Source organism: Cupressus sempervirens, chromosome 5 (assembly GCF_028749045.1).
Source record: "Cupressus sempervirens isolate cs-2001-9-10 chromosome 5, ASM2874904v1, whole genome shotgun sequence".
Lineage (NCBI taxonomy): Eukaryota > Viridiplantae > Streptophyta > Pinopsida > Cupressales > Cupressaceae > Cupressus > Cupressus sempervirens.
In genome coordinates, this window is record NC_143122.1 from 271,203,241 (window position 1) to 271,347,419 (window position 144,179).

At 35.1% G+C, this 144,179-nt stretch overlaps 2 protein-coding genes across 2 annotated transcripts in view; both read right to left on the reverse strand.

Moving 5' to 3' along the window:
* Window positions 1–1,962, reverse strand: part of LOC149555611 (uncharacterized) — a 2,092-nt gene extending 130 nt beyond the window's left edge. Inside the window, exon 1 of the mRNA XM_089829727.1 lies at window positions 1–1,962. This exon is cut by the window's left edge and continues 130 nt beyond it. Coding sequence (XP_089685853.1) covers window positions 290–1,375 — 1,086 coding nt within the window. The 5' untranslated portion in view covers window positions 1,376–1,962 and the 3' untranslated portion in view covers window positions 1–289.
* A 47,798-nt stretch (window positions 1,963–49,760) lies between these two features.
* On the reverse strand, window positions 49,761–112,812 carry LOC149555612 (uncharacterized). The gene is made up of 9 exons (XM_089829730.1): window positions 112,517–112,812; window positions 112,367–112,432; window positions 112,216–112,296; window positions 111,523–111,576; window positions 111,358–111,426; window positions 50,564–50,626; window positions 50,356–50,438; window positions 50,195–50,260; window positions 49,761–50,104 (listed from the first exon to the last, which is right to left on the reverse strand). Exons 1-9 carry the CDS (start codon window positions 112,736–112,738, stop codon window positions 50,062–50,064), a joined length of 747 nt encoding a protein of 248 aa, XP_089685856.1. The 5' UTR covers window positions 112,739–112,812; the 3' UTR covers window positions 49,761–50,061.
* Window positions 112,813–144,179: the final 31,367 nt, after the last annotated feature.

The following is a 144,179-nucleotide window of genomic DNA, read 5'->3' on the forward strand; positions in this document are numbered from 1 at the left end:
GATTGGGAAATGTCCGATCACTCAGTTTTCCCTCAATTGGAGAAATGCTAGAGCGAATTCGTTCATTCCTTACATTTTCTCTTTACATCTCCTGTGCTTTGAGATTTTTGTGCTGATAGGAGCTGTCAAATTCAGGTACCCAAACTACAGCAACCACTCGTTACATTTCACTCACATATACTGATCCAGAAAACTTACTATGTACAATTGATCCATCATAAAAAGGCCAATATTGAATGAACCAAATCATAACGGGCCAATATTGAATGACCCGTTTCTTATCAACAAATCAAGGAATGTAATGCGATTTGTAGTTAGTTTTCGAATTACGGCTAAACTGTATTTCCGTGTACAAATTCCATACTCGTTTGTAGAAACAGAGGAGAAGTATGAAAGCCAGAGGAGCCATGGCGGATTTATATGGCAGGCCATGTTGAAGAGGAGGGGAATTGTGAATGTGAACCATCTTAAAAACATCCCACGCAGTGAAACCCCAAGCCAAAAACTCAAGACCCCACCTGCCCAAGTTGATAAAACGTGCAGCATTGCGATCATTCCACCATAGCCCACATGCAAGCCGAGAGACCAGACCAGAGAAAACCACAAAGCTCCCATATGACCATGCCCTGTAGAAGAAGGCCCCCCCTGCAACAAGAGCCTCTTTTCTACATATACAAGACCTACATATCCCTGATGACATGGACATTGAAGCATCAACTCCTGTATAATAAGGCAGAGTGAGTGCATCCACATATAGACTCCCATGTAACATACCAACAGCCATGGAAACCTCAAAAACAACAGCATTCAGATTCTTAGAAACTCCATTGATTTCATAGCCGGTGAATCCTAGAGCTGAAATATGAAGAAATTTAAGCCATGCAGGGGCCATGTAGGCCATGGGGAATACCCAATTGATTCTATGCCCCTTTGCTAGTACAAGAAGAGACAGGGGAAGCACTATGGGACCAGATGGAACCCAATATCTGGCCTTTCCCCTGCTGAAATCATGCCCAAATAGTCTCCCTCTCAATTCCCATATGACCACCCCGCTCAAACACAACCATGAAGCTCCTGCCAAAAACACTGCAATCCAATCTACAAAAGCCATGTAACTTCCTGGATATGTAGTATTGCAGTAGTAATGATATGGGCAGTTTATGGTATCTAGGGTTTCTTCAACCTGCCAGACCTTACATTTCAAAAAAGTCTTGGACAAGTACCCCCATTGTTCATCATCAGCAATAATAACTCCAAGGTTCTCATTCTCCCCATTGAATCCCCACAATGTCTCAGGCCTCCCTGATACAACTCCTCCAAACAATACCAGTGCCCACAGAGCTTTGGCCATTGATTTTGCAATTGAATTTGTCATTTTGATTACTGGGTTTGTTTTTGAAAAAAGAAGCAGCAAGAGGGTGCTGGTCCAAGGTACAAAACTCAACAAATACAAGACCACCGATAGTAGAAAGGCTGCGCAAAGTCAGCACGAGAGGTGCTGACAAAAAATAAAAGAAGAACAAGGCAAAGAGGCCATTATCCAAACAAACGCCAAAACTCACACTGCAAGGGAAGGCTGGAGAGAAACAACCAAAGTCTATAGACAGAAGACAGAAGAGCCAAACTCACACCACAGAAGATGGGGGCGTGAGTTCCTTCTTCAACTTTGGACAACTGTCCAAGCGATACAATCCTTAAGTTCCCCAACAAAGAAGACCCCGATAGGACAATGACCAGATTACTGGGTTTGTTGAGCACCTTGTAATGGCTACTAAGAAAGTGATTACAGCACCATCTCCCTATGAATTGTACAGGACAATTGGAAATCCTCCACAAAATACCAATAGTAACCGAGATTTTGCCATTGAATTTGCCATTCTTCTTACTGGGTTTGGTCAGTGCCTTGTAATGGCGATCGTGATGGTGATTACAATGTCATGTCCCATGAATTGTACATCGCAACAGAAAATGGAGTTGGGAGGGGCATTTCGTGTATTGAACAAGGAAGACGGTTGTTTGAATGTAAGGCCTGCTGTAATGTACAAGGGAAGGAATTGTTAAACAATACTTGTCTTCACCAAACATGATCTCTATCATGACTGAGACAAATAAGTTTATTCTATTCATTTTGGAATTCGTTGACGGCAATACATGTAGATTCCGGAGCTCAATCACTGTGGGATGAAATAAAAAGTACCGAATAAAAGACAGGGTATTAAAAGACAAACAGTGTTGACAATGAAATCAATATGCCTGTGAATTGTGTTGTAGATTTTAGCAATCTGCAGCTGTTTGAATATGGAGATTGCAGGAACCAGTCGCAGGAATTTGTCTTAAATTTTGCTATATATTTTAAGTTTATATATATATAAATATATATAGTTTTTTAAAATTATGAATTGAATGGAATTAGTCTCAAGTTTTAATATGGTTATATATATATATGGATGGAATAGAATGAGTCTCAGGGAAACTCAACACTTTTAAATATAAAATGATAATATAAGAAAATCAGAAATGAGAAATTATATTTTGGCTCATAGATAATTATGATTTGAACTTTCTTGGAAATGTCTTAAGTTTTGATGGTATAGAGTTCTATGGTACTCTATACATATAAAAAAATATGCAATGTAAATTAAAGGTGGCATAATTTTTATAAAAACAATTATGATATTTTTTAATAGATAATAGATTGTGGTTTTAAGAAATTTATTTTATTAATATTAAATTTTGTGTAAGTAATGGAGGGAAAGAGTATCGAAATAAAAGCTCTAATATAGTCTTCGACATATACAATTGGGAAACAATCTAAACATGTCAATTTGAGTGCCCTGTACCAGTCACAATGTGAAAGACATTTTGGACTAGCGACAATATGAAAGACATTTTAGCTTCCATTTACTTATCTAGATTACAAAATGAAGCCTTGTTGCTTACAAATTCTCTGCCTTATTGGGTAGTATGACTTATCAAAATTAAAAATAAATAAATTATATTACATATTACATGATTCATTTTGAATTTGCACCTTAGTGGCTAAGTCATATTGATCTTGTACGACCCCTCCTATGCAATTAATAATACCTCAATTTCACAAAGGTGTCCTTGTGTAATGTCCTCATCTTTTTAGCAACTAAATGGAGTTCTTAGCGTTCACGTTCTCCAAAGGCTAAGTGGAGCATAAGAGGGAATTAAATTGATTTCCTATAAAGTCATTAAATAAATTAAAAATTACAAGGTGACTTCATATTTAATTTATTTAATTAATTATTGTATTACAAGGGAGAAGCTTCTAGAGTGTGTATTAATTATTGGAAAGGGGGAAGCCTATATTAATTTAATTTTCTAAAAGCACAATTAATTATTGTATTGCAAGGGAGGAGTTTCTAGAGAGTGCATTAATTCTTGGAAGCGGGGAAGCTTCTAGTACTTGCACTTAATTAATATTTGATTTCCTTCTTGAAGGGTGTAGGGAAAGTATAAATAGAGGTGGGAGCTTCATTGTTTAGCATCGGATAATTGTGAATTGCATTTGATAAGAGCTTGGAGGTGTGAGTTATAGATTTGTTCTTGGCATTGGAGGACGTATATCCTCTCTTGTAACATTCTAGACATCATTCCCTTGAGGTTTGGCCTTTGGAATTCATTGCTATGTATTTGAAAACTAATATTATTTTAGCAGTGGTTCAATCTTCATATTAAATTCCTTCTTGTTCATGTTATATGGTTTCAAAATCTATGCAAAGACATTAAAATCTCTTTCAGTGGTTGGTTCAGTTCATAGGCATTTCTAGGGTGCCCATTATAGTGGTATCAAAGCTTGCTTGCAAAGTGTTTCATGAAGTTATAACCACTAGGTGCCCATTACAATGGTATTAGAGCTACCCATTACAGTGGTATCAGAGTTGCCCATTACAGTGGTATCAGAGCTATAAGTCTTGCCATCCTGTGGAGGTCTTATAGGGAATTTGGAATTGCCAAATAGTGAGAAAAGTGTTTGAGAAAATGTATATCAATCCAGATTAGGAAAATGTAATGTTCAGGTTACTAGGTACATTAGAGGAGGGGCAACATATGCAACAAGAGCATAATAGGCGAATGGATATGATGCAACAGGAGCAGAAAAGGTGGATGGATATGATGTTGCAGCTTATGGCTAGACAAATGGGCATCAATATTTATGATTTCTATGTTCCTCTAGTGCAGGAGGTAGTTGATTCCTCAGGTGGGATCAAGACACATATTGAGCCACCCGGCTATGATGTTGGTGATGTGGGCATTTCTAGGGTGCCCATTTTAGTGAAGTCAATAGATGTAGGTTTACGCTCTAGTATTATTGATTCACAATCCAGTGTTGAGTCATGTGTGAAGAGTTAGGAGTCCACATATGAGGCTTTGTCAGGGGATGGTGATGCAGCAATAGTGGGATTAGGAGAATGCGAGGGAACTGTCATATCAGTAGCCACTTTTATGTCAATTGAACCATCCAACAAGAAGTTTAGTAGTATGCATGCAGTCATTGATGTGTGTTCTAATGATGGCACACATGTTGATGATTATGAGTTTTCATCAACTATAGATTCAGTTCAGTTTTTTGTTGCAGCAGTTAGTGTTGTTCCTATGTCCATATATTTCGATGCGGCTACACCTATTGTTGATACGGTTAGCATGAGTGCATATGGCTCACTTGTTGCTACATCTTTTTCAATGCATGTTGGTGATAATTAGGATTCTAGTCAAATATATACTGTGGGTGGATACAAGGAAGAAAAGGTTTCATAGATCTTCTACGAAGTTCCTTTTGGTGACATTTTGACTTCTACATCATCAGCACAAGTTTTGGGTGCTAGGCTACAAGACATGTGGTTGGTATTGATGATGCTGGTCTGTAGTTGGTTTAGTGTCCACAGGGATGTCACATACTACTTCAATTGGGATCTGAGTGGAGGTTGGAGTTCATTGTGTTGCTGGATTGCTTGAGGACAAGCAATTTCAAGGAGGGCAGACTGTAATGTCCCCATCTTTTTAGCAACTAAGTTGAGTTCTTAGCCTTCACGTTCTCCAAAGGCTAAGTGAAGCATAAGAGGAAATTAAATTAATTTTTTATAAATTAATTAAATAAATTAAAAATTAAAAGGTGACTTTATATTTAATTAATTAAATTAATTATTGTATTACAAGGGAGAAGCTTCTAGAGTGTGTATTAATTATTGGAAAGGGGGAAGCCTCTAGTAATTTAATTTTCTAGAAGCACAATTAATTATTGCATTGCAAGGGAGGAGTTTCTAGAGAGTGCATTAATTATTGGAAGGGGGGAAACTTCTAGTACTTGAAATTAATTAATATTTGATTTCCTTCTAGAAGGCTATAGGGAAAGTATAAATAGAGGTGGGAGCTTCATTGTTTAGCATCAGATGATTGTGAATTGTATTTGATAAGAGCTTGGAGGTGCGAGTTATTGATTTGTTCTTGGCATTAGAGGATGTCTATCCTCTCTTGTAACATTCTAGATGTCATTCCCTTAGGGTTTGGCCTTTGGAATTCATTGCTATGTATTTGAGAACTAATATTATTTCAGTGGTGGTTCACTCTTTATGTTAAATTCCTTCTTGTTCATGTTATATGGTTTCAAAATATATGCAAAGACATTAAAAACTCTTTCAACAATTGGTTCAGTTCTTGGGCATTTCTAGGGTGCCCATTACAGCTTTTTGTGGGACCTTTGGTTGGGAGGTGAGCCTCCATGGTTAGTTTTTTGTTTTATTTTGTAGGTTTATACATGTGTAGGGTTGGGAGAAGGTTGAATTATTTCTTATGTTTAGTTGGTCTCATGCAACCCATGTGGATGTATCAATTATGTAGAGGAGATTCGTTCTTTTCCTCTCAAAGAGGGTTGTAATACTGTATCTTACTAAATTGTGAAAATTTTCCTAGGACCAAAGTAAAAGAGTTTTTATAGAATGTATCATTAAATTTAACAAGAGTTTAAAAGTAAATTACTATTGTATGTGTGTTCAAAATGGAGTTTAGTTATTATAATTATTGTTGTAAAGACAAAAGAAAAGAATGTAACTTGCTGTTGGAACACATGTATAGAAAAGTTCATTTTTGCTTTGTACTTAAATAGGCTTTGTAAGGATAAAAATATGTGATTCTTAGAAAGAGAAAGAAATCATATCAATTTTATTATTAATACCTCCTCTTTAACAATCAATCATTGTCATTTCCAAGGAAGAAACAGATTTCAAATATTGTTTCATATATTGCGCAAAGTGCAATGTAGTTAATAGTAGATACAAAGGTTCAAATGAAAGTATAAACTAATTTTAATGACTTTTATGATTGTCAAGGAATGCGAGTGTTGCTTGATTATTCATCTAACCCACATATCTGATCATTTAAAGGTAATACATACCCTACATGTAAGTCACTAAGATAAATGGAAAAAATAGTCATGCACTTTAAAGGTTGATTGTGTAATAGATATAAAATTGTATGAAAAATTAATATGCTTAGAACTTAATATGTACTACTATAGAAGTATACAAAGTTCTTTGATGTAAAACAAAAATATATAAGTCTAGAAAATGATGGGCATGATAGATCTAATCTTCCTGCTTCTCCTTTTGATTGTCTCTTCCTTGATTCAATATAGGGGATCCAGATATATGTGAATAGGTCTGTCCAAAAAATACTTTCTACAACTAGCTAAGTTCAATTGTTAGCGTAAATTGGGAAAATAGGATGACATATATTCATGTAAATCCAAATTAAAATTTGAAATTAGTCTTAAGAGATTTCAAGTATCTTGCTAACTTCAATATTGATTTCTAATACTAATGACCTAGGATTATGGTATGTCTTGTGAGTCACTTCTAATCAATGCTAAAATGTTTCCATCCTTCATTCTATTTTAATACCATCATATGCAAGGAGAAACAAAAATAATAAAGATGGGATTCTAGATTTCTAGATACTATTACTTCCTCTAACTAATAAAAACTAATAAAGTAGGACGTAGCAAAAGGTAAAAGAGAAAATAGAAGACAAATAAGGCTCAAATAACATATAAAATAAGTTCATATATATTAACTCCTTATGATCAACTTATTGAGAACAACCACCCCCTTAAGTTATTGTAACCTCTCTTATCTTGGAGTCAACATAGATTATCTGCGATTTGTGTGCATGTTGATTTCAAGATAAAGGATTACCAAGACTACAAATTAACCAAAAAGGAAAATGAAATCAATCATCTCTTTAAAAACTATTAATCAAACCATAAATTATAATCCATACTTAGTTTGTAACATGAGAATATTATAATCAAATAATCATCCATTATATGTTGCCTATACTTCAATTTACTTATCAAATTTATGACTACCTTATATAATCACCATATATTGTTCCAATTAGGCCAGATTGAATGATACAATGGCCATCAATGATATTGTAAAGCTAAGGTAAGCTTTAAAAACATAATATCCTTGGGATACATAGGCATAAGTTATTCCCTTCTCGTCTTAGTAAATTTCATAGAACATCAGGAGCATCCAATGTTTCTTTTAAAGATATCATCCCTCAAAGAGTTATTATATTAATACATAGTTTATTCCTAGATCCAATTCTTGAGGATTATATGATTCCCATGTGTAATTTTTAATAATTATATGATTCCCTAATATAAGCAATGAGGTCCAAATGTTTCCTATTTTGACAAATTTCCATGCAAATCAATAAGGTAAGTCAATCAATCTAAAAACTATAAAAGACTCGGGAGCTACATCCTCTCACAATAAAACACATTATCCAAATTAGAGGAACCAATGCTTGTATCTATAGTTGTTAACCTTTCCTTAGTTTATATCATGTTCTCATGGTATTTTGAGATTAGTTTTGATTAAGGAAAATACGTTTTAATGGGGCCCTAAAACCCTTACACTTCAAAAGATAAACATTAATAGAACACTTAAAGTACCAGTCAAACTAAAAGAAACATACTGAAATAGGCCCCCCAAAGATAAAAGGAAAAACCCAAAAAATCCAAGGGAGTAGGAAAAAAAACCAGGGGAGGCCAAAAAGCCAGGAAGACTACTCAAGTGATTTCTTTGAGTATTTTCATAGCATGAATTCCTAGCTCAGATATTCTACCAACCACCTCCTTCGTGTCAGACAGATCTTTATCAGGTTCTTGGATATCCTTCTTTTTTGTGCTGGATCTATTTCTCTTCCTCGAACCATCCTCAAGAGACCTATCCTTGGTGCTAATAGGAGAAATATCATCCTCTTTGTTGGCCTTGTGTTCTTCAATTTTATTAATGAGCACCTTTATGCTCTCATTAGCCTCTTTGAGAATGTTGTAGCTTTGCTTAGCAATATTATGCATAAAGCTCTCCATGGTTTGGACCCTGCTCTTCACTTTCTCCACTATGTTATCCATATCCTTTTCCTCTTTAGATTTCCTATTCTGCAAGCTGTAATTCTCCCTCTCCAAGCTGCTCACTCTGTATTTGAGCTCCTAAATTTTGTGGAAGATCCATTTGGCAGTGCGATAGCTATCCATCACATTATTTTTAGCATTTTTGAGCACATCAATTTGAGGATTTTCCTTGGTGGTGTTAGTTAAAATTACAAGGGTCGGGTCAATCAGCTCTTCCATTTGGATTTTTCCCTCTTTATTCTCCTTGACCATAGTTCTAATCAATTCTCTATTAATCCCTATCCTAGTAGAAATGGTATCAAAATTCCTCCAGACCACATTCCTATCTTTGCCTAAAATCATGCATTTGTAATGGTTGGATCTGAATTCCTCATAATCCTACTCATGCTCTTCCTTGTCCCCCTGATTTTTATCCCCATCAACACTATCCTTCCCCTCCCCCTATTTTTCCTCCTTGGATTCGTGAGCTTTCCCTCTTTTTCCACCCCAGAAGGTCTTGAGCTCACATTCCTCCTCTCTATTGGTTGACATGATGGTAATATTTCTTTTACCACCTATCCTCTCAATGTCCTCCCCTTCTCTGAGATAGATCTCCTCTTCCCCTTTGGCACTGTCACCCTCTGTGTCCATGCCCTCTACCCTTTCATTGTAGTCCCCATCAAAAGAGTTGTTGAAACCTTATTTAGGTTTGGTAATAACTTTTTTCTCCTTTCTCTCCATTTTAATACTTTTTTTTGTAGTATTGTACTAAGGGGAGGCTTCCTCCTTCGTGTCTGAGTGCATCTCTTGGCTATCCTCAGTATCTGAAGGTGTATAGTCCTCCCTCAACTCATCCAAATCATATTTTCCCTTCTTCCCCACCTTCCTATTCTTAATGTGTTTCCCCATAGACCTAGCCTTAAAAAAATTGTAGATTAACAAAAAGAGCCCCTAATGGAAGGCTAGGTTACTACAATGCTTCTCCTTATAGTCATTACTATTTTTATTAATAGATGAGTAAAGGTTGAAAGTAATAGATATCTTCACCCCATACCTAAAATGGTTGAGAAGAAAAAAATGGTGTGTAGAGGTAATCAAATCTCGTGTCAAGAGAAATGTACTTGATTATAACCCTCAACACAAACCTCCACAATGGCTTAATGGTGCTCGATAGGTACTAAGTACCTTTCTTCATTAAATCCTTCTTTTCCTCCAAATCCTCGGTGAATTCAACCATAGCTTGGCCTAAAATATTTCTATCTCTATAGAATTTCTTCCCCATGATGGAAACACTAGTCACCATAGAGATAACATCCTTCATAACCATGAAATTCACTCCATCAATCTTAACAATCCCCTCATTCCATCTCTTTTCCATGCTTTGCGTAACAAAGGGTTTCCACCCATGGATTCGTTCAATGAAATTTGTAACTTCACCTTTTTTCAAAATGCTCCACACCTTGGAGCATCTGTGCCACTTCTAAGCATCATCCTCAAGTTCCCTCCTATGTCTTTCCCCCACCATTATTTCTTCCTTTTTGCAGGCTTTTTTCCTAGTATTGAAAATCTTCAAAGTCGGATTATCGTTGGCACTAGTTGTTTTCTTGAAACTTCTTTTCACATTGTAAACTTTATGCCCAAAATTGATCCTCAAAGTGAGATGATGGATATTATTGATGTGAAAAGTATAATTGCTTTTGTACTTACACATCATAATTCTACACATTTCCCATAACTCATAAAAAAATATAGTTTAGCTTTTATGATTCCCAATCTACACGAGATCCTTTCCTTTTCAATTAGTTCATTAATATTTGACAAAAAATTATGCCCATCTATCCACTTTACCACTTCATTGTTCTTAACTGCCCAATTGGCCAACCTACCAGCCACTTGATTGGCTTCCCTATACTCATGAGCCACATAATTTTTATCAAAATTCTTAAGGTGTTGAATGCATTCTTCAATTATATTCATTATCGTCCACGAAGGATCACTCTTATCATTAAGGCAATCTATAATATTCTTTGAGTCATCTTCTAGCCAGAGATTTTTGAATCCCATGTCCTGGGCTTGTTTAATTGTTTGATGAGCCACAATCACCTCCACATAATGGTCAGTTTGTATTTCCAGAGGAGCAGAGACAATGAGAATCCCTTTTCCATATGCATTCCTGATGATGCCTCCCACCCTTTCCTTTCCTAGGTTTCCTTTGGTCGTCCCATCAAAATTTGCTTTATGTTAGCCCTTAGGTGGAAGAGTCCATCTACAATTTTTCCTCTTATTAATATCCATGCCTTTTGTTCTGAGAAAGGGGTTAGTACCTTTAATAGTAGAGAAGTTTTCCAATAGAGCATTAAGGCTATTGTGGAAGACAACTTTAGCATTTGTTTCTTTCTCCCTAAAATTTTGTTGTTGTGCTCTTTCCACACTCCCCAACAAACATAGGGTAAGGTCCATTTCCAAAAGTCCTTGTTTCCATCCCCATACAATCAATGGTTCCATTGTTCAAATAAATCTGTAGTGTTGTACGAAAAGCACCAGTTCATATTGAAAAAAGATAGGAAGTGAGACTAGCTATCTCTAGTAAAGTGGTAATGGATAAAGAGATGATCCACACTCTCACTGTGATTTTTTCACAAAATGCATCTGTTGGACATCATATTCCCCCTCTTGGTGAGGTTTTTCACCATTAAAATATGGTTTTGGAGCATAATCTAGAAAAAAATGTTAATTTTGGGGATAAGACCCAGATACCAAGCTTTGGCCCAAACTGGGGCAATTCCATTGTTTTGCATGGTCTCATAGCTAGAGGCTACAATATAGTTTCCATTCTCAGTCTCCCCCCATATAGTAGCATCCTTTTTGTGGGACAGAGGTATATGCCTAACCATGTCCATCTGTGGCTTGAGATCCAAGGATATCACGGTCAAATCAATGCACTCATTATGGGCCCTGTATTCACTCACTTTGCTCCCATATCTTTGCATACAAGAGTTAGCCCATCTATTAAATGACTCTTTGTTCCATAGAGGTCTTTTTCTAAGCTAGTCATCACACCATAAATTCATGTTTTCTACATTTCCTAGTTTCCATTTAGCTTTCTCAAAATTCATACTTCGTCCTCATAATGTCATTCCAGATGTTAGATCCCCTAGTGTCAAGATCCCTATAATGAAATGTCTAAAATTAATATTAGCATAATACTTGTCCTTCATAATATCTCTCCATTCCCTAGTGGTGTTGAAAATCCTCCATATCTATTTCACTTGGAGGGCTCTATTGAATTGTTTCAAATTCCTGATCCCCAGCCCCCCCCTGCTTCTTGGTTCTACAGATGATCTCCCAAGCCACCTTTGGGTACTTCTTGTTGCCATCAGTACTAGCCCACATAAAATTCCCCTGTATGGATTCTTGAGTATCAACCACCTTTGAAGGAATAGAGAAGAAGCTTAAAGCATAAGTAGGTAAGTTTTGCAAAGTTGATTTAATTAGAAGCACTTTGCCTGCCTGACTCAAAGTGATGCCTTTCTAACCAATAAGATTTTTGTTGAATTTTTAAATGAGATTATTCCAAAAGAGGTCAGGAGATTTTTTTCCCAAAGGAAGCCCCAAATAGGTGGAAGGTAGAACACCAATTTTACATCCCAAAATGCTAGCAATTTTAATTTGTCTGTCCATTGGGGTGTTTAAAAAGAAGACTGAACTCTTGCTCTAGTTGATGAGTTGCCCGGTGGCATTGGAATAAATATTGAGGATGCTCTTCACATTTCTAGCTTCTCTCATCGAAGCCTCTCCACCTAAAATGGTATCATCCATGAATTGTTGATGGGAGAAGATCAAGGGACCAGAGGAAGGTTTCAAGCCCACAAATTCCCCTCTACTCCTTTTGTCATGAATAAGCCTACCCAAGCCTTCAGCTAGAATGATAAAGAGGATAGGTGAGAGAGGATCTCTGTATCTAAGCCCTCTAGAAGATTTGAAGAAGTCTGAGGGTGTTCCATTAACCAAGATTGCAAAGGAGGGGATGGAAATCAGTTGAGAAATAATCTTTCTAAATTTGGCATTGAAACCAAAAGCTTCCAAAATTTTATCTAGGAACCCCTAGTCCACCTTGTCATAGGCCTTTGAAAGATCAAGTTTGAGTAGAAAACCCTTTTTTTTACCTTCCTCTAAAGAATGGATCACTTCATGAACAAAAAAAATGGAATGCAGGATTTGTCTGTCGAGGACAAATCCTGATTGCTAAGGTGCAATAATCTCTGGCAGTAATTTGACAATTCTGTTAGTTAAAATCTTCTCAAAATTCTTGTAAAAAGAGTTTCAAAGAGTAATAGGTTTGTAATTATCAAAATAATCTGCATCTATAACTTTAGGAATAAAAACCGAAAAGGTGGCATTGATTTCTTTAAGTAGGTTTCTGGCTCCAAAAATTCCTGCACTGCTTTGACAAGGTCATCTTTAATAACATCCCAATAAATTTGGAAGAAAAAAGTAGGGAAGCCATCAAGGCCAGGGGCTTTCTCAGTAGGTAGAGCGAGAACAACTTCCTTGATTTCTTCCACATTTGGGGTGGCCACTAAGGCCTCATTTTGAGCAACACTAATCACCCTAGGAATGGTATTGAGAATTTCATTCTGGTTCTCCTCATCCAAGTTTAGATCTTTTGATTGGATGGTAGCTTCCTCTACTATCTCATTATCTTCCCTTATAGTATCATTCCTATTTTTAATCCCATTAATTCTATTAGAAGCCCCATGTTTCATAGTGGAGAGATAAAAGAATCGTGAGTTTTTGTCCCCTTCCTTGAGCCAAACCGACCTAGACCTCTACCTCTAAAAAAAATTCTTTTTTCCCACAATGTTGTGAAGCTCAGAAACAATATCATTTTTAGAGTTCAACCTTATTTCATCGTATCCCCTATTCTATATCTCTTCCTACACCTCTACAAGGTCCTCCAAAATCCTATCTCTAGCTTGAAAAATATTACAAAAGTCTATTTTGTTCCACTTTCTTATCTCCATTTTGATGAATCTAAGTTTCTTGGCCACCTTATACATGGTAGTTCCTTCCACCTTAATTTTGACAAAAAGATCAGGGTGAGTAGACTTCATCTTCTCAAATCTGAACGGGAAAGCCTTTTTCCTTATGGTGGTTTCTAAGGTAAGAGAGATCAAAGAGTGATCTGATCTAAGTCTCGCCATAGAGGAAAGCTTGTAATGAAACCGGTCCATCCAATCCACACTGATTAGGACCCTATCCATCTTAACCTGAATACAGTCCATACCAACTCTCCTATTAGACCAAGTAAATTTGCAACCCCCAAGCTCAACATCTAGAAGGCCAAGGTCTTTGATCATATTTGTCGAGTGTTGCCTGCTATCTAAGTCAGGCAAGAGCCCATCTAACTTCTATGTGGCCAAAAGAGGGATATTGAAATCTCCCATAATAATTCCCTTTTATTTCACCCACCAAGGCCATTAAATCACAAATTCTATTCCAAAAAATTCTTATGTTATTCTTAGTATTAGGGGCATAGATATTCATGATATTCCAGCTGACCCAGTCCTTGGGATTATTGAAATGCATGACCAAAATATTACCTTCATTAAAAATGATGTTTTCTTCAAAAGTATCCTTCAATTTCACTAAATGACCTCCAGACGCCCCTTCAGAGTCTGTAGCCATGTTCTTCATTCCTTTATTGAAAATGATCTTTTCAACTTTCTCCTTCTTCATTTTAGTTTCTTGAATAAAAAAAAAATTTGGCCTATGATCCCTAATCATATTCCTAATAGTTTTTGTTTGTGGATTCCATTGAGTTCATGAATGTTCCAGGATATGACCTTCATGGTTTATTTTGTGTACATGTTTCCTGGATGGTTCTCTAGGTCCCATCCATAATATTTTTCCTTGTTTCTTCCTTTTTGATTTGATGCTTGTTCTTCCTAACTGGAGTGTTTAATTTTCTCCCTATGTCAGCTTTTACTCTACTCCTCGTTGTTGCAGGTGAGACTAGCGATACATCCCTGCTATTTTTCTTTTAACTATCAAAGGGGAAACCCTATTGCTTCTACTAAAGTTTGATTCCTATGTTAGAGACTATCCCTATATGTCCATAGATTCCCCATCCAAGGTGTCAGAATGCAGGATGCCTCATTGGTTTTCTCCATTATGGTCTCCTTATTGATTTCCTTCACTATGGTCTCATCTTCTTTTATATTCTTCCTACAAACTACATCATCCACTCCCCCCACTGGAGTAATGATTTTAGGGTTAGTTTCAAGATCTTTCGAAACCCTGTTGTTTGTTGTCATACGGGCTTTTTGCTGCTCTAGCTCCTTATTTTCTATTCTTCCTTCCAAACTATGGTGATCCAGTGGAGTCATTGTCTTGTCTCTCTCTCAAAGAACTTTCCCCCTAGGTATCTTTCCATTGGCTACTTTCTCCTTCCACACCTTCCTAGAAGCCTCAACTTGATTTAGGAATTTATGTTGGTAATCCTTTCTTTTTCCTTGTTTATTTTGAGTCTTGCAGGCTTTTTATTCTCTATAAAAATAGGACATGCCTTTTCTTTGTGTCCTGCCTTTTGCAATGGAAGTAGGCGAAAGGAACATTTTCATAATCTATATGTTGCACTCACCTTCCCAACTGCGATTGAAACTCAATTACTTGAGGCATATCCTGACCCTCAACCACTTCAATGCAAATTTTGGCATACGTGAGTCTTTTCTTGGCTACAATAATAGGGTCAATATATAGAAACTCACTAAAAGAGTTGGCAATACCATCAAACACATCTTTGTAAGGAAACTCAGGTGCGGAAACAACTTCCTACACTAATCTCATAAGGAAAGTATGAAGCAAATCCTATTAAAATCTTCTACACTTGCAAATTCAATATCATGTAAACAACAATATTGTAGCCAACCATGCATACAAAAAATAGACAGAGAAAGGAACACATAACACAAAGATTTGTCGGTGGGGAAAAACCTTTCGGTAAAACAACCCCACCCCTTCAGAACCTGCACAATGTATTATCTTCAACACAAGGTTACAATACACTTGCAATGCAAGTTCAACATCAACAACAGAAGACTCCTGTAGCTACTTGCAATACCAACAATACACCTTTTTCACATCGCTTCTCTTCGCAACCCTAAAAATGCTTATAACATGCGCTTCACTTTAGGGCTACTCCCAAAGGTAAACCGTTTTAGGGTTTTTACCATTCTCTGAGAAAATAGGAACCCCAAAAAAATTTTAACCCTACTATTGGGGTAGAGTGTACAGTACTCAAATATCTTAGTTGCCACATGTCTTCACCTGTCATTAAATCTTCCTAACATAGCTCTTACGTGTCATAACCGTTTTAGTCATGATCTCCTTATACACAATTCAAGATGTCGACACATCAACATTATTTGCAAGAAATGCATTTTACAAAACAAATAATAAGAATAGGAATTATACAAGGTTGAGACACCTTATTCCTAACAATCTTCATGCCAGTATTCCAGGAGAAGTTTCGACAATCTAATCTAGACCAAACCCTAGTTAAGGAAATCATTGTTGAGGTCAAGGTTGGATGTCCACTTTTGTAGTATAAGAGTAGACTTCCCCATCAACCAATTTCCTGCACAAAGGATCCTTGAGTAATCTTCTAGGCAGGAAAATTGAAAAGACATAAAGCCTTAGCCATAATCGTTACTTCAACTTGACCTTTCAACTCCCACTTATTTCTAGCAAAGGTTCACACTAGGTCAATGTTTGGTCTGGGGCCAATGCACGTACCCACCAGAGTAGAAGACATGCCTAGAATATTATGATCTATAATCTTTGTAGGTACTTCTAGGGCATAAGTCCCCTTCTCTTTATTTGATTTATCAATGATCTTAGGGAAGGAGGATTTACCTGATGGTTTGACTCCAAATGGATTGGTCCATTGCTCCTAGGCCCTTGGGGCCCCTCTAGATGCCCTTGGTTTTGGAGCAAAGTTATCTTGTTCTCCTCGATATGGTTGTTGATCTCATGGGTCCCCATCTTTTGTTGCATCCCCCTTTCCTTCATCGTTATCCTGCTCCAGGTTTGTAGTTGGTCATCTTGTCCATGCTTTGCAGGTTTCCCACTCAAAATTCCTTTCAAAATTTTGCTTCCCCACTCCACTCCACTCATTTTCTCATTTTCCCCCAATTTGGTATGTTGAGATTAGTTACCGTCAAGGAGTTTCATCCATTTATGTGTCAAATACCTATCATCAACAAGTTAGTATTTGAATAGAAATATTTCAATTCAAATCTTCACCAATAAAGATAGTTTTCAGTATCTTCATTTGCATTCAAAATCATGGGTTGACCAAATTGATGGATCTTTGAATGTGTAACCAAAACATCAAAGACCTTAATGTTTGAAGTTTATTTATTTAAAAAATAATTTCTTTCCAAAAAATCCAATTTCCTAATTGGATGAAATTGGATATTGGCAAATTTCTAGGGGGTTAGAGATTTTATTAAATGAAATTAAAAAGGACAAGAAAAAGAAAAAGGAAAAAAAAAGAGGACAGTTGTACCATTTTCTAAAACTCTCCTCAAACTAGACTAACCTAAGAGCTTGAGAAAAATGGGGCAATCTTCCTCTCTTCAACGAAGGCATCATGGGGCTTCCTTCCTTCTCAGACATCTTCTATGACCTTCACAAGATGTGCTTTTATTTTTCAAGTAAATAACAACTGTCATTGATCACCACATAGTTTGCAATTTCGCAAGAGCGATATTTGGTTGTATTTTTATATTGCACATGATTAAAAAAATGTTGTATATTTTATTTTGTATGATAGAGCTTGCACACTAGCTGTATATTACATGGGTTTATTTAACTTTATAAAAAATTAAAGGACACTATTTTTTTTCATGTTTAAATTAAAACTGGTACTATTAAGTTGTTGGCACCGTGTGATGAAGGTTCAAGTATTTGGAAAATTAGTTAGGCCATTTTCAATATAATTAAAAGGTAGGGAACTATTGTTCTTTGTTTTACCCCCCATCTATTAATTTTTAGGGAACAATTATTCTATTCCTAAAGTTACATGCTTGTATATTTTTTAATTTATTTATGAAAACAAAAATCCTTTTTTGTAATTGGCTAATGACTATTTTCCTAGGGAGAAAATTCAATTTTCTCCAAAAGAAATACAAACTAACAACTTTATCATGCATTAATGAATGCATTAATTTTATCTTTTTCATATTTGTGACAAGTTCATTATTAATTACAACTTTATCTTTTCCACATTTGTCACAAGTTCATTAGATTTTCAAAAAAATAACGTTTTATCTTCCACAATAAAAATAATGTCTAATCAATATTAATTATCACAATTTTTAGTTTTGAAAATAGTTTTTAAAAATGTTAATATATTTTAAAATTTAGTTTTATATAAATCAATAATCATTGTAAATTATTAAATTTGATTTTTTATTAAAATATACTATTGCTAGTAAGAGTTGTATTGCTTTATATATATAGACTTTAGTATATATTAATTATTATTTTTTAAAACAATTAATTTCTAAATTTAACTTATGTAATAAAATTCTAAAAATCTTAAATTTCTTCGTTAAAAATCTATTAATTCAAATTTCGTGATTTTACAATGCATTACATTAAGTTCTATATTTTTAGATAATGGCTAGTTGCCACATTATTCTATAAAACTAAAATTAAAAATATTAATTAAAAATCTAAATTAAATTTGTTAAAATTTATAACTTCTCTTTTCAAAAACATTGTATGTCTTTGACTATTACATCCATATGGTCTAAAGATTAAATGATTTTTTATTCTATTATTAAAATATGAATTATTAACTACAAAGGTAGGGACTCAAGCTCTTCTAAAGCTCGTGTCTTGAATTTGAGATCATTTGTAACATATACAATTAAATATGAATGACAATTAAATGGTAGTCTATATGTATGAAGAAAAATAATTACTTACACACTTAGTGTTTAAACTAATGTCAAATATATTATTAGTCTATTTTGAAAAAGCTTAAACTAATGTAAATATTAGTATGATTTAATTAATTAAATAAATATGGTCAAAGTTATAAAATTAAAGTACTATTTCTATTGGATTTTTTAATTTTTCATATAAATTGTTTTAGATTCTATAAAAAAATATATCTACACTTCATTTTAGAATAAATTTAAATTCAAATTCTATCTATTAAAATTAAAATCTAGATATAATGCAATCTTCATTTTTTCATGTTTTCTATACAAATCATTACAAATTATATATATATATATATATATATATATATATATATATATATATATATATATATATATATATATATATATATATATATATATATATATATATATATATATATATATATATATATATATATATATATATATATATATATATATATATATAAATTAATTTTATTCATTTTATAAAATTCTCAATTACATTTAAACTTTTACAAACAAACTATTAAACTTACAATATTTTCTTACTAGAGTCAAACTATATTTTTATTTACAATCTACTTACAAATTGTGAGTTTCAATCTTCTTAAATGTATTTCTCTAATTAGAATATGAATAATCCTTCTAATAATTCATTTTTATATCATCTAAAATAATACTTATCAATGTTAAACTAATTGTTGGAACCTAGTGCATTGATATATTTGGAAATGACTTTAATGCTTCTCTCATAAATTGTCTTGTTGCATTTGTCTCTCTTTCACATTCAATCACTATGTTTTAACCAAAGAAATAAAAGTCAATCTTTTCTCCTTCTTCTTCTTCTTTTTTTCAATGGGCCCTTGGTCTACTGGTGAAGTTTAATGGCTCACAAAGAGCCCACAAGGGTTCAAGTCTTGCTAAGTGCAAGGTTCGAAGACATCATAAGGGATGAGGCTAGGCTCATGCTAATGTAGAGATAAACTCAATAGAAGCAAAAACAAAAGGAACCAACACCAAAAAGAGATAGATAACAATATTCTTCTAATTTATTCATCAAATGAACAATATATGCACTTGCTCTCCTAAAGATTTCTTCTCCCCGTGACTTCATATCCAAAAACTTGACCTAAACCTAAACCTAAATACTCTATTTATACTTGCTAGGATGGTCTATGGAACATTCTAGATTATTACAAAATAGGAAAACTGACCCAAACAGAATTCCCACCAAAATGGCTTACAAAAAATTCTAGATCAGTATAGAATAGGGAAGAATGAGCCCACAATGGTCTGAACAAATCCCAAGAAAAGATCTTATCCTAATGATGAAATCAGGATAAATTCCTCAAGTTGCTAGTGTAGAAATCATGGCCAAAATACTTTATGTGGGTGCTCCTACACCATACTCATGGGGACAATAGAATCCAAGTCCCTTAGATTGGCCTTCTTCTTTCTTGTCTTCCAATTCTTTAGTATTTACTATTTGTACTCTTGACTAGTATCCAAATCAACTGTCATATATGTGTAAACTTTTTCCATATTCAGATAGAATTCCTACAAACCTACAATAAATGGATTAGATGGAACCTCATTAAATATGACTTCACCAATTTGGGTTACTGTAGGAACCGTTGCATCCTTTGTTGTGATGTCTTTATGCTACAATATATCCATGCTTGGAGACAAATTCATCACTATTGGAGCCTCCTCTATCCTCTTAGCTTCATCACAAGTCTTCTTCCTTGCTGCTAATATCCTTTTGATAGGTCAGACCACCTTCTTTCTTAACTTGAAATGCCATTTCTTGGTTGCATTAAGGACCATCACATCCAACACTTTATGAACCATTTTATCACAATGCTCATCAACCATTTCAACCTCTTTTCTATCTTCAAGAACTTTTGTATCATAAGTTTCATCAAAAACATGTTGTTGCTCATCTTGTATATCTGCATCACTGTGTTCATCTAGTATGTCAGCATCGATCTGTTCATTTAGTATATTAGAATCAATGTAATCAGGTTGTTCTTTCAACGGACAACTCTTCTCTTCCAATGTCTTAGTACAGGCTTCTGTAATCTGAATTGGTTGATGCTCTAGATCTATATTTTTTTTCCATATTTTTCTATAATTCCTCTTTTAGTCATGCTAAATTTTCTTAGTTCTTTCTCAGTTCCTACATTAGGAATTCCATTTATTCTTTTATCTCTTGATCTATTCTGGCTTCCTCTTCTCTTTTATTCCTTTTCTCTTTTGCTCTTTTCCTTGCTTCTTCCTTCTTCTTGTTCTGAAAATCCCAATATGAAACCCATACATCAAAAAATATCTTCTAATCATGAGATAAATCTCTTCTTGTGACCATTGTCTCCTATCTAGGTTCTCTCCACTCAACCTAGTCTTTTGGCCACACTTACAAGTTCTTTCCTCAACCTATCACAAAATCCAATTCTCCTTAGAAGCTGAAAGCTTTCCCCAAGCACCTTAGGAGCTTTCCCCAAGCTCTGATACCAATAATGATGCAGAGATAAACTCAACGGAAGAAAAAACAAAAGGAACTAGCACTAGAAAGAGATAGATAACAATATTCTTCTAATTGATTCATCAAATGAACAATATATACACTTCCTCTCCTAAATATTTCTGCTCCTTGTGGCTTCGTATCTACAAACTTGACCTAAACCTAAACCTAAAAATTCTATTTATACTTGCTAGGATGGTCTACGAAACATTCTAGATTATTACAAAATAGGAAAACTAACCCAAACAGAATTCCTGCCAAAACAACTTATAGAAAATTTTAGATGAATATAGAATAGGGAAGAATGACCCCACAATAGTTTGAACAAATCCTAAGAAAAGATCTTATCCTAATGACAAAATTGAGATAAATTCCTCAAGTCACTTGTGTAGAAATCACGTCCAAAATACTTTATGTGGGTGCTCCTACACCACATGCCCTAGGCAAATTTGGTAGCGTGGATGTTCCTTAGTCCTTGGCTCTTAGCCAAAGAGGTTTCAGGCATGCGTGGGCCTGTATCGGGTATCTAAAACTTGTTTATGGATGACCTCCATAAAAAAAAATCATTTCTTTCTTGCAAAACACAGGGACTCTATCTCTTTCAAAGCTCTTGTATTTTAAGTTATTATTGGAGCTTTGGAATATCATATGAGGTATTTATGACTCGAAAAAAGTTCAAGGGATGTGTAAATATATTTTTAATTTTTCTAACTAACTTTCAAAGTAGAGGAGGGGCGAATAGTTCCTTAATAAATAAGAAAATCTTTAAAATTGTGTTTATTGATGTGTTTGGATTAAAGTGTAATTTTTTATTTATTTTAAATGTGATATTTTTTGATCATTTTATAAAATTTAGTTGTTCACACAGGTATATTAATTAAAAAATCAATTGTTCTCATTTCATTAAACACATAATCTATAATTACCATAATCATTGGTTCTATTTATTTAAACACATATAGTTTATAATTATGCTATTCATTGGGGACATGTGACAATGGGATGGGGGACACATTTCTGGGAAAGGAGACAAAGGGCCTCAATTTGGGAATGATAAGGAGGTGATAGAAGATGTCAACACTATATATACTATAAACACAATACTTAAAATGCTAGCTATGAAAGTATGTATATGCCTATTAAGAAGTAAAATACTAAACAAAAAATTTATAAATCTCAAATATTGAACAATTGAACATTGACCTTTTGTAATGTCCCCATCTTTTTAGCATCTTAGTGGAGTTTTTAGCCTTGACATCCTCCAAAGGCTAAGTGGAGAAATAAGGAGAAATTGATTAAATTAACTTCTTATAAAGTCATTAAATAAATTAAAATTAAAAAGGTGACTTTATATTTAATTAATTTAATTTATTAGAGAGTGCATTAATTATTGGAAGGGGGAAGCTTCTAGTAATTTAATTTTCTAGAAGCACAATTAATTATTGTAATGGAAGGGAGAAACTTCTAGTGAGTGCATTACTTATTGGAAGGGGGAAGCTTCTAGTAATTTAATTTTCTAAAAACACATTTATTATTGGAAACAAGGAAGCTTCTAGAGAATGCAATTAATAAATACTTTATTTCCTTCTAGAAGGATGAAGAAAAAGAATAAATAGAGGTGAGAGATTCGTTGTTTATCATGCAATTATTGTGAATTGCATTTGATATTAAGCTGGGAGAAGAAACTAAGGTTTATGATTTCAGTCAGCCATTGGAGAACATCAACTCTTCAGTGTTGCAACCATTTGAGGTAGTGAAATATCTATTGAATTTGGTATTTAGGAGAGCTTTAATTCGGGAGTTCTATTTGTGCTTAAATTGGATGATAAATTCTTACTACTACAATACGCATGCATGATGTTGCGGTACAGTATTTATGTTTGATTCATTTCAATTTTTGGGCATCACTACTATTAGGTTCATCTTGCAACTATGAGTAGTTATCATTGTACTGTATAAGAATTGATTTTTTTGTGATAATTTAGAATTAGATTTTGACATTATTGTAGTCATTATTGTATATCAATTGTTTGTCAAAATGTTAGTTAACTGTAGGTATGCATTTCATATCTAATTTTCATGTATATGCATTGAAAGTACCAAAAGAATTGCATTTGCATATTAGTTCATTGTAAGAGGATATTACATTAGTATCAAAGCTTTCTTGTAAAGTGTTTGACAAAATGTCAAACAACTGAAGTATAAAAGATTTTGGTGTTTGAAGAAGTTATAACTGGTTGGGGTTATTACATTGGTATTAGAGCTAAATCCTACCATCCTGAGGGTTTAGCAAGCACATGCAACCACCTAGGGTTGGCTCTCATAGATTTTTCACTATCAAGCAAGCTTTATTTGACAAGGAATAAGATTTTTCAGGAAGCCAGACACCATGGGTGATAGGCAAGAGAGTAGCCCAGCAAGAGACAATAGGAATGAGGATCAGGAAACAGGGGAATTTTACAGAGCAATGGTTAGAGGACAAGAGCGAATGGCCCAAGCTTTGCAGACACTCACCACCATGGTTGAGCACATGAACCCACAGGATAGAAAAAATCAGGAACAAGAGGATAACAGGAGTGTAGTGGGATCACCTAGAGCTAATAAAACTCTTTCGAAAATAGCAGATAGGCCCACACATCCTACCTTTGTTAGAGAAGAACTAGTACACGAACCAACAAAGGAAGTTGAGGATGAGACATTTGCAAGTATCCTTATGGTTGCAAATGATGAATGGGAATTATTGGCACCAAAATTTTGGGATAGGATGACCTTTGAATTCTTTTTTAATCAGAGAAGAGAACATTATAGGTCACTCAGACATGAAAAGAGGCGTAGGAGTCAAAATAGTGAGTTGAAGAGGGCTACAGGAAAGCTTACTATGCCTACATTTGATGGGAGTGGTAAGATGACAGCTCAAGCTTGGATTCATAAGCTTGACACATTCTTGGCACTAAGGCCAATGACAGAGATTGAAGCTATAAAAATGCCACTTTGCATTTGGAGGGAGTAGCACATGATTGGTGGTATCATGGTATGGTAACACTTTAGCATAATCAAGTGATAGAGTACTACGACTTTGTGGATAGGTTGGTTGAAAGATTTGACAAGAAAGATCCAAAGGTTTATTTTTGGGAATTAGCACAACTAAAACAAACATGCAACTTAGAGTATTTCATTGGTGAATTGCAGTGGTTGGTAGTCGTGGTACCAAACATTTTAGAGTGTAGACTGATAGTTATTTTCATTGAAGGCCTATCTAAACCACTAAGAGGTTGGATAAAAGTATTTGATCCCATTTCTTTACAGGAAGCTATGAAAAAGGCAAGAAGTATGGAACATGCAGTCCCAACAAACAAATTTCAGTCCAAGGAGCATCTTCTAGTAAGGATAACAAACCATTTTATAAAAAACCAGAGAAGATTGATTTTTAAAATGATTCTAAAGATAAAACTCCACTACCTTTAGCAGGGAAACATTAAATGATTTGAGAAAAAAAAAATTATGTTTCTACTATAAGGGACCCTATGATGCAAACCATGATTTTCCTCTTAGACCAAAGGGCAAAGCTAACAGAGTTATGTGGGCATACTATGAGGAATCAGAATCAGATGATTCAGACCAGCAATCTGATATAGAGGAAATAGATGGTGAAAAAAAGGAAGACAAGGCCAAAAACTTGTCTAAAATGGAGTTCAAGGATGGAGAAGGAGATGGGCAACGTAGGGAAGCTCATCTCATTAGTATTAAGCAAGAAGGATCATTTCAAATGAGAGGAGTACTTGCTAGACAACGAGTTATAACTTTGGTTGATACCAGTGCCACTCATAATTTTATTGATGCTAGGTTGGTGGAGAGGCGTGGCATACAAACAATAGAGTTTAGGGAATTAGAGTGAGGGAAGCTGATGGCTATGTCCTCAATTATGATCGTAAGATCACTAGACTCCCATTGGAAGTTAATAATTATGCCTTTAAGGAAAATTTCTATGTTGTGCCTATGGAAGATACAGATATAGTGTGTGGAATGAGTTGGCTGCACAATATTGGTGAGTTCACTCTTAATCTCAAGGAGATGGAGATGAGGTTTAAAGTAAATGGGAAGACACAGATTCTTAAGACAATTAGGAACTGTGATTTTAGAATGGTCTCTTTCTAGAGGATGGCTAGATTGATTCGACATGATCAGATAGAGTGGGCAATAGAGTGCATGTTAATGCCATCACAAGAGGGACAACAAAAGACTAAATATCCTCTTGATATTCAAAAGCTTAGAGTTAAACACTCTAAAGTGTTCGGTGACATTCCACCAAGTAGACCACTAGATAGGGGTATTGAGCGCATCATTGAGTTAAAGGAGGGGGCTAAGCCCATCACGATTACATCTTACAGGCATCCAAAGAGGTTGAAGCATGAAATTGAAAAAACCATAAAGGAGTTAATTGCTATGGGCCACATTAGACCAAGTAAGTCTCCTTTCACTTCTTCAGTGGTTTTGGTGAAGAAGGATGGGACATTAAGGATGTGCATTGATTACAGGATGCTTAATAGGAAGACAATTAAAAATAGGTACCCCATTCCTAGGATCGATGAGTTGATAGATGAGATTCATGGAGCTTTCTTCTTCTCAAAAATAGATTTGAGATTAGGTTATCACCAAATCAGAGTTAGAGATCAAGACATCAAAAAGACAACCTTCATATGTTATTGTGGCCATTTTGAGTTCGTAGTTATGCCATTCGGGCTAACTACGCACCTGCTACTTTTCAGGCAACAATGAATAGGGTTTTTCATCCTCAGTTGAGGAAATTTGCACTTGTCTTCTTCAATGATATCTTGGTGTATAGTAGATCTTGGGAGGAGCACTTGGTTCACCTTGACATGATGTTTGATATATTGGGCAGAGAGTCCTTGTATGCAAATGAGTCAAAATATAATTTGGGTATGACAAAGTTATTGTATTTGGGTCACATCATTAGTGTAGAAGGTGTATGCATGGATCCTGAAAAGATTCGTGCCATTGTGGAGTGTCCTTCACTGCTAAACCTTACATAGTTGAGGGGATTTCTTGGATTATGTGGTTTCTACAGGAGGTTTGTGAATGGATGTTCTAGGCATGCAGCACCCTTGACAAATTTGATGAGAAAGGGAACTTTTTTGTGGACTCCCAAGGCATAGGAGTGTTTTGAGAAATTTAAGGAGTTGATGACTTCCTATCTAGTGTTAGTAGATTTTATAAAACCTTTTGAGCTACATGGTGATGCTTCTAGAGAGGGCATTGGAGTAGTGCTTATGTAGGAGAAGCACCCTATTGCTTATGAGAGTAGTAAATTAAGAGGGCTCTACAGGGCTTCAATATATATGATAAGGAGATGTTAGCCATTATGCATGCTTTGGCCTAATTCAAGAAATATTTGGTAGATAGAAAATTTTGTATCAAAATCGACCATAATAGCGTAAAACACTTTTTGGGGCAGCAAGATCTCAATGATAGGCAACAGAAGTGGGTGAGCAAGTTGCAGTCCTGTGACTTTGATATTACATATTTTAAGCGGACAGAAGAATGTAGTTGATGATGCTTTATCATGTAGGCCCCATTTGAGCTTATTGAAAAATATATCGGATGATTGAAGACACTTGATCCTTGTAGAGTATGGAAAGGATGTGTGGACAGCCGGATTCATAGATGGAACTATTCAGGACAACAGATACACCCTTGTGAATGAGCTCATCATTTACAAAGGGTGAATATTTTTGGTTCTAGGCTCAACAATGAGGAGGATGGTTCTGAAATCTTTTCATGATTCACCAATGGTAGGGCATCCTAGTTTCTACAAGAAAAATTGGAAAAATAAAGAGTGTTTCACATGGAAAGGGCTCAAAGAAGAAGTACTTCAGTAGATTAGGGAGTGTCCCACCTACCAGCAAAATAAGCAGGAACACTCCTATCCAAGCAATTTTTTTTAGCCACTTCTGATTCCTCATAGGAAGTGGGTGTGTTTATCTATGGACTTCATCACAAGACTGCCTAGAGCCCAAGGCAAGGATTGCATATATGTGGTCGTGGATTGTCTTACGAAGCTTACACACTTCTTTCCAATCACTTCTACATACACTGCTACACAAATGGCAGAGTTGTTCTTCAAGGAGATATTAAGATTGCATGGCTTACCTCAAAGCATTGTGAGTGACAGAGACAACAAGTTTATGAGTCACTTTTGGCAGGAGTTATTCAAGATGTGTGTGATAGAACTCACTCTAAGTACTAGCTACCACCCTTAGATAGATGGTTGGATAGAAATAGTGAATAAATGGGTGGAGGGATATCTCAAAAATTATATAGCAAGGAAAAAAAAGGCGTAGGTAAAGTGGATTTATCTTTGTGAGTATTGCTACAATACCACTTATCACATGCCTATTTAGATGTCACCCTTTATGGCCTTGTATGGGTATGAGGCACCCAATTTTATGGATTTTTTTTGAGTGACAGTAGAGTGTCCAGTGCAAGTGATTTGTTACAGAAGAGTCAAGACATTGTTAAGACTGTCAAGGATAATATAACCAAGGCATAGAATTGGTAGAAGCAGTATGCAGACCAAAAGAGGATAGAGCAGACTTTTGAGAGATCGGAGATATGGTGTATGTTATGTTGCAGTCTTACCATCAATCCACTCTCAAGAAGAGTGGTGTCAAGAAACTTAAGCCACAATACTATGGTCCATTTAGGATTATTAGGAAAGTGGGAGAGGTGGCTTATGAGTTAGATTTTCCAACAGAGAGCAAGGTGCACAATTTTTTCATGTGTCACACCTCAAGAAGGCGCTTGGACATCATATTATTCCTTCAATGGTGCTCCCACCCTTGGATGATGAGGGAAAATTGATATTGGTGCCAGAGGCTATCATTGATTTTAGCGAAAAGAATTTGAGGTAGCGCACTATAAGGGAGTATTTGGTGAAATGGAAGGACCTACCAGTAGAGGATGCGACATGGGAGAATGAGGAAATTTTGTAGCATCCGAACTTGAATTTTCTTGAGGTCAAAAAATTTTAAGGAGGACAGATTGTAATGTCCCCATCTTTTTAGCATCTTAGTGGAGTTCTTAGCCTTGACATCCTTTGAAGGCTAAGTGGAGAAATAAAGAGAAATTGATTATATTGATTTCTTACAAAAGTCATTAAATAAATTAAAATAAAAAGGTGACTTTATGTTTAATTAATTTAATTTATTTGAGAGTGCATTAATTATTGGAAGGGGGACGCTTCTAGTAATTTAATTTTCTAGAAGCGCAATTAATTATTGTAATGCAAGGGAGAAGTTTCTAGCAAGTGCATTAATTATTGGAAGGAGGAAGTTTCTAGTAATTTAATTTTCTAGAAGCAAATTAATTATTGGAAAGGGGGAAATTTATAGAGAATGAAATTAATAAATATTTTATTTCCTTCTAGAAGGGTGAAGGAAAAGAATAAATAGAGGTGAGAGCTTCATTGTTTATCATCTGATTTTTGTGAATTGCATTTGATATTAAGTTGGGAAAAGAAATTAAGATCTCTAATTTCAATCAGCCATTGGAGAATGTCAACTCTTCAGTGTTGCAACCATTTGAGGTAGTGAAATATCTATTGAATTTGGTATTCAGGAGAGCTTCAATTCAAGAGTTCTATTTGTGCTTAAATTGAAGAATAGATTTTTGCTGCTACAGTACGCATGCATGATGCCATGCTACAGTATTTATGTTTGATTCATTTTCATTTTTGGGCATCGCTATTATCAGGTTCCTCTTGCAACTATGAGTAGTTTTCATTGTACTTTATAAGTATATGATTTTGTTGTGATAATTCAGAATCGAATTTTGGCATTACTATTGTCATTATTGTATATCAATTGTTTGTCAAAATGTCAGTTAGCTATAGGTATGCATTTCATATCTAGTTTTCATGTATATGCATTGAAAGTACCAAAAGAATTGCACTTGCATATTAGTTCATTGTAAGAGGATATTACATTGGTATTAGAGCTTTGTTGTAAAGTGTTTGACGAAATGTCAAACAACTAAAGTATAAAATATTTTGGTGTTTGAAGAAGTTATAACTAGTTGGGGTTATTACAACATTGAAATACTAATTACAAATTAGAATGCTAAATAAAATTGTCAAATTAGCTTATTGAAGACTCATATTACATAAAAATTATCATAAAGATGATTACAATGAGTAGCATGATATCAAAACAAATACAAAATGTCAAAAAATAGTGAAGGGAATCCTCTAATAATCTCAAGGCAAAGTCCTCATCACTGGATCTTAGTAAAGTAGGTATAAAGACATCAACTTTAATTGACATGATTTCTTCATCATTTCCTCCTTTTTCTTTTAAATTGAAAAATGGGGGCCTAGGGCTAGCAACCACCAGGAAGGTCCCAAGACAGTGTCGAGAAGCATATATTCCCTTTTGTGTGGCCTTTGAATTCTTCTTTTTTGAACTCCCTTGAAAGTACAACATTTTTTATACTTTTGTGTGTAACTACAAATAAAATGGAAACCAAAATTATAATTAAATATATATATATAAATATATAGATACACACACACACACACATACACACACACACACACACACACAATTTTTTTTAACTCTTTTTTAAAAATTGTTGGCCATCAAGGAATGCCTAGACATCCTTGATATAGTCAAGGGACACTTGCTTGTTCCCCTTACCATTTTGGGAATGTCATGTTGTCCCTACATTGTGACAATGAAGGGGTGACAATGGGGAAACTTGGGACTATCATCTCCATGTCCCTTGATGTTCTCGTTTGGGAATGACTAAATTTGGGGAGAAGAAGGGATGGGGTGAACATGTCCCTGGGTTACACTAATATAATCTTTGTTTAAGCCATTTATCATAAGTCTCCTTTCACTTCTTTAGTGGTGTTGGTGAAGAAGAAGGATAGGACATTAAGGATGTGCATTGATTACAGGATGCTTAATAAGAAGACAATTAAAGATAGGTACCCCATTCCTAGGATCGATGAGTTGATAGATGAGATTCATGGAGCTTGCTTCTTCTCAAAAATAGATTTGAGATCAAGTTATCACCAAATCGGAGTTTGAAATCAGGACATCGAGAAGATAGCCTTTAGATGTTATTATGGCCATTTTGAGTTCGTAGTTATGCCATTCAGGCTAACTAAAGCACCTGCTACTTTTTAGGCAACAATGAATAGGGTTTTCCATCCTCAGTTGAGGAAATTTGCAATTGTCTTCTTCAATGATATCTTGGTTTATAGTAGATCTTGGGAGGAGCACTTGGTTCACCTTGACATGATGTTTGATATATTGGATAGAGAGTCCTTGTATGCAAATGAGTTAAAATGTAATTTGGGTATGACAAAGTTGTTGTATTTGGGTCACATCATCAGTGTAGAAGGTGTATGCATGGATTCTGAAAAGATTTGTTCCATTGTGGAGTGGTCTTCACCGCTAAACCTTACATAGTTGAGGGGATTTCTTAGATTATGTGGTTTCTATAAGAGGTTTGTGAATGGATATTCTAGGCATGCAGCACTCTTGACAAATTTGATGAGAATGGGAGCTTTCTTGTGGACTCCCGAGGCACAGGAGTGTTTTGAGAAATTTAAGGAGTTGATGACTTCTTGTCCAGTGTTAGCAGATTTCATTAAACCTTTTGAGCTACATTGTGATGCTTCTAGAGAGGGCATTGGAGTAGTGCTTATGTAGGAGAAGCACCCTATTGCTTATGAGAGTAGTAAATTAAGAGGGCTAGAGCAAAGCTTCAACATATATGATAAGGAAATGTTAGCCATTATGCATACTTTGGCTGAATTCAGGAAATATTTGGTAGGTAGAAAATTTTGTATCAAAATCGACCATAATAGCATAAAACACTTTTTGGGGCAGCGAGATCTCAATGATAGGCAATAGAAGTGGGTGAGCAAGTTGCAGTCCTATGACTTTGATATTACATATTTTAAGGGGACACAGAATGTAGTTGATGATGTTTTATCATGTAGGCCCCATTTAAGCTTATTGATAGATATATCCGATGATTGAAGACACTTGATCCTTGTAGAGTATGCAAAGGATGTGTGGACAGCCAGATTCATAGATGGAACTATTCAGGACAGTAGATACACCCTTGTGAATGAGCTCATCATTTACAAAGGGTGAATATTTTTGGTTCCAGGCTCAACAGTGAGGAGGATGGTTCTGAAATCTTTTCATGATTCACCAATGGTAGGGCATCCTAGTTTCTACAAGACATACTAGCAAAATAAAGTGTTTCACATGGAAAGGGCTCAAAGCAGAAGTACTTTAGTATATTAGGGAGTGTCCCACCTACTAGAAAAATAAGTAGGAACACTCCTATCTAAGCGGTTTACTTTAGCCACTTCCGATTCCTGATAGGAAGTGGGAGTGTTTATCTATGGACTTCATCACAACACTGCCTAGAGCCCAAGGCAGGGACTACATATATGTGGTTGTGGATTGTCTTATGAAGTTTGCACACTTCTTTCCAATCACTTCTACATACACTGCTACACAAATGGCAGAGTTGTTCTTCAAGGAGATACTCAAATTGCATGGCTTGCCTCAGAGAATTGTGAGTGATAGAGACAAAAAGTTTATGAGTCACTTTTGGCAAAAGTTATTCAAGTTGTGTGCGACAGAGCTCACTTTGAGTACTAGCTACCATCCTCAGATAGATGGTCAGATAGAGATAGTGAATAAATGGGTGGAGGGATATCTTAAAAATTATATAGCAGGGCAACAAAAGGCATGGGTAAAGTGGATTTATCTTTTTGAGTATTGCTACAATACAACTTATCACATGCCTATTCAGATGTCACCCTGTATGGCCTTGTATGGGTATGAGGCACCCAATTTTATGGATCTATTTTTGAGTGACAGTAGAGTGCCTAGTGCAAGTGATTTGTTACAGAAGATTCAAGACATTGTTAAGACTCTCAAGGATAATATAACCAAGGCATAGAATTAGTAGAAGCAGTATGCAAACCAGAAGAGGATAGAGTGGACTTTTGAGGTTGGAGATATGGTGTATCTTATGTTGTAGTCTTACCGTCAATCCACTCTCAAGAAGAGTGGTGTCAAGAAACTTAAGCCACGATACTATGGTCCATTTAGGATTATAAGGAAAGTGGGAGAGTTGGCTTATGAGTTAGATTTGCCAGTAGAGAGCAAGGTGCACAACGTTTTCATGTGTCACACCTCAAGAAGTTGCTAGGACATCATATTATTCCTTCAGCAGTACTCCCACCCTTGGATTATGAGGGAAAATTGATATTGGTACCAGAGGCTATCATTGATTTTAGGGAAAGGAATTTGAGGCAGGGCACTACAAGGGAGTATTTGGCGAAATGGAAGGACCTGCCAGTAGAGGATGCGACATGAGATCAAAATGAGGAGATTTTGTAGCATCCAGACTTGAAGTTGCTTGAGGACAAGCAATTTTAGGGAGGACGGACTGTAATGTCCCCATCTTTTTAGTATCTCAGTGGAGTTCTTAGCCTTGACATCCTCTGAAGGCTAAGTGGAGAAATAAGGAGAAATTGATTATATTTATTTCTTATAAAGTCATTAAATAAATTATAATAAAAAAGGTGACTTTATGTTTAATTAATTTAATTTCTTAGAGAGTGCATTAATTATTGGAAGGAGGAAGCTTCTAGTAATTTAATTTTCTAGAAGCACATTAATTATTGAAAAGGGGGAAGCTTCTAGAGAATGCAATTAATAAATATTTTATTTCCTTCTAGAAGGATGAAGGAAAATAATAAATAGAGGTGAGAGCTTCATTGTTTATCATCTGATTTTTGTGAATTACATTTGAGATTAAGTTGGGAGAAGAAACTAAGGTCTTTGATTTCAGTCAGCCATTGGAGAACGTCAACTCTTCACTGTTACAATCATTTGAGATAGTGAAATATCTACTAAATTTGGTATTCAGGAGAGCTTCAATTCAGGAGTTCTACTTGTGCTTAAATTGGAGAATAGATTTTTGTTGCTATAGTACGCATGCACGATGTCACACTACAGTATTTATGTTTAATTCATTTCCATTTTTGGGCATCACTATTATCAAGTTCCTCTTGCAACTATGAGTAGTTATCACTGTACTTTATAAGCATATGATTTTGTTGTGATAATTTAGAATTGAATTTTGGCATTACTACTATCATTATTGTATATCAATTGTTTGTCAAAATGTCAGTTAGCTAAAGGTATGCATTTCATATCTAGTTTTTATGTATAAGCATTGAAAGTACCAAAAGAATTGCACTTGCATATTAGTTCATTGTAAGAGGATATAATTACATTGGTATCAGAGCTTGCTTGCAAAGTGTTTGATGAAATGTCAAACAACTGAAGTATAAAATATTTTGGTGTTTGAAGAAGTTATAACCGATTGAGGTTATTACAACATTGAAATACTAATTACAAATTAGAATGCTAAATAAAATTGTCAAATTAGCTTATCGAAGACTCATACGAAGACTCATATTACATAAAAATTATCATAAAGATGATTACAATGAGTAGCATGATATCAAAACAAATACAAAATGTCAAAAAATAGTGAAGGGAATCCTCTAATAATCTCAAGGCAAAGTCCTCATCACTGGATCTTAGTAAAGTAGGTATAAAGACATCAACTTGAATTGATATGATTTATCCATCATTCTCTCCTTTTGCTTTTAAATTGAAAAATGGGGGCCTAGGGCTAGCAACCACCAGTAAGGTCCCAAGGCAGTGTCAAGAAGCATATATTCCCTTTTGTGTGGCCTTTGAATTCTTCATTTTTGAACTCCCTTGGAAGTACAACATTTTTTATACTTTTGTATGTAACTGCAAATCAAATGGAAACCAAAATTAAAATTTTATACACACACACACACACACACAATTTTTTTTAACTCTTTTTGAAAAAATGTTGACCATCAAGGAATGCCTAGACATCCTTGATATAGTCAAGGGGCACTTGCTTGTCCCCCTTACCATTTTGGGAATGTCATGTTGTCCCTACATTGTGACGATGAAGGGGTGACAAAGGAGAAACTTGGGACTATCATCCCCATGTCCCTTGATGTTCTCATTTGGGAATGACTGAATTTGGGTAGAAGAAGGGATGGGGCAAACATGTCCCTAGGTTACACTAATATAATCTTTGTTTGAGCCATTTATCATTAGTTATTTATATACTTATGGATTTTTCTTTATTACAAAACATAAGATTTTATTTGTTGATTAAACCATTTGGGCTCTCTCAAATCAAACAATGTGTGCACATGAAAAGAGGCTACTTAAAAGTGTTGGTAGAATAATAAGTGCAATTTTTTAAATAAAATTGGTAAACATCTTTTATTGGAAGGAATGTCAATAGGTGCAACAACATTATATTTTAATTATTTTTATTAAAATCAATTATAAGAGGGCCACATCATAATCATATTTATAGAGGAAATAAAAGTTATGGTAGATTTACAATTTTATTAAAGTTTATACATAATTATCCAAAAATCAAAACAAAACATATGCATCAAACTTGGATATTTGTGTTAGATGGATGTTGCAGCTATGATTTGTCTTGTGGTTGGCTCTGTTCATAGAGCTTCTAGTGAAACTTTAGCTATTGTTAATGATCAAAAAAATGTTGGTGTTCATTCAATCCAGCATGGTGGTGTTGAGTCTTTTGTGACTAGAAGTGACCAGTGTAAAAGCAATGAGGCTTCTGTGGAAAGGACTAATGATGTTGGTCCTATCCAAAATGGTTTTGAGATGGGTGGATCTTGTGTTGTTGGTTGTAACCATGTTGGCCCTATCACTAATGATGTTGGTTTTGTTGGTTTTGATAGATCCACTAATACATTGGCCTAGCACTCTGTGGAAATCAATATTGAAGAGGGTTGGATTACAGTTAAAATAAAATGATCAAATAAATTTTCCCCTCTTTCATTGGACATTTTCCTTAACTCCCACAAAATGGGAGTTAAGGGAAAATCTTAACTATGTTGTCTTGTTCTTTTTGTAGGGTGGTTTGATTTTTAGTGTTTATCCATTCCTTTACCACCAAGTTGTGTTGGTGGGGGTTGTGAGATGTTTGACACCCTCTTATTTGTCTTTGTTTTGTTGTTTCTTTGTCACATTTCTCTTTGTGGAACATATTGTATATCTTTCGATTTAGATTGCAGGTTATTTTGTTTTGCACCTGCTCTATACTCGGGTTTTAGGGTCCCAAATCGAAAGATATACAATCTAATACGAAAAACTTGGATATTTGTGTATAAATGACATAAGAAAATTTATTTCATATTTTTATTGTTTGTGTCATTCATTATCAAATAGTACCTCATTAAAATTATCACATTCTTTAGTTGTCTTATAATTTAGCATCCTTCAATCTCTAAAAAAATTCTTTAATAAATCTTTGATAGCATTTATTACACTATTTCTTTGAAAAGTAGAATAAATATTGAATTTGTATTTAAATACTTAAATTTTATTGTACAACTTGTAGAATTTGATTTTAGTTCATGAAGCATACCTCAACAAACATAAATAGTCATTTTGGTTTAGCATTATATAAAAAGACTAGAATTTCTTTTTATAAATTTGAAGTGCTTGACCACAAAAGAGGTTGAAGCCAAGATAAATTATTATTATCTGTTGTGATTAATTTCTATTATTATTCATTAACTGTGAGTAGACTCCAACAGAAGACCTCTCATATAAGAAACTAGCAATTTACCATTGTGTTGTAGGCTCTTGCCTAAAGTTAAAGATATTATTATATATTAACTATTTTACTATATATTCTACTAATAGCAATTAATACTACATTTTATTTAAAAATTATAAAATAAAATAAAAATTAATGTTTAATTTTTTATCTTTCAAAAATTAACTTCACTTAATTTCAACACCTAATTTAAAATCTGTATATATTTGAATTTTTTCAAATTTGGCAAACTAAGTTGTAGATAAATATGATTGATATTTTAATCTTTGTTTATTAGTCACATTAGTTCTAAGACCTACTACGAAAAATGATTCATAATTTTAAATTGTCATATATTTATATTATAGTTATACTGGTTAATCGACTAAAACCATGCCAACCAATCAAATTTCAAGAATTAATATAAAATTATGTTCTATAATAACCAGAAACTTTTAATCACTTGGAGCTCTGCGTCTTAATCGCTTTGTTGCACTGTGGTTATCATTGAGTGTTGATAAACATTATTATGTATATCCGCCATCATATCTGTGTATATATATATGAATATATAATTTCCCTATCAGAAACGAAAGGATATTTGTTAAGTTTATATGGCTTATTGGTTCTTATAAAGTGAGAAAATGAAAATAAATCTTTAGCCAACTAAGTTTATATGGAAAGATGTCAGGTGGCAACACTAAGAAAGGTTAAATGAGTAAACACATTAGAAAGCTACAAAAATATTTGTTTGTAATACGAGAATGTTATTTCTCCAATCCCGTCACATATCTTACAATTCATTTTTAATGTAAGAGAATCAAATGAGAGTTAAGCTGTCCTTATTTTCCAGCAACAATAAATCTTAATGATAATATGTTTTAACTCCTTGCTTTTACCATATAAACTTTTCGTCAAGAAATCGATATAGTTGTTGTTGTTTGAGAAGAATTATAATGTAAAAGTTATTCAGATGGTAGGTATAATTAAAAATTAATATATGTGGTTTTTTAAAGAATACAAAGTGAAGAAAGAATAGTAAATATAGAACAGATGTAAAAATTAAGATTTATTAGTCCCTGCCTAGAACTAATGTTTTCACTGACCCCTTTTCATTATTTGGCATGGCAAATAAATTTTACACTTTTAAGATTTCAAGGGTATTATTTTTAAAATCATTTTTTGAGATATGAATTGTTAGAATGCAAAAAGAGGGGTAAAAATTTATTAAGACGGAAAGGAATACAACAAGAAGAGCTCAACAAGGAGCTCGATCCTGAGCAACAAGATCATCAAATTCTTGCACCATCTCAAAGGACAATTGCCTCCTATTCTGATTGGCTAGAAACATTTTTAGTGGGATCAATTTTATTTTTAAATACAAAATTTTTGAAGAAAAATGTGCAATGATAAGAATGAATTGATTACTGTCAGCAACTTGACAGTTGCATTTATTACTCCCAAGAACGTGGCCCTGCAGTTCACCAAGTCAGGTAATGTTCTTAATAAAAAAAAAGGTTAACGCGTTGAGGTGGACAAAAGAACCCTCAACAGTAGTCATATAACAATTGAAAAGACTAGTCCATGAAAAGTTTGTAGTTTGGCCAGTATAATCAATGGAAATGTATATTTTGATCGAAACAAATCCACTGGCCACCGCTTGTCTATAACGTTAATGGCAGAGTCTATGACATAGCAGCAAATAAAAGTTACAAACTATGGTTCTCAACAACGATGGAATACATTTGTTTTAAAATATATTTAATATACATGAATTGGTAAAAACATTATATGGCTACTTACTCTCATGCATGTTTTAACATTAAATGGCGATGTAAAAACATTTCTTAGCTTGGTTGTATTTTTATTAATTACTTTTCAATTTTATTTTATTCATTTCAATTTCTATATTTTGTGTAAGATGTATATAATGTTAGCTAATTTTAAATATAATTATTAGAATGATTAATTTGTGAATAAAAATATGATAAAAAAGACTATTAAATTATAGATTATTGAACTATTTTTAATTTTTAGCTGTTAATAAAAATTGAAAAGTTAAAATTTTAAAAAGGTTATAGTTTAATTTAATGCAAGAAAGACAATAGTAAACCAGAAAATGTTTCAATATAAATGCATTTAATTTCAATATAGATAAAAAAAAAATATTAGAATTTATAAGGTTAACTCTTGAGTACTCTCTCTAAGTAGACATAAAATTTGATTAAAAATAGATCTTGTATTAAATATAGCTTAACCATGCTAAATTTTAAAATATTTTATTCTAATAACTTTGTCTTAGATAAGATAAGATAAGATAAAATTATTAATGTCCACAAAAAATCAAAACGGTTTATGGGACTGAGCATACAAATAGAAGAGCCAGCCAAGCAAAGGCACCAAACGGTGACTGAAAAGGAACAAAGCAACAAGAAGAAAGAAAGACAAGGTAAGGACTAAGGGTCCTTCATTGTCGCAAAGAAATCCGTAATAGAGAGGTACATCCATGGACAATCCATAGTCTTCGGATGCTGTGAAGAACCCCTATAGGACTGATGCTGCCTGTAAAGACTGGTACAATGTCTAATAAATTGTAACGCCCCGCCAAGGGATCCAAAAGAATTAACCTATAGTTTCACTAAGTTTGCTAAACATTTTTTTTTTTTTTTAAAGTAAGAAAGTATGACATACACATCAAACAAATAGTAGCGGAAGCAATAACATGTAATCATCGACAAACATACATTGCAAATTACATTTCTTAAAGATCCCATGACGTTGAGTCACGTTTAAATTTAATTAATTCTAAGTCTAACAACTAACACATACATATAAAAGAATAATCAGAAACTCCAATGTCCATAATATACATTTGTTCCGAATGCTCCTTGGCAAATTAATTCGGAATGCTCATTCATCCACTGTACATGTCACAGGTTATGAAAGGCTTAAAAGAATATACATATGTAAAGATCAAGATACAACATCCTCAAATCCATGATACAAAGTATAGTAAAAATATATGAAACTATTCACCATACATGATACATCCATACATCCATAATGATAAAACATCTATCATAAAATCTAACCATCCATCATACTAATCCAAGAACATAGTGTAGGTAAATGTCAATCACGAAATCTCCAGCCACGGTGACCACGGAACGGATCTCAATGGTAAGAGTAAAAGCACTACCACCCGACCGCGTGGAACCTAAATGGTCCACTCCCACCGCGCTGAGGAGATAGTCTCAAGTCCCAAATAGGATAACAAAACCTATAATCATAAATACTCTCTAAGTCCAGGAAATCCTATAAGTATGCTAACTCAAGGGTTCCTAAAAAGACCGACATCTAAATCCCAGAGGTACCACAAGACACGTAGGAAACCTAATATGCAAGCGGGAAAGTGTCATCGCAAAATTCATGTAGAAGTTACCCGAGCAATCCCTTAGGAATCCCGGGTCCCTACTGATCCTGCGGCCACTAGTATCCTCTCGTACTGACGAGGCATACTATGGTATGCAAGGTCGTAACCAAGCGTCCTCTCTACCCCATCCTAGTCTGTACTAGCACTCATGGCATGGGAGAGAACATAAAATTATCTTGTTAGGTTCATTTTCTCTCATTTAGTGTAAATGTTTTCACTTATTAAAAATGACTTACAATGGGTTTCTCTAGGCAGCCTCTTAGGGCTCCGACCCCCATTGCAAGCCACTTCCCGACTCTACACATAGATAACCTACCCTAGCTCATGAACTCATAAATCAAAGAATCATAATAAAACCATCTCAGTCCTATGCGAGCAACTGAAAATATCATAAAAAGATAATCCACAAAATATATCAGTTCTTCATGAGCAACAGATAACATCAAATAGTAATCAAGTAATCACGACAGTTCTCTATCAGCAACTGAAGGCATCAATGATAAGTCACAAATCCAATGGTTCTCTAATGAGCAACCAGAAAGTAATACAAGTATAACTGATCGAGACTCAGAAATGGTTATCAAATATAACTGATCGAGACTCAAAAATGGTTAAGTTAGGTATTCTCAAATACATACATCTCAGCTTCACACAAGGAACTGGAAAGCAATCACAAACAGTAAACACAATCATGTCGTAGAGCACTTCATCACATTACCATGGTCAGGTTAAGAAAGATCGAGACCAAATTATCAAGACATCACATTCACAAACCCCGAGCCTCTGGTAACAACCTGAACTGGTCAACGCTAAACCAACCCCAAAACATTCAAAGTACAAAGACAACATCAAAGTCTCAGAGATTGGATCTGAAAGTATATTATTTAAGTTAAGGTAAGGTTTGTGATTTAGTTTAATGTCGAATTCAAGTAACAAAGTTTTCACAACTACCCTTTTTCGAATAACCCATTTCTATAATAACTTTCATTAAATTAATATCCAAATTTATAATTTAGTCAAATAAAATTCATTATTAATTAACTTAATTAAACTAATTTTAATTAAATTAATCAATATTCATTTGATCTAATTACTATATTTAATCTATCCATTAATTGTTAAATTATTAATTTTTTTAACTAAAATTATCAATAATTTAATATTTACCATTTATGTGAAATACATTTAATATTTATTATTTAGGTATTAATAAAATAAAACTTTTATTAAATAAAAATATATAATAATTTTATTTAAAAATTTTAATTAATAATAAAAATCGTTCTTTGTAAATAAAATATATTAAAAAAATAAATGAATTTACAACTATACATATATATTTTATTTTATTTTTTAAAAAAATAATATAAAAAAAAACACCTTACAATATTCAACCGTCGGCTTAAATAAGCCGACGGCCTGCCGCAGACCTGCGGACGCAGGGCCTGCGGCAGCAGGTACGTCGTACCTGCTGTCGCAGTACCTGCGACGCAGGTCTGTCGGCTGAGCCGACCGTGGGGGGTGGGCACGGGGTAATTCCCTCCCCCCCCACAAACTTATAAAAATATTATTATATTTAATTTTATTTTATTTTATATATATATATTTTTTTTTTTAAAAACACAATCAATATTATATATAAACATTTTTTTTTTAAACTATATATATATATTAAAATAATTAATTAATCTTTCTTTCTTTCTTTTTTTTTTTAAATATATATATAAATATATGCCTTGAAAGATTGTTTCCTCCTCTATCTTGATATAGAAAATATAGTCATTCATCCAAACGTTAATCTAGAATCTCGGTATTAAATTCAACCCTTCCCATTTAAATCTCATGTTGGAAGAAGTTTATAAACAAGTATCTGATAAATACCAATTTCGTAATGTTTAAGTATTCTTCACAAGGAATTTCAGATTTACAAACCCCAGACACGAAGAAGACAGGAAAGGATAATTGCGTATTAAATCGATAATCGAAAACACCAGACCCTACCTGATTCTGATGCTATTATGCAATCTCCAGGAACTGTGAAAGAATTCGCTCCTCTCAATAATCTTCCTCTGGAAAACTTTCTTGGTATCAGCTTTCTGAAATTCGCTTCCAAAATTGTCTCTCAAAAATTCTCGTCCAACTTCGTATATCAAAAATGAACCCCCAAAGTTGTGATAAGCAAATTCTCCTCAATTCGGGGCACTAATTGTGCGTTTACCCGAGAAGACTCTTTGCACAACTCAGTTAACTCAAATTAACTTTTTATTATCTTTTCTAATTCTTTTGCATTCAACTTTCATGCACATTAAGTTGAATTATTAAATAACTTTATTTAAAATTTCACTTGACTTCAATTCTTAATTAATTTATTACTTTAAATCTTATGTGCACTTTTAAGAAATTAAAATAACATTATTAATTTTTATAATTTAATCTTTTAATTTAATTCTTATATTTAACTCATGATTAGATCATGCGATCTAGAATTTTTTAATAAATTTATATCTTTCAACTTTTTAATTTATTTTAGAACTTAATTGATAACATATTTAATTAATTTAAATAACAATAATATTTAGCATTTATTTAAAAATGAACTTCAAATATATTATTATTAAATTAAATAAATATTATCCTGTTCTAAATATATCTTAAACTTTAATTTCCAATTTTAATTCTTTTATTTAATTAATTAATTAATTAATTAAATATAAAGATATCATAATAATTCCTTATCAAATTAAATCATTAATTAGTCTTTTTAATTAGACTTAATTAATAGAAAATACACCAAGGACTCATAAAGCAACATACGAAAACCCATCATAGAAAAATACATACCAAATCAAACAGAAGGGTTATAATCACCAAATTACATCATTTGATGCATTCGGAGAGTACTTAACTCAGATACTTGTCCTAATTATCAATTAGGACAATTGGCTAAAGGGTTTAGGATTTGGACTTAAGAGTTTATCTCCCCTCTCTTACCATTGAGACAGTGCGATAGGGTACGCTCATCCTGACAATTCAGGGAAGTCGATACCCGGTACCTGCAACCTGCATAAAATCCACGCATGTACAAACACAATATTCTAAGCTAAACAGGCAATGGCAGGAAGTGGTGCATCGTGTAGATCCCGACTAGCAGGTGACTACGACTCCCTTCCTTAACCATATCAGAAACACCATACATAATTAAAATAACACGCACACCATACACATGCAGTATGGGGTAAGTATCCATAAGAGGCACATGAAATAATAAGCCATCTAACAAATCATCATCGATAACTAAAACCATTGAATAATCATCATACATGTACGAAATATAGAGTACCAAGTAATCTCATCATATAATAAACTGAGTGTAAACATCCTCTGATAATCTCTAAAATAATAATACTACTCAACAAACATAAATTGGCCTAAAAGAGTTTGGCAATCATATCATAAATGTAGCACGAAAAAAATGTAAACTAGGGGCAGGCACTACATAAATTTGGAATGTGAAATAGTGGAAGGCCTTTTCAAACCTTGCGGAGGAGACAAGGGAGAGAAAAAGGTGGTAATGAGCTGATCAAAAGTCTGTCTTTGATGAAAGGACTGCAGGGTATTTTCTCGAAGATGGGTGGCCTGCTGAAGATAAAGTGTTAAACACCGCTGATCAATATAACTGAAGAACATCGAGAGAGAAGAACAGTCTCTGAAAAGGCAATAGAATCTCCCTCTGATCTCATAGTAATGAGGACAATGAAATATGAAGTGATTCTCGGTCTCAGTCTCCATCAGAGTGCATAACTGGCATAATCAATTAGCCTAATCCATATGGTGATCAGTCTGAGCCCTGAGATGATGAGAACCAACCCTAAAAGAGCCCAAAGAGAACTGTAATGCATGATTCCAACAACGGTAAAGATAGGCAGGGCGAACAACAATACCATCCTGAATAATAAGAAAATGCTTAGCATAGAAGGCCATCTTAGGTCGCAAACCACCCAAGGGATGACACCAAGTAGTGGTAATATACTGCTTATAGATATCCTGTTTGACATGCTCATTAACTCCTGACGAGAGGGAAGAAGATAAGAAACAAAAAAAAGTTAATGGTTAGTTGTTTCAATTTATAAAAAATTAAACTTTAATATTTAAAAATAAATAGTAAAAAAAATTACAAATCTCATGCTTCATTGAATATAAATGAAATTAGAAAGCTTATATGTTGTAAATTTAAGATAGTTAGATAATGCTAATATTTATTTTTTTATTGATCCAAACAAAGAAAGATTAGAAAGCTTATATTTTGGAACTATGGGCCGCTCTCCCCGCTCTCCCGCCCAGGCACTTTTTCAAACTGGAAGATCTGTTGCGACTCCCCTATCTCCGTCCTGTTCCAGCGTGGCTTCTGGAGTCGCTCCCGCTCCTCCTGCGGGTAGGGCTTCTTCTGTGGGTGGGGCTAAGGCTCTTTCTGCATCTCGCTCGGCCTCTTCTACGGATGGGGGTAGGGTCTCGTCTGCCCCTCTATCGGCTTCTAGTTCTCTTGCTCCTGGTTCAGGCTCTTTTGGTTCCGGGGGAAGAACTTTCGCTGACGTTGCCACCTTTGAGGTTGGGCTTCATGGTGCTTTCCCTCATGTTAACTCATCTGGCCCCTCTCTGGTTTTGCCTGTAAGTGCTTTAAAGCCTATTAGGGTCCCTTTGGATCTAGATTCAGTTGAAGACATTTTCCAAACGGTAGATGACCTTTCTTCTTTTGCTGCAATTTTTCGCTTCCATGGCTATTGGCCCTCCCTTGCTGATCTACATGACTGGATCTCCAAGAACTTGTTGCCACTGATTGATTATAATGTTCACATATTTCCGTGTGCTAAAGATTTTTTTATAGCTAAGTTTCAAGATTCTAATGACAGGAAGATTATTTTATGTCACAATAATTTCTCTTGGTAGGGCAAATTTCCACTTATGGCCAAACCGTGGCATATGGATTTTAATCCTCTCTCGGAATCTTTTAATAAGTACCCTATCTGGGTTCGGCTCCCTAATCTTCTGATTCATCTTTGGTAGGATTCAGTTTTTGAATCTATTGGGAATGCTATTGGGGATTTCTTATATGTGGATGCTAACACTTCAGATATTTTCCACTCGACCTATTCTCGCTTCCTTGTTGACTTGGATGTTTCTAAAGGTCTTCCTGAGGCAGTCTGTTTGGATTCCTCGAGGGGGTCTTGGACTCAAATGTTGGATTTCGAGGGAATCCCTTTTCGTTACAGGAAATGCCACTTGACGGGTCACGTTGCTGCTCGTTGTGTAGCTGGGAAATCCAAACCCAGGCGTTCCACCTCTTGGTGGACTGGGCCTCCTCTGAGCTTTATACGGTGAAACAATCCTCGGTTGCTCTTGCAGTTTCAGAGGTTGAGGCTAGTGTTCCTTTCGAGCTGGTGGTTGCGGAGGTTGCTTTGGCATCTCATCTTGTGGATTCAGTGGCTATGGGCAGCGTTCTTTCCAAGCTGGTGGTTAAGGATTTGGTCTCTCCCCCTGCTTCGGTTGACCCTCCTAGGGGTCAGTTGTCGTCTGTCTCTCATAGGGTGTTTGCTGAGGCCTCTGCGCCCCCTAGGTTCCACGGGTCTTTGTCCTCTAAGGATTGGGTGACCGAGGCAGCGAAGTTTGAGGACGGTTGGATTGCGGTTAAAGGGAAGAAGGCTAAGCCTTCTACTCCCCCTTTAGATATGACCCTTCGGTCGCGTAAGGGTAACCTCATTTTAAAAGGATAATCTTTTGTTCCCTTATGCTGACTGGTTCTTCTCGGTTGGTGTTATGGTCTTGTCTCTAGTTTTCTGGTATCTGGTTTGGATAGGCTTCCTAGCTACTTTGCTCCAGTCTGATTGTCCTTTCATATTCTAGAGTTTTTTGGTTATTTTTACTGCTCATATCTACTGGTTTCAGGTCCCTGCAAAACCTGATTTAGTTGTTTGGCTGGTTTCAGGTCCTTTTAAAACCTGGTTGTGCTTAATGGTTTATCTTTCTCTTTGATGTAATGGGTTTTGGGGCCCCTTCAAAACCTGCTTTTACCTTAATCTAAAACAAAGAAAGATTTTGATACAACATTTCAATATTTTTTAGTAAATTTTTATTATTATTATTATCCATAAATATTATTTTATATTTTTAAACTTTATATAGATATTTATAAATCTACCATTTTATATCTTTATTCTACTTTAATTGAAATAATCTTACAAATTTCTATTTTTTAATGTTATTTACAAAATTTTACATCTATTTAATTTTTTTAATTATTGATAATTTACTCGATCTAACATTCATAAGGCAGGGACTCTAGCTCGCAAAGAGATCTTGTTATTTATGGAAATGAGAATATGTAGGTCTCTCTTTTCATTAAAGAAGAAGGATGTACAAATGAAAGGCAAAATAGACAAGTACTAGTATGTGAAGAATTGTAGAATACATTTATGTGGTGAGAAAGTAAAAAAAGTGACAATTTCCTAATGAATATAAGATATATTTAAGGAAAATAAATTAGGAATGTTGCAAATACATTAGAAATAATTATTTCAAATATCATTTTAGTCATTCAAATTGTTGACAAGTTTTACACAAGGTCAACAAAAATCATTTTGAAAAAAAATTGATTTGTAATTTAATTAGAGTATGATTGTGATTGGATTATATGTAAGCTTAGATTGGGAAGAAAATAAAAAACTATCACGTATGTGTCATTATATTTTAGTTGAAATCTTCCAATTGTCTTTATAATGAGATAACATATCCTAACACCTTAGGAATGTGAGGCTATACCTCAAATTACACAGTCTTCTATTCAATTATAAAGATTAATTAGTAACATATGTTAGAGTAAATATTTATTTATTTATTTATTTATTATTTATTCTATTACTTAAGCTTACTTAGGTTAATGCATTCATTTAATGGTCGTAGTGATGAGTTGTTGACAACATGGGAGTTTGTTCCCTTCTAGCATGTTCCACTTTTTTGTGGATGCTTAGTTGTCAACCTTATCTTCTACCACTTTCCAACTTGTTCTACAAGCTTCTATGAGGCCTTTATATTCAAGCTCTCTCATTGTATCTCACATCATCTCATTTTCATTGTAAATACAATTTTCTTGTTTTGCAATATCTTCTCTCTCAAGTCCGTTTAGGGTTTTTCCAAGCTCCACTTCTTCCTTCCTTGGTTTCCCTTCGACAGGTTATTTGCATGTAGGTGATCTTGGTGAGCTATGGAGTTGGATTTCATCAACTCCTACAACATAAATGTCAAAGTAGAAAAGACAATACGTATACTCCCATAGTTTCAAGTTGAGCTATTAACTAAATGGATTATTTTAGACTTTATTTCCAAGTTGAGCACATGGTTGATTTTTCAGTGAATACACTTCTCAATAAACAATTATATTTCTATCATTTTTCCATCCTTACCTTTTTTAGGCATATGTAACTCACTAATATAAATCTTACCACATCTTGGTGGTTAACACTTTGCATATAGGAGTTCTAGTTACCCATATAGGAGTTCTACTTACCCTTATAGTTTGTTTTAGACAACTAAAATAGATGACAATAATGTGATTTATAAATAATGTTTTATTAATAAGCCCACAAGTAGCATTTGCATGAATCGTTTAAGAAGATTCATGGTTAGTGGTGTAAGCTTATGTCTATCTCTATTTGCATTTGGTTGATTGTTCCCTTTCACTTATAATGGTATTTAAAAGGTCCATATAAAAAAGACCTCAATGATCACCCTCTTTAGACTTTGATTTTCTTTGTTGATGAGTTGCTTTCTTGCATAAGGCAACATATTCCACTTATCTTAGTTTTGAGTAGTAATCTTAGGGAAACAAGAAGTCCAAAATAGTATTGTTTAGAGTTAACGCATGGAAACATTAAAGTTATGAGATGTTTTATCATCAAGTTAATATAAAGCATATTAAGCTTCAAATTGTATAGTGAAAAAATGAATGAAAGAAATCAAAGCATTAGAATTTGATTAAAATAATTATTTAATCATTTATTATACAATCAATGTTAAGCTTATCTCAAAATTATCAATATCATATTATGTCCAATTATGATATTTTTATCAGGATTCAACTATGTAATTTTCAAACTGATGTTATTGGCTCATGGTTCATGAGTAGTGATTCATAAGAACCCATCTATCATTAGAAGGAATGGAACTTAACATTCATTGCATTTAGGTGAGGCTCATGCTTGTAGAGGTAGAGCACTAAGCTTTCTGAAGAGGAATTTTCTAGAAAGACATGGTGCTTCACCTCTGTGAACATCACCTAGATGCAATGAGTGCTAAGAGTTGCTTCCTTCTCATAAGAGATGAGTTCTTGTTAACCACTACTCATAAAACATGGGTCAACAACTTTGACTAGATAACTACATAGTTGAATCTTGATAGATATATCATAATTGGACATAATATGTTATCAAAAATTTAGGGAGAAGCTTAACATTAATTGTATGATGGCAGATTCAATATTCTTCTTGAGAAATCTCAATGTTTCACATCTATGAGCATCACCTAGATACAATAAGTACAAGTGTTCCATTCCTCCTTGTAAGAGATGGACTCTTGTGAACCACTAATCATGAAACATGGGTCAATGAGCTGGACTCAAAAACTACATAGTTAATCCTATTAGCAATATCATAATTTGATTTCTTGTTTAAATAATCTCCTACTTATCATATTATGTCCAACCAAAAGACATTAGTAAAAACTAAGAACAATGATACTAGTAGTTGATTATTGCATATGGTTTGCACTCTCTCATTTTTAGTCTAGACACATCATAAAGTCATAGAATGAATTATATTCATATCTTATCAAATTATTCGTTAGCCTGAATGTGTGTCTCTTTACAATAGTAAAACTTAATCCTTCTAAATAGGGAGGGCATGTTGGAATAATTGATATAGCTAATGTTGTGATCACTATTGATAATAGTTATGTCATGATACATATTTGATTGCATGATGATTAGTTATTGTGTTAGTTATTGATGTCAACTATTGACCTTGTGTTCCTAGAATGTTGTTGAGCATAATTGTGATAAGCAAAGTGTTGCAGTAAGGTTCAAAGGGTGTGATCATATTAAGAGAGCATTGGGGATGTCTCTTAAAGGGCATATGGTGACCATTGTTGTTGAAGTGAGTAAGATGATCGATGAATTCACATTGCAACTACTAAAATAGTTAGTGATAAAAGATAGGTGATTTGATTGGTTTGTCAAATCCATGTTGAATAGAGTGAAGCGATCATAGGATGATGTTTAGTAATCAGTGAAGATGATGTGTTTGTGATAGCAACTCAATATCATGATAGGTAAAGCAATTCCAGGATGAAAAGGTGACTAGTGAAGCAATGATAATTTTGATGAACAAGTTAAAGAAGAATGAGTTCTTGAGTAAAAATTAGTTAACAAGGAATTAGTGACAGGTGACAAGGTTGTAGTGACTTTGGGTGAGTCACTAGTAATTCAATAATGTGGATGAACAATTGAAGGTGATAATCTGGTATCACATTTCTCAAGACAATGTATAAAGAAGATTCTAGAGGAAGCAAGTGATTAGTCAAAATGTGTTTGACCTCTAACACAAAATTTTATGAAATGTTGTGATCGTGTAAGAAGGATATTTTAATTTCGTATCAGTAACACATTTAAGGTTTGGTTAAGGTAGTTGACTTGGAAAAACAAGTATATACAATAGAAGAATGAACAACTTGTGTTTTTTATTATGGTTGAGCAAGTGTAGTTTTGAGTTATTGATTGTGGTTGTGCAAGTGTGTTGAAGAAGTGCAAGGTGTGATCCAGCTAGGAAGAAGTAAGGAGTGTTTAGAAATGAGTTTGAGCTTTAGTGGATTTGATCAGACAAAGGTAGTATTCTTACATAGATCATTCTATGTTGTTCCCTAACAATTAGGATAGTGAAATCCCTTAATCGAGTGGATTCTAGCAGGTCCTTTGTTGTAAATCCTTTAACAGTGTGACACTTCAACTAAAGTTTAAAGTCCTTTAACAAAACAACCCCTAACATGGTAAAGCTCCTAACAGGGCTAGTGGAAGTCCCCTAACAAGGTGGTGCCTAAAAATGTCTTTGTAACTCCTAATAGGGTTAAGCTCCCAATATGGTGTACTTCAAAAGAGCACACAATTTGTGGGTACTAATCCCTATTACAATTTTGATCCAAGTTGGGTTCTTGCGATACCAGAATCTTTGTATCAACTTTGTGGATATCTTTGTTTAATGAATACTTTTTATGTGGTGTTATTAAGATTTTTGATCCCTTAATACTAACATGAGGTATTTGGAAGTATCAACATTGTACAATGTTCTACCCAATTTATTAACAATTATCTCCTCTCAAAAAACATTTTCAATCTTTCCTCTTTCCTTCTTAAAGTATTTGATAGATATTAAGATAGTGGTGTCTTTTGTAAAAGTAAAGGACTATTTGAATTAGTGAAATAATATGTTCAATTCCTTGGATATTGTGAACTCAAACAAATAAAACTTGTAAATCGGAATATCTAAATCCAATGTTATCCATAAGAACTTATCTAAATAAAAATTTGATTGTGAAATATTGATACCCATATATCAAAATCCATTTTTCCTATAAACATAGAAATCAATTCTCTTGCATATTGTGACATTTTTATATAATTTACAACCAAAAAAGGCCCTAGAAATTTCAACCAATTTACAATACAACATAGCAACATTAAATGTGACCAAAAAAATTACTCCTCAATGTTCATTACTCTAGTAATTGAGCCCCAACTCATGTTTCTCAACAAAATAAAAGAATTACTTCCCAACGTCTAGCTTTGTGAATCGGCTAATATACCAATTTTTTATTACAATTAACCAAGAACTAATCCAACCTCCAACAAAGACTATGCCGTGCTACTGGGGTGCCACTTGATGCTGCATCCAATACTTAAAACCCAACAAAATAAAATATGCTTAGATGGACTTGTGATATAAATCATGACTTTGATTTTCAAATTGCAAGCTTTAAGTATATACCTTGGTTTTTGTGGAATACTTATGGGTCGACCACTTAGCACACAATCCAAAGCTATTCTTATATCTCTACAAAATAATACATTGAAAAAATCAGTAGCATATGAAATTTCATACAAATACCTATTTTGAGGATATTGATCATAAGAGTTAAGAGCCCATACCGTCCTGTAATGGGTCTATTGTTATTAGGTCGAGAATCATCAAATTGTCCATGATAAGCAAGCTCAAATGGTCTTCTTCCATCCTGTTCAACCAAGTCACCAGCATTTTATATTTATTATTGAATGAAATAAAGGCTTCCGTAACATTCAATACATAAGCTCTTGGATACATGAACTATTTTAAGTCTACAGTAATTCTACTTAATACCTTCTTGAATATGAAAAAGTCTGGTGTGCAAGCAGCTCCAAAAGCCCGTGCAACTTCTTGCGTCTAAACAATACAGTACAGAAAATATGTTAATTATCATTAAAACAATCTCCACCATCAAAAGTTAAAAAAGGGGAAAAAAGTGCCCTGTTATTTTTTCCATTGATATGTGAATAATATGTTTGAAAATTATGTATCATTAAAAACTTAAGTTTACTCGAAGATAACAACTGGATAGTTTCACTAGCTGCTCCAACGTACTTTTCCCTAATCATTGGTGTGTTTATTTATTTCAATTTATGACTTTTGACACAACCTACACAAAGTTGGCATACATGATATTCTACATTTAAAACCTTCAATTTCTTTTGCTTTGGGAGACGTGTACATCTTATATTTGAGCCCCAATACTTCGGCAAGAGTTTAAGAAAAAGAAAGGAAATAACAGGCTTCTTAAAAAAATTGGAACATTTTTTTCTAGCATTTCTCTATTAAGTTTCTTAGCTAGCTAAATCTTTAATTTATAATGTTGATTTTCTGGAATAGATTGTGTAGAGATTTTTCATCAACGTTTCGAATCACACTACGTGATCCATCATCAGGAAGAGAGAGCAAGAGATGTCAAATTATGTAAGAAGCAGATTTGGCATAGGGTCATAATTTAAGGAGACCAAGAAGAGAGGGACTGCACACACCCCAACGCAAGTCAAAAGAAGTCAAAATAAAAGATAAAAACACACAAAAACAAGCATGGGGGAGACAAAACCACCCCAGACATAAAGAGAAAGCACCACGAGAGACCATTATAAATGATTTGAAGCTAAACATGTACGCTTCAAATCATTTATAATGGTCTCTCGTGGTGCTTTCTCTTTATGTCTGGGGTGGTTTTGTCTCCCCCATGCTTGTTTTTGTGTGTTTTTATCTTTTATTTTGACTTCTTTTGACTTGCGTTGGGGTGTGTGCAGTCCCTCTCTTCTTGGTCTCCTTAAATTATGACCCATGCCAAATCTGCTTCTTACATAATTTGACATCTCTTGCTCTCTCTTCCTGATGATGGATCACGTAGTGTGATTCGAAACGTTGATGAAAAATCTCTACACAATCTATTCCAGAAAATCAACATTATAAATCATGGATTGTGGAAATCTGATTGCATTAATAAATCTTTAATTGTCGAACTTCTTAGCATTCTTGTATTACATCTTTTCTAATCTTGAGCCCCACTTTTTTTAATGCATTCATAGACATTTATATAGTTTCTTTCTAAATAGAATAGAGGGGACTAGTTTTTCTTTTTATTCTCAGTGTCTTTGAACAAGTAGTGTTTATGGGAGATTTTATGTGGTCAAGATTTGACACTCTTTATTGAAAGAATCATTTTTATTAACAGAAATTAACTTTTTAACAAATATATGACAATAGATACAATGCTGTCTGGCATAACAGCATTATTGCTAATATAGCAAATGACTGTCCCAGTTGACAGCAGTATAGAAACAACAGTAAATGAATGGTGAAGCTGTTTCCAAACCTCCTTCACGATACTGGGTGATTCCTTCGAAGTATCAGCAATCATAAATATCGAAAGATGTAGCAATGCTGCAACAAAGGTGCTTGTATTCCGGGATGAAAGAACCATAACACATATCAGTTCAACAAGAGTCTTCTGGAGAGACATAGCAGCCTCCTTCAACGAACATGAGTTACCTGATGACAGCTTGAGTTTCCTGCACTTTATACTTTTCTTCAAGCACATAGAGCTCATAGTGTAGATCTTCAAGTGACTTTCTAAGCCCGACATTGGTCTGGAGAGTAGCTTTTAGAGTAAGGAGCAGAGGAGAGAAATCTGAAGCAATCATCAAGAACTCAGCCTGAGAAGGGTAGAAAGTGTGTGAAAAGACAGCCCTACACCTGATTCGCCAAATATTTTTAAGGATAAATGTGCCTTAAGGATTGCATGATATTACTAGTGGCCGATGAAAGACCAAGCGAGGCATTTTTCCAGGACCAAGCTTGAAGGAATAAAGCCAGAAAAGTGGAAAAGAGGAACCGTTGGGCATGAGGGCGGAACCAAATTATATACTTGATAGTCTCTCTTTTAAGGCAGAAGGGGCAGCTTGGAGGAGGACTGATAAATAAGAGTCTGTCACCAATTTGAATTTTGACATGGAGAATTTCCCATACTAGCAACTGAGCTTGAGCATCAGTTTTAGACTTCCAGATGAGTGCACTTAACTTATTCCATGATGATCTTCTGAGTTTATAATGCCACTTGATGTTGAGTTAGTGGGAAAGCTGAATGGAAGGAAGCAGCTATTTATACATAGATCTGAGTGGGAAACTCTCAAAAGTAGGATTACTGGGCCATCTCCTGTCCTTAAGAAAATTATCATGACAAAGAGTGAACATAAGGCACCACAACTCAGGTCTCACATGTTGTAGGATTTTAAGGATTGGCCTTTTATAAACTAAGGACAGGTTGAAGTGTGATTTGATTTGATCCCATGATTTCCAGTCAAACCTCAAGGGGTCCCATAAGTCACGAAACACAGATATAGTTTAAACAGGTGGCTTCCCTTGAGATATTTTAAGTTAGCGAAAGGGCGATTTTTTTCCTAGACCAGCTGATTCCACCAAATGGAGGACAAAGCAAAACTCAAACCATGACTTAAGGTCTAAGCATACCAACTTTATTTCCTTGAAGTAATCTGCTAGGCTCTCCAAATTGAATTAAAGGAAGCTGAACCATGGGTTCTAAAATTTGGGAGCCAAAAGGAATTTATCTTTCCAACTAACCAAATTCCATGATTGCTCGACAGTTTTTGTTTGAATACGGTGTTCAACTAAATGTTTTCAAGGTGCATCTCCATCTAAGGCTCCCATAATCCATTTTGTGTTGAGACAAATGCCTTGCGTGTATGAATCAATAATTCCCAAACCTCCTTTGTCCCTTGGCTGGATGCAATGCATCTAGGAAGTTATTGGCAAACCTTTGGTGTTTCCCCATTTATTCCTAAGAAACCTTCTAATAAGGTGAGTCAACTGAATGTAATAGGTTTTAGAGGGCAGCCAACAAGATGAAATGTAAACATGACTGGCTAACAAGATCTTGTTAGTGACTTGGATTCTACCAGCCATGGAGAGGAACTTATTGGTCCAATTTAGAAATTTGATTTTTTATTTTATGCATGAACCAAGACCACATCTCTTTAAGTGAAACCCCAATGCCAAAGGGAATGGCAAGATATCTAGTGATGGTGCCACGTTTAACCTCATGCCATTGACTAGGAGTCCAAGGTGGGTGAGGGTTTGGGCGGGTTGTAACATACGAATTTTCCTAACCAATTTAAAACAGTATTTAATTATCAACTAATCCCATTCACATGACAATGATTTCCAATTAACTAATTAAAACTAGAAAGAAGTAACTTCTACCTAATCTAATTGCATTTTAAATTCAACGAATGTAAAGGAAATAAATAATTGATTACTTTGATATTATTTAAATCAATCTAACATGTTCAACTGAAAAATAAAGTAGCAACTACCATTTTAAACTTCTAACATATTCATGCATTTATTCTACACTATCTATTTATGCTTCCATGATTCCAAAAGTAAAAGTGCAAAAGAATATATAGACATGATGGAGAATTCCCTTTGTCTTGTTGTTCAAGCCTCGGCATTGGTGAGAGGAGAAGCATTGACATAGGCTTAACCTCCCAACTGCGGATCATACTTATCCCCACACATCCTAACTTAATAGATTGGTCCTCCCTAACTCAGGATCGGGCTTGGGATGTTCTTAAGTCCAACCATCCGAGTTATCTGGTGGTTTGAGTGCGCCATCAGCATCTGGACAAACAAAAAGATCTCATAATCGGCACATCTTCCTATATCTACCCTGGCCAAGGATTTCAAGTTGGGTTCATAAACCCGATCTCCACCACTCGACTTGACATCATATTTCATTATCAGGACATGCATGAGCTATTATGTAATTTTTCCATTATTTGGTTAACTGATTTCATTTTTTATTCTTCCAAGTTATCTTCACCTCTTCACCATTCATGGCTCCTGGCCGGTGAATCCTAGGTGCTCGAGAAATTATATCCATTTCCTCTTATTTACACCTCTTCACCTTTAATGGCATCCTTGCCGGTGAATTTCCTCGGTGTTTGATCATTATGACATCATTTATTCTTCTATTAAATGCATGGAAGAAAATATAATATTATGGATATTATGGACAGGATCTTGACTCATGAACTTTGTTATAGTTTTTCCATCCTCCATATAACAAAACCGAGACAATCTCATGATTCTTTGATAGTAAAACAAGGGACATGATATCAGTTCCTTATGATGGTTTCGTCTAAAGAAACTATGTTTTAACATATTGTATTCAGACCACTATTCAATTCCGACTGCAGTAATATCATCATTACGGAAGAGGCGCAATAACTTATCACAAACTTGATGTAACAATGCGGATAGAAAGGAAGATAGAGCAGACAGTCTACGTTATGGACTTAGCATAACTCACGTGACCTAAAGCAAGTTCTTCCTTCCTCCCGCGGCCGGAAAGGATGAACTTCCTCATTTCCTTTGCTCGGTACTTCTTGTCGGATGTATGAGAGAAAAGATAGAAAGAACCTAGAACGGAATGGTAAGATTTGTACCTAAGATCATTCTGATATTTAACCGGCTAACTGAGCAACAAACGGATGTAAGGGTGAAAGCAATGCAGTACCAAGAAGAGTTATGGGATTGCCGATAGGAAAAAGTTATCTCAAATACGATCAACAAGATTCTATTAAATGGTTGGCTTGGCTCTTCAACTACCTTCAGTTATCAAGAAGGCCACTCAAATGCCTCACAAATCAAATTTTTAAGAGAAAGAAATAAAGAGGGAAAGAATAAGAAGTTGAAGAGTTTTTAATATTTATTTTATTATTATTATGCATTCTTATAAACGTTCATGTGTACGTATTGGTGAATTGACATCATTAGATTATAAACTTATAATTTATTGGTGTCACTTCATTTTTATATACATGTGTTCGTATTTTGAGGGTGTAAAATAATGATTAAATAAGAAATTCCAATAATAAATCTTCAAAGGTATGAATTTTATATTTTTAATTTAGATTGTTTAAGTTTTTATTATATTGGTTTTCTAATAGCTCATGCAGTCCCATAATGCAACATGTTGTCAAGTCTTCGTATCCTTTCCAAGGGAATCTTAGGTCATACCTGTTGATCCTAATGACTGGACCAATTGACCATCCCCTTCTAATGATCCCATTTAGCGACGCTTCCCCTCTCTTCAGTCTTCTTCCTGCAATCAGCCAAGCAAAACATTCTCACCAAGACATCAATTCAAAGATATATTAATCGTTAATTCCAATCAAATAATTGTTGATCATCTAATGACAGTTATAGATTTCATCAATGTCTATAATAACTAACCCATTTCACATGATCATGAATGAAATAACTCATTATCAGTTGGTACAATGTATATAATTAACTAACTCACTTCACGATCAAGAAAGAAATAAATCACAATCAGGAAAGAAATAAATTGATACAATGTCTATCATTAACTAACTTGTTTCACTTTCACATGATTAGGAAAGAATAATTCGTTAAACCAACGGCTATGATCAATTTAAAACTTAGGCCAAAATTTGGGATGCAACACGGATCATGATGAATTCAATTTTATGCATGGCTAGCTTGGACCTTGAAATAGTGCAGAAAAGATCCAAAACATTAGTCACTTCCTCTACCAAATTTTGTCTGAACGACATACTATCATCTGCAAAATGAGAATTAAGTGTTGTTGCATTGTGAGGCAATGAAATGCCATTAATAATTTTATTGTAAAGAGTGTGATGAAGAAAATATCCAAAAGCATCAGCTGCAAGAGCATAAAGAAAGGGTGGAAGGGGAGAGACTTTTCCGATGGACTTTTGCAAGGGAGATGGTAGAGAGCATACCATTGACAATAGCAGAAGCATCATGGAATAGCATATTGATTTGTTTACATATTTTAGGTCCAAATCCTAGCCATTTAAGCATATTAAGGATGAAAGGCCAGCGTGTGTGATCATAGGCTTTATCAAAATCAATCTTAATTATAAGAGTGTCCTAAGCAGTTTGTTGGGGCCATTCAGCAGTTTCCCAGGCAAGGACCAAATCGTCAAGGATATAAATCTTCCTCACAAGAAGCTTGTTTTCTCTGGTAGAACAATCTTTTCAAATATATATTTAATTCTTCATGCAAGACCTAAGTTACCAAATTCGTTCAGAAACCTGGGAATTCAACATCCGATTCACTCAAATTCTATGCGAATTCATCTGATGTCGTTGAAATTCCCTGTGAATTTGCTTTTTCGAACCCTGGGCAAATGCATTGGAATCTGGGGCAAATGTCTCTGACGTCGACGGAACCCAGGATGAATGCGTAGCGAATGTGGATGAATTTATGAGCCACGTCATCTTTTTGACCTTTGACATTATGAAACATTGAAACATAAAACCTAAAATCACGTATAAGACAATGTTTTGCTTTCACATTTATGGTTTTTCTTTTTAGTGTGGTAGACGGCGGCAATTTTTTGTTCACAGCACACGCATAGCATTTTGTAGACATGGCAGTTTGTGTTTCACGCATAACTATTCCCATATACGCAGCAGCAGTTTGTGTTTCACAATTTCTACGCATAGCAATTTGTGTTTCATGCAGTTTGTGTTTCACGCGGCAGTCGTATAGTGGTCTCACATCTTCAGCAGTGGGCCGTAATGTAGTGAGATATCGTTCTCCATCATCAGGCAAGTGTTCCCCAATTCGTAGGAAGTATAAATGAATAAAAGGGAAGTTGATTGACTAGAAGATGCTGAAGAATAGGTGACACGAGTTCCTACAGCAATAGTGAACTTTTTGGCATACATCAGGGGTACGATCTGTATCTATCCGCATTCTTATCTCAGCATATTTGCATATATCTGATGTTATGTTAAACTATATTGCATTCTTCCGAACTATAGTTCAAGAGCTATTAATTCTAAATCTGGATATAGTCCATTAATTGAAGTCTAATATTATTTCTTCTAATTCTGAATTGTGGAATCATCACTATTAATGCTATAGTAAACATTCTTGGTATTAGATTAAGATTCAATAAAAGATCTTGTTATTGCATTGTGTTTGTTTGAAGACTTTGGTTACACTGTAAGTGTTTGACAAAATTCCACCAGCCTGATATTCGATTATTGTTTCATTTCCAACAGAGATTATTACATCTTCTCATTGTTGTAACTTGTTTTATTTATTTGTAGATTCTATCATGGCTGCAAGTGCATTTGTAGCCAATAACCCCGAGTTCAAAGTCGACAGATGTTCCCCACTTTGGAAACGTGTTCAGATGATTCGACCATTGGCGGGTGGAGGAGGTTATGTGTGGATTTGTAGCCACTGCAAGGAGGAATTTAGCAGCTCTTACAATAGAGTAAAAGCACACTTGTGCTTTATTCCTCAAAAAGGCATGAAATTTTGCACTGGGAAGCTAAGAGTAAATGGAGTGCTACCTGAAACCTTTCTTCCAAATCACATCGTAAATAAATATATTCAAGAGCAGAAGCGAGCAGAGGAAGCTGCTGGGAGGGCAAATGCTTCACATCTGTTGGAAAGTGGTAGGCCTCTAAAGAGAGGAAAAACATCATCTATATCTTCAACTACCACTCCTAATGAGCCACCTGTAGAAGGCTGTTAGGATTAAACTATGGACAGAAATAACAATTACATGCAAATATAATCAATAACAGAAAATAATAGATCACACAGAAAAGAACACAAGGCACCAAAATTTAATGTGGTTCACCCAATCCCTGGGCTACGTCCACCAAATAGCAAGTCTAATATTTTTATGATCCAGTGATTACAACCTGATTACAATCCTTAATCCCTTACAGCTCAATACCGCCGCAAGAACCAATTTCGCATCACACCTTATGAAACAATCCCTAACCCTAAGCCCTTTTATACAAGTATTTTAACTGCTTTAGGGTTATAATTAATAATTACATGTCGGCCCAAAATCCTAATAAAATAGAGCTCAAAAAATTTATGAAGTATGTACAGCACTTTCCTGATCAGTCACCACAATCTAACAATCTCCCACTTGGGGACTAATCAGGCTCCACACTAAATAACAATCTCCCACTTGGAGACTAATCTTGTAGCAATACCGCTACCACTTGGGGCTACCACTGGATCAAACCACCCTGGACTCTACTGTTCTTTTATTCATATTCAGTCTAGAAGACCAACTGAAGCTGAAGAGGAGTTCAGCTTCTCCCTTGTTACTACCTTTGTCAACATATCTGTTGGATTGTCATTGTTATGTATCTTCTCCAACTTTAACTGTCCATCCTCCAAAACTGACCGAATTAAATGGTACCGCAAATCCCTATGGCTGAGCCATACATATCTCTTCATCCAAATCACCATGAAGGAAGGCTGTTTTAACATCCAACTGCTCTAAATACAAATCTTCAGTAGCCACTAGACTTAAAACAGTACGAATAGAAGTCATTTTAACAACAGGAGAAAATATCTCATCAAAATCAATTCCCTTTTTCTGTGCAAATCCTTTTACAACTAACTTGGCTTTAAATCTTTTCTTACCTCCATCATCTTCTTTTAACCTATAAACCCACTTATTCTATAAAGCCTTTTTACCTGCAGGCAATTTGCAAAAATCTCACGTCTTATTCTTCAGCAAAGAATCCATTTCATCTTTCATTGCAGACTCCCACTGAATCTTAGTATCTACCTGTATAGCTTCATCATAACTTTCAAGTTCACCAGCATCAGTAAGTAAAATAAAATACAAAGAGGGAGAAAATCTTTGTGGAGGTCTAATTTGCTTTGTTGACCATCTAACATTCACTAGTGTGTGTGATATTGTTGTTGCGGTTGTTGCACATCATGAAGAATGGCTGGAACATCAACTTTTGGAGTATCATCCAACACTACATAATCATCTTCTTTCTTCTCATGTTGTTGCAACAGATCTTTGTACAACACTTTCTCATTGAATATAACATCCCTGCTTCTTACAATTTTATGATTTTCAAAATCCCAAAGCCTATAACCAAATTCATTAATGTCATATCCAACAAATAAACATTTCTTTGACTTAGTTTTTAGCTTGATTCTATTTTCAAAATCTATGTGAGCAAATGCTTCACAACCGAAAGTTTTGCATAGTAACACGGGGACGCGTCCCCCCCCCTTTTTGCCCGACGTCTCGGAGACTTCAACGCACCGGAGACTTGGGGACTCCGTCTCCCCGTCCCCAGCAGTGCCACTAGATTCCACCACCTCCACCGAGGATGGGGGACATCCTGCTATTCACTATTTGCAAATTCAACTATTTATGTTTAATGTTCGATGTTCCAATTCAATGCAATGTTTCAAGTATTCACTCTTTTACATCTTTACATCCTATATTGCAATACATATTTTCATAACTAACATTTTTAAATACCATATGCATAGATATATACACCCCTCTTGTCCCCTGCCGCTATCCCCCCACCGTCCCCCCGCCGTCCCCAAATTAAGGCCCCTCTGTCCCCCCGTCCCGGAAACTTGTCCCCCCGTTTCGCCGTCCCCCCGTCCCTCAAGGTGGTGTAACTATGAAGTTTTGAGAAAAGAATAACTCACCTTCTTACCAGTCCATGCCTCCTCTAGAATACCACAGCCCAAAGGAGTAGAAGGACCTCTATTAATCAAATATATAGCAATATTGACAACCTTCGCCCACATGTGTAAGGGCAACCCAGCATGCAACCTCATGCTTCTTGCACGTTCCATTATAGTCTCGTTCATGCGTTCAGCCATTCCATTTTCCTGTGGAGTCCTTGGAACAGTTTTTTGTCTACGAATACCATTAGTGGAGCAATAATTTTCAAATTCATGACTACAATACTCACCACCATTATCAGATTTGAGACATTTTAATTGTTTACCAGTCTCATTCTCAACTAAACATTTCCATTTCTTAAAAGTTTGAAATACATCAGATTTCTGTCTAAGGAAATAAACCCATACTTTTCTAGTTGCATCATCAATAAATGTAACATAGTAATGAGAGCTACCAAGGGAAGATACCTGAGCCGGTCCCCATACATCGGTATGCACAAGCTCTAATTTCTCCCTTTTATTTTCCTTCCCAATCTTTGCAAAACTCACTCTTTTTTATTTTCCATACACAACTTTCACAAAAATCCATATTGACACATTTCAGACCTAGTAAAACTTTTTTTGAATGAAGTATTTTCATACTTTTCTCACTCATGTGCCCAAGTTTGTTGTGCCATAATGCTGTATTAGAATCTACAGCAGCTATTTGTTCTCCCTGCTCAACTGTAGCAATTGTTCCTGAACATTCATTTTTCTCTGAAACAATTAAAGTAGAAGGAACAATATGACCTATACAAAAATATAAGATGTCTACTTTCACACCTTTTGCTACTGCAAGGGAACCTTTTGAAACCTTCCAATTTTTATCATTAAAAGTTACTACACAACCCTCATCACCGAGTTGCCCTGCTGAAATTAAATTCCTACTCAGCCTTGGAACATGTCTTACCTCATGTAGTAGCCAATAATTGTCATTCTGCAACTTAATCGTAATTTTTCCCTTTCCAACAATCTGACAGGGTTCATTATCCCTCAAAATAAACAAGCCCAAAATCCCCTTAGACATAATCAATAAAATAACCTCTATGAGGTGTAGCATGTACTGAAGCACCAGAATCTAAAACCCATGAATCATCAACACTTTCTAAAGATAGAAACAAAGCATCCTCTTCGGATTTGTTACTTACCACATTTGCCTCCTTGTCTCCATCTGATTTATCTCCTTCATTTTTCTTTCGATTCTTGCAATCTTTCTTTTTGTGCCCTAGTTTCCCACAATACCAGCTATAATTCGGTCCTCTCGATTGAGACCTCCTCCCCTTTGACTTTCCTCTTGATTTCCCACAATTTCTAGAATTAGTTCCTCTCTCAGTCGTTCTACCCCTGCTTTGTGCATTCAAAGCACTTCCTGATGTAGACCCACCTGAGGTTTTCCTACGAGTTTCCTCACTCAAAATAACACCGATCACATCATCATATTTTAGGGTACTAGATCTAGAAACATAATTACTCTTAGCCATTACCAAGCCATTCCAACTTTGAGGGAAAGAACACAAAATCAAGAGAGCCCTAATTTCTTCTTCAAAATTGATAACCACAAAAGATAATTGACTAGTAATAATATTAAACTCATTTAAACGATCTGTAACAGATCCACCTTCTGCCATTTTCATATTAAATAAACGCTTCATGAGAAATACCTTGTTTGAAGCGTAGGGCTTTTCATACAATGTCACTAGGGCTTTCATCAATTCTTTTGTCGTCTTTGCTTTTATAATATTAAATGCCACCGATGGTGCCAAGCATAATCGAATGCTTCCAAGTGCCTTTATGTCCAAAAGATCCCATTCATCATTTGACATAGATCCCTGATTCTTGGCTTTGCCTTCCAACGGCTTCCATAAATCCTTCTGATACAAATAATCTTCCATTTGCATCTTCCATAACTGGAAGTTCTGCCCATTAAACCTATCAACCCTCAACTTACCCTCATCTGCCATTGCTCCCACTCAACCATGAGACTCCCACTCAACCGTGAAACTTTCTTGCAAAGGATAACTGAAAAAAAACTAGGCTCTGATACCACTTGTTAGGATTAAACCATGGTCAAAAATAAAAATTACATGCAAATATAACCAATAACAGAAAATAATAGATCACACAGAAAAAAACACAAGGCACCAAGATTTAACGTGGTTCACCCAATCCCTGAGCTACGTCCACCAAAGAGCAAGTCCAATATTTTTATGATCTAGTGATTACAACCTAATTACAATCTGTAATCCCTTGTAGCTCAATACCGCTGCAAGAACCAATTTCGCATCACACCTTATGAAACAATCCCTAACCCTAAGCCCTTTTATACAAGTATTTTAACCGCTTTAGGGTTATAATTAATAATTACATGTCGGCCCAAAAACCTGATAAAATAGAGCCCCAAAATTTTTTCTCGAGCCGATGCCTTGAACCCCAAAGAATTTATGAAGTGTGTACAGTATTTTCCTGATCAGTCACCACAATCTAACAAGGGCCATCCATTCTTGCATCCTCAACAACAGATTGTAAGTAATACAGTGGTAGGACCCTTGGAATCATCCTTCCAAAATGAAGCTAGAGACATTGCTGATCAAGCCATAGCCAGATGTGTTTATGCAAATGGATTGTCATTTAATGTTGTTCGCTCACCGTATTGGCAATACATGGTGAGGGCAATTAATGTGGCTCCAAGCGAGTTCAAGGGCCTTAGGTATGAGAAGGTACGCACCACTTTATTGGATGATGAGGTGGCCCATGTAGAGAATGCCATGTTGCCCATCAAGGATGCATGGGTCGAAACGGGATTGACAATAGTATCAGATGGATGGAAAGATGCAAGTAGCCGTCCTTTGGTGAATGTTCTTGCAATGTCTACAAGACGTGCAATGTCTCTAAAAGCAGTGGATTGTGAAGGAGAGGTAAAGGATGGTCCTTTCATTGCAAACATTCTCATCCAAGCGATCGAGCAAGTTGGCCCTCAGAATGTTGTTCAAGTAATAACCGACAATGCAAAGAATTGTAGGGCTTCCAGCTTATAAGTTGAGGAGCAGTATGAACACATTTTTTGGACACCTTGTGCGATGCACTCACTCAACCTAATGCTGAAAAAAATTGGCACTAAGGTTGAGTGGATAAAAAAAATGTATGGAGAGGCACAAGAGATCCAAATGTTTGTCACAAACCACCATATGATGCAAGCCATATTCAGACAATTCTTGAAATTGGAGCTCTTGAAGGTAAGTTGAATTGTTTAAAATTTAAACATATTTTAGAAATCTAACCACTTTAGTAAGTTTTCTATGTTTTCAAATTTTTAATCTATTAATGTTTTGATTTTAAAATAGGTTGCTGAGACCCGCTTTGCCTCCAACACCATTGTTTTGAGGCGCCTTATCAAAGTTAAAAATGCATTGACTAGAATGGTAACTAGTGCTAATTGGACTGTATGGAGGCAATCTAATAGTGATAAAGCAACTACCATAAGGGGATTGATACTAAATGAATCTTGGTGGGATCGTGCTGAGTACCTTCTAAAGATCACCGAGCCTATATTGAGCATGATCCGACACACTAACATGGATAGGCCTTGCTTGGGTGAGGTATATGATGGTATTGATTCCATGATTGAGGACATTAGAAATGTCATAAATGAGAAAAAGCAAGATCCTGATGAAAAGTTCTTCAAGGAGCTACAATTAATCACGACAGAGAGATGGAACAAAATGACTACCCCTTTGCATCTACTTGCCTTTGCATTGAGCCCCAGGTTCTATAGCCAATCAGTCCTCAAGGGGAGTACCACTAGAATTCCCCCATACAGAGATCCTGAAGTTGCTCAAGGGTACAAGGCAGCCCTTCGAAGACTCTTTCCTGAGCACCTACAACATGCAATGAGGTCTGAATTTATGAGTTTTGCGAGCATCGATGATTGTGGTATTGAGGCTCTTGAAGACAAGAACAATGCTGATGCTCATAAATGGTGGTACTTCCATGGTCAAAACTACCAACACTTGCAGTCCATTGCCATCAAAATTTTATCATAGGTTAGTTTTTTAATATTAAACATTCTAATTACTAATTTCTTGTTGGTAAATATTCAAAACTCTAATTTCTAGTTTATAGTTGGTAAATTTGCAAATCTTGATAGTTGCTATTTCATCATCATCTAAGAGGAATTGGAGCACATACTCCTTCATCCACTCGATAAAACGCAACTGACTAAACTCCAAGAAAGCAGATAACTTGGTGTTTGTGCATTCAAACTTGAGGCTCACAACTCAAAAAGAGAACACGTACAAAAAGGGGGGATGCAAAATAATGGGATGTCAAACCAGAGGCCACAGAGTTGGAAGTCTACTTTGATGCACTTGCGATTGAAGATGGTGCTCCTGAGATGCATAGTAGTGATGGAGCCGATCTTGAGGCTACAACTGAGACTATGGTTGAGACTGCTGATGCTAGTGGCACTAATTGTGCTTCTAATCAGCAATTGCCTAATGATGATGAATTCTTTGATGATTTTTGATGATACATTGATATTTGTCATTTGATCATGTACGAGTCTGTGACTGATTACTGATTACTGATTCAGTGATCAGTAATGTTGACATTGTTGTTTTAAAGACTAAAGTTTTGAACTAAAACATTCATATGGTATTATGGTGGTATATTTTGACATTTTGTCATGCCAATCGAACAAATCATTAATATATGTGGTGGTTGAATTTGCTAAATTGCTTTAGATTAGCATAGTGGTGTATGAACTAGTATACTGTAGCATATTTTTATATATATATTTTTTATTTTATTTTTTAAAAAATCTTGTACGGACAAACCCAAAATGAACCCGAACCCAGCACAAATTTTTTTTGATCGAATGTTGAACCCGAATGTCGAACCCGCATCCGAACCAGAATCTGAACCGACAACTTAGAGCAAGACCTTTTGCTATTATTTTATAAGAAGTATTAAGAAGGGCAATAGAATGCCATTCATTCATTGTGTCTTCATCTTTGCCTTCGGGAATAAGTTTAATCAGCCCTTGATTAATCCTCGCTTCTAATGATCCATTTTCAACTCCCTAAAGGTAGACATTGTAGAAATCCTCTCGAATATGAAGCCAAAAAGTTTTGTAGAATTCTTAAGGAAGACCATCAATTCCTAGACTTTTTTCTAGACCCATGCATTGAAGAGCAGCATCAATTTCCTCTATGGATAGTAGGCAATCAAGAAATATATTCTAGTCAAGATCTATTTTATTAGGAATACAAGCAGCCACACTCTCTGTTGCATCCCAATTTTTGCCCTAAAATTTTTAAGCTGTTTATAGCCATTGAACCAAATTAATTTTTTTCCATGTTCATGTGAAATCCAGTTAGTTTATTATAGCCGTTGTTATAACATGTTAGTTATAGTCGTTATTTATTCTTCATGTTCATGTGAAATTGAATCAGTTTATTATAGTCGTTGCATCGATTTGATTATCAGTTAAATCTAGTCATCGTGTTCATGTGAAATGAAATTAGTTAATTTTAGCCGTTGTACAATGAAATTTCCTAACGATCACTTGAAGGTTTTGCTTAACAAATTATGAATCTTGAACTGATGTTTTGGCAAGAATGTTGTATAAAAATGTTTAAAGGATGAAGACCGGAGAGAGAGGGGAAGCATTATGAAACGAGGTCATCGGAATGGGATGATCATATGATTCAATCATCATGAATGACAGGGTTGACCTAAAAGTCACCATGGCAAGGTTATTAGGGCTTGACAATAAATTTCTTAGTGGAAATCACATGAGCTAAAATTAAAAATTAAAAACAACATAATTATAAAATAAACAAAGTTCTTACCTTTATTAAATTTATTAAATAATAATATCACTTAATATTATTTTACTCTCTCGAATTACAATCATAAATAAATAAATAAAAAGTGGCACCATTAATTTAGAATTATTAATCCAATAATGCCACCTTGCAAATATGTATTTATAACTTAACCAAGATGATAAAATAATGTTAAATAATAAACTTTTCATCTTCTTTTTTGTTTCAATTTTTCCCTCTTTTCATATTTCATCTTTTCAAACTGAATGACAAAAGAATTCGAATGAATTCTTGTAATGGCAAGGAAGCCGTAAGGTCGGCTTGTAATTTATTTATGAGAGCTTTGTCATGTTCTGAGATACCATTCTTCCCGTCATCCGATTTCATTTCATTGCAAGTTTTTCATTGAGTTTCCTTGCTTGATACGGTGCCTACAACACTTAGAAATTATCGTTTTGCATTCCAAAATTAGTGACACAGCCATGGAAGTCTAGGAAGGAGGTGTTGGGTCAATCATAGCAAAAACAACTGCAGAACAAGTGTGTGTCACATAAGATGTTGTTTCTCAAATTCTTCTTTTCCCTTATACCTTGCACACCTATCTATTTTTAAATCTTTCCATGCAAAGTGCAGAGTCGGCTTTTCACTCTTTCATGCTATGTAATGAATCGACTTTATTAAAATCTTTCATTTCTTTGCAAGTTTTTCATCGAGTTTCCTTGCTTGATACGGTGCCTATAGCACTCAGAAATTATCGTTTTGCATTCCAAAATCAGTGACACAGCCGTGGAAGTCTAGGAAGCAAGCATTGGGTCAGTCACAGCAAAAACAACTGCAGAACAAGTGTGTGTCACGTAAGATGGTGTTTCTCAAATTCTTCTTTTCCCTTATACCTTGCACAATTGAGTCTATTTTTAAATCTTTCCATGCAAAGTGCAGAGTCGGCTTTTTACTCTTTCATGCTATGTAATGAATTGACTTTATTAAAATCTTTCCATACAAAGTGCTGAGTCGACTTCTATTCTTTCCATGTTTTGTAATGAATCGACTTTGATAAAATCTTTTCCAAGCTATGAGTCGAAATCAGTTCTTAATTTAACCTTTTTCCATGCTATGTGATAATCATGTCGTCCTCAATGGAAAGTACCATCTTTAAAAAGTCTGAATTTACACTTACATGAAATTGAAAACGAGCAAGTACTTTAATTAAGTTTAGTCATCTATCAAAGTAATTCCATTCAGTCGAATATCTTGTAGGAGCATAATACAATTAAATTTACCAATCTTTATGAGTAATGCCTAAAGATTCTTCATTTGAAAAACTATACTATTACTCTCTGAAAGATATGATTCAATAGCTGATAATTAGTAATAAGAACACCAAGGATATCACCCGGCTAATGCCAGAATGAGGTGATGAAGGTGTAGGATATGCAAATAAAGACAAATGTTCAGGCACCAAAGAGTCACTGGCCTGATGGCCTGATTATGGTGAGGAGGTGTAGATGAACCTGTAAAAAAAACACATGAATGAAATCAGTAACCATTTTTATATAAATAAAAACTAATGAAATTAGTTCATGCAAAATCCACTTTTGAAATTAGTTGTCAAGCTTGAGTGGTGTAGATCGGGTTATAAACCCACATCTTGAAATCCTTGGCCAGGGTGGTAAAAAGGCATACTTGCCACAGCAAATTGATCGTGTTGTTGTCCTAATGCTTCAGTTATTCTTCCAAATAGCTATTGGGACCTCAACCCACCTAATTACTCCGATGGCTGGATCAATGAATGTCCCATGCCGACCTCGGGGTAGGGAGGGTCGTTCTATTAATTTAGAACTTGTGGGGATAAGTAAAAAAGTCCATGGTTGGGAGGTTAAGCCTATGATAATGCTTCACCTCTCACCAAAGTCAGCGCTTGGACAACCAATTAGAAAGATTCTCAACTAAAAGCAATATGTTCTTTCTTACCTAAAAGTTTAGTAATTTTCTTTTCAAGCTGTAAGTTTCTTTTACTAAAAGGTTAGATATTATCTAAAAATCTAGTTAGTTGTTCATGAGCATATTAATTGAATTTTCATTTTTAGTAATCTATAATTAGTTTTAGATTTATTTTCAGCTGATTATATCAATTAATAGTTATTGTTAAACTTGTTCGAATAGAAAAGCAATGTAGACTTAATTTCAGTTTTTAAACTATTTTTGAATTCTATGTCATGTGAATATGAAATATAAATCAGTTAGTTTAATGATGAAATTAGTTAGAAAAAAACCCAGCTGTTACATATGGTATTAGAGCGATGGGTTCAACACTGAACCTAGGGCACATCACTTTCCTAAAATCTAATAAAATTGAAAAAAAAAAATGAATACAGGATGCTAGTACATAGAACACCTCGCAAGAAAACACGACATCCTATTTTTCCTTACCTCATCAAGAATATGACTAAGTACGATTATTCTTGCTATACCGAGCCTCAAGATGATGAGACATTGAGCCAAGCCATTCTACGAATGAAGAAGGAGAAGATTCGATGGACCCCTGCCAAGAAGGCAGCATACAAGAATAAACTAATTCAAGACTGGAACGCTCGGCAGAGCAATCCCCTCCTCCATTTTCATAGATCGTGGATGGTACGAGACATGTACCAGGCAGAACCAGAAGCTGTAAAACAAAAATAAATAAATAAATATTCTATGGATGTAAAACTAACTCAATAGAGGAATTTTGTAAATAAAGATTGCTTTGTTGAGCAATGGAAATGAAAATTTTGCTTTGTTGAGCAATGAATCTAGCTTTGTAAATAAAGATTGCTTTGTTGAGCAGTGGAAATGAAAATTTTGTTTTGTTGAGCAATGAATCTAGCCTTGTAAATAAAGATTGCTTTGTTGAGCAACGGAAATGAAATTTTGCTTTGTTGAGCAATGGATATAATCTTGTAAATCAAAATTTGCTTAGTTAAGCAATGAAAATAAATCTTGTTATTGGCAAATAATGAGAAATTTTGAACAATATAAATGATAAAAAAAATTTGAGCAATGAAAAACTAAAACTATAAATTTAACTATGTAAACTAGCAGGTGAAAGACTTGAAATACAACATGAGTAACAATGAGAATACAGAAAATCGAGAGATAGTTTGTGAGAATCATCAATCCTCTAACGAATTACTACTTCAAATTCTACAAGAAACACAACTAAAACTAGAAACTATGGAGAGGAGAATGAGCGAGATGGCAGTCCAGATGGGGCAACATCGTAAGGAAATGCAAGACCCACCCAGAGCCGAGACAGAAGTCTCAAGCCATAATAAAACCTCCTCCCCAAAACAAGTTGATAAACAAAAGAAAAAAGAAATTGCGGCTGACTTATCAGTAGATATTAAGAAAATTAAACCCCCTAAGTTCTCTAGTACTGAGTCAGGAGAAAAAGCCAAGGCATGGCTGATAGAGATGGAACAATACTTCGAAATCCGAAACTTTTCAAAAACCTCAAAAGCAATTTGGGGCATATATCAATTCACTGGAGAAGCAGCAACTTGGTGGGGAAACACCAAGGTGGAACTAAACATTAGATCTACTGACATTACATGGAAAAAGTTTGTAGACATATTTAGAACACAGTGGCTGCCTCAAACTTTCTATGACCAAAAACTCATGGAATTTCATAATTTGAAACAAGAGGATTTGTCAGTTCATAAATGCCGGGAGAAATTTACGAGTTTGCTTAAATATGTACCACCCTATCAACAAGACACCAACCTAAAGGAAAGAAAGTTTATTATGGGACTGAATAATAGAATAGGGGGAGCTGTAGATGTCCTTGCACCGCGAACCATGGAAGAAGCCTTGGAAAAAGCTGTTCAACAAGAACATAAGGTTAAAAAGGATGATTCTATTCGGAATAGAAAAAGAAAGACCAATTGGAACTCAGAAGGTGCTGAATCTAGACCACCAAGGAAACAATTTAGGGACTTTAAGAACAATAAATCTGAAAACAAAAGCAGCGGAACCAAAAACATTCAAGGAAATTTTCATGCGGGCAAAAGTGACAGGAATAATGAAGGAAGAGGACCATCAGGGGGTTGTTATATTTGCAAAGGGAACCACTACAGAAGACAGTGCCCTAATCTCAATCAGCCACAACGCTTACCTTTGCCACAACAACAGCAGGCTTTTCAACAAAGAATTCACGCAGCCTTGGATAACAGATAGGTGGAGCAATAGATAGGTCCTATCAAAACACCAGGTAAGATTTATGGAAACCCCGTGACTATACTCATTGCTACCAGAGCAACTGAATGTTTTATTTCACCTAGATTGTTAAGTAGATTTCCAAAAAGAACTGGTTTTATGGAAAAACCATGGATGGTTGAATATGCAAACCAATCAAGGGCCAAGGTAGAGCAATGCCTATTTGAAGCTCAGGTTAATTTTCCAAACTTCTCTACAGAACTGAATTTATATGTAGCTCCATTAGGATCTTATGACATTATCATTCGAATAAACTGGCTTAGTGAACATAAGGCTAAGGTAGATTGCCTTGCCAAAACCGTCAATTGTGTGGATGATAGAGATAGACCCACAAGTATTTCAGGGATCAAACATGAAATTAGAGCCCAACAGATTTCAGCAATCCAACTTAAGAGATATGGAAGGAAAGGCTGTGAAATTTTCACAGTAAAGGTTGAAGATACAAGAGAAACCACATATGGGGATGATTATATCTATGAAGATGGAGAAGTTAAGCAAAATCTAAAAGAATCATTCAAAGAAAAATATCCCTATTTGAAGAATTATCAAGATGTATTTCCTGAGGAACTCCCTAGTTTACCCCCTTCCCGAAAATTTGATTTTACTATAGACTTAATACCAGGAGCAAAACCTGTATCCAGAGCCCCATATAGGATGACCACCACAGAGCTAATGGAATTGCAAATTCAATTGCAGGATACGCTGGACAAGAAGATGATTTGACCTAGCGTCTCACCATGGGGAGCCCCTGTGTTATTTGTAAGAAAGAAGGATGGAACCATGAGGCTGTGCATAGACTACAGAATGCTTAATAAAGTCACCATCAAAAATCGATATCCATTACCCAGGATAGATGATCTCTTCGATCAAATGAAGGGTGCGACTATGTTTTCAAAAATTGACTTAAGATTAGGTTACCATCAATTGCGAATTAAGGAAGAAGACATACAAAACTGCTTTCAAAACTAGGTATGGACATTATGAGTTCACGGTGCTACCATTTGGGTTAACTAATGCCCCTGCAGCCTTCATGAACCTAATGAATAGTGTATTTCACGATTGTTTGGACAAATTTGTGTTGGTATTTATAGATGATATTCTTATATATTCTAAAAATGAAGAACATCAAAGACATTTAGAGATAGTATTACAAAGACTTAGAGAACATAAGTTATACGAGAAATTAATGAAGTGTGCCTTTTATCAGAAACAAATACAGTACCTAGGGCATATAATTTCAGTGCAAGGCATAGCAGTAGATCCATCTAAGATTAAAGCAATTAAGGAATGGCCCATACCTAGAAACGTATATGAAGTCAGGAGTTTCATGTGGTTAGCTAGATTTTACAGGAAATTTGTCAAGAACTTCTCAAGAATAGCTTATCCAATCACATCACTTCAGAGAAAGGGGAAGAAATTTGTTTGGACAGAAAAATGTCAATCAGCTTTTGAGTTTCTAAAAGAAAAACTAACTACTGCACCCATTTTAAGTGTACTTGATCCGCAGAAACCATTTGTGGTAATCACTGATGCTTCAGGTGAAGGATTAGGGGGCGTGTTAATGCAAGAAGAACAAGTCATTCCCTATGAGTCTAGGAAGTTGAAGAATTACGAGCAAAATTATACACCTCATGACCTGGAATTAGCAGCCATAGTGCATGCTTTACAAATGTGGAGACATTATCTAATTGGAAAACCCTTTGAGCTCCAATCCGATCATCAAAGCTTAAAATATATTTTCACTCAGCCAAATTTGAATGCAAGATAGAGGAGATGGTTAGAATTTTTGGCAGATTATGAGTTTGATATAAGCTACATTAAGAGGAAAGAGAATAAGGTGGCTGATGCTTTAAGTCGAAGAAGACATATTTTAGTAATGACTAAGGTAAAATTTCAATTGAGGGATCAAATCTTACAACATTTAGAGCATGACAAATTTTATGAAGAAATTAGGATGGCACTTATTAGAGATCCACAAGACCCCAAATATTCAAATTTTAATTTAGAAGATGATGGATTGTAGTGATATCACCACAGAATTTATGTACCTACTCATCCTAAGCTGCGAAGATTAATTTTAGGAGAGTATCATTCAGCCTCATATTCAGGACATTCGGGGGTAACAAAAATGTTATCTGACATAAAACCCTTATACTTTTGGAAGGGAATGAAAAGAGAGATAATTGAATTTGTGGCAAGTTGTTTAGAATGTCAGAGAGTGAAAGCGGAACATAGATACCCAACAGGATTGTTGCACCCAAATGATGTACTTGAATGGAAGTGGCAAGTAATATCCATGGACTTTGTACAGGGGTTGCCTATGACCAGGAATCGACATAACACTATTTTGGTCGTGGTTGATAGATTGACTAAGGTTGCACATTTTATTCCAGGGAATTTATCCGATGGAGCACCTGCGATAGCCCATAAATTCATAAAAAAAATATTCAAATTACATGGGGTTCCATAGAAAATTATTTCAGATCAAGATACAAGGATAACTTATAGATTCTGGCAAACATTATTTTCAGCCTTGGGCACTAAATTGAATATAAGTTCAGCTTATCATCCTGAGATAGACGATCAAACAAAGCGAGTGAATTAGGTACTAAAGGACCTTCTAAGGGTTTATTGCATGGATCCACAGAATCAATGGGAAACATACTTACCTTTGGTTGAATTTGCATATAATAACTCATACCAGTCTTCGATCAAAATGGCTCCCTTTGAAGCCTTGTATGGCCGTAAATGCAGAACCCCAATAAGTTGGAATCGATTAGAGGACAGGGTCATTGTTGGGCCAAAAATGCTACAAGAGATGGAAGAACAAGTACTTTAGATCCGCCAGAGATTGAAAGAAGCAAACAACAGGCAAAAAAGTTATGCTGATGCAAAAAGAACACCTAGAGAGTTCTTAGTGGGGGACAAGGTGTTATTGAGAGTCAAGCCTCAGAAGAGTACTATTAAGTTTGGCAAGAATGCTAAATTGGCCCCCAGATATGTAGGACCTTTTGAAGTTTTGAAGGTTGTTAACCCAGTGGCCTACAAGATTGCTTTACCTCCAACCCTTGCCAGGATGCATAACGTCTTCCATGTGTCTTACCTTAAGAAGTTTGTTGGTCATCATGAGCACATGATCGATTGGAAATTGTTGTAGGTGCGAGAGCCAAGGGTGGTAGAGGTAAAACCACTCAAAATACTCGAGGTACGTAAGCTGCGCTTACGAAATCAAGAGGTAACTCAGTGCAAGGTCCAATGGGACCAGTATTCAGAAGATAGTACTACATGGGAAGATTATCATGATATTTTTTAGAAATATCCCTATCTATTTACAGAAACTGGAAACTGAATATTTCATTTCTTTTATTTTAATCCTTAAATACAATTTGATATTATTTCATCGTGGACGATGAAAAACCTAAGGGGGGGGTATGTTGCATCCCAATTTTTGCCCTAAAATTTTTAAGCTGTTTATAGCCATTGAACCAAATTAATTTTTTTTCATGTTCATGTGAAATCCAGTTAGTTTATTATAGCTGTTGTTATAACATGTTAGTTATAGTCGTTATTTATTCTTCATGTTCATGTGAAATTGAATCAGTTTATTATAGCCATTGCATCGATTTGATTATCAATTAAATCTAGTCATTGTGTTCATGTGAAATGGAATTAGTTAATTTTAGCCATTGTACAATGAAATTTCCTAATGATCACTTGAAGGTGTTGCTTAACAAATTATGAATCTTGAACTGATGTTTTGGCAAGAATGTTGTATAAAAATGTTTACAGGATGAAGACTGAAAAGAGAGGGGAAGCATTACGAAACGAGGTCATCGAAATGGGATAATCATATGATTCATTCATCATGAATGACAGGTTTGACCTAAAAGTCACCATGGCAAGGTTATTAGGGCTTAACAATAAATTTCTTAGTGGAAATTGCATGCGCCAAAATTAAAAATTAAAAACAACATAATTATAAAATAAACAAAGTTCTTACCTTTATTGAATTTATTAAATAATAATATCACTTAATATTATTTTACTCTCTCGAATTAAAATCATAAATAAATAAATACAAAGTGGCACCATTAAATTAGAATTATTAATCCAATAATGCCACCTTGCAAATACATATTTATAACTTAACCAAGATGATAAAATAATATTAACTAATAAACTTTTCATCTTGCTTTTCATTTCAATTTTTCCCTCTTTTCATATTTCATCTTTTCAAACTAAATGATAAAATAATTCTAATGAATTCTTGTAACGGCAAGGAAGCCATAAGGTCGGCTTGTAATATATTTATGAGAGCTTTGTCATGTTCTGAGATACCATTCTTCCCGTCATCCGATTTCATTTCTTTGCAATTTTTTCATCAAGTTTCCTTGCTTGATAGAGTGCCTACAACACTAAGAAATTATCGTTTTGCATTCCAAAATCAGTGACACAACCGTGGAAGTCTAGGAAGGAGGCATTGCAGTCAGTCAAAGCAAAAACAACTATAGAACAAGTGTGTCACATAAGATGGTGTTTCTCAAATTCTTCTTTTCCCTTATACCCTGCACAGCTGAGTCTATTTTTAAATCTTTCCATGCAAAGTGCAGAGTCAACTTTTCTCTTTCATGCTATGTAATGAATCAACTTTATTAAAATCTTTCCATGCAAAGTGCTGAGTCGACTTCTATTCTTTTCATGTTTTGTAATGAATCGACTTTGATAAAATCTTTTCCAAGCTATGAGCCGAAATCAGCTCTTAATTGAACCTTTTCCATGCTATGTGATTTTTATGCCGTCCTCAATGGAAAGTCTGTAACCATCTTTAAAAAGTTTGAATTTACACTTACATGAAATTGAAAACGAGCAAGTACTTTAATTAAGTTTAGTCGTTTGTCAAAGCAATTCCATTCAGTTGAATATCTTGGAGCAGAATACAAATAAATTTACCAATCTTTATGAGTAATGCCTGAAGATTCTTCATTTGAAAAACTATACTCTTAATCTCTAAAAGATATGATTCAATAGTTGATAATCAGTAATAAGAACACCAAGGATATCACCCAGCTAATGCCAAAATGAGGTGATGGTGGTGTAGGATATGCAAATAAAAACAAATGTTCAGGCACCAAAGAGTCACCGGCCTGATGGCCTGATTATGGTGAGGAGGTGTAGATGAACTTGTAAAAGAAACACATGAATGAAATCAGTAACCATTTTTATATAAATAAAAACTAATGAAATTAGCTCATGCAAAATCCACTTTCGAAATTAGTTGTCAAGCTTGAGTGGTGGAGATCGGGTTATAAACCCACATCTTGAAATCCTTGGCCAGGGTGATAAAAAGGTATACTTGCCACAGCAAACTGATCGTGTTGTTGTCCTGATACTTCAGTTATTCTTCGGAATAGCTGTTGGGACCTCAACCCACCTAATTACTCCGATGGCTTGATCAACGAACATCCCGTGCCCAACCTCGGGGTAGGGAGGGCCGTTCTATTAATTTAGAACTTGTGGGGATAAGTAAAAAAGTCCGTGGTTGGGAGGTTAAGCCTATGATAATGCTTCTCCTCTCACCAAAGTCAGCGCTTGGACAACCAATTAGAAAGATTCTCAACTAAAAGCAATATGTTCTTTCTTACCTAAAAGTTTAGTAATTTTCTTTTCAAGCTGTAAGTTTCTTTTACTAAAAGGTTAGATATTATCTAAAAATCTAGTTAGTTGTTCATGAGCATATTAATTGAATTTTCATTTTTAGTAATCTATAATTAGTTTTAGATTTATTTTCAGCTGATTATATCAATTAATAGTTATTGTTAAACTTGTTCGAATAGAAAAGCAATGTAGACTTCATTTCAGTTTTTAAACCATTTTTGAATTCTATGTCATGTGAATATGAAATATAAATCAGTTAGTTTAATGATGAAATTAGTTAGAAAAAAACCCAGCTGTTACACTCTCCTCAAGGAAGGGGAGGAGAATATCATTGGCTGAATCATCAGTAAAAAGGTTTTTAAAGTGTTCAGAGAAGGTATTCATAATCTCACAGTGCTTAGTTTGCGAAGTTCCATTAGCGGATTTAATGGCAGAAATGTGTTTTTCTTTATGCTTGTGATTAAGATACTGATAGAAAAATTTGGAACCACAATCACCATCTTCTATACACTATACACATGCACGAATTTGAGCACTTTTGCCTTTGCATGCATTTTTTTTTGAAGCATACTTTCAGCCTTGGCCACATTTTGCCGCAGCGAGATGTTACATGGATCATAAACAAAACGTGATCTTCTGTGTTTTAATTGACCTTTAATGGATCTATCAAGTCTGCAACATTTTGCAACCACTATATGTCCATAGTCATGAAGGAAGGAAGAAAAATGCTCAATAGTTTTCCCCCACCACTTAACCGAATTGTCCTGCTGTGATTTAGGCTTGGCTTTCCAAATAGCCAAAAGCCCATCTATGCAATCCTGATTCTTGAGATGAGAAACATTCAATTTAAATGGCAGGTCTTTGGAAAGAGGCAAAGAGTTTGAGAGTGAAAGCACTCTGAAGATGGGAAAATGGTCACAGAGGGTGGTAGAAAAATCTAAAAAAACAAGACAACCCTCTAATGATGAGAGAATGTGACAAATAGGCAAAATGTAAAAGTGGTCTAGCCTACTCATTTTATGAAAAGATCCTTCTCTGCAATTATCCACATAAACCATTGAGGCGTGTGAATATCACGTTTTCCCAATAGAGGATCATGAACCCCAATAGAGTTTTGGGTTAGCGTCCAAGCTTCAAATTTAGACTGACAAAGGTGAGAAGAACCATGCCAACTAAGATCAGATGGATATTCCACCATGTTGAAGCCAACTACTAAAACCCACTTTGTATTCAGATGACTACAACGAAGTCACTCCCAAAGCAAAATGCTCCAAGTCGGAGAGTTAGGGGCGTAGATCAAGAAAAAACCCAAAAGCTTGTCATTTGTGAGAGTAGTTGCCCAAACGCAATGGTTGTTTGGGTTTGAACCAACTGCCACAATATACTTGGCAAGCCATGGAGCAAGTGCCAAGACAACACCACCACCACCATCATTATGATTGGTATGAGAAAACCGAGTTTCTGGCAAATGTTTGCAAGGGTAACATTACGCAAATCACACCAACTTTCACTTCTTGTAACATAAGAACATCAATTTTATGGGCCTAGATAGAACTATTGACCTGGTATTTACAAGCAGGGATGGTCAAGCCCTACATGTTCCATGACTAAATGATGCACTTCATTGAGTAGAGTCTAGGAGGATTTCCTCAATAGATTGGAGCACATCAAACTAGTTTCTAGGAAAACTATTTTGGCTATCCCTGCTAGGGTCTTGTTCAATGGAATCCATAGGGACAAATATCTTGAAGTGATTCTGGAGAAATATGTTGAGGTTGATTATTTAATGAAACCTTCTGTTGGGAAGAAGTGATTGAATCAACAGAGAAGTTTTTACCAGGTTGAGGGACTATTACAATTTTACCAGATTGAGGGGTTTCCTTTTTCCTTTTGGAGGCTCAAGTTTGCATGCCTATTACTACAATTTTATACGAGCTGCGTTCTGGATGAAGTATGGAGTGGGGAGTAGAGGAATGTGTGGAAGAAGACAATTGAGTGATAGGAGTGGGGTTGAGCAGCTTAGTAGGGGGAGGAAGAACTGGGGAATTAATCTGACCTTCACCATTAGGCACTGGATTAGTACTACGAGCATTATCAACAACTGGCTAGGGAACTTTCGATTTATGGAATGAGCAATTACCAATGAGATGCCCTTCTCTTCTATAGTAGAAGCAAGCATTAAGTTTATTAAGGTAGTTGATTCGTTGTACAAATTCAAAGCCAGGTCCAACCAGATTAATATAGTTGGGCTGGGGCTGAGTTAAGTCCATTTCAATGCAAGCCCTAGGGTGGTTGCATAAGCTAGCCCATTTTTCAGAGTGTTGTTTACACCATAGGACATTTCCTAGCTGTCCTGCAATGTTTTGCAAGAAAGGGTGAAAGGCCAGATTCTACCCACATGGATATTTGGATTCATTAATACCTTCTAGATGAAAATCTAGGTCCGGGGCTTGGACATAACATGTTTGGCCACAAATAATCCATGAGCCGTATTGCAGAACCACACAGGCATGGTCAAGGTTAGAAAATGTACAGGCAACATATCCCCTACCCAAATCCCTAAAAGATTCAATAATCCATCCCTTAAGTTCCCAGTTATTATGTGCCCATTTAAAAAAATGTATTCCTTTCAAGTAAAACAAGATGATCATTTTTTCTCTGCATTCTGAAATGACTTCAACTATATCATTTGGGAGTTGAAACAAAGTGGTGTTACCTTGCTTTTGACTGTCTTGTTGTATATTGTTGTTTGACAAAGGCACAACTGCATCAAGATTGTCCGCGTCACCGATCACTGGGGACACGATTCCACGGGGACCTATTAGATTATTGACACCATCGGATTCTATAGTTTCCTGGATTTCCCTGGACACCAATGACTAATCTGACAAAGTCCCTTCCTTGGTTGTTTTTGGGCCAGAACCACCCTATTCTCTAGCTTTTTTCGTCATGCTTTTTGGATGATTGCTTAATGCTATCTGGGCTCCAGTCAATATCGCCTAGGACGGGCCATTCCACCATTTTCCCCAACCTTGATTTGTAGAGTGAGAAGGGTTAGGGTTCACAGACCGCCGCTAATGCTAAGGAGGATTCTGGAAAAAAAAATCCAAGATTTGACACTTGATTTTGCTTTCTTAAAAAATATAGTTTCTAATTTTTTTTATGTATGAAAATCAGATCTTGCTTATCAGTAAAATAAATCTAACCATCTACCCCATTTAATACCCCTACAAAACCTACTATTACTAGAGTTTTATAAGTCATCCCTAAGGCAAGGTAAGGTGGCATTTAATAGAGATCCACATGTTCTTTAAAGTATATAAATTGTCAAATGTTGAGTACTTTTCCCATTTTGAAGTATCATGGTATTACTTCAATCAATTTTATTTTTCTTTCGTAGATTAATCGTTGTGCTAAGCATATACGGCCCAAATTAGCATTTTTTTTCATACTTGATACCACACAACTCTAACAATACAAATTCCATTTTGTCAAGATTTTAAAGATACTCCTAAAAATGAAATTGGAGAATATGAATAGATGGATGGCAAGTAGCTTTAGATCTTGTAACTACTAAGCAATCCTTTCATTTTCCATGCTCATATATTAACATTTGTCACACTCATATATTAACATATGAAATATATTACTTAATTACCAAGATAGACACTATACACATAACCTCTCTAATGATTGGAAAAAATCTCTTTTAATATTTCTAAAATTATAGTCGATATATTAATTTGTTGGCGTGTCCTTTTTTATAAGCCACCCTAATTGTTGTAGTATTCTCGCTCACATTCATCGTTTCCATTCAAAAACACTTAGTAGAAATTTTAGTTTATTATCCCTTGGGTTGCCCCAAGGGATTATGTGATCAAAACTTGCTCAGATGTTTGAAATTTTATATGATTATGTTTATTAATTTGATAAATGATTAATTCTAGGTTACGTAACGAAGATTGATAAAAAAATATGTACTATTGATGATGAACATTAAGAGATGCTCATCTTTAGACATGATTTTGCAACTATCTTTTATATTATATATATTGAATTCAAATTCCCAACTCCCAAGATTTTCAACAAGTATTATCATAGTATAACTAGTTACCTTGCATTTGCAAGTTGTAGAAAATCAAGTGGGATGGTTCACATAACAAATACTATGTAGCATAAGAATATCCACTGCTTCTCCTATATCAAGATTGTGTTTGGTATACTATACTTCAGGATAAGATAATATATGGTAGACTTAGACTAGGGCCAAAAGTAATAGATTCATTCTATTTTATTTTTATGAAAGACTTTTCATCTACGAAGTCATATTGAGCTACCTAATACTTGAGCATGGGCCTGTAAATTGGGACCTCTTTAGTTAAGACCAAAGGACTGAGGAGTATCTATTCCTTTATATTTGCCTAGGGTAATGATCCCAAACTCATTCCTTATTGTATCAAAGCCTTGCACTCAACAAGCTTGATTCTTGGCAGCTCATTAAGAACCATTCAACTTCATCAATAGACAAAGTCTTGTTAACAAAAGATTTATTTTGTTTGATCATTCAAATTGAAAAATTAATTAAAAATATTGAAAGAAATAACTTTTGTGACTCCATATGAATTTTGGTAAACTTGAAATATCACATAATCTTGTAATTTAATAGAAGGGAGAGGGCCAAAATCTAGTTGAATCGCTGTTTACATCACCCTCTACATAACTTGTGGATTAGATCAATAAACAAAATTAAATCATATTCTATTAATTGTCCAATTTTAATAAAAATGTGCATCTTATAAATTAGAGATTTTCATAACCCTGATCTATTAAAAAATCTATGAAAAAAAAGTTCCTAATTTTGAATCTACCAAGGAGTCAAAATCTCTTGTGAAGACCTTTATTCTAAAGAGAAAGTACGCTATACTATCTCACTTCCGAAGAAATCAATCTTCAGAACTAATCTTTTCTATATGATTCAAGTTCTGTGCCTTCCTTAGAAAGATATTTTTGCATATTTTCTTGGGAAAACAAATGGGTGGAATCCATTTTGCATTGCATGTTTCTTGACTCAAATCCTTAATCATCCAAGTTTCCCTTAAAAGATATCCCTCCCATCCTAAAAGGGAATATAATGTTATAGCTTTTTAAAATTATGTTCCACCTAGATTTAGTCAATTCCTTACACCAATACGTATCAAGCATACTTTTTCCATTCAAATAGTTTGTTTTGTGACTCTTGGCTTCAAGAGTAATGAACTACTGAAGAAATAGCCAGCTTAGAACTGTTTGTTTGTAACTTTTGAGTAATGCTCCAGTTGATTTGACTGGCTTTTATAATTACAACTAGGACATGTAGCACTCGAATCCATGAAATTTTTCGGTTACTCTCAAATTTAAACTCTTCTTTATCAATCACCAGTCCATGTTTTACTTTGACGACCACCATTAATTGTGTCATGAATCAATAGTTTCTTTTATAGATTGTCCTTAAATATATTTTTCCCTAGAATTACATAAAATTAGTGATACTAGACTAGCAAAATAATCGTCTGAGACATAGCTACAAGTATTAAAAACTTGTTTGTAGCTCAAATTATGGAAGCGTGTTGTTAAGGTTCATAGCTCTTATGCATATTTGTTGGTTATGGTGAAGAACAATATGGTTTCAGATTTTGGAATTCAGTTGCAAAGAAGAGCACTCACAGTCAGGATGAGGTCTTCAATGAGAACTCATTACCAGGTCTGCAGATTCAAGAGCAATCTACAACAGAGTATATACCTTTGTTTGATATAACAAATAACTTTGTTGTCTTTGTGCATCAAAATTACAGCTCCCACCCCCTCCTATCCCATACTATGCAGGTAATTTTAGAACCTCCAACTATTAGGTATATGCAACAACAGAGCATTTGTCTGTTGAATTTGGTGTGCACCATTTAAATCAGCTTCAAATGTTCATTGTCCCTTGACAAGCATCACCCTGTGCATATGGATATACATTCAGCAACATATGAACAGAAATGTGCTAGAAAGCAGAGAGGATGCTAATGTCATGTGGCCAACATCAACAATGATTTCTCCCAATCACTCACTCTAGCAGTGATGTTGTACTCGGGAATAATTGCTCTGATTTAAGATCACCCATTCTTGACTTAATTTGAAGATCAAACACAACCTCTGCAGGAGGTGATATAGCCCACATTATTTAACAGTCCATCACAGAAAACTGCCAAAAATTGGCACAGGATCAGGAAACACTAGATGAGCTTGCAGCCACAATATGTGGAAAGGTTTGTAAATACACAGCCATTCAACACACCAAAAGATTCTACGCAGGCACAGGACGGGCCTATGTCTGAGGCGGGACAACAAATTATAGAAATGCAGGGCTCAACATGTTCCTAAGAATCTCGCTACCTCAACACAGGCCGGGTATGCAAAGAAGGCACAGTTGGAGGAGCCCACTGACATGGTTGCCACACAAGTGATCAATAATGTAATTATGGCACAGGCAACTCTGCTAAAACTCATGGCAGTAGAAATCCTGTACAAAACAGTCAGCAAGCAATTTAAACTCCCTTGTAATCTCCTGAGGAAGCATGTGATATGCTCCAGTCATCTCTTCAACGTAATGGTATTACAGTGGGAAGTCAAAAATCCAGGGCATTCGAAGGTGAAATATTGCAGGGATGGAGGAGTATACAAAGGAATACTGTTGGTAACATTGATAATGTTGGATGTTCAAATTTGAAATCAGAGAACAGTAACAAACCAAGTCATAATTTAGAGTTTAGAGTTGAGGAGGCCTACAAGGCAGAGAAAAACCTCTGACAAAGTTTGCTGATTATAAATTCTTAGATTTTGATCATCCTGAATTGTGCTATATTGTTATTGATTAAACAGAGCCTGTTACTTTCAAACAAGCTTGTAGTGATGTTAATCATGACAATTGGATGGCAGAAATGCAAGAAGAAATGGACTCATTAATGGCAAAGAATACTTGGGATTTGGTTCCATTTCTGCCAAATCGCAGAGCCCAGAAGAATTGGTGGGTGTATCAGTTGAAAGAAGAAGATGGAGCTAGGAAGAGATCCAAGGCCAAATTGGTTGTGAAAGGATATAAGCAACAATTGGGAGTCAATTTCAATGAAATTTTCTCACTAGTGGTCAAAATGACCACCACAATCATGCAATCTTGGGATTGGTTGCAGTTTATAATCTTGAACTTGAGAAACTTGATGTTGAAATAGCCTTTCTCCATGGTGACATAAGTGAATGGTGCAGCCCAGAAGTTTTGTAAAATAGGGGCAGGAACATTTATATTGCAGATTGAAGTGCTATTTAAAAGTCCCAAGGCATTGGTACCTCAAGTTTGACAGCTTCATAAGTGAGCATCCTTTCACTCACTATGAATGTGATCCATGTGTTTATAACAAAAAGCTACAAAATGGTGAGTTTCTTCTTCTCTTACTTTATGTTGATGACATTCTGATAGCCAGCCCTAGCATAAGAATTGTTTTGTGTTTTGTGAATTGAAGCGGTATTTAGCACAGAGGTTTGCAAAGAAGGACGTGGCGGTAGAAATATGGAATCCTTGGAATGAAAATGATCCAAGATAGATGGGACAAGGTAATCGAGTTCTCACAGAAAAATTTATTAATAATGTTTTGGACAGGTTTGGTATGGCAAATGCCAAGGTGGTTAGAACTGCATTAGCTGATTACTTCTGTTTATTTTCTGCGATGTGTCCCAAGACACAAGAGGAACAAGATGAGCTAAAGGGTATTCTGTATTCTTCCGCTATTGGTAGCCTTATGTATGCAATGGTGTGCACCTGCCCAGACATTGGCATGCAGCAGGAGTGGTAAGCAGATTTATGAGTAATCTGGACAAATCACATTGGTATGTGGTTAAGTGGATTTTACAGTATCTCAAAGGTACTTCTCATTTCGTCTTGAGATCTAGTGCGAAGGATGCTTCATTGTGAGGCTTTGTTGACTATGATATGGCCAGTGATTTAGACAAGATCAATTATAGGTTATGTATTTATGTTTGCTAGAGCAGCAATCAGTTGGGTTTCCAGGTTGCAACAAGTGGTTGCACTTTCTAGAACAAGGGCTTGACATATTGCTCTCACCAAAGGAGCAAAAGACATGATATGGGTGCAGAAATTGTTTGGTGAATTAGACTGCAAACAACATGGTTATATTCTATTTTGTTATAGTGACTTGGTGAAGAATGATGCTTTTCTCAATTGTACCCAACATATTGAGGTGCAGTTCCATTTCATCCAAAGCGTGCTTGAGGAGGGAAAGCTACGAGTTGAGAAGATTGATAAAAAATTAAATCTAGTTGATGTATTGACAAAGATTCCTCTGAGAGAGAAGTTCAAGTTTTGTCAATCCTGTCTTGGCATAGTCCAGATGTGACATTAGGAACATTGCAGGGGAAAGGCTCCAATATATTCCAGTAGTTGTTGGACTTCAAGTGGGGGATTGTTCAATACATTAAGTCCAACAATCGCTTGGTTTTTCGTCCAATTGGCACTTGTCTCTTTGCATTCTGGAGAAGGCATTATTGCCTATAATATGATGTAATCCACTTATGTGTGTAACTGAGAAAAACAAAGACTAATGCAAGCTTTTCTCTTCTTCAAAAGTGGATGTAGCCATTCATGGTGAACCACTATAAATTTTGTGTTTAATATCTCTTATTGTGTGATTATTTTGTTTCCATATTTGATTTATTCACACTTCATAATTAACAATTGGCACTAAATGGGGTGTTAGGAAATATTTTGATATAGTGCATGACATAGCATAATGTAATTAATTATAAATTAAAATGTTAATGTTAATTTATTATATGCTAGCTTTTGGTTGGTTAGTTTTTGGGTACTTGTGCGCTGTATGGCTACTTAAAGCCATTGAATGTGATAATAAAGATGTGGAAGATGAATGAATGAGTTTTTCCAAAAGCCTTGTGCTCTTTGTTTTCTCGAGATTTCGGTTATCCTCACTCCCACTCAATTCTAGCATTTCAAACAATGATCCCACTCAAGTCTAGAACTCTTGGTGACATTTTTTCTACCACCCCTAATGGCCCCAACAGCTAGTTCCTTTGCATTATTTATACCAACAAATGGTTCCTCTCCAAGATGGTGTTACCTACATCCCTTTTCTTACTATAATTATTGGTTCAAGGGGGCATATATTTGGTGACTTTGGTGTTCCTACAACTGGTGTGGTGTCCAGGCTTTCAACTATGCATTGTACCTTCCTACTCATGGGTTATCTAGGGCCAACAATTTAGTATAAGGCTCTTCCAATGATGTTAATTATGGGTCCCCTAGTTGCATTCCAACAATTGGCAACTTGGATGCGGTGGCTAGGGTGAGATCTATGCATCCATGGCTAGCTCAAAGGGCTCATTTGGTTTTTCTTGTCAATATCAATGTGGAAAGGCTTATCACTTTTCTTGTTCTAACTTTTCTGCGGTTGTGGATCATAGGAAGATGGTAGTTCAAAATGAAAGTTTTTTATGCTCAAAGAAGTCGAGTTTGTAGATCTAAAACTTCTGGCCTTCTCCCCTAAACATCAGTTTGGAATCTTCAAGGCCTCTCATTGAGGGCGCCATTAAAAAAATTCCTTGTACCAAGATTTTTTTTTTTTTTCCTCAATCTTTCATTATGCAAAGGACATAAATGAGGTACTAATGGTTTCTTGTGGATGTGAGATCAGCACTCCTCTAAAACCATGGTTTCCATCTTTCAACCCTCTGACAAAATTTCTTAGTGTTATGCCAATTTGAGCCTTACCTATCCAATTTTGGGAAGACACTTTGAGGGTATTAGCAATGTTATTGATCATTTTTAAAAGGTAGATTCAACCACCTCTAACATTGGCCATTCCACCTTTGCTTAAATTTTGGCGGATAAAAACATATGCAAGCCTCTTCATGGAGAAGTCACCTTGATGATTGAGTTAGTAAACGGTTTCAATCACTTGATTATGAGAGCCAATTGTTTTGATGTAGGCATTTCTTTGCTACAAGACATCTTGTTTTTTAGTGTCCACAATCTTACCATAGGAATTGCTAGCTCTACTACTTGGTGTCATAATGCCCTCCTCAACTATTTGACATTTATGTACCTGATATTCCCACTTTGGTAGATAAGGTTCCTTGTCCTACCTCCCTATTGGTAGATCACGATGTGATTGTGGAGGATCTAAATTTAGCTTCTATTGCAAGTTTGATCAGAGTGAGAAGTTGAATGAGGTATTGATGTTGTCATTGATGTCAACATGTTCCTATTGTCGTTGGTGACTGGCTAGGCAGAGGCTCTTGAGTTTTATGTGCAGCGATGCTAAGAGTTTTTCTCTACATTTCTTCTACATCAGAAATCTATTGATGTCGTTTGGATATGTATTTAAACAGTGTTTGGAGGTATTGGATTGGAGATTTTTTGCTCTAAATCGTACTTCAAAGTAATTGGTGTTCAACTGTGTGTTATTGTGTTTGACAGAGTTTCCTGTGAGAGATGTGTGCTCCACATTTCTGTGCTTGTTGGTTTCTGTTACTATGGATTTGGGATTTAATTCATGATGATCATATCTTCATTTATTTCAGTTGGCACGAGTGTTTTGTGTTTTGAAGGCATGTACTCAAATTCCAATGGTGTTTACTTTAGGTTTGGTTGACCTTAGGTGTTTATACTTTCATATAAAATCTCCAGTGAATGAAAATTAAAGAGTAACATCTATGATGTATATTTTGGTCCCAGTAAAGATGTGGTGTGGTTCACTTCTCATTCCTTTCCACCATGGGAATGTTTAAATGCCAACCTAATTTAAATTAGGCTAGGTTAAGATGATCAGCCAACCTTTGGAGATTTCGCAAACATGAGGATGCTATAAGTAGAGGGTGAAGGTTTAACAGTGAAAGTATGCAGTTAGGATGTTTGAAAAAGAATCTATCTCCTTGTATGTATGAATATGAGTTGGTGCAAACTGTTGTGATGTGCAATGTGGACTTTAATGTGTTGCAATTGACTACCGAAAGCAATGAGCAGAAAGTATTTACAATCTTTTAATCATGTTGCAAAGCTGAGTCAGTGGTGAATTTTTTCTCTTTTACTCTTTCTCATTTGAGCAGTGAGAATTTCACAGTGAGCCTCTTTGCAATGAACATTGTTTGTAAAATCACCCTAATGGAGGTGTTTATAAAATTGAGAATTAATCTTCTCAATTGTTTTTCCCTTAATAGGGTTTTCTACATAAATCTGGTGATTCCTTCCGCATGTTTTTTGTTTTCACATGTCCCTTTCATTTTTAGATTATTTTTTGATTAAAGATTAAGATAAGTTTTTGTAGATCAAAGTCAAGGAAATAATTTATAAGTTTTATAGACAATTGCTTCACCCTTCCTCTCCCCTCTCAATTGTCCCATGCATTTAACAATTTCTCTGAGTTTTGGTCCCTTCGGGAAGAGCTTAACCAATTGAGGAGATCTTGATGGCACACAAATTGACTACTCCTATGTTTGATGGATTTGACTATACATTAGGCTGCATCATTTCAGCACCAATGCCGAAATGTCATGCTGGCTACAGAACTTTTTTGCTTTGTTTTGTGAAATGATAGCAATGATTTATTATTTTTCGCCTCAACCATCTTGCAACTGTTTGTACCCTTGCTCTCTTCAATGAATTTATCTATTTTATATGTAATAAATTGGCAACTTTCTCTGGCATTTGCGAAGATCTCTTTGCTATAAGTTAAATTGTAGCAACTGCTGTCCCATTAATCGGCTCCTGCTTAATACTGGCATTAAAACTAGTTTCAATTTTAATATCCTGCTTACCACTTTGTACTCTGATTCTTGATGATTGGAATGTCCTTATAATGTCAGCATTCCTTTCAAGAGCATCCCTTAATTTAAAGGAATTCTGTGCCATTCAGTACAGTTTACATCTTCTAAATTACATGAGAAAATGCCAAAAAAGGAAAAGCATGTGTAGCTCTTCTTGTTATCCATTTTCCCTCATATATTTAACGGTTAACCAACCAAAGCTATTTCACTAACATGCACATCAATTCCAAGGACCTTGAAAAGTAGATTACTAACACATTTCAACTATTTTCTAGTTTAATGTAACCATATTTATGATTTATTTTCTAAATAATTTCCATTTTTTATTTACTACTTTGGGTATTCTATAGTTTACATCCTTGATATTATTATTATAATAGATAATTGTCTATTATTAGTTAATGGTAATCTATTGTATATATTTAGTTAGCTTTAGTTAGATGTAGCTTTTTTAGCTTTCTTTTAGCTAGAATAAAATGTTTCTATTCTTTATGATCTTTTCCTAAGGAAACATCGTTCCATTCTTTTGTATACAATGACCTCTCAGTCTCTTTTTATAACAAGCAAGTATTGTACCAATTACCTCGTAATATGGTATCAAAGTCAATGCTTCAAATTTTTTCGAAAAATTTATAATTTCTATTGAAATTATTTGTTAAGATTTTTCAAAATTATTTCTGCTCTTTCACAAAAAAACCCATCTAGGGTTTCTTTTTTTTGCATCATCTATTTGAATCTTGGAGATTTGCAACCAAAAATTGCACCTGTAATAGATTCGGCTAGGGTTTTCAAAGAAACAAATCACAAAATTTGTCTGCAAATGGAATGATCCCTGGTTTGTGATTCGTTGATGCAAAGTTTCGGCCATTTGACTGCATCCCATGCGATTTTCTCCTACTCACGACTAGCAAAATCGCATCTAATCTCTACCCCTAAGCAATTTTTCCAAATCGTGTCTGTTCATGTGTGTGTCAAACTGGTGTCTATTCTTGTGTGTCGAACTTTCGCACCATTTTTTGGTGGTATAAGACAGCTCACGACTACATTTCTCTAGCTTTTTCCCAAATAAAATTGCGCCCTTCACACAACGTTTGTCACCTTTCAAATCCACCTGTTTCTTGGTCGACTTCTGCTACGGATTTCATCCAAATCTACCATTGTTTGGAGCTCATTTTGCAACCTAGGGTTTTCTTCAAAACCCTAATTTCTGAGCTCGAAAAAATATTTTGATTTTAGATTCTTGGTGGGTTTTTTGAGAGACTCGATTATCGTTGGTTTTTTTGGGTGTCTCAATTTTTTTGCCATAATATTTGAGCTAGTGGATCCAAAAACCGACAACATATTCCCTCTAGGCTTTTCGAGCTCTGTTCTAGGTTACTCTTCGAATTTTCTGTGGTCTTTTGTTTTTTGTGCCTCGAAGAATGTGCCTTCACAAATTTTCACATGTTTTCATTGAAAAATGTGCCATGGCATCTTTGACAAACATTCTGCTCGAGCACAACTCCAAATTCAATGGTCAAAATTATGGCACTTGGAAGCAGTGGATCATCACAATTTTTGAATATCAAAACACCGATCAACTTGTTCTGGGTGTTACGAAGCGTCTGACTGCTCCTAATCTTGATCAGGATACATGGGATCTAAATAATCAGGTGGCGGTGATGTTTCTCAAGATATTTGTGGCTGATGATCAGCTCTCTTAGATTCCATCTGGCAAGACAGCTACCGAGATCTGGACACGCCTCAAAGGTCTTCATGGGACTTCTGACAAAAAAAGGGCTTTCTTTTTACAGATGAGCGAACCTCGCTCCAGGCATAGCTGAATAGGATTCAGGAAATTCGTGATCAGTTACTTGCCATCGATCACAAGATGGAGGAAGAGGATATTGTGGTTATCACTATTCGGAGTTTACCAAAGTCCTACGAGCATTTTATCAAGACTCTCAACATCACGTCTTCTAGTATTGATATGAAGTTCACTACTCTCTACACACTTCTGCTTCAGCAAGATCAGTGAAAACAACAGTTTGGTAAAAGCTCCACCTCCACAGAGCAAGCTTTCCTTGCTAAATCCTTTCAGAAGGATAAAGGCAAGTTTTAGCAGTCGTCTCAGCAAAAGTCTTCTGCTCCAACATTAGATGGCTCCTAGAAGAAAAGAATTCAATGCAACTTTTGCTACAAGTTTGGTCAAATGAAGGTTGAATGTCGGAAACGCCTAGTTGCACAATCTAAGCAATCAGGTTCGCAGCCCAAAGTGAACAATGCAAAGCACACTGAATAGACGGAATCTTCCTTTTACACCTTCATGGCTAAAAGACCTATAGATCATGTCAAGTCGTCTGCCTAGTACATTGATTCAATTGTCTCTCATCATTTCACTCACTGTAGAGATCGGTTTACTAACTACCAGCCTTATTCTGATTCTATTATTTTTGGCGATGGATAAGAGTACACTATTGTCTGCCAAGGCAACATTCAGATTCAATCTACTGGGAGGAATATCATATTCCTTGATGTGTACTACGTTCCAGGGATGGAACTAAATCTACTCTTAGTTAGTCAGATGTTGCGACATTTTCCATAGTTGGATGTCACCTTTAGTTCACATCAATGTACCATCACTAATCGAGTGACTCAATCTATTGTTGCAATGGGTCTTGAGAATCATGGTGTTTTCAAACTTACTGATTCTAGTGATATGGGCACTTAAATGTGTATTATCTCTCACAGCTTGCTTGGTATGAGCTTGTTCTTGGATTGCCAAAAATTCAAACTCAATAGCTTGGAGTTTGTGATGCATGCTAGGCTAGGAAGCAACATCGCACACCTTTCACCAATGGCTATTCATGGCGAGCTTCTCAAGTACTTCAGCTTGTTCAAGTCAATATCTACAACCCTATGGGCACTCCTTTTGTTCTTGGGTCCAGGTATTTTTTGTTGTTTGTTGATGATTTCAATAGAAAAATGTGGGTATATTTCGTTAAAAAGAAGTCAGATGCATTTCCTGTATTTCAGAAGTTTAAACCTTTAGTAGAAAAAGAGTCTGGGAAATATATTATTACTCTTAGATCGAACAATGGGGTGGAGGGGGGGAGAATTTTGTTCTAATGCTTCCTCTAGCTTCTAGGATACTTGTGGCATCAAATGTCAGTTTACAACACCCAACACACCACAACGGAACAGTGTAGTTGAACGTCGGAATAGAACAATCACCGAGATGGCTTGATCCATGCTCGAACATAGACATGTTTCGAAGAAGTTTTCGACGAAGCAATTAATGCTGCAATTTATTTGTTGAACTGGTCACCCACAGTAGCAGTCAAAGGTAAAACTCTAGAAGAGGCCTAGTCAGGTCACAAGCCCAAAATTAGTCGCCTGAAGGTTTTTGGCTCCCTTGATTTTGTTTGGATCCCTGATGCGTCACGCACCAAGTTGGATGCCCAAAGTCACAAACTCATGCTTGCTGGATACAGTAGTCTTCACAAAGCCTACCGCCTGATCAATGTTAAGACATCCCATCTCATCTACAATCCTGATGTAGTCTTTGATGAGCAAGGAGGACCTTTCATGTATGTGTCTCCTGTTCCTGATCCAGCAGACCAGCCTATGAAGGCTGTTGCAACTCCAGTTATACCAGTGATCCTTGTACAGACACCTTCAGCTTCTCTTGCAGGATCACCTCGCTTTGTAGATGCTTCACCTGAGTTTGATCCAAATTCTTCTGATGAGGAACCTAATCACCAAGCATCTCCTAATACTAATGTTGGTTCTTCTCCTCTCCAACCTAAGTGGTAGGCTAAGACATTTGCCGATCTTTGTGATGATGAGCTCATTGATGGGAGAACTGCTCGAAAAAAGAGCATACCTACAAAGTCTATCAACTTTTCTCTCATGGCCAACTTTCACCGTGTGTTTGAACCTGAAACATACTCCGAGGCTAAAGGAATTCCAAAGTGAGAACAAGCCATGACATCTGAACACCAGAGCCTGCTAAAGAATAACACTTGGGTCCTTTATGATCTTCCACCAGGGAAGAAACCCATTAGCTACAAATGGGTTTACAAAATCAAATACAAATCTGATGGTACTTTGAATAAGTACAAAGCTTGTTTAGTTGCAAAGGGCTTTTCTCAACGTCAGGACATTGATTATGAGGTGACCTTCCTACAGTAAAAATGAGCACCATCAGATTAGTCTTAGCCATGGCAACGCAATTTGGTTGGAAGGTCCATCAGATGGATGTCAAGAGTGCTTTCTTGAATGGTGATCTCCATGAAGAGGTCTACATGACACAGCCTCCTGGTTTCAAGGTTGTTGGTAAAGACCATCAGGTTCTCAAATTGGTAAAAGCTCTATGGCTTGAAGCAGGCCCCTCGAGCATGGTACATAAAAATTGATAAGTACCTTAGTGATTAAGGCTTGAAAAGGAGTTCTTCAGACTCAAATCTGTACATCAAGATTACTGACAGTGACATCATCCTTCTAGTTATTTATGTGGATGATTTGATCATCACTGGCAGTTCGGCATTTTTGATTTAGGGAATCAAACAGAATTTATGCCAGTCTTTTGATATGACTAACCTTGGGCTCATGCATTATTGCCTAGTTGTTGAGGTTTGGAAACCGTCTTCTAGTATATTCATCTCTTAGTCCAAATATGCCATGGCCCTGTTAGATAAATTTTGTATGCAGGATTGCAAGCCTGCATCTACACCTATGGAGAAAGGTCTCAAGTTATCTGCAAAGTTTGATTCTCCTTCAGTTGATGATACTACATACAGGCAACTCGTAGGCAGCCTCATCCACCTCTCTACTACTAAGCCTGATATCAGCTTTGCAGTTAGCTATATTTCACACTTTATGACAGCTCCTAAGGCTGATCATTGGATGGCAAAAAAGCGTGTGCTTCATTATGTGAAGGGCACTTTAGGTTATGGACTTCTGTACTCTCAAAAATTCTAATCCTAGACTCAATGGGTTCACAGATTTAGATTGGGCATGTTCTGTTGACAATAAAAAGTCAACTTCTAGATATCTGTTCAATTTGGGATCCGATGTAGTCACATGGATCAGTAAGAAGCAGCAAGCAGTTTCTCTCTCCTCTACAAAGGCCGAGTACAGAGGGATTGTCAAGGCAGGATATGAAGCTATTTGGCTTCATCAAATCCTTTGGAATATGTAAATGTCACCAGCAGGACCAATTACTTTGTTTGTTGATAACGAAGGTGTTATCAAGTTAGCCCGAAATCCAGTCTTCCATGAACGAACCAAGCATGTGGATGTTCATTGTCATTACATATGACAGTTGGTTGAAGGCAGGACAATAGATTTGCAGTATGTTCCTACCACAGATTAGACTGCAGACATTCTCACCAAGCCTCTTGGTCCTGATAAATTTGTCAAATTCAAAGGACAGCTTGGTGTTATAGATAGATTACCCATTAAAAGAGGGTATTATGATAATAGATAATTGTCTATTCTTAGTTAATGGTAATATATTGTATATATTAAGTTAGCTTTAGTTTCCTATAGTTTTTTAAACTATCTTTCACCTAGAATAGAATGTTTCTATTCTTTCCGATCATTTCCTAAGGAAACATCATTCCATTCTTTTGTATATAATGACCTCTCGGTCTCTATTAATAACAAGCAAGTATTGTACCAATTACTTCGTAATAAATATTCCCAACAGCCTTACCCCTTGTATCATCCTAACAAATTTTCCCCTTGTTCTACCAATGGCTCAGGCCTTAATATGTCCCCTCTCCTCCAAGTTCAGTTATGGCATAACTCAGTGAAATTCTTCTAGGTTACTGAAATCTGTTTAACAAGCAAACAGTAAAATCTTCATTCAACACAATCATTTGATATGTTGGCTTGATTCATGGGCTGCCTTTTGCAATTTCAATAATCCTCCACAAAGAATATTTGGGCTCTAAATTGGACACCAGATTATGATAGCGTACATCAAAAGAAAATCAAATTTGTCAGCCTGAAAGGATTTCCTTATGTCATGAAGCACAGAGCTCTTATCATGTCCAGCACCTTCATAATGGTGTGTGTTGATTTCTCAGGAGAAATATTTACTTCAAATCCACTTTTTATGAAGCTTGATCTTCACATAGGTTTAATGTGAGATATTTAGTAAAGGAGATCCCAATTTTAGCATTAATCATCAAGATACTAGCCTTGAGCTCACGAAACTTCTCATAGTGTATGAAAAACGGGTATATCTAAGTAACCCTGCCTCATTTGAAATAATTCAAAAAAATTATGGAACCACTTCAAATATATATGTCCAAATGAAATTAGAAGGCACAGGCAGGAAGATAGAAGACTGTTAGAAGCAGTATGCAGTTTGAGGGAACATACCCAAATTCCAAATTTAATAAACATGTGCAATTGATATCATTCTATCTATAAAAGATTTAAGTACAAAACAAGGCACGATTCCTTTCTGTGAATAATTCAGAAAGAAAAAAATGCAATTCTGCAGTCCAGGATCATACTTTATGGCAACGAATTCAATATGACAATGATATCAGCCAGAATAAGCAAATTGTAGTCTACAAAATTCCAAAGCCTGATTTTCTTTTTTATTCCTAGAGGTTATTAACTTAATGACTAAATCTTATTCTAGGCATGCATCTAGGAGATCTCCCACAGTGACCTTTCAATTTTTTCTTGCTTTCAATCATTTGAACCAAAACCAATGATCTTAATTTATGAAAAAATTAAACGCTTATTTATTTGATATATTCAAGATGCCAGGAAGACTGGACACATTTGTTTGACTCCTCAAACAAGGTGGTCTAAATTGCCGAGTGAAAAACCTTCACCCTCACCAAGTTGCTTGACTTACTTTGGAAGCAACCTTACTTGGAACAGTAGTCCGAGTACTCCTTATGTGCTCAAGATATTTTTCTAGTCAATTAAATTATTAATAAAAAAGGAATTGCTACACGAGTTTAGCTCTGTTCTTGAATTAAACTTTCTGAATTGGAAAATGGTTAACAGTAGCATTAAAGCTTTTTCCTTGAGAATGATAATTTTCTTTTTCATTATCTAGATAGATGTCAGAAGTTAGATCTACTTTAAGAGAGGTTTTGCAAATTATTTCCCAGAAACTTTATGAATTCATCAATTTTTCGTATTAAATTTATAGATACAACATTGTAAAATCCAGAAATAAATTCCTACAAGGTCGAAAGGAAGGTAGAAGCGAAGCAGTGAATATTTCCATAAAACGAATAATTGAAAGAGAAAGGATTGCTCTATGAGAGTTGAGGTTCTGATTCAATACGTTTGTGGCATTTGAGGTGGCAATTCATGTCAATTTACAGAAGTATATTCCGCTCAAAAGTTATTGTGCTTTTCGATGTTGGGGAGGAAAGTTTTGATTTACATTAAAAAGGTGAGGATCCCTTCCCACGAAGAGCAGAGTAGTAGATTGCAGAGTAGCAGAGTAGCAAAGTTTACCTCGAGGAAGGGTTTTTCAAGACAAGAACCAGAAAGCATTCCTTTCATTAGTAGGAGCGAAGCCCATCCTTAATTCGTCTCCCCAGATCTGAGTCGAAACTGACTAAAAGTTGTGGACCTACGGAAAACTCCCTAACCCTAGAAACATAGACCGCTCGGCTAAATTTGGGGGTCCAAACCCTAACCACTTTGCCACCATCGAATTCACTCTATCGCATCCTATGACAACCTGAAATTTGATCTCATTAGCGATCATTCTCCAAGCAGCCCAAACCCTAGTTGAAAATTCTGCACCCAAAAAAAGGTACCTTCAGCGAAATGCGGCTTCCATCATCGAGTGTTACAATGAGAAATCCTTGAGCCGATTCGAATTGTATTTGCCGGTAGTGCTTGAGCCAGGGTTTTGAGAAGCTGTTTTTGTGATTTGGTGCAGCGAACTCCAGCAGTGGCAACGAACTCCAGCAGCAACAACGATTTTCATCAAAGTGCCTCCAATTTTCTTCCAATTCGCCACAACCTCCATTTACAGCAACACATGACTCAAAAGCAGGTTTCATAAAGGATTCAATAGATTTTCAGAGTTCAAGATTGGAAAGCAGAGTCAGAGGTGCAAAATTAACATCGATTTCAATCGGATAAAATTACAATCAGATCAGACCATTTCTTGCACTGGATATCAACTTCTGAAAAGTTGCATCGGAAAGTCAGGTTGGATTAGGGAAAGTTAGAATCAGATTTGTAGCCAAGGATTCCGAAGTGTGACTTCCGTCAATCATTAATTTTCTACTATATTTACATGAGGGAAATCAGGCCCTATGACCTTCAGCAAATCCAGATCTGGGATTTGGTATACATTTACTAAGGTTTGTAATTGGATTATTGGAACACAAATATGATGCAGAGTGGGAAAAGGACCAGAAAGGTCAAGTGGTTCGATTCGTAAAAGGGTTATGGATTCATTACCCCTGATGATGGCAGCAAAGATATTTTCGTTCACAAGACATTGATTCACTATAATGGATTTAGATCTCTAGCAAAAGGGAAACTGGTTTTCTATTGAGCATGAGCAAGGTGGAAGGACTAGAGCTCTTGATGTGCATGGGAGGTTTTCGAACCAAGCTCATTTTCTTCTTCTTCATCATCATGGTGGGAAAATAGATGTAAGGGATTTCAACATATCATATGGCTTTGGCCGTAGTGGACATGGTGCAAAGAAGAAGAAACATGGTCACAAGGCTACCAAACCCCAGATCTAGCCAATTTTTGACATTTGTCATGGGCCATTTCAACGGCACCTTTTTTTATAAAACTAGTGAGGAGATCGGACATTTCAACTACCAACTCACTTCTTATGTGTCATGGTCAAATAACGTCTCCACTACCAATCCAAAACTTTTGTCTTATCCCAATAATATTTCACTTGAAGGCAAAAAATCTGTGGGAAATCAGCCTGCTAAAGTTTGGAAGGAAAAATTGGGGTCTACATCTTCAGTAAGATCAACTGGTCCCAAAAATAATATAGATAGTTTAAATGCCACACTCACAGATGGTGATGCCCAACTTCTTGTGATTGAAGATGGACTTCTCGAACCACAGATCTCTTACATGCTCGATACAACAATCATCGGTAAGATTTGGTGTTTTCTCCCAACTGCAGATCTTCTTTCTTGGGCGAAGCATTACTAGTATGGTGTTACTGATTTATTCTACATTGATCATAAGTCTTCCTTTTTTATTACTATATTTGATTTTAAGCTTGCTTGGGATAATGTTCTTCGAATTAAGAGTTGGTTTTGTAAAGAGTTAGGAATATATACCAACACTTGGTCTCCAAACTTTAAACCTAGTTATACAGCCTATGATTTTATGCCATTTTGGATTGAGCTTCCTGCTTTACCAATAGAATATAGAGATCTACAAATTATTGAATTAATAGCAAATAAAATTGGGGTATTCATCCGACATGATCTAGTTCCTTTTGATGAACCCTCACTTTCTATAAGGTTTTGTGCCTTGCTAAATTTGAATAAACCATTACCTTCTTCCTTAATTATGTCATCTAAATATGGAGGTTGGAACCAAACAATTATTATTTAGGATGCATAGACTGTGGTTAAGATGGCAGGTTGGTTGGGTCGTTTCATTAATCAATGTCGAAATCCAAGTTTCTCTAATCTGATAGTTTGTAGTAACCATAACTCTGACCCACTGAAGTGCACTTTCAGGACGCAGTCCGTTCCTTCTACCCCTAATGATGCTTGTGTATCTCAAGCTAAACTGTCAAGTGACCCATATCATTTCTCATTTGTAAATCTAATTGTTTACCACTCACCAAAGGATCTTTGTTATACAAAAAAAGATCAATCCCACGGAGACTATTCGGGTCCTAATAACTCCTAGTGTTCATTTTCGGAGAATTCTTTTTCTCTTATGAGGTTTCCAAATTTAGGGTCTTTTTCCTCTGATTTTGGTAAAAACTTTATGTTGTTTTTGACCCATATTTTCTTTAAATGGGATAATCATCGAGATAAGTATACAAGTCTAGATCAATTTCTTTTTACGTCATCAACATCTTCTAAACTTGCAATTACATATCCGGCTACCAATGAAGAAGATGTCATTTATCCCTCTCAGATAGATATTGTTGTTAATGAGCTCATTTTTAATGATCAACCTCTTTCTTTCTTGTCTAGATTAGAAGCTGCATCAATTTCCCAAGGACATTCATTGCCTTCTAAATATGCTCAAATTTTAGCAGTAGAGTGTAGTGTACCAATTCCTCCCAAATTCTTTGATGAAGATAACATGCTACATGACCTACCTAAGGATAATGTACACTTTAAATTGGATCCCCCTTCACCTAGGATGGAGGGCTTTATGAATGTTTTAGATCTTGGCTCGGCAATCAAAAAGTCTCTTGCTCAAACAGATAATTCTGGCCAAGCTAGGTCCCACCTTGTTGATCCACTTCTTACTAATGTTAGTTTTGATTTCTCCCAAAAATTGACCGTGCTGCAAACCCCCCTCTCATTATCTCTTATAACTAAAAAAATTTCTAAGCCTAGGGGTAGGCCATCGAAAGCATCAAAAGCTAAAAATGAAGTTGATGCAGGGATCAAATCAACTTTGGACGGTAATTTTCCTACCTCTAAATGATTGACAAGGAGTGCCAAGAGTGCTCCTTGTCAGTTATGAAGATCCTCTTATGGAATGTCAGGGGCATTAATGCCCCTGACAAACATAATAGGATCAAGTAGTGTCTTGATTCTATCCAATGTGATCTAGTTTTGCTTCAAGAGAATAAGCTATCAACAAATAACTTTCAGAAATCTGTTGGACATTGGTCAACATGGAATTCCTCACATGTTCCTAGCCTAAGTGCTTCTAGGGGCCTTGCTGTATTATGGAATCCTAGGACTATCAAGGCTCAACATCTTCATCAAGGAACTAATTGGCAAATGTTATCCATTCAACACTATGAACTTTCATTCCATTTGATTAATGTTTATGGCCCTACCCCTATGTCAGATAAACAAAGTTTATGGCTTACTCTTACAGGTATTATCCAGCAATCAGTAGGTGAAAATTTTATTATTGTCGGTGACTTTAATGCCATTCTTGATCCCAAGGATAAGTATGGAGGTATTATTCCCCCTCCTAGAGCTACCTAGGACTTTAATGACTTTGTTAACAATAATGCTCTATTTGAGGTTCCCCCACAAGCTGGATCTTTCACTTGGACTAATAGAAGAGTGGGTTCCACCGGATTGCAGTTAGATTGGATAGATATTTGTGTTTACAATGTTGGAAATCGGCAAATTATACTATCCTATCAAATATACTACCATGTTCACAATCTAACCATTTCCCTATTCAATTGTCCATTCTTCCATCAGATTCTCCTCTTACTAGTTTTTCTAGACCATCTTTTAAGTTTGAAAGTGTCTAGTATCGTCATCCCCACTTTGATGGCCTCTTAAAACAATGGTGGAAGGATGCTCCACTAAAGCCAAGAACCAAAATGTTTCAGTTTCACAAGAAAATGCAATATGTCAAAGAGCTTATCAAGATTTGGAATAAACATGTTTTTAAATATTTTTGAGGAGGAAAAGGTGGTAGAAGAAAAACTAGTTGAGATTAATGAACATATTTTACTCCATGGTTTAAATTCTAATATGCATTCAAGACAGAAGAATTTGCAAGAGGAGTGGTCTGAATTATGCAAGTGAGAAGAAGAGTATTGGAGACAAAAGTCTAGAGAATTGTGGCTTCAACAAGGGGACCAGAATACTAAGTTTTTTCATGCATCTACCAAACAAAAGAAGGCTAATAACACAATCTCTACAATTCATAACCATCTAGGAAATTTGATTTCTTACGCTAAGGGCATTCAAACTGAGAGTGTAAGGTTCTTTTCTAATCTACTTTCCCCTCCACCGCAGGATCCCCCCCTCTTCTCACCTTGTGGATGAGATCTTGGATTCCATTCCTTCTTTGGTTGCGCAACAAGACAATCTAATTCTTATGGCCCCATTTACTCTTTCTGAGATTCATGTTGTAGTCTTTTCTATGCTTGCTGATAAGGCACCAAGCCTTGATGGGTTCACTGCATTATTTTTTCAAAAATGTTGTGACGTCATTTGTTTTGAATTGCTTGAGGTTCTTAAAGAATCTAGGAAAAATGTTTCCATTTTGAAGAACTTTAATACTACCAATATTGCTCTCATCCCAAAGGTTAATGATCCCTATTCTTTTGTTGATTTCCGTCCTATTTCTTTATGTAACACTATCCATAAGATTATCACAAAGGCTATTTATTTGTGACTTAAGCCCATTATTCCAAAAACTATATCGACAGAACAAGGGGGTTTTGTTCCTAGTCGAGAAACAACTAAGGGAGCTATAATAGCCCATGAGACCCTTCATTCCATCAAAGAACATAATATTTCAGCCTTTGTTGCCAAATTAGATATGATGAAGGCTTACGATAAACTGAATTGGTCTTTTCTTCTTCTAGTCCTTCATCAGTTTGGTTTTTCTTCTAGGTGGTGTAAATGAATTAAAGCTTGCATTTCAGGTGCACATTTTTCTATTCTCATTAATGATGCACCAACAGGTTCCTTTGCCTCTTCCCAAGGAGTTTGTCAAGGTGACCCTCTTTCTCCATTCTTGTTTATCATTACGGCAGAGGCCTTCAGCAGACTTATTAACTGTTTTAATTTAAAAGGGTTGTGGAAAGGTATCAATATTGTAGATATATCTTTGTCCATAACCCATTCTCTTTTTGCTGACGATACTTTACTTTTTGGATCATCTACATATCAAGAAGCACAAAGTATGAAGAAAGCCATTGACCTATATACACAAGTTTCAGGTCAATTTATCATTGCAAATAAATCTAAAATTTATGTTTTTAATACATCCCAATTGGTTACTCAAATATAATCTGTCTTCTTGGTTTTCCCCATGATCACTTACCTTCTACTTATCTTGGTGTTCCATTTTTTATGGTATTAAACAAACCCTCTTATTGGAAATCTGTGATTGATCGTATCAATACTAGAATTAGTGCTTGGAAGGTTCGTTGGTTATCCCTTTCGAGTAGAATTTGCTTATCAAAGTTGTTCTTTCTGCCATTCCTAATTATTACTTCTCCATGTTACAAGCCCCCAAAGGTATCATCTCTCAAATTGAAACTTTAATCTGCACCTATCTTTGGTCAAATAATATGAATGGTCAAAAGAAAATACAACTAATTTCTATGCATGCCATGTCAACCTCTTATAGAATAGGAGGTGCCGGACTTCCCAATATTACTAATACAAATAGGGCTTTTGGTGCTAAACTTGTTTGGCAAATGTATGAAAAATCCTTTGCCAAATGGTGCTGCCTTTTACAATAAAAATATTTAGATAACTTGGAACCTTCCAGAGTTCTTACTGTGCTAGACCCGCCAAAGGGATCTATCATTTGGGATTTCATGATGGCTTCTTGAGAAGTTATTACTTCATTCATATCATGGCAAGTGAACAATGAGGATAGTGTCAATTTTTTGTTTGATTCATGGAATGGGTTCCCCCCTTGCCACTATTGATTCTCTAAAGGATTTTTCAAACATAGTGATTAAAGCTTGGGGGATGTCTTTTTCTACTTATGTCTCAACTATTCATAGATTCACATGACTAATCATTTGGCAAGACCCCTCAATTCTTCCTATATCCCACAATTAGGCTGCTTCTTTCAAACAAGTACTAGCTGAAAGAAATGTTTTTATGTCTAATCCACCAGATCATCTCTTTTGGGTTCCAGCTAAAGATGGTAAATACTCTATTAAACTAGAATGCTTGCTCTTCAACACAATCAGTTTAATCAGATCACATATCGTGCTTTTGAATTCTGCTGAAATAGCTTAGTTTTGCCAAAAGCAGGATGCTTTGCATGGCTTGCACTAAAGAACCGAATTTTAACTAGTGATCATCTTCACAGATTAAACATTTCTAATCCATTTAACTGTGTGCTCCGTCTGCAAGTTATAGAAACAACAGATCACCTCTTCTTAAATTTCCTTTTTGCCCAAGATTGTTGGCATTTTTTCCTTAATAAGCTTAATTTCCATATGCCATTACCTAATTCGCTATGGGATTTATTCCAAGCATGGCCAATCTTATACTCTAAATCAATGTTTTCACGTTTTTGGAAATGCATCCCTGCATCTGTAGTAAGGGCAATTTGGTGGGAAAGAAACAAGAGAATTTTTAGATAGACGTCATCTCCAATCCCTCAATTTTTGGAAGGATTAGGGAGATCAATTGTTGAGCTTGTTAATGCTTCAGTAAGTAAATACAAGGGTAAACATGTTTTTTCTCCTTGGATGGTTATGTTATTCATCGGTGGAAGGGTTTACTTTTTCCTCATCTTCTTGCTCCATTGTGTCCATCCATGATTCCTCTTATTCGAGCACAAACCAAGTGCATTCATCCAAGTGACGGTTATTTCAAACTCAATTTTGATGGGGCCTCTAGAGAAAATCCAAGCAACTTTGGCTATGGCATAGTCATTAGAGATTTTAAAGGGCATGTGATTGCAGCAAAATCATCTTCTCTCCCTCAGTGTACTAATAACAAAGCTGAGGCATTGGCCTTGCTTTTTGGTTTGGAACTTGCAAAATCACTTTCTATATCTAAGTTACATGTTGAAGGGGATTCATCCATTATTATTAATGCCTGTATTTGTCATGTCCCCTTCTTCGCACTAGTGTTTTGGCGCTAGGTTAATCTATCTTCACATACGGGTAGATTAACGACATTAGCTATTAGGATGCCTACCAGTCACATCGAAGATTTTATATTATGTACTTACAGTTATTTTATTCAAGTGTGTGTAGGTAAAGTTACTTTATTTTATAAAGTGACTTAAGCAACTACAGGACGAAATTGTGTTTTATCCCACATTCCTTGTTTCATTGTTGTTTCCCTCGCTTCAAGGTTATAAAAGGCGCTTGCATTGGGATTGACACAAGGATTTATGAATACAATACATTGGCACACTCCAATTGCTTTAATGTGACTAGTTGGAACTCTGAGAATAAAATCCCTCGAGTTCAGTTCTTTCCGAGGAAGTTGGACGTCACCCCAAAATCCTCTTTAGAAGATTAACTACAGTTCAGGGCAGGGAATCGGCAAGTACTCAATTCAGACAGTTTGAGAATAAGTGCATTTGGTTTTATATGAAATGCTTATCTGAGATATTGTGGAGATGACAGTAGGCAGATATCAGTTTAATATCAAGGACAAGTTTAGTGCTGAAAGCGTAAGTCTCCCTCCAAGGTCCTGGAGTCTAATGACAGTAACAACAGGCGAGAGCCAGTCTCAGCATTGACAAACTTCCCCACCCGCATTCGCACATTGCTCAAGGAAAGACATCACCAGTCGTGACTCCTATACGGATGAATGTTACAATCTTACTGCAGATTGAGTGGAGTATCCAAACTGAGACAAATGAACTAAGAGCAAACGTGAACAATAGTGAACTTTGACTTAGAAGGGAACTGTGAGTTTCACGGGTTTGTAGAAGCAGCAGCATTGACTATTATCTCCTCCCTAAATTGAGCTTGTGACTTTTCTCCATCGTATGTGAGCTAGAAGAGGCTATCAAGATAGTCGGCCAGTTGGGACAGGTTCCATGAAATGTGTTCGACTAAGTATTTGGGCATCCATCAACCCCGGCAGTGACACTCTCCCTTGTGACGATCTATTCATTTCACACCTTTGCATTATTCCTTTTACTAGATATTACAGACACAGAGATTACGGTCATATTGTTGCTATGCAAAGTTTAAACTCCATAATATGTGTCATAAAGCATGGACCTGATTAGTTAAGTTTTAATTTCAATATAGTTCTGTGTGATTGTGTTTTTTCCTATTATAAATCCATTGTTATTATATCAGTAAATAACTTGTATGAAGAGGATAAGATGCATAATGCTGAGGAACTATGATTTTGTGTCAACTATTTGACAATATACCTCAAGTACGAATTGGATTTTATTGTTCATAACTGGTAGAATTTACATACAATGGTAATAGAGCCTTTTTAGGTGGTCTAAGAACTGTTTGACAAAAATCCATCTCAACTATACAGTCGGCATTTTGATCAAAAATTTATGTTCAAATTATTACAGTGGTATCAGAGCCACAAGACCTATCATCTTGTGGGAAATAACAAATTTTTTGCAGACCAATTTTTACCCAAAAAATTGACAGCCAAGAATGAGTAGAAGACAACATAAATTCAGTCACCTACAGCTAGAACAAGCAGATTCTTCAAATCATATTGACATTGAAGACAGTTTTACAGTGGATGAAGAAATAACTTTTGAAACAGGTGAACAAGCTGATATTACTCAACAGGTTGATCATTTGGGACAAGTTGAACCAGAAAACAACGTTCAAATGGCACATAATGAAATTGAACAGGACAGGGAAGTCTGGGAAACATTGCAAACTATCAGAGATGGACAGAACAACATTGCCAATGCTCTTCAGCAATTAGCAGGTACTATGCAGCAGTTGGTCCTGGTTTATAGAAGAGCTCCAAGCCATCACAGTGGAGGCGGTAGTATAGCTAGATCTCCCCGAGCAGCTAAACCTCACACACATAACACTGACAGGCCCTTAATGCTAATTTTTAATGTAGAAGAAGAAGTTGTATGACCAGCAACTTCAAACTTATTACCGGACAATGTTATGGCAACGTTTGATGAGTGGGATTTGTTTATGGATCCAATTAAACAAAATCTGACTTTTGTTCAGTATTTAAATCAGAAAAGAGAGGCTGATAGGCAGCAGCAAGATCGAAGATTGAGAGCACCTAATAGGGACCTAAAACATGCTATGAACAAACTAACTCTCCCACCTTTGATGGCAGCGGTTAAACTTCCGCTAGAGCTTGGATTCACAAACTGGATACCTATTTGACACTTAAGTCTATGGCTGAAGCGGAAGCCATCAGATTTGCAACTATGCACCTTGAGGGAGTTGCATACGATTGGTGGCATCATGGACTAGTCACCGAGGATCATGGCCTCATAACTTCATACGAGATTTTCAGCTCCAAGCTGAGAACTCGCTTTGAGAGGAAAGATATTGAAGTCTATTACAGGGATTTGGCTCAGTTACGTCAGAGTGGGTCTTTGGATAAGTTCATTGATGAGTTTCAACATATATCACTTATGGTGCCAAATATGTCAAAGCAACACAAGGTAATGTTATTCACAAAGGGGTTACAGGACAGATATAGGGGTTTGGTTAAGGTACTTAAACCGAACACACTGGATGACACGATTAAGATCGCCCATGATTTGGATTCACCTTCATCGATATTACAGCCTCCCAAGAAACCTTATAGAGGATCTACATCAAGCCAAGGAAACAAAAACCAGCAAAAACCAAATCCTCCCAGATTGGATTTTGAAACTCGTAATGAACTCAGGAGGAAGAAATTGTGCTTCACTTGCAGGGAACCTTGGACCCCCAATCACAGATACTTTGGTAAAGACAAGATTCACTATGTTGAGGTTCTTTTCGAGGATGAAGGGGAGTGATAGGAGGGTGAAGATGTTGAGGGAAGCGAGGAAGAAGTTGAGGAGCAGCCCCTCAAAGATAAAAAGAAGAAAGCCGTCACGAAATAGCCTCCGGTTATAGCCACTCTTTCTAGTGATCTGGCATATCATCCTTTTAGAGTGAAGGGTGTGGTTAAGGGTCAGCGCATTGTTTGCCTCTTGGATACAGGAGCCTCTCATAATTTCATTAGTACACAGATGGTATCTAGGAGAGGTTTGCAAACAATTGACATACTCAAGTTTGAGGTGAAGGTAGTAGGCGGTGAGGTTTTGAGATGTACAGAGAAAGTAGTCGGTCTTCAGATACAGTTTGACGATTATCTTTTGGAGACTGATTTCTATGTTGTCGATTTGGAGGGTTTGGATGCCATTCTAGGTAGACAGTAGTTAAGGACTCTCCGCAAATATACTTTTGATCACGAGACCATGCAGTTGGAATTCTCACACGGTGATCGATTAGTAGTCCTAAAAGCCATACCAGATAGTGGACTCAGATTGATAACAACTCACAAGGATGGAAGCCATTTTGAGACATGATAATATAGAATGAGCGACACAGTGCTTCATCTCTTCGAAGGAGAGACAGGATACAGGACAGCAGTATCATTGTGACATTCAGACAGTCCTAGACAAGCACAGGAGGGTGTTTGAGGATACACCTCTAGGAATTCCACCAGATACAAGGTTTGAGCATATCATTGAGCTAGAGGAGGGTGCCAAACCCGTCATTACTACTCCTTATCGTCACCCCAAGCACTACAAGGAGGAGATAGAGAAGACGAGCAAGGAACTTCTAGATATGGGACATATAAAACCCAATTCTAGCCCCTTTGCCTCTTCAGTGGTGTTGGATAAGAAGAAGGACGGCACCCTTCAGATGTGTATAGATTACCACGCCTTGAACAAGAGAACCATTAAAAACAGGTATCTGATTCCCCACACTGATGAGTTACTAGATGAGCTTCATGTGGCTGTTTATTTCTCAAAGGTAGATCTTCAATCAGGATACCACCAGATACAAGTCTGAGAGGAGGATGTGCATAAGACAGCTTTTAGATGTCACTACAGACACTACGAGTTCTTGGTGATGCTATTTGGGCTCACTAACACACTAGCCACTTTCCAGTCATGCATGAACCATATTTTCAAAAAACAACTAAGGAAGAGTTTGTTGGTTTTCTTTGATGACATATTAATCTTTAGCAGGACTTGGGAGGAACATTTGTAGCACTTAGATGAGATCCTTAGTATCATGGAAGAACATTTTTTATTTGCAAAAGAATCTAAGTGCGAATTTGGACTAACCGAGATTCTCTATTTGGGTCATGTGATTGGTGCCGAGGGGGTTAAGATGCATCAGAAAAAGATACAGGCAATCCCAGATTGGCCACCTATGAGAGATGTATCTAGGTTGCTGGGTTTCCTTGGTCTTTGTTCTTATTATCGGCACTTCGCTAGAGGTTTTTCCCAGGTAGCAACACCCCTTACCGATCTAACACAAAAAGGGGCATTTAGTTGGACAGAAGATTCAGAGGCATCCTTTGATAAACTAAAACAGGTGATGAGTACATGTCCAGTGCTAGCATTTCCTAATTTTTTTAAACCTTTTTTTTAGAGTGTGATGCTTCAGGAAGTGGAATAGGGGGGCAGTATTGATGTAGGATTGTCATCCCATTGCTTTTGAGAGCAGGAAACTTAGGGGCAGCAAATTACTATATTCCACTTATGATAAGGAGATGCTGGTCATAATGCATGCCTTAGCTAAATTTAGGCAGTACTCGGTGGGAAGTAAATTTACAGTGAAGACCAACCTTAACAGCTTACGCTACTTCTTGGAACAGAAGGTTGAATGAGAGACAACAGAAATGGGTCAGCAAGATCCAAGCTTACGATTTTGACACTGAGTATGTCAAGGGGAAAAATAATATAGTTGTTGATGCTCTTTCCCAAAGACCCCCAGTGCTAGAGTGTTATGCCATTTCCAAGATTTCAGCAGATTAGAGGTCCCAATTGTTAGTGGAGTATTCCAAAAATGCTCACGCATGTCAAATTATGGATGGTATACTTCAGGACGAGCAGTACAAGGTGATGAATGATGTTATATATTACAAAAGTAGAATCTACCTAGTACCTGAATCTAAACTAAGGGGGGATATTATGCACACCATATACGATGCACTATCAACAGGGCACCCAGGTTTTTTCAAAACCTACAGGCAGATCAGGGAGAGATTCTCTTGGAAGGGGCTAAAGGACGATGTATTGCAGCATGTTAGGGAGTGTCAGACTTGTCAGCAGAACAAGTCTAAGCAAGGCTTTCCTGCAGGTTTACTTCAGCCTCTCCCTATTGCCGCTCAGGGGTGGGAGAGCATCTCCATGGATTTTATCATAGGGCTACCTAGGGTCTAGGGCAGGGATTGCATCTTTGTGGTGGTAGACAGACTGATTAAGTTCGCGTACTTCTTCACAATTGCCGCGGATTGGTCAGCCTCTCAGGTGGCTGAGTTGTTCTTCCGAGAGGTTTTTTGTCTCCATGGATTACCGAAGACTATTGTGAGTGACAAGGACAGTAGATTTCTCGGCACATTTTGGCAAGAGATTTTTAGATTGACAGGGACAAAGTTAACTCCTAGCACTAGCTATCACCCGCAAACAGATGATCAGACCGAAATAGTGAATAAATGGGTGGATGGGTACTTGAGGAATTACATTGCAAGTCAACAGAGAGCATGGGTTAAGTAGCTGTATTTGGAGGAGTATTGCTACAACTCCACTTATCATATGTCTATTCAGATGACTCCCTTCTACGCCCTTTATGGTTATGAGCCTCTCTCCTTTATTGATTTAGCCTTACAGGACAGTAGGGCGCCATTGGCCAAAGATTGGATTTCGGATCAGTAAGACATCCTCAGAGCTCTCAGGGATAATATTCAATAGGCACAGAACGAGCAAAAGTTATATGCTGACCGGCATCGTTCTAAGCAGAGTTTTGACTGGGTGACAAGGTTTTTCTTCGTCTACAACCATATAGACAAAGCTCCTTGAAAAAAAGTGGGTCAGAGAAACTTAAGCCCAAATTTTATGGAACTTACTGCATCACCAAGAGTGTGGGAAAGGTTACTTATGAGTTGGGTTTGCCAAGTGACAGCCGAATCCACAATGTATTTCATGTCTCATGCCTCAAGAAGGTCATTGACCAATAGATTGTGCCTTCAAATAGTTTGTCTCCGCTTGATAAGGTGGGTAAACTTATTTTGGTGCCCAAAGAGGTGATTGAAACTAGGGAAAGGAGGTTGCGTAATAGAACTGTCAGGGAATATTTGGTTCGTTGGAAAGACTTACCATATGAGGACACCACCTGGGAGGGTGAGTCTATTCTGCAACACCCAGCATTGAGATTGCTTGAGGGCAAGCAATCCTGGGAAGGGAGGATTGTCATGTCCCCTTCTCCGCACTAGTGTTTTGTGCCAAGTTAATCTATCTCCACATCCGAGTAGATTAACGGTATTAGCTATCAGGATGCCTACCAGTCACATCGGAGATTTTATATTATATACTTCAGTTAATTTACTGAAGTATGTGTGGGTAAAGTTACTTTATTTTATATGTCTTTTATTTTATAAAGTGACTTAAGTGACTATAGGACAAAATTGTGTTTGATCCCACATTCCTTGTTTCATTGTTGTTTCCCTCACTTCGAGGTTATAAAAGAAGGAGCTTGCATTGGGGTTGACACAAGAATTTATGAATACAATACATTGGCACACTCTGGTTGCTTTAATGTGACTGGTTGGAACTCTGAGGATGAAATCCCTCGAGTTCGGTTCTTTCCGAGGAAATTGGACATCAACCCAAACTCCTCTTTAGAAGATTAACTACAGTTCAGGGCAGGAAATTGGCAAGTACTCAGTTTAGACAATTTGACAGTAAGTGCATTTGGTTTTATATGAAATGCTTATCTGAGATATTGTGGAGATGACAGTAGGCAGATATCAGTTTAATATCAGGGACAAGTTTAGTGCTGAAAGCGTAAGTCTCCCTCCGAGGTCCTAGAGTCTGAGGATGGTACAGCAGACGAGAGCCATTCTCAGCGTTCACAGACTTCCCCACCCACATTCACAAGTTGCTCAAGGAAAGACGTCAACAGTCATGACTCCTCTATGCATGAATGTTACAGTCTTACTGTGGATTGAGTGGAGTCTCTGAATTGAGACAAATGAACTAAGAGCAGACGTGAACAACAGTGAGCTGTGACTTGGAAGGGAACTGTGAGTTTCATGGGTTTGTAGAGGCAGCGGCATTGACTATTATCTCCTCCCCGGGTTGAGCTTGTGACTTTCCTCCATCGTACGTGAGCTAGAAGAGGCTATTGAGACAGTCGGCCAATTGGGACAGGCTCCATGAAATGTGTTCGGCTGAGTATTTGGGCGTCCATGAACTCCAACAGTGACACTCTCCCTTGCGATGGTCTGTCCATTTCACAACACCTTTGCATTATTCCTTTTACTGGATATTACAGACACAGAGATTACATTCATATTGTTGTTGTGTAAAGTTTAAACTCCATAATATGTGTCATAAAGCATGGACCTGATTACTTAAATTTTAATTTCAATATAGTTCTGTGTGATTGTGCTTTTTCCTATTATAAATCCATTGTTATTATATCAGTAAATAAATTGTATGAAGAGTGTGCATGTTCATGAGGTCTAATGGCTGAGGAACTGTGATTTCGTGTCAACTATTTGACAATATACCTCAAAGTACGAATTGGATTTTATTTTTTAGAACTGGTAGAATTTACATACAGTGGTAATAGAGCCTTTTTAGGTGGTCTGAGAACTATCTGACAAAAATCTATCTCAACTATACAGTCAGCATTTTGATAAAAAAATTAAGTTCAGATTATTACAGTATTAACCGTCATGTATATAATTGGTCCATACAGTATATATTACATCAAGTATGGTCTCTTCTTGATTCAATCTTTGAATGTTACATCATGCATACTTATAGAAAAGGCAATCTTTTAGCTGATTGTCTGGCTAATTTGGGTGTTGAGGGGGTTTATATTAACTCTTTACTTTTCCACTTAACCTCCTTGATCTCCCCAATTTGGTTAATATTATGACAAAAGAATATGTTTAGAATAAGGTTGAGTCCTCATATTTTATTTGATAGTAAATTACAACTTCTTTATGATTTTGTATGTTTTTTCTTTTATGGATCTCACTTGTTCTTTTGAGATATTGTATGCAGATCAGGGTCTTGGATTGCACTTGCATCAAATGGCTTTCTTATATCAAGGTCTCAATTGGAGTTTTGGATGTAGATTAGCGATGGTAATCTTTATGACAGTTTTTGGCTGGGCTCTTGGTCTTGTCTCTGGCACCAAACAATGAATTGTATTCATATGAGTTTTGGGCTCTTTGTAATCACTATATTCTCGATTTGGGAATCTCTAGGACAACATTCTTTAGTGTTGATAGATACTCTCTTGATGCAGTATTTCTTCTTCTACATCCTTTTTTGTATCAGGCAATAACCGGAGTTTCTCTTTCCTAGTTCTTTTCTTCGGGAGCTTTTTTGAACCAATTATTACTAATATAAATATAATGTTTCGCCAAAATATATATATATATATATATATATATATATATATATATATATATTGATATATTGTAGAATCCAGATAATTTTAGTTGAAACAATCATGCCTAGATAAATTCTTATTCTTTTCAAAGTCAACAACAGAAGCTGAAGAAATGCCTAAATTATGTGATTCTTATTAGAAAGAAGAATAGGTTTATTTGTCAGGATTTACTCACCTCATCATAAAGATACGGAAATGGATAACCAAAACTCTTAGCTTCCTCAGCCATAAAATCTGGACCATCCTGCACAAAAGAAGGGGAAATCGTCCTCTGTAAGCTTTTGTACAAAGCAAGGCCTATTCACCTTCTTCTCAAGTTCTTTGGGATATATGATCATACCTGAGGATGAGTAACAATTGAATTTGATGATATCGCTACAGTTGCAAGCCCTTTCTGCATGACAAGCAATTAAATAATTCATTCAGTAGATGGATACCCATAGAGATATAAAGAAATATAATTACATAGCATACATGTATCCCTGGCCCTGGCCCAGTGTCAAGTGGTAAGATGGGTCAGCAAAACCCATGTTTTACACCCTCCGATATGTGAGTCCCCGGCTTTATAGAAGTCCCTATTTTAATGTGGACTGGCCTATGGGGCAGAGGAGTTGGCTTTCAATGGGGAAGGCATTACTGTTCCACAAGCGATAACTTGAAGCTAGTTTCTTAGGTTAATTTGATGTACTAAACCGCTCTATAGAAAAAAAGTTTATAAAAATAGGAAACAAGTAATTAACCTTATATATTGTTTAAAGATTTATAATATTTGGGTTTCGTTCTGATAAGCTAGTTTGTTTTAAACCCAGATCTACCAATCCACCAACTGCAGAAATATTGTAAAATGTTAATGTGGCTAGTTAATCGGTTATTCAGAAATATTATACTATGAGGAAATTTACAAAGCTTAATGGACACGGATACAAATTCCTTGTTAATGAGCAAGCCAATTTTACTTGATAGTGGAAAAAGCATAAAACAAAAGCACGCCCAAATCTTCAAAAAAACTGTGGAGAGGCAAGAAACAACATACTCTGTCGTAATCATTGGCAAGTTTTACAATGTCTCGCTTCAAGTGAATAACAAAAGGGCAATGATTACATATGAACATCACCTGCATGTTAAATAACAACAATTAATTATCAAGAACAGTATCACATTTACTAAGAGGGCTAGAAAAATACCAGCAGAGCAGGATATGCTTCGAAATCCTCCAACGTCCACACTCTTCCCGTCAAAGGCTCCGGAAGCTGCAAAAACTCGTCAATTATTAATAATTCTATAAATGTGAGAAGACATGAATGCGGAAAATAAGTTGAAATAAAGAATGTTACCTCAAAATTGGGGGCTCTGGATTTGAGGGACACTGCTCTGGATTGTATTCGGGCAGCTCGAACGACTAATCTATTTGCCGGTCTTTGTCTCCAATTATTATGGCCAAGTAATCGAGAATTACGAGTACGAGTCAGGGAAGGGGTCAAACGAGCGACAGAAGAAATCTTTGGAGTTAATATGGAAGTGCATAACTCTGAAGCGGCTATGGCAGCCATAGCCATTGGAAACCACGTTGGTGGTGTTGCAGAAAGTTCGTGGATTTGATTTAATATTTTTCGAAGTTGTCCTTGAGAAATGTTTCCGGCGTCCCTTTGAAATTCCTATTATCCTTTCCAAAAGGTACGGTGAGAGAAAGGACTTTGTTAATGTGGAATCTGGTTCCCTGCCTACCATTTAATGTTTTTAATTAGTTTTGAAGATTAATTAAATTTTAAAAATAAGGGAATGGGTTTATTTATTTATCTTTTATGAGTCTCTCTTTATAGGAGTAGGGAATTAATGTTTTAAGCTCATGCTTTTTATTAATTTGCGCCATGAAGAGTTAAATATTTAACTTTTCGCTATAGTTTCTAATATCTATATTTTAGATTAATATTATTCATGATTTATTATTGATTTATTGTTTGGTCTTTGGGTTTTACTAGTTCTAATAGTGAAAAATTAGGAAAAGAGTATTCATTTGTCAGCTCCATATGATGATGCAATTGAGAATGTTATGAATGTATGCAAAAATGTCATATCATTTGTTATTTTGTTATTGATGTCAAGTCTTAGTTGATTAGACATTATGGTAATTCAATTGAGTGTCATATGATTTGATTGATGAAAAGGATTTGAAGGAAGTATGTTGATGACTGAGTTGATAAGTATGGTATTCAACAAGCACTTGAATGAGTTAGACAGGGAAAATGTAATGTTGGTTTGATTATTTTACAATCATGTAATATTGTAATGTAATGTGTTATACAAGCTACACTGTCGAGTGACAAGGTGAAAGAAGGAAGACAATATTCACCGAGTGACTACAGTGTTCATCGAGCAATTGACAAAGCAAAGTTGAAAGTTCAGTATTAACCGAGCAAATATAGTATTAACCGAGTGATGTATTGCCCGAGTGAAATGTTATGTTCACTAAGTAATAGTTGGAAGAACAAGTTTGTAAAGTTGGAATCTAAGGCCAACTTTTGATGGAAATAAAGAATGTTCAAGAAGTTCAAAGGCACAAATCAAAGTTTTCTATAAGATCTACAGCTGGAAAAATACAATGAAGATCTGATGATGGAGATTGAAGAAGGATAATGATGAGCCCAAAGTTCTATTATCTAAGTGACTAAACACAATGAATCTATGGTCAAAGATTGTGGTTAATAATAATTGGAAGAATCCAAAAGCATAGAGACTACTATTTAAGGAGAACCTAGAACAAGTTTTTGGTTGTTGATTGTTATTGCTAAGTTGGTGATTGTGTAAAGTTGAAGAAGAAATAAGAGCAAGGTGAATTGAGCAAAGAGAAGAGAAGATCAAGCAAAGTCAAGGAAAGAGTGAAAAGAAGTGAATCTACCAATAAAGAGATCAGTAAAAGATCAGAAAGAGACTGAATAGAACAAGCAAGGTAATGCTAAACCTAACAGATCAATACTACTTTATAATTATTGTACCACAAAAATCTCTTAACCGAGTGGTTCTAACAAGTCTGTGAAATCCTATATGTTAACATCAATTAGTGGTGTTTATAAGTCCTTTAGAATGGGCCACTCTTTAGATAGGATCAAGGACTAATGACAAGGTCTAGATTATATTTTAGTGTAAATCCTCTTACCATGTCACATAAATAATGTGTATGTAGACCTTAACAAGGTTGGCTCCTAGAAGAGCTCACTCCAGAAGAGTGAATATTTTTGGGTTATTGGTCCCAGGTGGTTTTTCCCTTTACAAAGTTTCCAAGTTAAAAATCTTGGTGTCAAAAGTGTGAATGATTTATGTTACAAGTTGTTTTATGTATGTTATTTACTTTCTACTACGACTCAGTAATAACTAAGTCAATTTTTGATACTCGATAAAGTATTGAACAGTGAAGTTAACAATTTTTGGAATAAATTGACTAAGTTAATTAATCTAGAAATCAAGTCTAGATTATAAGGAAAGCTCACTTTGGTGCAAAAAGGAGTTAGATTGATTGATGAGATAGGAAAGGGGAGGACCTAAGTAAATATATCCTACCTCGATTTTTTCATTATAGAAAAGGAATACTAAGGAGGAAAAGTATTAGGTCCTACCTAGATCCCATTTAAGAGGAGGAGAGATGAGAGATTTAAATGCAATTTTATCATTAAATATTACCAAATAGGTGCTAAACAGTTATAAATTAAATTGCTTCCAATTTAGGATGGTACACCCACTAGCCCTACTAGCCCTCAATTTGGCCTCCTAATTTAGTTTTTGCTTAACAACTCAGAAACTTTTGACACAAGTCCCCAAAAAAATCCCCATTCCTAATACACATTTCATCTTCTAGTGTTCTGCAAAAAGATTTGATATGTACATTGATCATACTCAAAGATTCCAAGAGGTTGTGAAAATCTCATGGTGAGATTTTAAGTTAGGGCCATTTTATGGCTTTCCACTCTGTTTAGACAAGTAAACTGGCTACTAGAAAAGGATTTTATTTAAGTACACAAAACTGAACACTAACTCCTACCAAATCTTAAGATGCAAGGAAATAAGGCACTCTAACTATTTATAGTAAAATGACTAAAGTTTGAATCCACAAAATACAAGTTGCTCCACTTGTAAAGGTGGATGTGATAGTTTCACCATAAATATGCACTTGTTCATTATTGATTTCACACCAAACTCCAGCCAACATCCATACAATGTTTTAGAAGTGCTTATATATCCTTCCTACACATGATCCATCAATTGGTTTGATCCCATAACTTATTTTCCATGAGATGGAACATTCTCGCAAAAGTTGTCATGCAAATTTGCATAATTGGAAAAGTTGTCATGAGAACTTTTTAGCAACATTAGCAATTTATCTTTTCTTGATATAAACTTTACTTCAACCTTTGCAAAATGACTCCATATTATTCCTAATACACTTTCAAAATAATTTTTACCTACTCTTAGCACTCTAATGTCATTTTTCTCATTAGGCCACATATTTCCTACTTGGCAACTTTTGGCATACATTAACAAATGTTTGGCCAAGTTTCTTTAACTCAATTATTGACCTCTAGACTTCTCAAAAACCACATATTGGACTCTTTTAGGTTCTTATTTCATTCAAGGCCTAGATAAGGTTATTACATGCCAAAATTTTGCATTGGTTGTTGTGTCAAACCCTAGGTGCTCTTGCACCAAGGATTTCTAACTTTTCTGAAGTAGTAAATGCTTTTTCTTTGAAATGTACTATTTTTCTATTTAGCCATCACACATTCCTTTCACATCATGTTAGTAGGTTTCAAAATCTTAGTTATATCTCTTATAGTGTTATAATTTCTCACATTCACTATATTATCAAAATTTATATGAAAAAATCTTATATTACATAGCCAATTGTCATTAACTTTTACGACAAGACAATTAATCTATGTAGGATTCAACTGAAATACATTACTTCTTGTTTGTGTTCTTGTTCTTTTGGAAATATAATTTCCATTCGTATCCTTGATTAAATACTTCTTATCAAAAAATTGTAAATAATAGAGTATATGTAAAAAAACCTGAGGAAAACGTTAGTTGTAAAACCTCGTGTTCATGTATCAATTTCAAGAAACAAAACAATTAACTACTTGATTTTCACTAAGCTAATAAAACCAATAAATAGAGTCCCACACAACCTCGAAGAAGCTCACCAAGCACACCCAAAGGGTTTTTAAGTGTTCTTAAGATTGAGGGATGTGAATGTACTCTCCCAAACACAATTATTGAATCCCAAGATTGATGAAAATGACATGAAACTGTGTTAAATGAGTGAAGAACACTTTGATAAATGGCTATAGAAGCAACCATTCTTGAAATCATTCAAGGATAATGGAGATAGATGCAATAACAAGAAATTAACAATGCAACACCATCATGAGCATGCAAGAACTAAGAACAAAATGCAAACAACTACCAAAGGTTAGGTCTAAGCATAAAAATATATAAAGCTCTAACAATAAATTAGCATGATAACAATGCATATGAAAGAGATGGGAAATGCTTGAGACAAGGGTCTTATTTATAGACTTGAGGGTGATCTTGAGAAGGTGACATTAATGTGGCATCCTCATAAGTTCCAAAAGGGAGACATGTGAGCTAAAGGAAAAGCCATGCAAAAGTCACTCCAACCCTTCAAGGTTTGAGTGACTCAAAGTTTTCTCACACGTGTGAGAAACCTTGGAAAAAGGAGTGGGTGACAAAGGTGTACAATTACTTTTTAGAGAAGTTAAGGAAAGGTGGGTTGTTTGGGATTGAGTATTAATCTTAGGATAATTAATCTTGGTTAACTAGTGAATGGATGAAAGTGATGGGTAGTAGTCTAGTTTTTAGGTAGGATTTAGGATTAAATTAAATAGTATTTAATTTAATGGAGAGTTTAAGAAATTTTAATCATGTGGGGGAATTTAAATAAATGAAATTTATTTTGAAAGGGGACTTATGGAGGACTGTCTTAAATTAATTTAATACATTAGGGTGGTGTATTTGAATTTAATTCAAATACCTTAGGGAAGTGAACATATTTAATTAAATAAGTTTAATTTAATATTTACATGAATGTAAAAAACACCATTAATTACTAGATAATTAATTAAAGTGCTAGATGAGATATTAAATATGTGAATATAGTGTTTGAGATAATTTTAAACGTCTACAAATAACCCTTATCAACATGTTATTATGTTTCAATCCATGAATAAAATATGCATCTTCAATGTTAGTCTTACCATCTAGACTAATAGATGTAGTGCCTCTCACATTCAATTAATGTAAGTCAGCATGATGGATGCAACCTTGATGATCTTTCTTTGTGAGTGATCATGATTGGGACCATGAGTGGTCTACACCCTTAGGGTGATTATATTTATGTTATTGTATTAGTTGGATTGATTATGCTTATGGTTGATTTATGATATTATGATGTGTTAGATGGTTTTATTGAGGCTTGTGCTAGTGTCAGGATTGACATGGCCAAAACATCGGTGACAATGGTGCTCGACAATGGCAGTGAGGCTAGCAATTTAAAGAACCTCTAGCGGTGTGTATAACCACCAGCAATTTTAAAATAAAATGTAGTGGTAAAATCTAAACCTGTTGCACTTTTTTAAAACCATTTTTTATGGTTTTTTATTTACTTTTGCGATTTTTGTAAATTCTCATCTCAAATTGCATGCCAAGGGTTGTATGACCCTAGTAGGTAAAAAGTTTTTTGCCTCAAAATGTAAAGTTGACCAAAATAGGTGTGTGTTATATAGAAATAAGGGTTTTGACATCCTCTTAATCCAACCGTGAGGTCTTGTTTGACCTCAAGGTGCTCTATATTTTAGAGACCCCCCTATTTTCACAAAAAAACCCTTGAAAATAGCCAAATCTATTATATCAAACCCTCATTCCTCTTTTTCTCCAAATAATAACAAGCTACAATAGATCCAACTCTGATACCATGAAGAATTTGATGAGAACAAATCCATAAATCTAGTAGAACACCTGCATGCAAGAACCTGTCACAAAGAAGAAAAAGACAAGAGAAGGCAACGGTTTGGCTCTAAAAATATGGAAGAATATATTATCGGACTGAACGAATGAATGAAAATACAATGGATCAATCCTAATAAAGGAGATCATAAAACCCTAATAGGGAAACCCTAAGAGGTAAATGACATTTAATAATTAATATTTAATTATTAAATGGAAATGCATGTGCATAATGTGAAATATTAAGAAGGGAGTAAAGGTAATTTAATAAATGAAATAAAATTAATCATTTACTCTAACATTAACAATCTTTAAACATGCATAGGTAATCAAATTGAAAAGTAAATATAACAACAACACAATGCAACTCATAACACCATTATTTGTTAACTATGGAAACCCCGACCAAGGGACAACCCCAATGGGGATGGTACCCACAAAATGATCCACTAATCAAAAGTATATTGTGAAAGATATTGACCATGTTAGGAGTCTATTACATATGTATAGTGTATTTTTCCTTGTTAGAGGGTTGGGCCTTGTTATAAGCCTAAACCCTATTAGGAGTTGGTGTTACAATTACATGAAGTAGAAAGATGAGCCCACTTCTCAAATATAAATATACAATGATATATTTTGTATACAACAGGTATAGATACAAAAACCTCTTGACAGTGCTAATATTTTCAATATCTAATTTGTCATTGATGGTTATCTTTATGCAACTTCACATATATTGTCTTTTCTCTACTCTAAAAAAGTTCACATCATATAATTATCACTAAACAATGACATAGTGATCACATCACTTCACATCTAAAATACTTTCCTCTATACCCATGTGTTTTGTCCTATCAACCTTCAAGTCTTCACATGTGTCCCAAAACATAAAATCACTTTATGCTAAGTTAGGGTTAACATCTATGATGTCATCCCATAAGAGTTAAGTAATTATTTTGGTAAACAAAATTAGTTCCTTAACACAATTTATCAATTTCATGCCCCTATTTTGTTCTACCTATACATGATTGCAACTAGTAAAACTCTAATAACTATGTCCACACAAGTCATACTAACTTGCATTCTCATATATAGAATCCTCATACTATGTACTATCTTCTATCAAATATGCACATGCCAAAATGTTGCCAATGAAGTGCATTAACCAAAAATATGTCTCTATTGGTAGATAATACACTGAGATAATTTTTTGAGTTATCTCCTCCAAAACATAGCTCCAAAGTCGAATCACTAACTATAGCATATATGTTTCCAAAAATGACAACCTCGTAGTATCTTCATACTCTCCTCTTAGGAAAATTGCCAATAGGGCCAGGCCTATAGCATATCCATTATGGAACTTGAAAATATTGATACACACACTTGTGAATATAGCCATTTACAACATAGGTTCAAATAAGGGAAACTCAAAAAAATGGTGGTCAATGGATTCTTCCTCATTTTTGCATAAAGAACATCTTCTTGGGCCTTAATATCTCATTTAATTAAATATTTATTATGTAAGGACATTCCTATTTAAATTTAACCATGTAAAAAATCTTGCCTTAGGAAAACAAGCTTTATTCCAACATAAAGTTGAAGGGAGGGAGTCCTTTATGCTTCTTTGTAGAGACCCAGGGAATTTATATCCCTTCTTCAAATTGTCACACTCTTTCTTCCATCCCACATCAATTTGTCCTTGCCAAAATTAAAAGTTACTTTCCTTTTTTATAAGGTTCTTTTTAGATCTTCCTTTTCCTTAGGTGTGAGGTTCATGTATTCAAAATCATTCTATTTCTAGCCTTTACCTTCTTCCTCAAAGGTCACTTAATCTACACCTCTTTTATCCCATATACCTTCGAGTGACATTCTTAAATGGGCTAGTTTACCATCCTTTTCCAAAGCATCATATCCTCCCCCAAGAGTCTTTCCAGAAGCATGCTTCTTCCGCCTCCTTAGGTTCCATGTTAGTTTATCCTAGATGGAGGATATACAATCCATCATGAAGTTCCAAAATCTTGATCCTTTAAGTGGTGATTTTTTCCTAAATATATTGATCTTGTTAGTATTTCTCATATATTTCTTTATTAGGATCATTGCCCTCTTGTGGTGTGGATTCCTTAACATTCTCCATACTAGTTTAGCTCCTAAAGCTCTACCTTGGAGTTTTATGTCCCTTATCCCTACACCACCCTCATCTTTTCGTATGTGTACCTTGTCCCAAGATAACAACATTTTTTTTCCTTTTTCTTAATTCACTACTAGAAGAAAGTTCTAAAAATTCTATTGATTTCTTCCCTATTTTTTGTCGAGAGATCAAAACAAGATAATTGATAAATAGGTTGTGTTTAAAGGACACAATACATCATTGTTTCTCTACCCACAAAAGAGAGTCAGTTTTCTTTCCAGAAATCCATTTTCCTTTTTATCTTTTTTGTTATTTGATCCCATAATTTTGACGAATGTGCCCCTTTATCTAAAGGGAGACCTAAGTATGTACAAGGTAATCTTACTCTTTTGAAATTCAAAATTTGGCAAATTTGTTGCTCCAGATTATGATATGTATTAAAGAAGAAGATTTATTACTTCTCTGGGTTATTCTCTTGACCTGATGCACTAGTATATTGACTTGATATTGTTTTATATACTTTTGCCTTGTCAATGGTACTTTTTCCATAAATCATAGCATCATCAACAAACTGTTGGTAGATTTTTGAGTCTAGGCCATTAGTTATCCTCATTGCTTTAATAGTTTTCTCATACCTTGCATTGTTTATTGTTCTTCATAACACTAATTCCATTAAGATAAAAAGAAAAGGGCATATTGGACCCTCTATCTAAGACCCCTTCTTATTCTAAAATATCCTTTGGGTGCACCATACTTTACTAGTATTGATAACTTAGAAGAGGAAATGCATTCAAAGATCAAATTCACACATTATTTTCCGAACCTATAGGCTTTGAGGTATTTCCTAAAAAATCCCTAAACCACTCTATCATATGCCTTCTCAATATCTATCTCAATTAACATACTAGGCTCTTTTTGTTTTGAACAATATGTATGGCCTCTTGGGCAATAATTTCTCCATCGAAGACAAGTCTGCCCTTTACAAACCCTATTTGTTCCTTGCTAATCATGTTTGGGAGAAGTTTCTAGAATCACATTACCATAGTCTTAGTAAATAATTTATAGAGAGTATTGCAAAGAGTTATGCAATGATATTCATTAAAGGTCTCTAGTTTCTCCTTTTTCAAGATAAGGTTGATAATGATATTACTCACCTCCCTGGGGAGTAATCCCAAATTTTATAGTCCTTCTAAAGCCTTAGTTACCTCCATCCCTATGAAGTCCCAACATTTTTTAAAGAAGCATGCTAGAAACCCATCTAATCTAGGAGATTTATCTGGATTCAATTTCTTAAGGGTCATACTTACTTCCTCAAAGGTAAATTATCCCAATAATGTTTTATTTTGTTCTTTAGATATAAGCTTTGGGATGTTCTTAATGATGCTTTCTTGTGTCCCTAGGTTTTAGTTACCATTATTATTGAAGATTTATTCAAAGTACATTATTTACTCTTTTTCAATATCATATAGGTCCTCCAATTGGATGGAAGTGATTCTATTAGCTATTCTACATTGTTTTGTACTGATGTGAAAGAAATTTATGTTTCCATCACCTTCACCTATCCATATTTCTCTTGAATTTTATCTTCAAAATAGTTCCTATTTGGTTAAGATTTCTTCATAATCCTTCATTAGGGACTTCTCTATTTCATATAAGTTTAAATTCATCTATTTCTCTATAACCTGCTTGTTTAGATTCTCCAATTCTACTTCCAATTCTTCCTTATTTTCAAAGATATTCCCAAAGTATTTAGAATTACACACCTTAAGCCTTTTCTTAATAAGTTTTAGTTTGTTAACCACTTGTTAAATTTTAGACCTAGATAACTCAATTTTGTTCCACCATATTTCTATCATCTCTACAAAGCCCTCATCCTAAAACCATATTTGTTCAAATTTGAAAGGACAATTGTCTGATATTTTGTCATTTATAATGTCTAATTCAACTAGGTAGTGATCTAAACCTGAGATAGGTTGAACTTTTAATTTTATAGTAATGGGTAGTTCTTCCATATTCCCATTTAAAAGAAATATGTCCAATTTTTCCACAATAGCGTTGAATCATTTTCTTCTATTATCCCAAGTGTAGATATTTTTGGAGGTGACACTATATAATAGACAATTTATGTTAATCCATTCATTGAAATATAATGCTACTTTAGGGAGTTTCTAAATCCCACCCAATTTTTCTAATGCCTTAGTTATAGTATTGAAATCCCAACCTATGATTGAAATCTCTTTTTTATAGCCTAATAATTTTTCTTCAATATCTTTCCATACTATGATTTTCTCAATATTTTGAATAGGGTCATACACATTAAAAATATTAAAGCTTAACTTTATTTGGGAGCTTCTTACTAATCCACAACTCCAATTTCCATGATCTTCTAAAGATGTTAGAGTGAGAAACCTTGGGTCTCATATGAAAGCCAAACCTCTTGAGGCTCCCCTAGAGGGAGATCCTCACATCTCCCTAAATCCTAGATTCTTTTTTAAACCCTTTCGGTCATTCCTATCTATCAATGTTTCTTGTAATAAAACGAGTTCTTCTTTTTCTTTGATATGCAATGTTTTAAGACCCACTACTTGTTAGGGACATTCAAATACCTAACATTCCAAGTTAGGACATTCATGGTGACTTGGGAAGGATCTTCCCCTTCCTTGCATTAAGGATATCAGTTAATTTGGATTGACCATGAGCACATACATCCCTCATTGCCAATTCTTGTAGGAATTTTCTTTCCCTCTTTTTTTTTTTTTTTGCATAACTAGGAGCATTTTTACTTGGTTGAGTCATAGAAATACACAACTATTACTTATCATCATGTTTAATCTCTTCTAGTTTTGTTATCGTATGTTCTAAAACTACTTCCTTTTCCAACAGGCCTTCATGTTTCAAATATTTAATCAATAATTCTTTTTGTCTTAGTAGATATTCCTTACCACAAATTCATTCATTAACTACAAACTTGCATAAATGCCTAGAAATGATCCTAACCTCTTCCTCCACTTTGGCTTGTCTATCAAGTTCCTCATATGAAGGGATTGATGGATGCAATGTTTCCTCTTGGATATCTATCTCATTATGCAGGTGATCCCCTCCTCCTTAATCATTTTCCTCTCTCCTTTGATTCATTTCATTTTTGAAGCCTATATCTTCCTTATTAAATATTATTGCCATGTCTTTTAGAGGCTTGTCCCTGTTGAAGTCTTCACCCCCTACCTCTTTTGTTTCAACACCCATGTTTCTGCTAACATAGTGCTTGGAGCTTCACCCACCCCTTATTTTGTCTACAACAATATTTAACTCTAGTTGGCTTGAAAGGGGGACATTCAGGATAAATCTTGAAGCCTCCATTCCTTGATCTGCAGAGATAGTAATTCCCACTATAACTGAGGGGATTAAGTCACAAGTTCTCTTATTTATCTCTCTTTGAAATTATCCCTTATAGGAGATTCTGTAATGGAAAAGCCTCCCTTTTCCTTATTAAGGATAATTTGCACATCTAGAAGAGGATAAGGAAAAGAAAGGCTTTGATTCAAGATCAAAGAAGTTGAAGCAAGGTCCTCTATGAAAGATCCTTTCATGAATCTTGGTTCTATCATGAGTGACCTTCCCTTAATGCATATCTTTAAAGGCTTAGGTTCATAGATGTTGGCATTCATATTGACTATGATAGTTAGACTAGAGAACCTGAATTTCATTTCTACAAAACCTATATTTCCCTAACTTTTAACCTATCAGTTTAAGAGTCTCTTTTGTTAGTATTTCAATAGGGAGATTATAAAAACTAATATCTCGATCTATTAAGATGGAGATTGAGTTGTTTCAATTAAAGAAAGGCTTCCAGTTAAGGGCTTTAAAATATTTTCCTTTGAAAACTATAACACTTTTAATTAAAATGTATTTTATAAAACTAGAGCTACAATAATCAATATACAGAAAGTCATTTTCCAAGATAGGTCCTTCTAATTTATTACCATAATATTCTTTCAACCATCTCATAATAAATTCTACCTTTGTACCTATTCCTACCCATCTAGCATAGAGTCCATACTTCCTGCATTGTTGTTGGGTATATTCTGCTCCATAATTTTGAAGATCTAGAGTGAGGATTTCCTCCTTGTTAGTCATTATTGGATTAGGGAAAATCACTTCCTATTGGCTTGTTGGATCTTTCTACCTAGCTGGTTCATTTATGGGATCTATTTTGAGTTTAGACAAGGGAGATCTGAAAATTAGATTTCTCAAAGTGATGAAAGGATTATAATCAATGTGATTTCTAGATAGAGTCAATCTTGGTCTACTTGTAGAGGTCAGTTTTGACCTATGTAAGTTTTGAGGACAAGGGTGGGGAGGAATTCTAGTTTTTTGGGGGATGTAACATTACTCCTTGTTGTTTGGATCATTTAGATTTACAATAATCTAACCTTCATTAAGATCCGTTCTTTATTGGTTTGGAAAGATTCTAGGGAACCAAGTCTAGAATCAATTTGTAGTAAAAGGGGAAAGCATATTTGGTGTGCCAAAAGATAAAACATTGTTTGTCAAATCTTTCCATATCTGTGTGGTTTACATAGTTTGGAAAAATATAGCTTTTTCAAGATTAATTTTCACTAAAGGAATTGGCGTAGGAAAAAGGATGAATAACTAAGGCCAAAGGCTTACCTAGCTATCCAAACCACCCTGCAAGAGTTAACACAATGGAAGCAAACACAAAGAACAACAACCAAAGGAGGAAGAAGATTGAAATACTTTTATTGATTCCTCAAAATATCTCATACATGCCCAGTTGTAAGGCCTTCTAGGTTACAACCAATTACAAATACATTCACATTCAAAGATCTAACTACAAATTCACACTTTTAATTCTGCTCTCTAATCTTCTTTCCAAAAACTTATCTAACTCTAAGACTAAACATTCTTTATATACCTGCCAAAATGGCTTATAGATTATTCTAGAACATTACATAAGAGGAAGGACGACCCAACAATGGTTTGGATGCATCCCAAGAAAATATCTTAACATAAATGTCACGAACAAAATAAATCTCACAAGTCGGCTCGCAGAAATCATGTCCAAATGCTGACACTTAGCATACACTAGGTAACTCAGTGAATGAAGAGTCACTTGGTGTACATTGGGTAACTTGGGGAATGAAGAGTCACTTGGCATACACTGGGTAACTCAACAAAGGAAGAGTCACTCAGCGTACACTGGGTAACTTGGCAAATGAAGAGTCACTTGGTGTACATTGGGTAACTTGGCAAATGAAGAGTCACTTGGTGTACACTGGGTAACTTGGTGAATGAAGAGTCACTTGGCATACACTGGGTAACTTGGCAAATGAAGAGTCACTTAGCGTACACTAAGTAACTTGGTGAATGAAGAGTCACTTGGCATACACTGGAGCTACAGTAACTCGGCATCCACGTGTAGAATGAACAAAATTGAGCATGATAACAAGGCAACCTAGGATGCTCTTGTATCAGACAACTGGGGTTGAAAGAAACGATTCTCCTAAATCATTGAGACATCAGAATTTGAGCAGAATCCAACTTAGATTGAGAAATCCATGAAGCATCTTGAATGGGCCTATTCTTTCACTTTACCAAATATTCATAGTAATCTTTTCCTCTTGTGCTCCTGCCAACTCTCTAATCTAATATTTGTTCAACTTCTTCAATCTACTTCTTAGGACAATCTTCTAATACAACAATTTCATCATCTAACTCATGATACTTATACAAATCAACAATATTGAAAATAGGAGATATATCCATGTCATCAGGTAACTCAACTTCATAAGCATTACCACTATCAAACTTCTTCAAGATCTTACAAGGTCCAAAATTTTTCATCTTCAGTTTATTGTATTTTCTAACTAGGAATCTTCCTTTCTTTAGATGAACCATCACCTCATCACCAACTTCAAAATCATGGTGTCTTCTAGACTGATCAACATTCTCCTTATACTTCTGATTACTTTGTTCCAACTTCAACTTCACTTCCTTATGCAAAGACTCCATAAAATCAACAAATTCTTCTCCTGCAACGCTTTTCTTTTTTTCACTAGTAACATATCTCAAATTTGATATACCTCTAGGATGCATTCCAGTAACAATCTCAAAAGGTGTCTTCCCTGTACTCCTATTCATAGAATTATTATATGCAAATTTAGCTTGTGCCAATACCATCTCTCAATTACTTGGCTTATTCCCAACTAAACATCTCAAAAAAAATTTCAAGCTTCTATTCACAACCTCTGTCTATCCATTTGTCCATGGATGGAATGTAGAATTGAACTTTAGCTCAGTACCCATTTTCTTCCACAAAGTCTTCCAAAAATAACCAACAAACTTACTATCTCTATCTGAAATAATACTTCTTGGTAATCCATGCAATCTCACAATCTCTTTAAAGAAAAGTTCATCAACATGCTCAACATCTGATGTCTTCTTACATGGTATGAAATGAGCCATCTTAGAAAATCTGTCCACTACAACAAATATAGAATCATACCCCTTCAGTGTCTTAGGAAATCCAAAAACAAAATCCATACTGATGCTAGTTCAAGGTTTCTCAGGAATAGTAATAGGTGTATACAAACTAGTATTTTGACTCACTCCCTTTGCAACTTGACAAACTCTGCAACTCTTTACAAATTTTTGAACATCCTTATGCATTTGAGGCCATAATACTTCTCTTTTAGCAAACTCAAAGTCTTATCAATTCCAAAATGTCCAGCTAATCCACCACTATGCTTTTCCTTAATCAAATTCAACCTCATAGGACTTCTAGGAATACACAATTGAATACCTTTGAACAACATACCTTCTTGAGTGAAATATTCATCATACTTACTTATGTGGTTTGTCAGATTTGGTGCTTTGCACTCTCTCTACGCCTCAAAAAAATCAAGATCAACATCATACAATTCTTTCATTTCATCAAAACCAAGAACTTCAACCTTCATTTCTATCAACAAAGAACGTCTTCTACTCAATGCATCAACAACTCTGTTAGTAACTCTTATGCTTGATCACAAATGTAAAACTCTACAAGTACTCAACCCACTTCATATGTCTTTGATTCAATTTATGTTGACTTCCCAAGTATTTTAAAGCTCTATGATTAGTAAACAACACAAACTCTTTAGGAATCAAATAATGTCTCCACTTCTTCAAGGCTTGAACAATAGCATAACACTCTTGATCATACACAGAATATTTCCTTTTAGCATCATTCAACTTTCACTAAAGAAAGCAATAGGTTTACCTTCTTGACTTAATACAACTCCTATTGCATTACCACTTGCATCACATTCAACTTGAAATACTTTGTTGAAATCAGGTAAAGCCAATATAGGTAATTCAACAACCTTTTGTTTCAAAGTCTCAAAACTCTTATCAGCTCCATGTCTCCACTTGAATTCCTTTTTATCTCCCCTTATTGTTTCAATCATAACATTACAAACAACATGAAAATTCTTTATGAACTTTCTGTAAAAACTAGCCAAACCATGAAATGATCTTACCTCAAGTAGGCCATTCCAAAATTTCTTTAACCTTCTTAGGATACATCTTCAATCCATTAGTTGAAATCACAAATCCCAAATACACAATCTCCTCTTGCATAAAAGAACACTTTTTCAGATTAACCAACAACTTTTTCCTCTTTCAACCTCTACAATACTTGCTAATATGCTCAAGATGTTCTTCTTTAGTCTTGTTGAATATCATCCAAATAAACAATAAAAAACTCACCTAAGAATCTTTTCAGAGCTTCATTCATCAACCTCATGAAAGTACTAGGTGCATTAATCAAACCAAAAGGCATTACCAACCATTCATACAAACCATCTTTTGTCTTGAAAGCAGTCTTCCATTCACCACCTTCTCTGATTCTAATCTGATGGTAGCCACTTTTCAAATCAATCTTGGTAAAACACTTTGCTCCACTCAAACAATCCATTATGTCATCCATAATAGGAACCTATATTTCACTGTGATTTTGTTAATAGCTCTGGAATCAATACACATTCTCCATTCTCCATTATTTTTAGGTGCTAATATAGTAGGTACAACACATGGAATCAAGCTTTCTTTAATCAAACCTTCTACAACAACTCATGCACTTGTCTATTAAGTTCTTCATTCTCTGCAGGTGTCAATCTATATGGTTCTTTGTTTGGAAAACTAGCTCCAAGGATCAGATCCATACAATGACTTATACTTCTTACTAGAGGTAAACCATCAGGAATATCATCAGCAATAATTTCTTTATACTCATTTAGCAATTTGGTAATTTCTACTGGCACTCGACTATCACTATCTACTGTCACTCGATCATTACTAGCTTCTATTGCTCGATCATTACTACCGACACTCGGTCCTCTAAGAACTATGTTAAAATAAACTTGATTCGTTTTCATTTCCTTTTGAAATTGTTTCCCATTAACCATGCAAATTTTTATAGTAGTACAATTAACCTCATCTGGACTTTCAATCAAAGGTAGCAATGTTTGTTTCTTCCTATTTACCTAAAGAGTATATTGATTCAATCTTCCATCATGTACAACATATCTATCATATTGGCAAGGTCTACTCAACAAAATATGACAACAATCCATGGGCATAATATCACACAAAACTTCATCAAAGTAATGTCCAATTTTGAACTTCACAAGGCATTGCTCACTTACCAATATCTTATGCTCATCTTTGATCCATGAAACATGATAAGGTTTGGGATGTTTTAGCCTTCGCAACTGCAGCTTGGTAACAACTCTTTTGATGTCAAATTTGTAGAACTTCCACTGTCAATAATCACCTTGCAGCATTTTCCAACCATCTTACATCTGATCTTGAAAAGAATTCTCCTTAAAATAGGTTCCTCATCACTTCCCTTATTACATAAGGTTCTTCTCACCATCATATTTTCTCCAGCCTCAAGTCCACTTAGTGAACCCTCATCATCTTCTTGAATCACAACATTTCTGTTACCTTGCCTACTTTTAGAGGATCTATATTCAAAAGATCTATGTCCCTCTTTACCACATCTAAAACAATTACCATGAAATCCACCTCTAGAATAGGAATTACCTCTTCCTTGGTAAGAATTATTATCTCCCCGGTAAGAATTATCACTTTTCCATTTGGTCTTGCCTTTGTCATCATTCTTTCTTTTAGATTTGCCTTTATCTTGCATAGAACTGTCAAATTTGCCACTTTCTCCATAAGATCTACCTCTGCCGAGCTTTGAAATTTACCATCTCTATCTCTTTGTCTTTGTTCATGCTTCTTTGTCAAGATCTCCTCAGCTTTCAAGGCATATTGATATGCTTCTTCTACACTTTCCAACTTCACAAAACTTATTTCATCCTAAATTCTAGATCTCAATCCATTAATGTACTTTGCAATTTTCTCAACATCATCATCCACATGTCTAGATCTGATGTCCAATCTATAGAATTCCTCAATATATTATTTCATAGTCATGTCCTTTTGTTTCAAATTTTGCATCTTTCTTAACAAGCTAACTTAGTAATCCACAGGAAAGAATTTGTTATTTACCTTGTTCACCATCTTTGGCCAAGTTCTGATCTTCTCCTTTCCTTGCCTTTGTCTATCAGTTTGCAAGTGCTCCCACCATAGTGATGCATGACCTTTCAACCTAGTGACTACAATCTTCACCTTTCTATTATTAGGAGTTTTTTCATACTCAAATAATTTCTCCATATTAGAGATCCAATCGAACACAACATTGGTATCTAGTTTTTTCCATCATAAGGAACAACTTCTACAGTAGGCTTTGAATTTTCCCTAAACAATATTTGCAACAATATTTCCTCATCTTGATCTTCTTTAGGTTCTGGATTATGGTTTGGTGCTATTGCTTCATCATCACTTACATCATCAAGATGTGCTCATCTCCTCTAGGTTGTCTCCACAACATCTAATATGGCTGCAATTTGTCTCAACTAATCCAATATAACATTATCAACATTATTTCCTATACCATGAACCATCTTTACAAATCAAGTTCCTGCAAGATCGTAACCCTCTACAAGTTATAGGTCAAATCCACAGATCTACCACCCTACAACCAAATCCCAAATTAGGGTTCTACACCATCCAATCTCTACAAGGATGAACCTCAAGCTCTAATAGCAATTGACACAAAAAAAAGGATGAATAACTAGGGCCAAAGGCTCACCCAACTATCCAAACCACCCTGCAAGAGTTAACAGAATGGAAGAAAACACAAAGAATAGTAACCAAATTAGGAAGAAGAGTGAAATACTTTTATTAATTCCTCAAAATATCTTCATACATGCCCAACTGTAAGGCCTTCTGGGTTGTGGCCAATTACAAATACATTCACATTCAAAGATTGAACTGCAAATTCGCACTTTCAATTCTGCTCTCGAATCCTCTTTCCAAAAACTTATCTAACTCTAAGCCTAAATGTTCTATATATACTTGCCAAAATGGCTTACAGATTATTCTAGAACATTACATAACAGGAAGGCCAACCCAAAAATAGTTTGGATGCATCCCAAGAAAATATCTTAACATAAATGTCGTAAACAAAAAAAATCCTGTAAGTCGGCTCGCAAAAATCATGTCCAAATGCTAACACTCGACATACACTGGGTAACTCGATGAATGAAGAGTCACTTGGCATACACTAGGTAACTCGGTGAATGAAGAGTCACTTGGCATACACTGGATAACTTGGCTAATGAAGAGTCACTTGGCGTACACTGGGTAACTTGGCAAATGAAGAGTCACTTGGCGTACACTAGGTAACTTAGTGAATGAAGAGTCACTTGGCATACACTGGGTAACTTGGTGAATGAAGAGTCACTTGGCATACATTGGGTACTTGGTGAATGAAGAGTCACTTGGTGTACACTGGGTAACTTGGCGAATGAAGAGTCACTTGGCATACATTGGGTAACTTGGTGAATGAAGAGTCACTTGGCATACACTGGGTAACTTGGCAAATGAAGAGTCACTTGGCATACATTGGAGCTACAATAACTTGGCATTAACATGCAAAATGAACACAAATGAAGAGTCACTAGGCATACATTGGGTAACTTGGTGAATGAAGAGTCACTTGGCATACACTGGGTAACTTGGCGAATGAAGAGTCACTTGGCATACATTGGAGCTACAATAACTTGGCATTAACATGCAAAATGAACAAAAATGAGCAGGATAACAAGGCAACCCAAGATGCTCATGCATTAGGAATTATTATTTTTGTCAGTTCAAAACAAATTTATCCTAAGTATATATGCACCTATTTTGCTAATTAGTAACTATAAATTCATAACTTATACTTTTTGCAGATAATAATTTTAAAAAATCTAGGAAAAAAATATTTTCAAGAAAAGTATTTGTTATGGAGGATAAGTGTTGATATTGTGTCACTCTATTGTTGAAGCTTGCAAGAGACTGGAGTTGTGCTATTGAAGTTGGAGGAATGCATATCGTTGCTTATGTGGATCGAGGGTTCCAAATCGTTTATTTGTTGGAGAAATTTTCTTTTTAAAATGTTTTTACTGATGCTGTGCTTGTTAAATATTTTGTGGCCTTGATATGGGTACACTCTAAATGCTTTTTGTCATGTGCTTTGATTGTAGCTTTTGTGATATTCGATTCAATTATTCCCAGTTTATGTCTTGATCAATGTTTTCCCTAGGTGTATATATATTTATTCATTTTTTATTTTTCTATCATTATGTTCAATTTTATACTTTTTCACTTTTTCTAATTTGATTTTGGTTAATCTCCCTCAAAACTGGTGAAATTGCATTCGAGGTCTTCTTGAATTGCTTGAATTCTACTAGCAAAGTCTCTAAAAACTCTATTTTCCTTATGTGTGTTCATAGCCTTTATAGTGGGAATACACCCCCTTTTTTATATTTTCTACTCACTATGTTAGCCAGTGAGGCACTTCTCCCAAAGTGTGAATCTCCAAAATGTGATTTGTAAGCTTAGACAAGCATTTCAACATTATGCAATATTGTTTTCAAAACTAGAGGTGAAAAATGAAGTTAGGATTTTGTCACATCATGTTCACTCTTGCACAAAAAAAAATCATATATTATTTTCACATACATGAATGTATTTGTTCTCATACACCTACATATATATATTTATATATACTTTTACATGCATATCTACATTGATTTACACACACACACACACACACACACACACACACACACACACACACACACACACGTATGTATGTATGTATATGTATATGTGTGTGTCTATATATATATGTATGTATATGTATATGCACATATATATGTGTGTGTGTGTATACACACACACACACACACACACATGCACGCACACACACACACATATGTATAATTTTCTTCCAATACCGTCTAATTGGAAAATTAATCCCAATAAACATATACTTATTTAAAATATAGGAGAGAAAACCTATCTTTTTTAGAAAATTCATTAAAACTGCATGGATCTAATGGAAGAAATTTCTCATTAAACCTTACTTGGTCCTATTTTCCATTTGTTAAATTTTCCTTCAGTAGATTTTTTCCCAACAATAGTGGGTTTCAAATACATTTAACAAGTATAGTTTCCTCTAGATTTTTCAAGAAAACTTTACTATGTTTGACAAACTCAACAAGGTTTCCCTACAAAAGCATACAATTAAATTTACCCCCTCAAATTCTCAAATTATTAAAAAATCCACCATTAAATTTCTCTCTCAAAATCTTGCACAACTCTATTCATAGTTTCACAAATTAATTTAGTAATATTTAGCAAATCATTTTAAAGTAATCCACTAGACACGAGGTAGATAATCCTTTCAAATGAAATTCTACAATGGTATCTCATATCCTACCTCAAAATTGAACACTAAATTCTAGAACAATATGGTTAATTCACATGATCTAAAATACTCTTAAGCCTTTTATCCACCAATTTCTCTCTCTAAAATTGTCCATATGCTCAAATAACCCCAAAATCTCTAACAAAGAAATCTAATTCTTCTTTGGGATTTCTAATATTTTAATTTTATAAAAAATAACTCAAATTAGTTAAATATTAAATATTATATTTATTAATTTTCTCAAGCACACTTAAAGTACTTTTATTTAAATTCTTATTTTATTTCTATATCCACTTTATTTATTTGTGCAAAGCACTTTTAATTAGCATAATTAATATTTTAATTAATAATAATATTTATAGTAGGCAAGAATCTACAACACAATGGTAAATTGTGAGCCTCTTATCTAGGAGGTCTTGGGTTTGAAACTACTCAAGATTAACTAAAAATCATAATAATAAATCATAACAAACAATAATAATTAACCTTGGCTTTGACCTCTTACCAATCAAATTTTTTTAAAAAAGGTTTTATAGTACACTAGTTATGTGCAACTCTTAATTTATTATTATTAATTAAATAATTATGAATAAAGCATTGGGTGAGTGCATAAAGATGGTGTACAAAAAGGGGGGTCTAAGTAAACACTTTTTTTCTAAAATCAGGTAAATCTGAACTTGGATGAGACGTTTGAGGTTCATCCACTTAAAATAACAATATATCTACAATATATAAATTGTAGTGCTTTGAATCTACTTTCTAAACTACTGGAGTTTTTACAAAATGGATAAGGTTAGGTGGGTCAACACCTGCGTACATGAAAGAATATTTCCTAATTTTTTAAGAAAATATAACATAACTATTTTCATGTGCAACACAAAACACATATTTATATTTAATATTGTGTATAACCCTTTAGTAAGATGATAATTAAGAGCCATATCTAGAATTTATATTTTTTTTTTGGGAATTTTCTGATGAGTATTTATTTTTTTATTAATTATTGAAATGACTACATCTTGAAATTTTGGTATGTGTTTGTGTGCTAAGCATAACTTGCATTGAAATAATAAAAAATGGAAACTTTTTAAAAAGTATATAGAACCAAGTATAGAGCAATAATATATAATTTATTTTAAATTAGGTTAAGTATATCAAAAGTTATTAAAAAATCGAAGACATATGTCTGTGAGGAATGTGAAGGCATTGGTAAAAGTAATTAAACTTCACATTGTTAATATTGTCCAAAAATAGAAAAAATTATATGGTTAGAAAGCTAAGAAGATGTGTTATATTATGGTAGTAATTTAAGAGATACCCACTTCATCATTAGTAAACCTGATGAAGGAAAATATGATAATTCATCTTAGAAGATGAAAAAATGTCTAAAGGAAAAAAATTGGAAGGAAAACAGTTTCCCAAGCCTTTGGGTTTTTTCCTTATGCTATTACCAAGCCATAGCCTGATCGGGTTTCTAGGATTCAAATAACTTGACTGGGTTATGAAAATGAAAAAGGTTATTCAAAACCCGATCGTAAAATTAATTTTTCAAAACCCGATTGGGTTTTGAAGAACTAAAAGTAGGCTTTACTCCGAAGGCCATAACTTTCACATAAAGAGTCTGATTAACTCCATTCAAAATGTGTTAGAAAGGTATTGAAGAGCTCTAGAACATTATGTACATTAATAAATCCTATCTCATAATTTATTTATTTTTATCTTCCATCAATTTGAATTAAGCATAATCTAAAATAGGTAGTCATTATTTTCCAAATACATAATCAATAGGTAAAAAAAATGCTAACATATTTTAATTCTCTCTCTCTCTCTCTCTCTCTCTCACACACACACACACACACACACACAAAATAACTCCTAAGACATATTTGTTTCTCTGAGTCTTCTAATATTCTTTTATTCTATTCCTTAATGTTCTATGCATCTCCTTTGTGCATCTCTTTTGTTCTTCATCTCATTGTATATGCATTCTTCCCCTATCTTGGTTTCTCCCTTTTTCTTTATTCTTCTACTTGGTTTCATTTATCCGGTCCTATGTTGCTAACTCCTAACCCCCCACCTCTCTCTATATTTCTCACTCTCTCCATCTTATCCCCTAATCTCTCTCTCTCTCTCTGTGTGTGTGTGTGTGTGTGTGTGTGTGTGTGTGTGTGTGTGTGTGTGTGTGTGTGTGTGTGTGTGTGTGTGTGAAGTTCTCATTTCAAGGATAAGAGGTTAGGGGGAGAGAGAGGGGGGGTTAGATATTAGTGGTCAAGCAGAGATGGATAAGGGGTTAGAAAGAGGTTTGAGAGAGAGAAAGAGAGTATGGGATAGGAATAGAGAGAGGGGATAGGATAAGAGATATTGTGTGTGTGTGTGTGTGAGAGAGAGAGAGAGGGAGAGAAGGGGAGGTTAAGGATTGTGAGTTAGACAAAGGTTATAATTTTGTAAGAGAGACATCTATCAAGAGTTAAAGAGTTAATATGTGTGTGTGTGTGTGTGTGTGTGTGTGTGTGTGTGTGTGAGAGAGAGAGAGAGAGAGAGAGAGAGAGAGAGAGAGAGAGAGGTTAGGAGTTGGTGTGAAAATGAGAGAGAAGGAGAGAGACAGAGAGATTAGGAGTTAGTGAGTGATTTTGTGAGAGAAGGAGAGAGGTGATAGAAAGATAAAAACTATGATAATTATACTTTTAATTTAAGCCTTTTATATTAAATACACAGATTTAACTAATTCTCCATTAATCAAATATTATTATATTTTAATGCTCCCTTTTAGTTAAACTAATATTTAATACTCCAAATATCACATAATTATTTGAATATCATAATTAAATCATCTATTAAGTAAAACACATCCCAAAATTCACATAATTGTCGCACACGAAAAATCTAGACCAAATCTAAAATCAAACAACATGCACAAAGATAGACTCACATGTCTCGATGAGAGGTTAGTCAGATACTTTTCCTCCTTATTGAGACAATAGTTAGGCTTAGGCTAGAATTCAGATCTGAACATTAGCTTCATTCTCTTAACATTCAGATATTGTGATAGTGCACACTCATCCTAGAAATTCAAGAAAGTTGTTGTCTGATGCTAGCTACAAACTTACATAAAAGATTAGCATGTACTAATATATATCTAATTAAGTAGACAATGATGGAGCATGATATATTATGTAGATCTTGACTCACTGGTGACTATGACATCCTCCCTTAATTATATCAAGTGCATGTCATATATAAATATAAAATAAACATTCATACCATACACATGCAAGTATGGGGTAAGTACAACTAATAATTCACAAATATGAATAACATAATTTCCTAACATATGAGTTCCATCATCATTCATAAACTATAATAATTAACCGAAAGCACATATAAAATCATCATGAAAATAACTCTAATCATTAACCAAGAGCATATGAAATATCATCATTGTAAGCAAGTCATCATCACTATTTGCTAACATGATACAATTGACTACTTTATATATCAAAGTACTGCACTCCAAATATCCCAAAAAATTAATATGTTCACAGAAGGGCATGGTAGGGTTTAACAACAAAGTGTTAGAATCTGAAAAGATTAATAACCCAGAAAACTTGTGCAAAGAGTAAATATCTAAACTATGAATGCAAATGATACAAAATCAAAATAGCATCATAGAGTTAGTCTCCAAGAGAGTAATGCAAATGCTTGAAGCAAAATAGCATTAAGAGGATGCAAAAATAAGAGATACAAATACAAGCCAGGTAGCATGCTTATATAGGCTAAGAAGAGGGAGGAGGTGGCAACACCAACCAATGAGGAGCAACCATCTATCGGACTAAAGATAGCAAAGTATCTTCCCAAGATAGCTAATGGATGCTCACATGTAGGAAGGTGACACCTCACAACCATTCACCTAATAAGACATGCTTTATTAACCTAAGCGAGATTATTAAAAGTGTAGGAAAAACCTAGCAAAATAGAAAAAATAAAAAACTACACTAACACAAAGTCCATGGCGATGGAAAAAGGGACAAGTAGTACATCCTGCTCCCTCTAAAATAGGTTGATAAAGGGTGCTCCCATTAATACCACAAACACATAACATAAGGGTGAATGCACAAAGTTGGGTTGCAATTCTACATAAGTCAATTCCACAGAATGAGACCTCTTATGAAACGAGAACTCAATTTTAAAAAATAGGCACCCATTTTTGGCTTGGGCACCTAATCCTAAGTTTAAAAAATGGGCACCCATTTAAAAAAAAATTGTGTACCCATTTTTTATTTTCAAAAAAAGGGTACCCATTTTTGAAAAAATAAAAATATGATTTTTTAAGAAATGGGTGCCTATTTTTTAAAAGTAAAAAATGGGTACCCATTTCTAAAAAAATAGTTTATTTTTTATTTTTGAGGGAATTTTGAATGCTACTTTTAGTTTTTTCAAAATGGGTACCTATTTATCAAATTTTAAATTTCGAGTGCCTGTTTCTTACAACATGTGGTAGGATTTTTTTTCTTACCTCAAATTTTAGATCGCGATAGGCTTGATGAGACCAAACCTATGCCTTGACCTCTCAAGATTTGGCTAAGGCATTGAACTGACAAATTCATGCCTTGCCATAAATTTTAGAGGATCTTCCTGATCAAATTTTTTTACGAAACAAAAACCCATTAGAGCTCTCACCGTCCTGATTTCAGAAATATAAATTTTATAGTATTATGATTATATTTACTATTTTTTCATTATTTTTTAATCAAAGGTGGTACCTAAATATAGAATAGCGATGTTCACTAAAACTTCAATAACTTTTTTATTTTATGATTTTTCTTAAATTAATTTATATATCATCAATCTAAATTCAATTCTTTTAAAGTTAAAAAAAATTGAAAAAAGTGAAATTTTGATCAAATTTGGTGTCCATACACAAGAGGTTTTAAAATTTACTTTTATAGCCAATTAAACATTAATTATAAAAAATTAAGAAAAACTATTATCATCAATCTCTGGTGTGTTAGGTAACCTCGTTTAAAAGGATTTACAAAAATTCATTTATTTGTGTCAAATTATTGTGTCCATACACAAGTGTGGTATGGTCCTGAAATAGCCATTTTGAAAAAAGTGGTTTTTAAAGATCCATACCTAAAAAAATTCTATCGTATGGGTACACAAATAAATTACATACAATTTTTATTTCTAAAGTTTTTTTATATTCAATTTCTAAATGCGTCAAACTTTGACATCAATTGACAAGAAATTTCAAAAATAGGAAAAACACTTCCACTTTTTGCCCAAAAGTGAGACCTAACTTCTTACACTTACCCATAAATAAAGAAACAATAACAATTAGCGAGAACAAAATATGCGCTTCTTGTCATCTCCACAAGTGCAGGATTACATAATTCTCAAATACAATATGCAAACCCACGTGGATGTCTTCCTTACAATAATATGCAAGATACAGCTATGAATTATCACTCAAGACTATCCTAGACAACGTACGAGCCTTCCTTATATAGGCACTTTTCCATCACATGGGAAGGTTCGAACATTTCACCCTAACCCTTGAGACCGACCAACCCTAAAAATACATATAATATCTACCCAAAATGATTACAAATGTTATTTTGGTGTTTTTTGGTAGCCCAACTTTTGAAGACCATAAATTTAAGTCAATTAGCTATTATGACCCCATTCTAGAGTCCTCAACTTCTATTCTACATTGCCTAATTCATGCAAGTCTCAGTTGGTCATATTTCGGAGCCCTTCCAGAGCCTCTAAGGCCGTCAAAGATGAGTCTAAAGTTGTTGATATATCTAAGATGAACATCCACCTCTGAAATTAGAACATTTCGAGCTTGTATAACTAACTTAATACGTAGCAATCTTTCACAAATAGAACCTATGTACTAAAACAACCTATTGGAACTCTAAATTTTTGCAAATTTAAAGTCCTAAAATAATGACAAGAGAGGATATTTCCTTATGAGTAAACAATTGATACTAATACTTAATACTTTGCATTCGGAAGTCCTTGCATCAAATCCTTCATAGGCATCACATCATATAAGTATTCTATTCATTTTCTCTCGTTATTCTTAAAAGAAAGATATAATTCCTTATACGAGAAAGAATTTGATTATTTGTTTGGAATATTTATATTTCAATTATTAAATGAATTTAGGACTACGTTCATCTTAACGATCTTTCAAAAGCCATAATGACAAAAAGGATAAATATATCTTTATATGCATTTATGAGCTGGAATTTAATATTCTTTTGAATAATGCATAAATAGAGATCGAGAGAAATTGAATTGAAATAATATGTTCTGATATTTAATACTTCTTTTTAATCGTATGACCTTCAATACAAAGATGAGCCATAGCGATAAGGTGGCAGGATCTGTATTATATTTTGAATATGAGCTATTCTTCACCATCCATGGAAAATCATATTCTTCTCAGGAAGCATTCTTTTGCACGTGCTCGCGGTCATGAGGCTCTAATATATTGGGGATCAGTCCCTGCTATGACAAACACTCATCTCTTTCCATTATATTGATTGTTCTTTAACATAGAATGAGTGATGAATATTTAAACCGGAATATTCAGCATCATTGAACAATTAGTGGTTGAAGAAGCAATCAAGGCTTCCATAGCAATGGAGTGGAATTGGCTTTCGCATATTACTAAAGCCCTAACCCTAATCTCGCTCTGTCAGAGAGAATACAAAAGAGAGTTCCTGAAATTGTGATATCACATGATGATTTTGCTGGCCTTCCCAAGATAGTGAAGAGGTAAGTATGCAAGGTGAGTTTTAATTTTTGTCTTACATTTTTCTTATTAAAATATTTATGGGAATGATTAAATTTTATAGCTTTTTTATTTTTCCTTTCAATATTTTATCTTCATTCTAAACTTTGAAATGGTTATTTCATTGTCTTAGAGGAATACCTTTTTATATGAAATCTTCATCAAAGTCAAATTTCAGATTTATTTTACTCAAAAGTAAATTTGAAGTTTTTCTATTTTGCAATGAGATTTGTCATTATAGTAAATTATTATCTTCTAACAATTTATAACTTTTCAAACCATCTTTTTTATGCAACATTTTGTAAGTAACTTTGATTATGAATTGATAGTAAATGTTGTGTCTAATGTTTCCTACATAAATTATTTTGAATTAGAAATTCCTCATTGCATTCTTGTCATAAATTTATATTACTGCATGATTTCATATAAAATGCTTAAATTGAATATTTCTTTTTAATATGAAATACTCTGACAAAGTGACTACAAATTATGTTGTGCAAGCCAAAGCAAAAGGTAAGATTATATTTTTAATTTAAATAATAAACTAATTCAATTACTTTTGTGCAGGAATGGACAAGCAAGAGTGAAAATAATTCATGGAAATATATGGAGAGAGTGGAGATCAAAGAAGCATTATAAAGTGCAATTTTAAAGTTTAATTAAACCAAAGGACATGACTATTGAAGGTCACCAAGTTTTTGGATTAATTATATTGATCTATATTGTTTTCCTTTAGTTGGGGTTAAATTCATCTAGGCTTGGGATTGCATTTATTTTTTGTCTTGTGGTTGATGGGGCTGATAGTGTCTCTAATGATTTGATAATAAGATTATGTGAGAGTTGACTATGTTTTCCCAAAAGGACTAAGGATTGGTCATTATATGTTTCTTGTAAGTGCATATGTACAGTTGTAGGTTAATGAGATTCAATCCACAAGTATTGCATAGTTTATTTCTCAATATATTGTTCTCTTTAAAATCATTCATACACTTTGATTTCTCCTTGATTTCTCTTTAAAATCAGTCATACAGTCTTTATTCAATTACACATTAAGGTACAACCACCTAGGTCATGTAGAGCCTAAAGTTTGGAGGTTGAACAAGTAAAGATTCAACCTTCTTCATTGACCAAAATTGTGTTGAGTTTCCAAGTTTTTTTTCCTCAATTTTCTCAATCTCTTTATTTATTTCTCCTTTCCAATCTTCATTCAGCAAAGCATCTTTAATTGATTTAGGTTCAAACTCGCATAATAAGCATGCATCACTCTTCAGTCTTCTTGTTGTCATGACTTCAATATCTTTATCTCCATTGATTTGATTTGATGCATGATGTCTTCTCACTTAATTTTCCAAAATAGGTTTACGTCTTCTTTCTTCTTGTTGTGGTTCTCTGGATTCTACATGTTCATTTGCATCTAGTGTACTCTCCTATGACTTAGATTCCTCTGTCTGATGGTTGGCAGTCTATGTCTCTAACTCAACTCCTATAAACTGATTCTTGGTAGTGTGTTGATGTTCGATAGAACTCTTTTGCCAAACCGCGCTAGTGCTTGGTTGTTGATGCTTGACAACCACCTTTTCTGGTTTAGGTAAAGTGCTAGTTTCACCTTTATATATGTAGACAAAATTCATGTAGTCTTCAGGTTCTTTCTTGCATTATTTTTCATTCTATTATGCAAATTCATTAACTCTAACATTTGCACTTTCTATAATTTTGCTAGAATTAGAATTCAAACACTTATAAGATGTTCTTTTAGTGGAATATCCTAGAAAAATACCTTCATCACTTTTTCCATCAAGTTTTCTTTTTCTTGCATCTTTCAATATATAACACTTGCTTCCAAAGACTTTTAAATAATTCACATTAGGTGCATAGCCATACCAAAGTTTTAAAAATGTTTTATTTGTACCTTTCTTCACTTGAAATCAGTTTAGAGTATAGACTAAAATACTTACAGCTTCTCCAAGACTTTTTTCAAATATTCTTCTCCATCAATAATGTCCTTGCACAATCCATGATTGATCTATTCCTTCTTTCAACTATTCCATTCTGTGGTGGAGCCCTTGGTGCACTCATTTGCCTCTTGATTCATTTGTCATTGCTGAATATGTTGAACTCATCTAATATGAATTCACCTCCTCTATCTGATCTCAAACACTTCAGACTCTTTCTTGTTTCCTTTTCAACTCTAGCTAAATACCACTTAAATATTTGAATTGCATCAAATTGTTCTTTAAGAAACATCGCAATCATCATTATATAAAATTCATCAACAAATAGAATGAAGTATTTGTCACCATAATAGCTTTGCACTCCTATAGGACCACATAGATCAGTATGAACCAACTCCAAAATATCATTAGAAGAATATGTCTTTCTCTTGAAAGTAGACTTTTTCATTTTACCCACTTGACATTGTTTGCACACCACTTTAACATGTTTTCTTAATCTATTTAACCCTCTAACTCTTTTCATCTTACTAATACTTACCAAATTATCAAAGTTCACATGAAATAGCCTCTTGTGCCATAGCCAAATATCTTCAAATTGTGCAAATAAACAAGTATCTTCAGATGGGTCTAGATATAACAAGTTACCTCGTATTTTCTCCCCACTTCCAATTAGTTCACCAGTCGCATCATAGATCTTTGCCTTCTTGTTTTGGAATTAAACTTTGTAGCTTGAATTGATCAACTATGTCACACTCAACAAGTTATATTTTAAATCATCAACCCAATATGCATAGTCACATCTGATCTTTTTGTTTAGTATATATAATTGATCATTTACCTTTCATATAACTTGGTGCATTATTTCTAAACTCAAAACTACTTTCATTATAACGTTCTAACTTATCAAACTTACTTGTATCACTAGTCATATGATGTGAGAAACCACTATCAATAATCCATTTATCATTTTTATTCACAAGTGAAATCAATGCAGTTTTTAATCTTCATCATAATCATCTTTCATTGCAACATAAAAACTTATTCATCATGATCATCGGAATTACTATCAAAACCATCTTATTCAATGATGTAGCAAGATTTCCTACCTTTATCTTTGTAGTCTTTTTTACCTTGACTATCTCTATTATCTCTCCTTCCTCGATTCTTGAAGTCTTTCCTTTCTTCCTTCTCATCTATGTCAAGACACCTTGTAGCAATATGACTAACTTTGTTACATGTAAAACAAATAATTGGGAGTCTACCCTTGTATTTTCATTTTCCTCTAGGTAGTCTTTTGGCCAATAATGCTGCAAGATCATCATCAGATTCACTATCACTTTCCACATATCTACTCTTCTTCTTTTTCTTAGATCCATGAAGGATTAGTTAAGATTTAAAAGCATATTCAATACTAGCAACTAAATACTTAATCAAAATTTGAAAATTTAAATGCAGAGAGTCTACAAACTAAACTATCCAAGGTTAGATCATTATGAAGTGTACACCTCAACTTGTATTGCAGAAACTCTAATAGCATAAACACGAAGTAAAATTCTCAATGCCTTTCTTATCATAGTCTCTGCATATATAATTCCTTCAACACCTTTGATAGCATTCACCACCTCTTTGATTTGGCCACAATATTGAGCAATGGTCTCACCTTCTTTCATTCTCATATCATCATACTTGCCTCTCAAGCTTTTTGCCTTAGCTCTCAATTCATATTTGTTTCCTCTATGAATTTGTGCCAACTTTTCCAAAATTCTCTTTGCTATTACAATCCTTCACATCATAAAATTTAGCATAACTTAGGGCTACTGGTATCTTAAACATCATCTGGTTGTGCTCCTGCTTCTCTTTCATTTGTTCAACTTTCATAGGTCTAGGTACCTCAATGTATTCATTGTCTAGGTAGTATGATGTAGAATCTCCAATACTAGATAAATGCAATCTCATCAAACATTTCCATGCTAGGAAGTTCTCCTTTTTTAGCTTGGGTATCTCTCTCTTCTACATCTTGATCTTTACCTATAAGTCCCTCCCACTAGTAAATTTTGATCCAATTTTTGATGAAATTTGGTCAAAATCTTGACTCATGTTGGTTGAAGTTGTGACCAAGTAGTGCGTCACAATTTTTATTGTCAAAAATTTGACCAAACCTCCAATTGGTTAAAATTTAGACCAAATCTATGGTCGAAAAGAGTGAATTTTG

What these genes read in the sequence shown, in the direction of transcription:
- LOC149555612 (XM_089829730.1), bottom strand. Translation starts at nt 112,738, where the DNA reads ATGGCTATGGCTGCCATAGCCGCTTCAGAGTTATGCACTTCCATATTA. An exon ending in TTCCGTATCTTTATGATGAG is followed by an intron (nt 50,627 to 111,357) that starts GTGAGTAAATCC and finishes TGTATTGTTTAG; the next exon opens with ACGCAAGAAGTTGCACGGGC. An exon ending in AGTATTCCACAAAAACCAAG is followed by an intron (nt 50,105 to 50,194) that starts GTATATACTTAA and finishes TTGGGTTTTAAG; the next exon opens with TATTGGATGCAGCATCAAGT.